The 110,430-nt window shown below is 53.3% G+C and overlaps 6 protein-coding genes, 2 non-coding genes and 1 pseudogene across 11 annotated transcripts; 4 read left to right on the plus strand and 5 right to left on the minus strand.

The window, feature by feature from the left end:
• Positions 1-6,814: 6,814 nt before the first annotated feature.
• Positions 6,815-22,581, minus strand: SUMO2 (small ubiquitin like modifier 2). The gene is made up of 5 exons (XM_036009074.1): positions 22,469-22,581; positions 20,956-21,490; positions 19,202-19,333; positions 12,931-13,002; positions 6,815-7,466 (listed from the first exon to the last, which is right to left on the minus strand). Exons 1-5 carry the CDS (start codon positions 22,579-22,581, stop codon positions 7,404-7,406), a joined length of 915 nt encoding a protein of 304 aa, XP_035864967.1. The 3' UTR covers positions 6,815-7,403.
• On the plus strand, positions 21,171-23,535 carry LOC118502248 (annotated as a pseudogene).
• A 689-nt stretch (positions 23,536-24,224) lies between these two features.
• LOC114504354 lies at positions 24,225-24,326 on the minus strand. The gene has a single exon (XR_003685135.1). It is a non-coding gene; the product is annotated as a U6 spliceosomal RNA (small nuclear RNA).
• A 14,288-nt stretch (positions 24,327-38,614) lies between these two features.
• On the plus strand, positions 38,615-58,706 carry NUP85 (nucleoporin 85). Its single transcript, XM_028519977.2, has 19 exons — positions 38,615-38,871; positions 42,970-43,063; positions 46,564-46,726; positions 46,946-47,016; positions 47,555-47,598; positions 48,768-48,837; positions 50,179-50,300; positions 52,489-52,623; positions 52,726-52,848; positions 53,003-53,134; positions 53,370-53,476; positions 54,705-54,788; positions 54,937-55,002; positions 55,151-55,302; positions 55,950-56,067; positions 56,177-56,277; positions 57,526-57,677; positions 58,061-58,162; positions 58,533-58,706. Exons 1-19 carry the CDS (start codon positions 38,839-38,841, stop codon positions 58,632-58,634), a joined length of 1,971 nt encoding a protein of 656 aa, XP_028375778.1. The 5' UTR covers positions 38,615-38,838; the 3' UTR covers positions 58,635-58,706.
• A 430-nt stretch (positions 58,707-59,136) lies between these two features.
• GGA3 (golgi associated, gamma adaptin ear containing, ARF binding protein 3) lies at positions 59,137-74,266 on the minus strand. Its single transcript, XM_028520647.2, has 17 exons — positions 73,826-74,266; positions 67,669-67,753; positions 67,471-67,546; positions 66,230-66,328; positions 65,416-65,539; positions 65,045-65,148; positions 64,827-64,907; positions 64,147-64,284; positions 63,628-63,709; positions 63,404-63,520; positions 62,923-63,168; positions 62,522-62,592; positions 61,981-62,297; positions 61,586-61,809; positions 61,122-61,291; positions 60,895-61,005; positions 59,137-60,705 (listed from the first exon to the last, which is right to left on the minus strand). Exons 1-17 carry the CDS (start codon positions 73,863-73,865, stop codon positions 60,595-60,597), a joined length of 2,196 nt encoding a protein of 731 aa, XP_028376448.1. The 5' UTR covers positions 73,866-74,266; the 3' UTR covers positions 59,137-60,594.
• Positions 68,733-68,854, plus strand: LOC114504414. The gene has a single exon (XR_003685186.1). It is a non-coding gene; the product is annotated as a small nucleolar RNA SNORA32 (small nucleolar RNA).
• On the plus strand, positions 73,922-77,400 carry MRPS7 (mitochondrial ribosomal protein S7). The gene is made up of 5 exons (XM_028520650.2): positions 73,922-74,265; positions 74,809-75,000; positions 75,109-75,172; positions 75,771-75,938; positions 76,759-77,400. Exons 1-5 carry the CDS (start codon positions 74,183-74,185, stop codon positions 76,978-76,980), a joined length of 729 nt encoding a protein of 242 aa, XP_028376451.1. The 5' UTR covers positions 73,922-74,182; the 3' UTR covers positions 76,981-77,400.
• On the minus strand, positions 77,277-81,305 carry MIF4GD (MIF4G domain containing). Its single transcript, XM_028520652.2, has 6 exons — positions 81,151-81,305; positions 80,054-80,186; positions 79,134-79,243; positions 78,772-78,927; positions 78,590-78,682; positions 77,277-78,029 (listed from the first exon to the last, which is right to left on the minus strand). The coding sequence occupies exons 2-6, from the start codon at positions 80,139-80,141 to the stop codon at positions 77,802-77,804; spliced, it is 675 nt and encodes a 224-aa protein (XP_028376453.1). The 5' UTR covers positions 80,142-80,186; positions 81,151-81,305; the 3' UTR covers positions 77,277-77,801.
• Positions 81,306-81,813: 508 nt separating this feature from the next.
• On the minus strand, positions 81,814-92,336 carry SLC25A19 (solute carrier family 25 member 19). 4 transcript variants are annotated; one of them, XM_036034116.1, is made up of 9 exons: positions 92,261-92,336; positions 91,711-91,740; positions 91,471-91,492; positions 90,710-90,879; positions 90,390-90,524; positions 88,874-89,044; positions 85,342-85,525; positions 84,581-84,711; positions 81,814-83,558 (listed from the first exon to the last, which is right to left on the minus strand). In XM_036034116.1, the coding sequence occupies exons 4-9, from the start codon at positions 90,839-90,841 to the stop codon at positions 83,376-83,378; spliced, it is 936 nt and encodes a 311-aa protein (XP_035890009.1). In that variant the 5' UTR covers positions 90,842-90,879; positions 91,471-91,492; positions 91,711-91,740; positions 92,261-92,336; the 3' UTR covers positions 81,814-83,375. The 4 variants fall into 4 exon arrangements, with proteins under 4 accessions (XP_035890009.1, XP_035890007.1, XP_035890008.1 ...); XM_036034114.1 differs by having other exon boundaries at positions 90,369-90,524; positions 92,261-92,333; XM_036034115.1 differs by lacking the exon at positions 92,261-92,336 and adding an exon at positions 91,981-92,168 and having other exon boundaries at positions 90,369-90,524.
• Between the last annotated feature and the right edge of the window lie 18,094 nt (positions 92,337-110,430).

Below are 110,430 nucleotides of genomic sequence, written 5' to 3' on the forward strand. Positions count from 1 at the left end.
GCTGTCACGGGCGGTGCGTGCGCTAGACCAAAATGACAGTCGTTCCGATTTGAGGGCCTGTTCTAAGGCTGGTTAATGCCTGGCGGCTGGAAATGGCCACATCCCTTGCCACCAAGACCATCCCAGAGCTGTGCAGCTGTTTATAACCCTTAAGTCATGATTCTTCCACCTGTCTGGGTAAGTCTATCCCTACAACAAATGCAGACACACTGGGAGGCCTCAGGAATGGCTATTTGCAAAATCCTAACGGGAAAGCCTTCGGCAAAAAAGAATGGAGATCTTTTCGTGTCGTGCGTGTTTCCTCAAGGCAGATCTTTTTCAGTATTTCCACGAAAATTGAACTCCGTTCCTCTTTATATGGCCTCCCGCATCCAGGCAGTTGGAAGTTTGCATTGTTGGTTAACTACCCTTCTGGGCTTTCAGGAAATGCCAGAGGTGAGTTCTTCTCTTCCAGAAGGCACGGATCATGTCTTTATGTGCTTACCACAAAAGCACAAGATTCAATTTTATTCTTAAAATCTTTCTATTCTTAAAGGTTGGGCCTAAATTTCCAAAGCCGTAAGGATGAACAAACAAACAAACAAAAACACGTCAGAACCATCTAGCTAGTGAGCATACAAGCCCTCCTCAAAAATCATGAAATTCTAGACTAGGAGGTAGAGCAGTGTGGTGGTTGCTGGCTCACGTTCTCCTGGGAGAAATCTGGGTTTTAATCTGAGCACATTTTCTCATTTGTGAAGTAAGGATAAAACAGTATCTGTATCGAGTTGTGAGGACTGGATTAGGTAATACACACAAACTGCTTGGTGTAAGTAGTCATCAAAATGATAGTCATTTTGGTTCTCAAGACTTACTTGGAAAATAATTACATACTTACAATCTGAAATGTTGTTAAATGAGGGGTTTGTACCTGCCTCCTTAGGGTCGTCCCCTTTGGCCGAAATTTTTTAATTTGTCCTTGACCTGCCTGACTTCCTCCATCCCCTGTAGTCTAGTAGAAGACAGGGCGCTGTGGCGATACAGCGCAGGACTGGACATCAGAAGGCCTAGGTTCAGGGTCAGCTTTCTCTCAATGTAACACTTCTAAGTACAATTATGCCTTCGAGCCCAGTTTTATCTGTAAAATGGGGTTACAAATTAGACAAGAATGTTGTACTTAGTAAATGAAAGCTTTCTACTAGAGGTGCCCCACCCTGGCTGCATATCAGAACAACCTAGGAGCTTCTAAGGGATACAAATGAAGCCAGGCCCCACCCAACATCTCCTAAATTAGAATTTCTGGGTGTTGGGTTTCATCAGGGGTATCTTTAAAAGGTCAAACAGGTAATTCTCACATGTAGCTTGGACTGAGAACCTCTGCTTCAAAGGGAAGAAATCAGACCCAGGAGAATGCTTTTCACTCGTTCTACTCTGATTTATGGAGAATAAATGTATGTAAAAGAGACATCAGATTAAGGCCATTGTAGGTGGGCGTGTTTGGCACTATTCATTGTATTTTAAAGCAAAATGCCAGGAATGTCTGAAATAACTAGCCCTCCTATTTATGTGCTCGTGTGCTATAATGGTTTTGACTAAAATCACAACACTTCACTTGCTGCTTCTAAGTAAGCTAGAGATTTGGGGTGAAACAGATATAATCTGCCGCTCTGCTATAATAACCTTTGCTCCAGGTGACTAGCTCTGTTGAAAATGGGACATGAAGCCCTGGCTGGCATAGCTCAGTGGATTGAGCGTGGGCTGCGAACTAAACTGTTGCAGGTTCGATTCCCAGTCAGGGCACATGCCTAGGGTGCAGGCCATGGCCCCCAGCAACCGCACATTGATGTCTCTCTCTCTCTCTATATCTCCCTCCCTTCCCTCTCTAAAAATAAATAAATAAAATATTAAAAAAAAAAAGAAAAAAAAGAAAATGGGACGTGAATGAAACTGCATTTTGTCCAAAAGATCAACGCAGATCAGGGCCACACGAGGCGACAGGAGAGGGCAATGTGAACACCCGCCTTCAGAATCGGCAGCCTGTCACTGTGATCTTAAACACACACACCTGTGTCAACACAGATTTTTTTCCAAAGTCTCGGGTTAACCTAAAACCTAAAATAGAAGACACGAAATCGCACGACCAAGAACGGTCTAACAGGAATTTCCTGACCGATAGCAATGTGTTCAGACCTTTATGAAGCGGAATCAAAATGTGTAAAATAGGTCAACTAGCCACAGAGCAGCTGCGACGGAAGCCGAGCGGGTCTCCCACCGTGACCCTCGCTGCCTCTGGTCCTTTGCCGGCCTTTCCTTCCAGCCTGCCTTCTTGTCCAACCCCGGGGTTCCAGTCCGTGCAGTTTTAAAACCCACCGCCTGCTTTTTAAATCTAGTCCAGGGGAGAAGAATGAGCAGGTGCCCACCTACTTCCTAACTTTTCCTGTCTGTTTAAGAGCAATTAAGCAATTAAGTGCTCTTTAATTTACCATCGTCCCACACTGCTTCTTCCCTGTCATATTGGTCACCCCCCGGGGCAATTCCATTCAGAAAGGCTAGTGAACAGCTTACCCAACAGGTTTGCGTAAACCCAGCGTTCTCAGAATTTGCTCAGAACACAAAAGCTACTGTTTTGAAGCAGTTGGCAAGACATCTACTCTTTAAAATATGTCAGAAAGCGTTTCAAGTCCTAATACTTTTCCTTTAATATCAACAGGCATCCCATTGGTTTTTAATTGTGTTGCTAGGTGTGTGGAGGGCTTGACTCAAGAATGCAGTGTACAAGCTACTCAAGCTAGAACCTGGAAGTTGTTCCTCGTCACTTGTGCCTGCCAAGGCAGTCACGGCTAACTAAACACAAAGCATGCACTCAGCACCTCTGAGCTCTCAAGTCTCTGTTTTTGCCTTAAATGTTACCAGCTTTCCTACTACCAGGCAGCGTCCTCCATCCCCAGAAAGTTCAACCTGCCCGTTTATACCAGCGTGTTAGAGGAAATGAGCACTTTAACTGGCCTCACGATTGGGATTTACTCTCCCTAGATTCTGCACCTGGGTTTGAACCCGTGTCTCAGATCGGTGCCTTTCACGAGATCCCACACACACACCAAGTCAAACCACATGAAACTATATGACTATCTACAAGAATAGCAATTGCTTATGTTCAACCAGTTTAACACATATTCTTAACACTTTATCCTACTTTAGTATTTAAAAAAATGCTGGTCATGTGCTTTTGAACTTGACTTAATGACAATGAATGGTGTTCCTAACAAGATTTACTTCTGTCCGAAAACGTTTAAAGCCCTAATACTTTTCCTTTAATATGGACGTGCCTCATAAGTATACCCGTACGTGTGACTTAACTGCATCTATTTACACAGAAGTTCTGCATCCATCACTCTTACAGGCAAATTTAGTGTGCATCTGTCCATTCTTTTCTTAGCCATTTCCTCATCAAAAGGTGGGGGGGGCGGGCGGGCAAGATCAATGCTCACTGAGACACCCAAGTTCCCTTAAAACTCATTTGCCATTAAACAAATGCACGGGCAGGTCTCAAAAATGGAAAATAGCTTAGTCATGTTCTTGCCTTCTCTTTATTCAAAGTTAAGGTAAACAAAATGGTACATGTACTCTGTAAGGTCTGACACATCCCTCTCAGGTCCTTTTCAATCACTGAGTTGTAGAGAGGGAGAGCATGATTCCTCTCTCTCCATTATTTCCTCTTCTCGGACTGAGCTAAGATTGTGTGGTTTACATTTGTTCTTTCCCCAATCCCATGTTTATTTAATAAACAAGCAAAAGCTCCTCTAACCTAACAATTCTGTCCCACTCTCCTAGAAATGAATTGCAATTCGCCTCCTAAGCAAAAATAACTAATTTTACTTTTTTGTTGTTTATTTTTAGCGAGGGGGGGAGGGAGGAATAGGGAGGGAAAGATCAATTGTGGTTGCCTCTCCCAAGGTCCTACTGGGGATATATATCTGGCCCGCTACCCAGGCATGTGCCCTAACTAGGAATCGAACTGGTGACCCTTTTGTTCACAGGCCAGCAATCAATCCACTGAGCCACACCAGCCAGGGCCAATTCTTGGACTTTTAAAACTGTTTCACAGGCCCTGACCGAGTGGCTCGGTTAGTTAAGAGCACTGACCTGATAAACCAGGGTTGTAGGTTCAATCCCCAGTCACTGCATATACAAGAATCCACAAATGGATGCAAAATAAGAGGAACAAATTGATGTTTCTCTCCTTCTCTAAAATCAATCACACACACACACACACACATTACCATAAAGTGCTTAACTCTTAAGAGTTGAGAGGATTCCTCCCAGAATTGCTTCTCAATTCCACATTGCTTTGAAAATGCACTTATTTCTGGGGGCAGGGCAGAAACACTGGTATTTCTTAAAAGCTCATCCAGGCATTTTAATGTGAAACCACCATCCAGGATGACTGTTAGTCGTGTTTAAAAGCAGCAGCATCCTAACTCAAAAATAACCCTCATTAGCACAGCTGGCCCTCTCCGATGCACTGCCCACCCCCGCCCCTTCCCCACACACAGACCCTGGAGAAACTCTCCTCCAGGCCCTCCTCAAATCCTGGGATTCCATGGACTCGCTGCTGTCCAGGTCCCCAACCTAATTACACACTTTCACCCCCGTCTCCCATTTCTCCAAATACATTACTCCTTCCCACCTTCCATTCAATCTCATTAGCATGACGGCAGCCAGAGGAGTTCCGCTCCATTGTTGGAACAATTACCCACAACGGCAGCCTGACTCCCTGACTCCTGTGATGTGTGCGTTCCCTCAAGCCAAACAATTAAAGTGCAAAAGTTACTTTTAGTATTTTCAACAAATGTAACGATTTCATGTTATTTTCAGTGATTTTTAAAAAAGTGCTCCATACATTTTTTTCCCGTAGAATATTGTCTTGGTAGCAAGTTATGTGAAATGGGCAAGAGAAGTTCATACAGGTACAAAATCCTCCATTATCATCCCACAGTGGCCTTCCCATACATCGCCCTTTGGCTCTTTGTAACACTACTGGAAGTCTTCCTACCATGAAGGAATTTATTTTAAAGTTTACCCTCCTGAGCCCTGGCTAGGGTAGCTCAGTGGATTGAAGGCTGGTCTGTGAACCGAAGGGTCACCAGTTCGATTCCCAGTCCGGGTACTTGACACGCCTGGGTTGAGGGCGGGCTCCCCAGTAGGGGGTGTGCAGGAGGCAACCACACACTGATGTTTCTCTCCCTCCCTGCCCCCCTCTCTAAAAATACATCAAACCTTTCAAGTTTATCTTCCCCCAACAAGGCACAAACTCACAGTATTAGCACACTCCTCTGACCAGAGAACCCAGTTCAAGAGCCTTTCCATAGGCAAGTTCTCTGGCTGGACCTTCACCGCGAACTTCAGTTGTTAGGATACCACAGAAGTCCACTATTTCCTAATTCCTAGAGCAGCAAGTCCAGAGAAATGCACTCACCGGATCCCTTCTGAGAACTCACGGGGGCAGGCTTCCCGCAGTCTTACGTTATAGATTGTAAGACTAGGTTGGTAGCAAAGTGAAAGCTCACTTGACTCAAGATGAACTCATATATAACAGAGCCAAAATGCCTACAGAATGCCCGTTTCTGGGGAAGACCGTCCTATACAGGCTCAGCTAACGTGAAAAGACTACGCTGCCACAGAGGCAGCGTGAATCAAGGGGACAATGGGGCTGACAGGGCACGAGCACACGTGGACACGTGATCCAAACAGGCGGCATCAGTGGGGAGGGGGTGGGGTGGGCATTCGGTCCCTTGAGAACCCGTCCTGGAGAACTCAGCTGGGATAAGCACCAGGAAACCAATCTCCAGTCCCAAGTTCATGACCACTTGACATGACTAGCTATGGGACAAAAACACTCTGGATTTCAGTTTCTTCACCTCTAAAACAGGTTAGAATTAGATAATCTTTTTGTATCTTTCCTGCTGTCATGTTGTCTATTGGTTCTATAGCTGTGACCTTTCCCCATACATGTGAATTCAAAGACAGCAGTTAACAGCCCTGGCTGGCGTTGCCCAGTGGATTGAGCGCGGGCTGTGAACCAGTGTCGCGAGTTCGATTCCCAGTCAGGCCACATAACTGGGTTGCAGGCCACAGCCCCCAGCAACCACACATTGATGTTTCTCTCTCTCTCTCCTCTCTAATACCTATCTAAAGCTGTAAGAAATAGCCCGGACTGGTGTGGCTCGGTGGATTGAGCGCGGGCTGGGAACCAAAGTGTCCCAGGTTCGATTCCCAGCCAGGGTACATGCCTGGGTTGCAGGCCATGGCCCCCCAGCAACCACACATTGGTGTTTCTCTCTCTCTCTCATTCCCTTCCTTCTCTAAAAGTAAATAAATAAATAAAATCTTTTAAAAATAAATAAAGCTGCAAGAAATAGACTATTTCTGGTTAGGGAGCATTTACTTATCAAAACAAAAGCTGTAAGGATTAAGTAATTTATCAGCATAACTAGCTAAACCAGAACGTTTCCCAAGCTGCATGTCCCCATGCACTGACTCAGGTAGTGGTTAAAGAAAAGAATGTTGGGAGTAAACCCACGCATTATGACACCCCCCCTTTTTTGGGTAGGTGAGCTGCCTATTTGGAAATGCCTAAGCTTTTTGAATAAAGAGGAGGCTAAAACATCCTTTGCCGGTCATCTCTACAGCTTTGTTACTCTTTGTTTTGCTAGTCAGAAAAAGTAGCTTTATTTCTTCCTTGAAATGTTACTTCTAGCAGACCTATTATTGTCACGTCTTTTCCTGAACTTCAATTTTTCTATTTAATATTCCTCAGAATAAACAAAACAGCTCATTTTAAACAAGAAGTTTATTTAAACAACAAGACGCTTGACTTGAAGGGAAAACTACCTAGGATTCATTTTTTTAGAGTAATTTATCCCTACTTAAAGACAGATTGCCCTACATGTAACAGCTACGTACAAAAAAGTTATAAAATTGTCCTTGGTTTTACAATGATAAATGAAAAACATTAAAATTCTCCAATCAAACAAGGTATGCAAGAATTTTTATGTTGTTCTTTTTTTGTTAAAGAGCGAGAGCAAAATAACTTACTGGAATATAAAGAGAAGAGCTGGATGAGCATGCCACTAACGGAGAAAGGGGGTATCTTCACAGAACCAGTATTTTTCCCCATCCCATCTCCATGTGATGTCAATCAAAACATACCGTTGGCCATTTAGTTAAAAAAAAAATGCAAATGGTTGTGCACATACATCAGTTACTTTATGTACAATAAAGGAATGGGGACAGGGAAATGAAAGAATAGAGAAACTATACTGTAGTAGTCAGGATGTGGTGGAACCAAATTGCAGTTTTCTAATTGAGAATGTCTTCTTGGTCTGGAGGAACAGAGTTCTGAAGGGAAGGAGCAGGTTCCCTTTTCAGTAGACACCTCCCGTCTGCTGCTGGAACACATCAATTGTATCTTCATCCTCCATTTCCAACTAACATAAAGGGAAAAAAATCGAAAGCCATTGATTATTCAGTTCTTAAAGTTATAATTATAGTCCTGGCTAGTGTGGCTCAGTCAATTGAGCCTGTGAACCAGGGGGTCACCAGTTCGATTCCCAGTTAAGGCACATGCCTGAGTGGAGGGCCAGGGTCCCAGTGGGGTGCATTTGAGAGGCAACCACACGTTGATGTTTCTCTCCCGCTATCCCTCCCTTCCCCTCTCTAAAACTAAAATAAAATCTTAAAAAAAAAAGTTATAATTATCAGCCTGGCCACGTAGCTTAGCTGGTTGGAACATTTTCCTGATACACCAAGGCTGCGGGTTTGATCCCCAACCAAGGTATATACAAGAAGCAACCAATCAGCCCTGGCTGGTGAGGCTAAGTGGACTGAGCTCCAGCCTGCAAACCAAAGAGTTACCAATTCGATTCCCAAGTAAGGCACATGCCTGGATTGTGGGTCAGGTCCCCAGTGGGGGTGTGTGTGGGAGACAGCCACACATTGATGTTTCTCTCCCTCTCTAAAAATAAATAAAATCCAAAAAAAAAAAAAAGCAACCAATGAATCAATCAGTGGAACAATTTGTGTCTCTCTCAAATCAATAAATATAATTGTTAAAAAATGTATCATTATCAGACCTAAATATCCTGAAAAGCTGCACAAATTTTACCCAATTCGAATGTTCATTAGTTTCAACATCTCAGAGGCTAATTAAGAATCAGACTTAGGTTTAAGTAACCTTTTCTTGGTCTTCTTTGTGAAGATTATAGAAAACTTGAAAACTGAGTATGTCTGCCCTGACCAGAGCAGCTTAGTTGGTTGGGCGTCACCCTACCAAGTACAAGGTCCCAGTAAGGCACATGCAAGAGGCAGCAGATCCAAGTTTCTCAAATTGATTTTTCTCTACCTCTCTTTCTCCTTTCCCTTCCCTCTAAAAATAAATAAAATCTTGAAAAAACCTCAATATGTCTATGAGTTCAGTCACCTCCTGCAATTACTAAAAATTAAAGAGTTACGCATGTAAAGGATCTCACTGCTATGTTGTTTACGTGGGGCAAAAAACAGGAAATAACCTAAGTATCAATAGAAACCCAAAGAAATATGATACGATTATACACGAAATACCACATAGCTGTTATTGAAGAATAAGCAGAGGGACGGACTCTGGGTCAAGGTGGCGGCATAGGTAAACATGCGTCACGTCCTCGCACGACCACATCCGAGTTACAACGAAAACAGAACCACCAGAAACTGAGCTGCATGCAAGTCTGACAACTGCAGAATGAAAGAAGCCACACCCATCCAGACTGGGGGGAGGGGCAGAGACATGGAATGGGCTGGTCCCACATCCACGTGTGGTGGATAAAACATCAGGAAGGACATCGCAGGAGCACAGAGTCCCAGCCGCACACTGGGCCCCCAGCCCAGGGTTAACTCCTGGCTGCAAAAACCAGCAGGATTGAGTTGGTGGAAAAGACTTCTAGAGCCCCAAACAGTTCCCCTCGAAGAACGTATACACGGACTTACTCAGACTCCCTCCCCGCCTCCGAGCTCCAGCACCAGGTTAACGGCTTAAAAGAAAGGCGCCAGTGGCACACAGGGAGGAACCGAAGTGTCTGGCATCAAAGCGGGAGCTGGAGGACCGTTTTCTCCCAGACAGAAAGGTGGGCAGAGAGAGACTATTGTCCCCTTTCTGAGCCTTGCCCCAGAGCCACAGAACCAGCCTGCAGGTGCCACATCTCAGACTCCATCCACCCTGCTAACATTGTTTGCCCTACCCTGGAGATACTGATTCCCACCCAATACATAACCTGTTCAACAGTGACATTCCCATGTGAATGGCTGGTCTTGGCTCATGCTTCACAACTTCCTAAATCCCCTCAAACAAGCAACAGCCAGTCTCAGTGAGACCCTAGCACCCCCCATATCTCTTACTAAGTGACCCCAGGCCCGGCATTTGCAGTTGCCAGCCTAGATTCACAGCTTGGCTTTGCCTGGGGATCTCCAAGGCCAGCCCAGGTAGCAGCCATCTCTGACTGTTTTATAGCTCAGGAAGGCTGGCCCTAGACAGAATACCAATGGGGGCTGACCTTGACCTGCACCACCAGGGAAACCCCAGGGCAGCATACCCAGCGGACCAGCTATAGACTATGTCGGAGCACCACCACCCTGCCCCTGCACAGATGATCCTCCAAGGAGGGCAGAGGTGGGTGGTCAGTGGTCACAGCCAGTCCCTGCAGCTGACTGGTCTGGGCAGACCCCTCCCACTGATCTGCTAACAGCAGCCAAGGTTCAGAGGTACAAGAGGAGGGTGCAGTCAGCCTACATGAAGGACGCACCTCAAGTACCCAGCATGGGTGATAGGGGAGGCTGTGCCACTGGACCCTGCACCTACAGCCAAGATTGCTCTATCCAACAAAGCTGTCACTTAGAATCAAAGGGCAGATAAAGAGCTTCCCAGGCAAGAAAAAATTAAAGAAGTTGATCACCACCAAACCATTATTATATGAAATGTTAAAGGGACTTTTTAAAGAAAAAGAGCAAACCTATGAACAATAAAATAGAAAAATACATATCTATCAACAACTGAATCTAAAAGACAAACTACGCAAACAAGAACGGAGACAGAATCATGGATATGGAGAGCATTTTGATGGTTGCCAGATGGAGGGGGTGTGGGGGAATGGGTGAAGAGGTGAGGGGGTTATGAGGTATAAATAGGTAGTTGCAGAACAACCATGGCCTATAAAGTACAGTACAGGAAATGGAGTAGCCAAAGGAATTCCCATTACCCATGGACATGAACAATGGTGTGGGGTACTGGGTGGAAAGGAGCAAAGGCGGGGTGGCAGTCAGGACAAGTCTAATAGTATAATCAATGTAATTAAAAATGGAAAATAAATAAGCAGATTTACACAAGTAAAAATATCCCTAGGATACTAGAGTTAGGCTAAAGACAACAACATTTGTGTTTTTAAATGTATCTGTCTGTGAATGAATATATCCTTGCCTGAGCACAAAACAGTGCTTACCTCTATGCAGTAAGGGAAGGGAATGGATAAGAAAACACTGGTTTTTTAAAAACACCTAATTTAGCCCTGGATGGAGCTATGGCCTGTGAACCACAGGATCGCCAGTTCGATTCCTAGTCAGGACACACGCCTGGGTTGCACGCCAGTCGGGGGGCGTGCGAGAGACAACTACACATTGATATTTCTCTCTCTCTCTCTCCTGTCCCCTGTCTAAAAATAATTTTTTAAAAAAATTTTAATTAAAAAACCTAATTTGAATTTTAAAATGCTATTCACAAATGAAGTTTGCAAGATTCACTACTCATACATTATACATAAAACCACCATGTTGACAATAGAAAGGTTTTGGTACATATGGCAACACTATAAAGTATATAAGCTCTGTTAACGGTTTATTTTGCTGACAATTACCCTTGAAAATGTCTTTCTAGCCCTGGCTGTAGTGACTCAGTGGATTGAGCTCTGGCCGGCAGACCAAAAGGTTTCCAGTTTGAATCCCTGTCAGGGCACAACATGCCCGGGTTGCTGGCCAGGACCGCAGTTGGGGGTGTGCGAGAGGCAACCAAGCGATGTTTTTCTCTCTCTCCCTCCTTTCCCCTCTCTCTAAAATAAATGAAATCTTTATTAAAAAAAAAATCACAGCATTTCTTTTAAGAGCTGGTTAATTTTGTAGGTAAAGTAACTTGGACACCTAAAGACAAGAAATAACTTTTTAAGGAAGTTGAAATATACTCAAAGTAGAGCTAAGGAACTAAAATATTAATAACTGAGTCTTAATTCCCTCTTTTGTAAAATGGAATAGCATTCAGCTATGAGGATTAAGTAACTAGAAGAAAGTAATAGAGTCATGGGCACATAATAATTACACTATTAAAATCGGCTGATAAGACTTACTAATTTATTACAAATCTTCAACTTAATATTGGGAGAACAATTCTAACAAATCAATTTCATTCTAAAATTGTAAACACTAAAATGAGTTCAATTCCATATTCTTTGGAAGATTTTATAATGAAGTTCTGAACAAATCCTCCTCAGTTTAATATTTGCAGAATTATTTTGTGGTGGTGGATGAGGGCTTCATAAGACAGAAAATACATTTCTAGCCCTGGCCAGGGTAGACTGGTTGGTCAGAGCTTCATCCCAATACGCCAAGGTTGGGGGTTTGACCCCCCGGTCAGGATACATACAAGAAATCAACCAATGGATGCATAAATAAGTGAAACAACAAAAATCTATCTTTCTCTCTCTCTCTCAAATCAATAAAAGAGAATTAAATAAACAGGAGCCCTGGCCAGTGTGGTTCAGTGGACGAGTGCTAGCCTGCCAACCACAAGGTCACCAGTTCGATTCCCTGTCAGGGCACATGCCTGGGTTGTGGGCCAGGTTCCCAGTTGGGGGAGTGTTAAGAGGCAACCGATCCATGTCTCTCTCTCATACAGATGTTTCTCTCCCTCCCTCTGCTTCCCCTCATTCTAAAAAATAAAAATCTTTGTTTAAAAAAAAGAAGAGAAAGAAAATACATACTAATTGTCACAGTTTAGCAAAATGGATTCTTTTTATTATTTAAAACAATCAAAAGAGATCTTCAGCCTAGTTACTGAAATAAATTACTGGAACGTTAAATTTTGCAGTGAAACTTGAAGTGCCTTCAAAGGATAGAACGGCCTTTTCTCTTTCGTCAAGAGAGTTCAGCCCCTCCTTGTGGCCAGGGACTGTAACTGCTCCTCAGACACTCACAAATGGGAATTTCTTCAAAATATTCTCCCATCAAGTATAACTCAGGCATTTCAAACTTCTGAAGATTATCAGCAAAACCACAATCTTGATGTGCTACTTACTCACACCATATTTATCACTGTCTAGTTTTTACTGGGTGATAAAAAAAATTTTAAAAATACTTGGGCTCTAATTCAAATTTCCAATTTAAGTTTCTTCTTAAAAATCATTTTTCTGCCTTGGTGTGGTTCAGTGGATTGAGCACCAGCCTGTGAACCAAATGGTTACAGTTCAATTCCCAGTGTAGGGCACACGCCTGCGTTGCAGGCCGGGTCCCCGTTAGAGGGCACATGATGTTTCCTTCCCCCTTTCTTTCTCCCTCCCTTTTCCCTCTAAAAATAAAATGTTTAATAAATTAAAAAATCAAAAGAAACAGACATTGGAAAAAATGGTTTAAAGTAATTAAATGACCTATTAGCTTTACTAAGTGATAACCAGATATTTTCAAACTATTGGTATTTCCTCAATCTATTCCTATTTCTTTCTGTTCCCCTTTGGCCATATTTTACATAGGCCTGAAATGAGGTAAAAAATTACACTCGAACATCTGCAAGTTCACAAATAAACAAAGCTGTTGAGAAAATTACAGAAAGAAAAGGAAAGAAAAGAAAAACGTTGTTTTCGGTTAGCACAAAGAGATTTTTACCTGTGCAGGTGTGTCTGTTTCATTGATTGGCTGCCCGTCAAATCGGAATCTGATCTGCCTCATTGACAAACCCTGGATGAGAGAGTTAACAGCAGTAAGAACGCAAAGAAACAGTGGAAAATAAAACTACAGGCATATTTAGCCATGAATATATTGAGACCTAAATAATCAACAATGTTACCAATATTTCTATGTGGGTAAAAAGATTTGGGGTGCCTTTCACTGTATCTTTAAACTATATTTGATTTTTTTGGAAAAATGTTTTTTAAATAAAGGTCTTCTTTTAAAAAGCTGTACTGTTTTTGAGACCATAGCTACTCCAAACTTGAACAGATCATACCTTGAGTCAAGCAGTGTATTTAAGATACTAAAAGGAAATTTAAAAAGATGCATACAGCAATATTCCTCAATGTATGTTAAAGAACTCCCCAAAAGAAAAAATACCCTTAATAACGAAAACTATAGTCACCTACAAAGGTGCAATGATTAAAATAAAACTTTGCCTAAAAGCCACTTTGCCTCCACTTTTATCCTAACAGTTCCCACCACCATGCGCAAGTGACCTCTGGCCCGACTCAACACAAGGCTGAGCACACCAAGAGTTATCCCCGGGAAGTCGGGACATTTCCGCTAGAACACAAGGCAGTTGACTGTCCTAAAAGCATCCATAAGACCACAATCCACTCAAAATATTCCTGGAATAGCTCGAAAGCAGCTGCTTTTCAATTTCCTTTTTAGTACCAATGCGATGATCATCTTCAAAAAAGAAAATAAGCTTAAAGGCTAGGAACCCAGACTGTCCTGATCACCTTGTACTCCTTGTTCATAGTAAGAGTAAATACTAAACACTGATGGAGTAAAATGGAAAAAAAGTATCAGCCATCTAACACTGCTTCATTCTTTATTTAAAAATTAATCTATCCCTGGCTGGTGCGGCTCCGTGGATTGAGCGACTGATGGCTAATCAGAGGGTCACTGGTTCTTTTCCCAGTCAGGGCGCAGGCCTGGGTTGCAGACCAGGTTCCCAGTTGATGGCACACGAGAGGCAACCACACACTCATGTTTCTCTCCCTCTTTCCCTGTCTAAAGATTGAATGAACATTTTTTAAATAACCTAACCTAATGCTAAATTGGGAGAGATTATAAACAGGGAATTTTAACCCTGACCAGTGTGGCTCAGCTGGTTGGGTGTCATCCTGCAAAGAAAAGGTCGCTGGTTCGACCCCTGCTGTGCGCACACACTGAGGTTGTAGGTTCAGCCCCCAGTCAGAGTGTATGTGGGAAGCAGCCAACTGATGTTTCTCTCCCTTTCCCCGCTCTTGAAAAATTAAATAAAATCTTTTAAAAGGAGGGAGAATTTTTAAATGCATTAAGAAAATAAATGAGCCTAAACGTGCCCCTTCTGCAAAAGAGGATTCCAATGTTTTACTTATCAAGCATCACCTTCCTCACAGGGGTAGGGAAACGGGGAACGGAACACAGCAGGGAAGCTGAGGGTAACTGCAGCCAAATGAAGATAAAAATAAAGTGTCTTTGGAGGTATACTGTAAATATATTACCTTGAAAGACCGCTTTCTAGAAAGCATCTTACAAAAAGTCACTCCTAGATCATGCTCAACTTATGAATTGTAATTACTGTTACACACACTCTGTACTTCAATGAATATTTAAGAGAAAACTGAACTGAGTTCCTAGGACTACAAACATTTAAAGTGCCGAACAAATACTTGAATGACGCCTGTATTCCCTTAACAAGGATTTACTGAATGTCTTTAAAACCACCTTTGTCATGAAGGTCACACTGCTTTCCTGCAAACTCTAGCCTTTGACACCACTTTCAGACTAAGGCGTCTTGAGGAACACAAGTAATCCCCCATCAGGCAGGTGACATCCACACCATAATTCCTCGTGACTTTCAGTTTTAATTAGCAATTACACAAAGCAACCAAGAACTCAATGCCAAGTATTAGTTCTCAGGCATTGTATTTATGAACCCTCCACTGAAGACTCCTTGCTCCGAGAGAATACTAAGCACCTTCTATATGCTGGGTTCCTCCTTCACTACATCCAGTGGTAAGCCCATAATGTCAATGGTGTGGCCTTTCAAAGTGGAGGAGGGGGAGGCAGCGTCAGAATGTAAGCCCATTGTATTTATGTATCAGCACACCTGTTTTTATGCTTTTCCTCATCAATAAAGATTTTTCTAGTGATCAAGTTCAAAATTCAGAAATTTTGTCTAAAATTACATAAACCATGTAAATTCAAAGTTACATTAAACCAGTACTTGGGTTTCTCCTTTCAGTAAATCTCATCCCTAAGCTTTAGAGTTTTGTTGGAAGAGTTGGGTGAGCTTGTCTCTCTGGGTCCATTTTCTCATTTCACAAAAATGAATTAGACTGAAGCAATAAACCTGTGTTCTCTGAAACCACCCGACACTCCATGAGATGTTGGAGTAAACCCACACTGGAATGGAAATGCTCTGAATCAGTCAGCGGAAGGCTACGCAGCTGATGTCAAGTAGGCAAACCCTAATTCTACGCATGAAGGAAAAACTGACTTAGGACCCGATCTCTGGAAATACCAGTTTGAACATTCCCCATCATTTCCTAAGCACTTACTGAACACGTTCGATATGCCAGGTCTGGTCTAGGTTCTAGAGAACCAGGGGAACCAGGCCCTGTGCCCGTGGAGCTTCCGGGTGTTGTGCAGACACAAATACAGACAGTGAGCAATTAAACAAGTAAATAAAACAGAGGAGAATGAGAGGATTGAGTGATGGGAACAGGAGCTCTTTGAATTAATCAGAGACCTCTCCAAAATAAAAACTTAGCAAGAGTGGAATAAAATGGCTGAAGGCTTAGCTATAATATCCAACAGAAATACATGAACCATGTATTATAAATTTTCTACCTGCCACATTAAGTTAAAAATATGTAAAATTTTAGTAAAATATTCTAATTCAGCACCGAGTGGTGTGACTGAGAGCCAGCCTGTGAACCCAAAGATCGCTGGTTCGAGTCCCAGTCAGGGCTTGTGCCTGGGCAGCAGGCCAGGTCTCCAGTTGGGGATACGCAAGTGGCAACTGATGGATGTTTCCCTCTCTCTAAAAATAAAAAATTAAAAAAAAAATCCTATATAATCAATATTTTCAAGATCTGTCATGTGTTACACTTTATAGCACATCTCAATTTGAACTAGTCACATTGCAAGTAGCATTCGCCCGTGGTTTGTGGCTACTATACTGGACAGCGCGGGTTTAGGTAGAGAGCAGAATGTGCCAATGGCTTAGGCGTCAGGAAGCACCACCAAGGATGACCCCGAGGTTGTGACCGCACCAGATGTTGAGCGGTGCTATCTACTGAGTGGAGGACACCAGACAAAAAGATTTCTAGGATTAAAATCAGTGCTCTGTTGCATGTTTAATCTGAGATCAAAAAGTTCTAGCCATACAAATTGGAGAAATATAGAGTTTTGATAGCCTATACCTACACTTAACAAGAGGGGAATCAGCCCAATTGGGATATACTTCAACTTCCTCGGAATGTGAGGAACCATCTCAAACTGAAATACAGACCTGGTCTCACTCAAAACTCCATGGTTTTTCCTAAGAGGAAAATAGAAATTACCGTATCTTCAAATCATGTTTGCATTCCCAGATAAGCACTGGAATTATTTTTTATGAATTACCAGTGCTGCTTTTTCCTGTAGTGCAAATTAAGAGTGGCCCCAAACAAGTTAAGTCAAATATAAGCTTAATAATTGAAAAAATTCAAGGAAAATTGTATTTGCACTGGGTAATACACCAAATTTATTTTAACATAGCAGAAAAACCTCAATAAATTCTTGACTGTCCCAGCAACATGATCTTACAGGACAATCGCCCATAGGGGCAGTCTGGAATAGAGGACGTGCTATGCTTTTTTGTTTTCCTGGTACAGTATAATGAATGCCTCAGCACCAGGTAGGCATCTGGTAATTATCAGTTAAATAAAAAAATCCTTTAGGGCCTCTATAAGAAATATAAGATGTCGCCCTGGCTGGTGTAGCTCAGTGGATTGAGCTCAGGCTGCGAACCAAAGCATCGCAGGTTCGATTCCCAGTCAGGGCACATGCTTGGGTTGCAGGCCATAGCCCCCAGCAACCGCATATGGATGTTTCTCTCTTTCTCCCTCCCTTCCCTCTCTAAAAATAAATAAATAAAATCTTTAAAAATATATATATAAGATGTCTTAAACCCTGGCTGGCGTAGCTCAGTGGATTGAGCGCGGGCTGCAAACCAAGGTGTCCCAGGTTCGATTCCCAGTCAGGGTACATGCCTGGGTTGCAGGCCACGGCCCCTAGCAACCGCACATTGATATCTCTCTCTCTCCCTTCCCTCTCTAAAAATAAATGAATAAGATCTTTAAAAAAAAAATATGACCATCTGCCCTGGCTGGTGTAGCTCAGTGAACTGAGCAGGGGCATGTGAACCAAGGGGTCACGGGTTTGATTCCCAATCAGGGCATATGCCTGGGTTGCAGGACAGGTCCCCAGCAAGGGGGCACGTGAGAGGCAACCACACATTGATGTTTCTCTTCCTTTCTTCCCCTCTTTAAAAATAAATAAAACCTTTAAAAAAAGGAAAAGAAAAAAAACCATTTAAAGGCTAAAATTTAGTGAATTACAGAAAACTGAAGCAAGATACTCCAAGAGTTTTGCTGAAAACCACCAACAGAGATAAGTTTCCATTTGGTATAAGGTTTGGTTACTTAAAAGTTCTACAAAATGCTTAGCTCTTAAGTATCTCCTGTAACCTGAAGGGGAATTAGTGTTCAAATATTAAAGATGCCATGCAAAACAATCTAGCTCAATTAACAAGTATACATTTACTAATTGTTATGGATATTTGACCAAAATTCAAGTAAGAGTGTACTGAAGATCTTGTCTTTCTTTGTCAGGGTTTATAAGAAAGTTTATGTATGAAGCCCTGGCTGGTGTGGCTCAGTGGATTGAGTGCCAGGTTGTGAACTGAATGGTCACTGGTTTGATTCCCAGTCAGGGCACATGCCTGGATTGCAGGCCAAGCCTCCACTAGGGGGCGCACAAGAAATCACACGTTTCCCTCCTTTCTCCCTCTCTCCCCTCTAAAAATAAAATAAAATCTTTAAAAAAAGTTGACGTATAAAGATGGAAGAATTATAAGCACAGTATTCTCTTATGTTATAAGATATAAATAAAGCTACAAATTCAAAAAGGAATTTATACCTTCAGTTTCTTTCAAATCCTTTTGTATGTCATGGAGGAAGATCAAGTTTCAACTCAAACTCAACTTCCCAGCTTCTGCAGGTTTAAGCCTTATTCTACTTTGAGGTTATTTTGGGGAAAGTTTGCAATGTAGACAAGTTGTTTTAGTCTAAACGAGTGAGTTTCTCGACTTGTACACATTATATATTCAGGGTTGAGCAAGAAAAATACGTCTGCCAGGTTTTTACTGTATTAACTGATCTAGGTACCAGAATTTTTGTTATACTTGCAAAATTCATTTTTAAAGTTACATTGTTACAGACTCATCACAAAGGGAAGCTTCTTTTGTCTTAAAGTTTGCAATTACCTCCCAGCACCTGTTCACTTCTACTTCCTCTTCTTGATGCCTAGTTACTATTGTCTGAGTAAAATGCAAATGTCTCTAATATAAAAATGTTTATGCTTGGGGCTCAGGTTAAATTTCATGACCCTTATTATTAGTGTAAAAAGGAAACATTAAAACTATGCAGGGTTCAGGCAAATGGCAATGTTCTTAAGTGGACATTTAATTGTTTCCAAACTGCTTAAAATACTCAAAATGGTTTGACCTAAGTCAAATTTTAATTAAAAAAAAAAAAAAAAAAAAAAGGATGGGGGGAGGGGTGTAAGGGTACTAAATAGTAATGGGAAAATATAAAGATTATGTATTTTTTTAAAAGAGCCTGAGCAAAAGAGAGCCTGACAAGAACATTTACCTTACTCATTTGTATTTCTTGTACTCCCTTGGAAACCAACCACATCTTGAGGATAATACGATGCACTTGTGGAACAGGACTAGAATCATACATTAACCAAACCATCCTAGGGTTTTTTTTCCCCCCCACAAAGAATCAGCATACCAAATGCATGATCGAGGACATAAGTGCATGTTCACCCCGCCAAAGTCAGTCTATTGTATCATGCTAGTCTAGCTTCTATTTCATGAAAATAAGGTTTGTTTTTTATTTAAATCAGTTTTATTCAGTGAAAGTGCACGTCAGTTCCTCACCTGTCGTTCACAATAGGCTTTCATTAGTTTACTAAGTGGTGTATGCCTCTTAATCTTAAACTGCACCACAGAACCATCCTGCCCCGCCACCTTCAAATTAATATGATCGTTGTTCTCAGTCTTGACTCCTTCCTGTTGAAAGAAAAATAAAAGTATAATTTGGAAAATGTGAAAAACAAACACCTTTTAAAGCAGCCGCAGCCCAAGTTGCTTCAGAAATCAACAGGTTTCTCATTCTGTATGATAAAAGAGCATATAGATGTTTTCAGCCGCTGAAATCAATCTGAAAAAATGAGACATCCTCGAGCAACGGTATTAAGGAGCTGTCACAAACAGAAAGAAACCTCACGCAGTAAGTTCAGAGGCAGCAATCGATTTTAAACGATGAGTCCCACTCAGTTCACTGCAACGCTCTCTTGAATTGTCCAAAATGGCCTATTTTGTCCCTTTCAAAATATTTTCCTTAAAAAGATGAAAAACGAGCGTTCTTTCTCTTTTCAATGTACTTGAAGTACAGAATGCAGTGCGGGGGGGGGGGGGGGCGGAATCTAGACCTTGCAATTCAAAACTCATTACAATGCTCTAAAGTCAATGAATTCGGGTTTATAACTTAAATCTCAAGCTACATTAAAAACAAAACACCCTAGAATATCCCGATACTCTCGGAAGCAGCGGTAAAAAGTCGGAACCCCCGTTAACGTTCGCCTCTGCTAGCAGCTTCATTCTGTTTATTTTTAGTTGGGAGCTCCTATTCTCCCCTCCCCTTTGTTGACATGAGTCAAATGCAGTTTATTCCAACTCCTCCTTGCAGATTTCGACCCAATTTGAAAGTTCCCCGAAACCAAGGGCGGAGGAATTCTGTCGCCCGCAAGTCACTCCAGAAAGGAAGGAGCGGGTGTCACAGAGGAAACCAAAGACAAGTCCCGCGTGCCAGGTGGAAGCGTGTGCCCCGGTCCGCACGGCAACAGCCTCCCGCGGCGTCGAGACCGCGTTGAAAAGTTAAGCCTTGTCTCGTCTCTAACACGTCCTAAGTCTCCGCTCGCGCATCTGCCTGCAACTTCTCCAAACCACATGGTCTCCGCAGGTTGGGGGGTTCTTGAATCCCCCAGGAAAAGCCCCTGCCCATCCCCCCTTGGGACTCGGAGGTCTTTAAAGTAGGAAATACTCCCCGGGAATCCCCGGCCCCTGACGACCGCCCGCCCGCCCGGCATCCGGCTTCCAACCCGTCGGCAGCCCATTGATTCGCCCCGAAGCGGCGCCGGGCCGCCGCCGCCGCCGCCCGGGGCAGGGGTCCCACCGTGCCCGCGGCTCTCTTCCCCGTGGGGGGAAGTTCTGGAGGGAGGGGACTCCCCGCCACCGAGGCGGCGGCAAAAGCCGCCGAAGCTCCGCGCGGGATCCGCGCAGGGTGGGGACGCTGCGCGCCTTAACGCCCCTCCTCACGCGCGCCCGCCGGGCCGGGCCCCAGAAGCCCCGCTCGCAGCCGGTTGGCCTGCGAGCGCCCGCGATCCGCCCGCCCTACTCGCGCCCGGCGCGCACTCCGAGGCGGCCGGGGGCGGGGGAGGGCCGCGGGGCCTCCTCCGGCGCGGGAGGAAGAGGGAGGGAGGAAAATGGCGCGGAACGCTCGGGCCTGGACCGCGGCCGGCCCGTGGGGGGCCCGGGCGGGCGCGGGGAGCCCGCGGCGGCTTGGGCCAGCCCCCCGGCCCGCGCCTTGACCACGCCGCGCGGCGAGGCGAGGAGGCCGGCGGCGAGCTCACCTTGGGCTTTTCGTCGGCCATGGCGAGCGCCGGAGTCTCCTCAGCTGCCGCTTCACAAAAGAGGTACCAGGTCCGCACCGAAGGAGCACACAAGCAGCACCAGGAGCGGCAGAAGAAGGAGGCGGCAGCGGTGGAGGAGGGAGAGGGCGCGCGCACGTTGTGCGCTCCCTCCCCCCACCCTGCGTGCGCGAGCACGAGCCGCCAGGCCTTCCCATTGGCTGCCGCCTCGCGGGAGCGCGCAACGCTTACATAACCACCCCCGCCCCCCCTCGCCCCGCGCTGCCGGGCCCGGGCCCGGCGCCCGCCAGGCCGGCGGGAAGAGGCGCGGACACGCGCACCCTGCCCGCCGCGGGGGCGCGCCTGCTCTGGGCGGGGCTGTATTGTCCTTCTGTGGTGGAGCTTAATCAAAATGGCTTCCAGCTGGTCCTCGTTGAGGACGAGGAGGCTTGAGGCCTGGACCTGAGACACACGCCGGGGAAGGCCCGCTGACTGCACGAGGACGGGGGAACCTAAAGCATAGCCCCAGCATGAGGTTCTAGGGGGAAGAAATCCCTCTTGTTCATTGGGCCGAATGCATTTTCCCCACGGTTAGAGGAACGTGACACTTCCTCCCAGCCAGCCTCTCGTCTTGGGAGTTTTAAACCTTGAGCCTCAACCCGCTTCCCACCACTGCCTTGCTCAGTGCGGCGACTGCTAACGCACTCCCGGTAATCCTGCACTTTGGCCGGCCGAGGAACAATGTTCGTTCTCCACGCTGCTGACGCGTGGCCTGGCCCCAGCCTCCAAGGGGAAAGGGAATCCCTCCGAGGGGACTACCCGCTATCGAGCTTCCCGTCCAGTCGGCCGGGTCCCTGCCGTTTTCAGGACGGATCCCGGCCTCTGGGCAGTGGGGTCCCCCAACTCCTCCCAGTAGGTTTTATTATTTTCTCTGTCCCTGTATGTTCCTCCACTCCGCCAGCGTAGAAAAGGACTCAATGCTATTTCCATCCTGAGTTGCCACCGTATCTCTCTCCATTCTTGGGCAAGCATCTTGAAAAAATGTCCATGCCAGCTGTCTCCACTCCCTCACCTCCCACTCACGCCTCAGCCCGCTGCAATCTGGCGCTGTCCCTGCGTGGCCTCAAAAGCTGCTCCCTGCAAGGTCACCGCCGACGGGGCGAGTCCGGCGTGCTGGCCGCGCGTGGCTGCGGTGACCTCCCTCCCTGTGACTTCGGACTGTGTGACCCTGGTCTGTCTTGGACTCCTTGGCACTTTCCCCCCCTTCATCCCTTCCCTTCAGTGTTCCTTGGGTTTTTCCTAGACCCATTCTTTTATCATTCAATGCTCTCTCCTGGGATGATTTCACCCACTTCCATGACCATCTTTTCGTTCATGGTTTTCAACGCTGTATTTCTAGTCCTTTTCCTTCTCCGTGCTTGCTTCCAACCTATACATCCAACTGACTTCTGAACGTCTCCTCTTGGGTTTCCCAAAGCCACCTCAAGCTCAGCAGACCTCAACGAAAATTCCTCACTTGGCTTTCTCCAGCCGGCCCGCTCCACCGTAGGGAGGGCACGCCATGACCACATTGCTCCAAGCCCGGCAGCGGGCGTCCTTGACCTTGACTCCTCCCTTCTTTCCGCACATTCCCGCGCAATCCACTTCCAAATCTGGTCTACTCTGCGCTCTAAAATCCCTGCCAGATATTTCTCCAGCCAAGAGGCTCTGTCCAGTCTCCGGGTTAGGCAGCAGAAAGCCTTAGACCTTAAGAAGGAAGGTTCATCAGGGGGCAGGGGACGCCTGAGTTCCAGTCAGCTCTCTCTCCCCAAGGCTGCTGCACTTGCCTCCTAACTGATCTTTTTGTTTTAGGGTAAGTCCCACTTGACCCTGGGTATTTTTCCAAATTCATTTATTGGCTTTACGGGGCGGGGGGACTACATCGATCTGTTGCTCCACCCATCCGCGAATCCGTTGGTTGTCTCTTGCATGAGCCCAGACCAAGGACTTGAACCCCACACCTGGGGGGTACTAGGACACTGCTCCAAACAACTGGGCTACCCGGCGGCTACCCGGCCAGGGCTGTCCTGACGTGAATAAGAATCAACTAGGACGCTGATTTAAATGCATAGTCTTCATGTGCTCACCCCTCCTTGTCCTCTTTCCGCCATCTTTCCGTGCCACCGTAGAGGCGCTCGTGAAGGTCCTGGCTGATGCTCTCAAGAATACCAACGGTGCCGAAAAGAGAAGCAGACACTGGGTTTTTATTAGGCCAAACTCCCAAATCACCGTCTGGTTTCCAACTGTGATGATGAAGCATGGTTACGTTGGCGAGTTTGAAATTCTCGATGGCCACAGAGCTGGGAAAATTGTTGTGAACCTCACAGACAGGTTGAACAAGGGTGGAGGAACCAGCCCCAGGTTCGATGTGGAACTCAAAAATCTAGAAAAATGGCAGAATAACCTGCTTCCATCCTGGCAGCGAGGGTCATGGGCCACGAAGAAGCAAGACAAAAGCACACAGGACGGGAAATCCTGAAGTTCTTTTTCTAGGGATGTGATATATTAGTGCAAATAAAATGCCTCAATGGACAATAAGTAATAAATAAATAAATAATTTTTAAAGATTTTATTTATTCATTTTTAGAGAGGGAAGGGAGGGGGAGAGAGAGAGAGAGAGAGAAAAACATCAATGTGCGGTTGCTGGGGGCCATGGCCTGCAACCCAGGCATGTGCCCTGACTGGGAATTGAACCTGAAATGCTTTGGTTTTGCAGCCTGCGCTCAATCCACTGAGCTACTACGCCAGCCAGGGCTAAATAAATAAAAATTTAAAAAATAAATGCATATTCATGGGTACCAGTACCTCTCCTTTTTTAAAAAAAAATTGTTTTTATTGGTTGATTTTAGAGAGAGAGGAAAGGAGAGAGAAAGAAACATCAAATTGTTGTTCTGCTCATTAATGTACTTACTCATTGGTTGATTCTTATATGCACCCTGACCGGGGATCAAACCCGCAATCTTGGTGTATTGGGATGAAGCTTTAACCAACTGAGCGACCCAGCCAGGGGAGGTACCTCCTTTTTAAATGACATTTAAAACTTTTTTTATTTATTGATGATAGGGAGAGAGAAACATCTATTTGTTCAACTTAGTAGATCATTCATTGGTTGATTCTTGTATGTACCTTGACTGGGGATTGAACCTACAACCTTGGTGTATCAGGACGATGCTCTAGCCAACAGAGCTACCTGGACAGACCTAGGGTTCCCTCCTTTTTAACAAGCTTCCCTGGTGATTTTTTTTTTTTTTTTGGCATGTCATCCTTGCTCAGAGACCATGCTAATCTTCTCTGTAGTGTTCTAATTTTAGCATACGTGCTGTCGAAGAGAGCACATCCCTGGTGATTCTTAGCACACTGAAGTCTGAGACACGAACCGTTGTAAAATCACAACAAAATGAGTTTCTGCCATTCCTTGGTTCAATGGCAATCCTCTGCCTCATATAAGTCCAAAATTCTTGTAAGACCTACAAAGCCCTTGTCCTGCCTGGTGTGGCTCAGTGGATTGAGTGCCGGCCTGTGAACCAAAAGGTCGCTGGTTCGATTCCCAGTTGGAGTGCATGCCTGGGTTGCAGGCTGGGTCCCCTTTGGGGATGTGCTAGAGGCAACCACACATTGATGTCTCTCTCCCTCTCTCTCCCTGCCTTCTCTTCTCTCTGAAAACAAATTTTTAAAACATGTGTTTGTTTTTTTTTAAAAAAAGACCTGCAAAGCCCTCTAAGAGCTAATCCAGGTGAACCATCTAACTAGGTCTTTCTTATCATTTCCTCCTGGAAGCCTCTGCTTCTTCCGTCACATTCGGTTTCCTGGGTTCCTGACTGTGCCTGCTTTCCCGCAGCTCTGAGGTTTTGTCCATCACAAGTGTTCGGAGAGTCACTGAACACATCAAGAAACTGAAACTATCACATGCAAAAGCCCTCTCCCACTGGGGAGCAAACTCCCTGACTCAAATGTAACCTGGTGGGGCTGGGGGGCGGGTTGGGAAGGAAATGCGCGAGAACTGAAAGGGGAAGAGAGCCAACTGTCGTGCCTTGGGCACCGGGTGGGAGTTAATAATAGTTCGTTTTCTTCTGACACAAAATCTTTTAAGCAAGTGCGCTACTTATTTGCAACCGAGGCTGAAAGCAGTTAAGTGCCTTACCCAATATTGCACAGCTGGCAGGTAATGTTGAGCGAGCTCCTGCTGTGTGCCAGGGAGCGACCGTGCTGGGCGCTGTGCCAGGTCCCAGAGAGAAAGGGAGAGATGCTGTCCCTGCTGTCCTGAGCCCAGGTCTTCTGTCACTGTCACACACCTTCCCAGCCCTGCAGAGCCATCGATGAGGACTACGCCACATCCAAACCACCCTCGTTAATTAATACGTGGGAACTTCCAGTCATCAAAGGCTTAGTTAGCCTTGCGCTTCTGACTGATGAGAGTGTCCTACAGTGTGCCCCTCTCCCCATGGATGCCAAATTACAAAACTACCTGCAGGCAATTGGTGAAGAGTTCCTGTGAAAAGTAGCGAAGTATATTTAGGTGCGTGAGCAATACGTATTCCAACGGCAAACGGGAATTCTGTGAGCTGAGCCTAGGGGACCTACTAAAATCGTGTATATACTGAGAGTCTCTTTCCAGTCTCTGGGGGGGAGGGGGGATGTGAAAAGATAGAAATTTCCCAACATAAAGTCTCTCCCTCCATCATTTTCACAGGGGCAGGAAAAGGGTGCTTTGGAAAAAGAAAGTGCACAGACTATACCACCCGGAAACAAAGAGTAGTGGCAGACATTAATTCAGTGACCGCCACGTGGAGATTCTGCGCCAAGCCCGTCGTCCTCACAAAGCCTGTGTTGCTAATATCCCCGTTTTACAGACGAAGAAGGCGAGGCACAGAGAGGTTGGACAACGTGCTCACCCAGCTTCAAGTCGCAGAGGCAGTATCACACTGAGCTCAGGGCTGCGGACTCTGAGCACGGCGCCTGGTCACCGTAGCACTGCACCCGGGCCCCGTGGAAAGGCCGCAGAGAGAGCACATGCAGGAAAATGCCCTAGGATGATGCCAGGAGCACCGGTCGTGTTGCAGTGACATGAACCTTCGTTTGGTTGACTCGCTCAGCAGAAAGGAGTTCCACAAAAGCGGAGACACGTCTGTCTGTTTTCCAGTTTGGTTCCCAGCATTTTGTATCAGGTCCTGGATCCTAACGGGCCCGCGAACGGATAAATGAGCAGGGACTTGTGGGGTGAGCAGTTTTCACCATGAGGGCTTAACTAGGAACTTGGGCAAGAAAGGCCTAATTTTTCTAGAACGCTAATTAAATATCAGTAACTAGTGTGAGGCCCTGACTGGTGTGGCTCAGTGGTTGGGCATCACCCTACCAATCAAAAGGTTGCTGGTTTGATTCCCGTCCAGGGCACATGCTTGGCTGTGGTCCTGGTCCCCAGCTGGGGGCATGAGAGGCAACTGGTCGATATTTTTCTCTCACATCAATGTTTCCCTCCCTCTTTTTCCTTCCATTCCCCTCCCTCTGAAAATACATAAATAAAATCTTTAAAAACAAACAAACAAACTAGACTTCTGGCCTGGCTGGTGCGGCTCAGTGGATTAGTGCAAGACTTCAGAGCAAAGGGTCACCAGTTCTATTCCCAGTCAGGACACAGGGCAGGATTTCGAGCCAGACCCCAGCAGGGAGCGCAAGAGAGGCAACCACACATTGATTTTTCTCTTCCTCTCTTTCTCCCTTCCTTCCCCTTTTTAAAAATAAATAAAATCTTTTTAAAAATAACATAAAATAAAAAACTTCCGGTCAAGATGGCAGCATGAACAGACATGGCTTAGCTCTTCACACAACCACATCAAAAGTACAACTGAAACATAGAACAACCGTCACTCAGAACATTAGAAATCCAGTTCAGTGTAAGTCTGACAACTACGAAATTGAGTTGAATGGAAGCCTGACAACAGTGGAATTAAAGAAACCAGTTCCATCCAGACTGGTAGGAGGGGTGCAGATGCGGGACGGACTGGTCTCATGTTCATAGGTGGTAGATGAAAATTCAGGAGGGGTGTCTCTGGAGTGAGGTGTCCCAGCCCCACACCAGGCCCCCAACCCAGGATTCCAGTGCCAGGAAGGTAAGTCCCCCATAACTTCTGGCTGCAAAAACCAGTGGGGATTGCGTTGGTGGAAGGAACTTCTGGAGCCCCAAGCAGTTCCTTTTAAAGAATTCACAAGGACCCACCTACTCACAGTTACTCCCTGTGAGCTCCAGCACTGGGGTAGCGTCTTGAAATGATGTGTACCACGGGTACCCTAGGGGACCCAGGGAGAAACTGAAGTGTCTGGCATCAAGCCAAGCAGAGGCCACTGTCCCTTTTGCTAAACCCTCCACGCACTAAGACACGGTAAGCCATTACTCAGATATGGTAAACTGGTGCCATATCTGAGGCTCCAACAACCTGGCTAACACTGCTTGACCCATCTTGAAGATCCCCAGAGACTCTGCCCCACCCAACTGCTTTTGCATATGAATGCCTGGTCTTGCCTCTTGCTTCACAACTTCCTACATCCTGTCAAACACTGGACAGGTGGCCTCAGTGAGCCCCAGGCTCAGCACCGGCAGCAGCCGCCAGCCTAGATTCACTGCTTGGTTTCTCCTGGGAATCTCCAAGGCCAGCACAAGTAGCAGCCATCTCAGATTGCTTCGTAACTCAGGGTGTCCTGGACAAAACAGAGGAGGGGGCTGACCTTGGCCTGCACCACCAGGGAAACCCCAGGGCCAGCGCACCCAGTGGACAGCTACAGACCACGTCAGAGCACCACCACCCTGCCCCTGCACAGATGATCCTCCAAAGAGGGCAGAGGTTAGTGGTCAGGGGTCACACACAGTCCTTGCAGCTCACTGGCCTGGGTAAACCCCTCCCACTGATTTGCCAACAGCAACCAAGTCTCAACTACAAGAGGAGGGTGTACTCAGCCCACGCAAAGGGCTCACCATGAGTACCCAGAGCTCGGGTGACAGGGGAGGCTGTGCCACTGGACCCTACAGGACATCTAGTACATGAGGCCACACAACCAAGACATGGAGTGAAAGCAGGCCTACCGAATACATAGAAACAAAGGCAGGGAGGCTGCCAAAATGATGAGACAAAGAAACATGGCCCAGCTCTGGCTGGTGTATCTCCATGGACTGAGCGCCAGCCTGAAAATCAAAGGGTCACTGGTTTGATACCCAATCAGGACACATGCCTGGGTTGCAGGCCAGCTCCCCAGTAGGGGGCATGCAAGAGGCAAACACACGTAGATGTTTCTCTCCCTCTCTTTCTCCTTCCCTTCCCCTCTCTCTAAAAATAAATACAATATTTTTTAAAATTTGAAACATGTTTCAAAGAAAAGAACAGATCAGAACTCCAGAAAAAGAGCTAAACAAAATGGAGATAAGCAATCTATCGTATGCAGAGTTGAAAACATTTATTATAAGGATACTCAAGGAACTTAGTGAGGGCCTTACATGAATCAGAAATGAAGGATACACTAATTCACAGGTGGCAAACACAAGGCCCATGGGCCGAATCCGGCCCTCCACCTTGTCTTATCTGGCCCGGCACCTTGTTTCTACCTGGCAGCAGTGCCGAGTTCTTACTTACCTATTAAGGAGTAGTTACATTTATACAGTCCTAAAATTATATTCAGCCCTTTGAAGTCAACCACGAGGCTGATGTGGTCCCCCGGTGAAAACAAGTTTGACACTCCCAAGCTAATTGTGATAAAGAACAATTTGCCAGGCAACAACAGTAGAGGGGATGAAGCCAAGAATCAAATCAATGATTTGGAACATAAGGAAGCAAAAAGCAGCCACACATAACGAGGAGAAAAGAGAATCCAAAAAAAAAAAAAAAATGAGGACAGTATAAGCAGCCTCTGGGACAACTTCAAGAAGTCCAACATTTGCATCATAGGGGTGCCAGAAGGAGAAAAGAAAGAGAAAGAAATTGGAAATCTATTGGAAAAAATAGTGAAAGAAAACTTCCCTGATTTGGTGAAGACTTGCATGCCCAGGAAACACAGAGAGTCCCACAAAAGGTGGACGCAAAGAGACCCACTCCAAGACACATCATAATTAAGAGGCCAAAGGTTAAAGATAAAGAGAGCACCCTGGCCAGTGTGGCTCAGTGGATTGAGTGCTGGGCTGCGAACAAAGAGGTTGCCGGTTCAATTCCCAGTCAAGGCACTTGCAGGCCAGGTCCCCAGTATAGGGCATGTGGGAGGCAGCCACACAGCCACACATTGGTGTTTCTCTCCCTCTCTTTCTCCTTCCCATCCCCTCTCTCTAAAAATAAATAAATAAAATCTTTAACTAAAGAAAAAAAGACAAAGAGAGAATCTTAAAAGCAGCAAGAGAAAAGTAGTTACCAGATGGTTGCCAGATGGGAGAGAGTGGAGGAGAATGGGTGAGGAGGTGAGGAGATTAAGAAGTGGAAATAGGTAGTTACAGAGTGGCCATGGGCATGTAAAGCACAGGACAGGAAATGGAGCAGCCAAAGAACTTATTCGCATGACCCGCGGACATGGACGACGGTGTGGGAACCGCCTGAGGGGGCCTGAGGGGGCCTGAGGGGGCAGGGAGTGCTGGGGGGAGGGAGGTAAAGGGGGGAAAGTCAGCATAACTGTAACAGCATACTCAGTCAAATATTAAAATAATTAAGCTAATTAATTTAATTTTAAAAAACCTAGTGTTCAAAGTAGAGGATAAGAATAGGGTAAGCAATGTAGAATGTATTTCTCAGGGTCAGATACCAAAGAAAGAAACATCATTCCTAAAAAGTTCAGGAAAACAAAAGTCATAGATTTTGTTTTGACCTTTAAATCCTTGCCAAAACCCCTGAGAAACACGTAGCTGAATTTATAACACAGACGGCTAAACTACATGATTTATGCCATCAATTTCCTTCGTTTCTCACTAAGATTAGTAGGTGCTGGAGCTCCCTGTGAATACTGCAGGAACACGGAATGCTGGATTCCTGAATCCTGCAGGAAATCTGGAAGCAGAATGGTGATGTAGACACCTTCCAGCTTTCTCTCTTTGGGTCACGGCAAAGAAGGCGGGGCCCAAGATTTTGCCAGCAGTGAAAGCCAAGAACCCGGTACATCGCACTTTATATCGTCGGCTGAGCACGTACGTAGGGAAGTTAGTGTTCCATCGCACAGTACCAGGCATTCCCTGACATTAACACACATATTGCACAAACACATTTGGAGAGTGGTCCTGTAAGCTTTTTGTGGGGCAGATGTTACTGATTTTCATCCTCTTCGTCTCAGCAAATAGCAAAGCCCTCAGAGCGAGCGATCAGTAGGAGTTCAGTGACTTGCCGATGCGGTAGTAACACAGCGGTTGCCGTGAGGATACCAACTCCCCTCGGTTATGGCTCCCGAGTGCCTGTCAGTAACGCAGCCTCTGCACTGGTACGACAATTCCACCTTCCTTTAACCCCACTAGTGCTTGATCCTACTCCTCCCTTCATTGATAGACTCGGGTGGGGCCCCGTGATCCCAGGCTGTCTGTTTCATTAAATGAGTGCAAACCAAGCAAACAAAGTTTATATTTTGCCATTGTGCCAGATGCAGATACTGTCTGTACTCTTCGCGCTCTCGTTTGTGATGGATTACTCTCACCTTGAGGTGAGAAAACAAAGTCAGAAGGAGGGTTCTTACAGGGCGGTCCCCTAGGCAACAATACTACTTCCAGCTGAAAATTCGTCAGAAGTACAAATACCCAGCGCACCATTCCCAACTACTGAATCAGAAGGGGACAGAGCCCAGGAATCCATGGTTTAATAAACTTTCAGGGGTGACCACCCTTTCGGCATCTCTGCACCACATTGGAAGAAGAGTTGTCTTGGGCCACACAGTGAATCCATCCTGACACGTAATTACAAAAAAATCTCATAATGTTTTATGTAAACCGATGATTTTGCGTCAGCCGCATTCATAGCCATTCTGGGCTGCACCTGGCCCCAAGGCCGCAAGTTGGACACCCCTGGCTGAAGGTCACTCAAGTTTGAGGACCACAGGGCTAGAGCGGTTTTTACCGTCCAATAAGAAATCTGCGCCCTGGCTGGTGTCACTCAGTGGATTGAGTGCCAGCCTGCGAATCCAAGGGTCGCTGGTTTGATTCCCAGTCAGGGCACATGCCTGGGTTTTGAGCCAGGTCCCCAGTGCAGGGCACGCAAGAAGCAACCACACATGGATGTTTCTCTCCCTCTCCCTCCCTTCATCTCTCTGAAATAAGTAAGTAAATAAATAAATAAAATCTTTAAAAATAAGAAATTCGTTACATTATAATTGTATTTTTCAACTTGAAATCTGATGTGGCTAGATATACATTACCAGAACTATAAAGCAGGTTTTCACCATGTTCGTGTACACATGTATCTTATTCATGTTTGTGTACATATGTATGTGTCATATCTGTATTTAAACATCAGTGAAACATTTTCCCCCATTACATTATTTTTTTTGTTTTGTCCTGTTGTTTGAAACATTTAAAAAGAATTTTAAAATTGAATTAACTCATAGTCTCATAACACAACACTTATCTCTCAATTTTAATTTCTAATCTTTTTAAAAAAAAGATGTTACCTATTTATTGTTAGAGAGAGGGGAAGGGTGGGAGAGAGAGAGGGAGAAAGATATTGGTCTTGCCTCTTGCATGTCCCCAGCAGGGGACCCGGCCCACAAGCACGGGCAACCCCTCGGTCTGCTGTATGCCGCCCTACCCACCAAACCACACCAGTAAGAGTTATAGTCACACATGCACTTCTTCACATAATTGTGGAAATACATAATTTGTGGTGATTCTTTAACATTTTTTTTCAATTACAGTTTACATTCAACATTATTTTGTATTAGTTTCAGGTATAGAACTGGCTTACTCTTAAATTGAAAATTATGTAGTAAATATGCTAAAAGATAACTTTTTCTGATTATAAGAAGAACTTCTGCCCTGGCTGTTGTGGTTTAGTGGATTGAGCACCATTCTGCGAACTGAAGAGTCACAGGTTCGATTCCCGGTCAGAGCACGTGCCTGGGTTGCAGGCCTGTTCCCCATTGCGGGTGCATGAGAGATAACTAATCCATTTATCTCTCACAAATTGATGTTTCTTTCCCTCTTTCTCCCTCCCTTTCCTTCGCTCTAGAAGTAAATAAAAATCTTTGGGAGAATAATACTCCTTATTCCTGCCAGTCTTTTTTCTACATACATAGTGACAGATGTTTTTTATTTTTTACAAACTTAATGACTCCTTTAACAAAATTTTACTGAATGCTATAACATTTTTGCTACCATTATCTTTTTTTTTCCGCTTTTTAAAATATATATTTTATTGATTATGCTATTACAGTTGTCCCATTTCCCCCCTTCTCTCCCCTCCACCCTGTACCCCCCTCCCACCCACATTTCCCCCTTTAGTTCATGTCCATGTGTCATACTTACGAGTTCTTTAGCTTCTACATTTCCCGTACTATTCTTGCCCTCCCCCTATCTATTTTCAACGTACATTCTATGCTACTTATTCTCTATACCTTTTCCCCCTCTCTCCTCCTCCCACCCCCCTGCTGCTAACCCTCCATGTGCCCTCCATTTCTGTGGTTCTGTTCCTGTTCTAATTGTTTACTTAGTTTCTTTTGGTTTTGCTTTAGGTGTGGTTGTTAATATTTGTGAGTTTGCTGTCCTTTTACTATACACGTCTTTTCTTTATCTTCTTTTCTTAGATAAGTCCCTTTAGCATTTCATAAAATAAGGGCTTGGTGATGATGAACTCCTTTAACTTGACCTTATCTGAGAAGCACTTTATCTGCCCTTCCATTCTAAATGAGAGCTTTGCTGGATAGAGCAATCTGGGATGTAGGTCCTTGTCTTTCATGATTTGGAATACTTCTTTCCAGCCCCTTCTTGCCTGTAAGGTCTCTTTGGAGAAATCAGCTGACAATCTGATGGGAACTCCTTTGTAGGTGACTGTCCCCTTACCTCTTGCTGCTTCTAGGATTCTCTCCTTCGTTTTTACCTTGGCTAATGTAATTATGATGTGCCTTGGTGTGTTTCTTCTTGGGTCCAACTTCTTTGGGGCTCTCTGAGCTTCTTGGATTTCTTGGAAGACTGTTCCCTTTGCCAGATTGGGGAAGTTCTCCTTTATTATTTGTTCAAATATGTGCTCAATCTGTTGCTTTTCCCCTTCTGATTCTGGTACCCCTATAATTCGGATATTGGAACGTTTAAAGGTGTCTTGGATGCTCTTAATCTTTTCCTCAATTTTTTGAATTCTTATTTCATCATGCTTTCCTACTTGGTTGATTCTGTCTTCCTTCTGGTCCACTGTATTGTTTTGAGACTCATAATCCTTCCTTTCACTATTGGTTCTCCTCTGCGTGTCTTCCTGCATCTGTTTTATGGTAATCTGCATTCTTTCATCTAAATTTCGTCCAAAATCAACCAGTTCCGTGAGCTTCCTGATCACCAGTGTTTTGAACTGCGCATCTGATAGATTGGCTAATTCTTGGTCGCTCAAAAGGATGAGTCCCGGGGGACTGATCTGCTCTGTTGAAAACATTTTTTTTTTCCCCCCTGCCTCTCCTTTTTTTTTCCCCGGTCTGGTCGCTCTTGTTACGGTGGAGGGCGGAGCCTTAGGTGTTCACCGGGGCTGGGCACCCCCGTCGCTAGATTGTGACGTTATATGTGGGGGCGGGAGCAAACAATGGCGGTAGTTCCGTTCCCCTGGACTCAGACCCTTGTCTGGGCTTCTGGGCCACGAGTTCTGCCCTGGTCCACAATCGCTGCCCCTCTGGGTCTGCCAGCCGCAGCTTGCGTACTCAGGGATCACCGCTGCCTTCTTGCGCGCCCGATGGCTTTTGCGCCGATTTCGCGCCAAACCTTCCCCCGACCTCCGCGCGCCTCCGACCCGAGCCAGCCCCGCGCCCGCCCGGCTGGTCTTCTCCTACCAGTCCGGATGAACGCGTCTACTTCAACTTCTTGGCTGCCTGACGTCCATTCAGATAAATCCTCTGCCGGATCTGGGTGTTATTCTGATAGTAAATTATTGTTGTAAATTATTGGTTTTCTAATCTTGGTTGTAGGAGGAAGTACGGTGCATCCACCTATTCCTCCATCTTGCCGGAAGTCCGCTACCATTATCTTTTAATGATGTCATAAGTCTCTCTAGTGGTGGGATACTTATTTTCCTTTTTTGGTGATTACTCAGTGATGCAGACACCAGCCCGTAGTGTCCGCAGCATCATGGATGAGACATGAGATGCTTTCACACAGACTACCGAGCCCTACGGAGGAAAAGGGACGGCCCGCCTACCCTCTCAAGGGGAGGGTGCCTTGGAGAGGCGGCCTGGCCACTGTCTCCAGGGGAGAGCATCCCGATCCTTCCTTCACAGGGTTTTTATTGGCTTTTAAATTGCACAGGGATACAGGTAAAGTTCATTAATCATTGTCAGGCAGTAAGGATCAAACAATAGATAACATACAAAGAACTCTGAGAGCTTATTCTGAGTAAGGGTCTGTTATCTAAAAGGCTACAAAACTTAAGGGCACAAACTCATTTCCCGCTCGGACCCTTATCATTTAATTAAGAGCATTCTTAGCGAAGCAGGTTTCACAGGAGTTTATGCATTCTTTCTTAGACCTGATCACCTGGAGAAACCTGCCCTTTCCAGCACAGGGCTGCACCGCCCCCTGTTATTGTTTCAGGATTAAGTCAGGCAGGGGAAGTAAGGCAGCCAAGAGATTAGGAGACTTCTTGCAGACAGAATAAGGACTCAGGCTTTGTCAAAGCCGAGGGGTAAGGGTCCATCACCCCCTTTTGCTGTAGCCCCCAAGTCCTTCCCTGGGGCCTTCACGTGATTATGCCTGTCTTAGGTCGTTCCCCCTCTGGGGAATCTTACCCATCATTGGCTAACTGATCAAACATTGGAAAAATGTTATGGGAAAAGGAGCAGAAGCAGAGCTCCTGCCAGGGAGATAAGCTTTGTCTCCTTAGTGGCTTATGGTCCGAAGGTCGCTCACTCAGCCTTAGCCATGGGGGGTTACAGCTTCTGAAACCAGGCAGGGCTGTTCCCCAAAACTCAAAGTTTCCCTTTTGATTATTTTCTGGAAGTACAATTATGGGTACAAAAGGTGAATATTCTCAAACTTCTTCAAAGACTTTTTCATTTCTCATTAATCTTCACAGTTCTTCTAAATGGGTGAATAACGTCTCCTTGATATTACATTTACTTGTCCATGCCTCGATTCTTCTGTGGCTAAACATCGATGCCACCAGCTCTAGGTGGCTTTGCCCCCTAGGGGACATGGGGAATATCCAGAGATGTTTTTGGTTATCACATTTTTTGGGGGTATTAGTAGCATCTACTGGATAAAGGCCAGGGATTCTGCTCAACATCTTGCAATGCACAGGGCAGGTCCCACGATGTTATCAGGTCCCAAATTTCAATAGCATGGGGGGTGAGAAATTTTTGTTATTGTGACATATATACATATCATATATATATATATATATGTAAGATATATATCACTTACCAAAATTCACATACCTTTTGTGATCTGAAATTATTTGAAATAAAATTTCAAGAGAGGATTTATTGGGTCAAACTGCATAAATATCAATGTGGCTCTTGCTCATTGATATCTACCTTGTTTTCCAAAATTATTACATTTCTTGAAAGAGTATGCATTTATTTCTCTGTAGGCTAGGGAGGTTTACTAGGATACATTAAATGCATCCCCTCAGCCCCTTACAGAAGCCAGATTTCCAGCACAGTTCTCTGGCTTGGTCTGACAATGACTGTAAATTTGAGTTTGGAGTGATGAAGTGATTTCTGGCTGGACTGTTGAGCAATAAGTATGTTTGCTTTAAGTGATTTTTTTGATTCCAGAAATATTTTACTTTTTTAAAAAATATTTTATTTATTTATTTTTCTAGAGGGGAAGGGAAGGAGAGAGAGAAACATCAATGTATAGTTGCCTCCCATGTGGCCCCCACTGGGGAGCTGGCCTGCAACCCAGGCATGGGAATTGAACCAGTGACCTTTTGGTTCACAGCCCATGCTCAATCCACTGAGCTACACCAGCCAGGGCATATTTTACTTATTTTACTTTTTTAATCTTCCTAGTGTTGTGATATATCTCAAGTGGAAGTGTCTCCTGCATAATCAAAGACTCCCAGAGTAGACAGGAATCCTAGAGTTAAACAACCAAACTAGGGGAGTGGAGGGGGATGAGTCAGGGAGAGGAGGAGTGTGGAGAAGAGGGAAGAGAAACAGATTTGTAGGCTGATTATGCATTTTGTTTTTCCAAATTATTCCTTTAGGATTATCTGTTTTAAAAAAGAAGATAAATAGACTATTTCATGGAAACTCCCTTCTTGGAAGTCTATTACGATGAACTGGAAGGAAGAAAAAGGTCTCTATAGAGAATAATAATAGCTGTGTTAGCTGTTTCCTTTTTTTTTTTTAAATCTACTCATGAATGCATGCAAATGATTATGTCAAGTTGCTGTTATAGAGTGGTCTTAGAGCAATGAAAATTGCCAAAACTTTTCCCAATATCATCTACCTCTAGGTCAGACTGTTTCAGTATACCTATTGTCTTCAGATAACATTCTGAGTCTTAAAATATCAAGAAACTCTAGTACTAAAATTTTCTAAGCTCCTTTTTTATTCAAATTATTTTTTCTCAGATCTCTTGAGAAGGATGACTTTGCTTTTTGGGTTTTTCTTTTTTATTGATAGATTGATTTGAGAGCGAGAGAGACAGCAGGGGGAGAGACAGGATTTGTTGTTCCGTCCATCTTGCATCCACTGGTTGACCTGTGCCCTGTGACCTGGTTTCATGTGCCCTGACTGGGGATTGAACCAGCAACCTTAATGTATTGGGTCAAAGCTCTTAGCAGCTGAGCTATCTGGCCAGAACTCCTTTAGGTCTTTTATCCTGTTATATTTTTTTCTTTGCTTCTCTCATCCCGTTCCCCAGAATAATTTTCTCTGAAGGAACTCAAGCCTGATTTCTATTAACTTTTTTGTTTTGGTTTGGCTTTAACTTCTGCTACTCAAAGAATTTTAAATAGCTAGAGCAGATGGAATAACCAGTTTTTAAAAACTGACTTGTTGCTACTGAATGTTTACTTCACTTTTGTAAAATATTAGGCCTCTTTTTACCCTCTAAAAAAGGGAACATGTATACATAATTTCTTATCTTTCATAGCCCCGCCATTGGTGTCAGAAATACTAGACCAGTGGAAGTGTGAAACATTTGGAAAGTACAGCAAAACACAGAAAGCAAAAGTGTGGAGTTTCGTGCAAAATCAAATTAAATTTCATTCTGTGGATGGTTGTCTTAAGAGATAGGCCTTTGGACGAGACTGTGACAGCCACAGGATTCTCCCTCAACAATGTGTACCTCAAAAGAACAAATTATTGGGGTGACAAGATTTTCCTTACCACTTCAAATCATCTTATTTCTACTAATCAAAATAGTTCTTTCAGAGTAATCCTAGGAAAAGAACTGCTTCCCCAGCTTAAATAGTGAAAATTTGTGTTGTTTTCAGATCAATTGGTCTTAAATAAAGAAGCTGCCCCATTTCCAGGCACCATCTTGCACTGTTTCTTAGGGCTTACTTTTTTTTTTTTCCAATGGTAATTGTATTAGACTTCCCAGAATGACTGAAGAATGTAGTGTTTTTACCTTTACATCAGTCAGCAATGTCAATTTAATTATATGCTTTTGAAGTTTAGTAAGATCCTCCTTTAAAAAATATTTATTTTTAGAGAGGGGGAGGAAGAGAAGTTGAGAAATACCAATGTGTGGTTGCCTCTCGCACGCCCCCTACTGGGGACCTGGCCCGAAACCCAGGCATGTGCCCTGGCTGGGAACTGAACCGGGGACCTCAGGTTCACAGGCCGGCCCTCAATCCACTGAGCCACACCAGCCAGGGTTCTTAAAGCTTACTCTTAAATTTTCAATTACCTTCTGTACATTAAAAAAAAAAGTGGCTTATTCGGGAATTTACAACCCGTACTATTCTCTTCCTTGTACATGTATTTGTAAATGGGGCCCTGACAAAGTAAGTAACTCCTTTATGATACCAGGGCACTTGAGTTTTCCGTTAACAAGACCAGGATTCCCTTTTCCCCCCACTGCTTTTCTTTGGTGAGGTAACAAACCAGTTACCGGTAATGGATTTAATTGACCAAGTCCAGCAGTCTGGATTTCACACTCGAGTCAGCGCCATCGGTTTTCCCGCGTGCATCCGGAGGTTCTGGGGTAAGCTTTGGCAGCGACTGCCTTCGTACACGCACCGATGAGCCAACGGGGACCAAGGGATGCCGTGTCCTGGACACCGCTTACAGAAGTGGCTGCGACGACGTTAACATGAAGACCCACAAGGGGCGAAACATCCCACAGCGACAAGAGACAGCTGCTCGCTCAATGCCCAGCGATGTCGCCCTAGCCCCAGACCGGCCGGCCAGCGCACGCGCAGCCGCGCCGCCTCCGCTCCCGCCGTCTCCGGGGGCCTTCTCCCTGTCCGGCGCGGGGCTGTCCGTAGTGGCGCCTGACCTGGCAGAAGGGTTACTCCGAGGACACACTGCTGTCCTCCCTGACGTGTTGTCGAGGTCCGGAAGGAAGGAAACGTGTAGAATGCCACAGAGGGGCGGTCGTGGCCGAGAGCAGAGACCCTTGCAGCACTGGGGGTTGGGGTCTGCAGGCAGTGCACGAGGCGCTCGCGAGGGGTCCTCGGTCGCTGCAGGCTCAGAGCGGGAGGTCTGAGCCTCGAGCTTTGGGGCCCTGCGAACTCCAGGCGGCTTAGGCGCGGCGCTATGGAGGAGCTTGATGGCGAGCCGGTAGTCACTGTAAGGGCGCCCCCAAAGCGTCTTGCTTGCCCTCGCAGCCCTAGGATTGGGTCTGCTCCGTTACTGCAGGCTTGTCTACCTCCTTGCTGCGCGCGAGGCGCCCGTCCTTTCTTCGGCTCAGTTGCCACTGCCGGGAGGTTGCATTAACTAGGTGGTCGTGTTAGGGTGGCAGTGGTCGCGGGGTTTGTATACTGCTGCTTTGTATACTCAGAATACCTAGCCGCACAGGCCTCACTCCGCCCCTCTCCCTGCCTTCTCTTCCCACCTCTTTGCTTCCCTCGCTTTTCCCGTGGGGCTGATGCTCTTAATGAGCGCGCCCGGACCGAGAAGAATTGGGGCTTCTTGCAGCCGAACTGAGCTTCTCAGCCCGGTGCTGTGGGCTTGGCTTGTGCTTGTGGTGCTGTACTTGCCCAAGGTTTACTAAACGTTATTTTGTCTGTCGGGACACTTTCTGTTCTTATTGCTGTGTTTGCTTTCCATTTGAACTGAACTCTCCGGAGAGTATGTCAAGTGTTAACTGATCTGTGATGTTTTAGATACGAGGTTACTTTGCGTTCCCCTGGTCTGGAAAGCTCTTCTCTGATCTCTTGCTCATTTTTTCAAGTGCGAGCTCCTACAGCCTCCGCCGTAGAGACCCTTCCCTGACCTCCTTGACTAGGTCAAGTAGGCTTGTCCTGCACCTCTTAGCTCTTGGTAACCTGTAAACCCCACTAAACTGCGGGTTGCCCGACCTTGCGTTCTTGCTTTTTAGAAAGTTGAGATGCCCCCTATTTTCAGCTAAAGCCATTAGATTGCAAAGCAGTATCTCACAAAACAAAACATCAAAAATAGAGATAATTTATTTTTTAAAAAGATTTTATTTATTTATTTTTAGAGAGGGAAGGGAGGGAGAGAGAGAGAGAGAGAGAAACATCAATGTGTTGTTGCTGGGGGCCGTGGCCTACAACCCAGGCATGTGCCCTGAGTGGGAATCGAACCTCTGATGCTTTGGTTCACAGCCCGCACTCAATCGAAAATAGGGATAATTTCAAACCTAATTGGACAAAACGAGGCTTGAGATCTTAGCAGTTAACTTGGGTTGTTTTGTTATGTAAAGTTTACTGCTGTTGAGTGTTAAATTTTAATACACATATAAAGTACTTTAAATATGAAATATCCATCAAAGACTATGTCAGTGTTTGCGGGAAAGAAAAAACAATATCAGAATCACCACACTTTTTCAAACTTTCCCTCCATGTTGTCCGAGTCTATGGCTGGAGAAACCTTCCCAGCGCCCTGTGCTGCCCTGGGCAGCTGCTGCCTCGGAGTTGAGCCAAGATGATGGGGCATGCATTTACAAACGGAACGAAGGTCCCCTACGAGTTATTTTGATCCCAGTAATGATGAGTTGACTTGTGATAACGCAGCTCTATATTGATATGGGGAGACCAGGTAGGAACTGGCTGGCCTCGTAGGCACAGCTTTACACGGAGTCATCCCCTTGGCAGAACTCCATAGTTTAGAGTCTGAAGCGGAACTCTGCGAGTTCAAACTCAGGCACGTCTGTATTTGAGTGTTCAACTGCATCTCACGCTTACTGTGAATGATGAAAACCCCCGAACACCTCCATGGTGGTTGTGCCTGCTCTTCAGTATCAGGGAACATGAGGGCCAGTTAGTAACCAGCAGGTTCGAGGATATTTAAGTGTAGATTCAGTGTAGAAAGAATAATTTTGAGTAGTTTTTCTGACCAGTGGTCTTTTGGTTCAAGGGCTCTTAAGAAACGTAAGTTACAGTTTTGTTTTGTTTTTTTACTTCCAGATGCATACCTAGAAGGGGAATTGCCGGTTTATATGACGGATAGATGCATTTTTAGCCGAAAGAAAGTCACTTCTCCAGCAGGCTTATACCTATTTTTTTGCACCAGCAGAGTGTGAGAGTTCTGGTTTTTCCACATCCTCATCAAATCTTTGAATTTTAGCTTTTTCCATTCTCGTGGGTGTATAGTGGTAACTCACTATTTTGATTTGTGTTTCTCCAACAATGGAAGATATTGAGCAGCTTTTTATGTGATTATATGTTGTTTGTATTTGGTGAAGTGTGCGTTAAAATCTTTTGCATATTTTGTTACTGGGTTGTTACTTTGATTAAATCATAAGAGTTCTTTATATATTCTGGATATCAAATATGTTTTGTAGGCATTTTTTTTTCCCAGCCTGTGGCTTGCTTTTTCATTTTCTTAATGCCATCTTTTGAAGAACAATTTTTTTTTGATTCGGAAGGTTTCTTTTTCTAAAGATTTTATTTATTTATTTTTAGAGAGGGGAGGGAGAAAGAGAGAGAGAGAAACATCAATGTGCAGTTGCTGGGGGCTGTGGCCTGCAACCCAGGCATGTGCCCTGACTGGGAATCGAACCTGGGATGCTTTGGTTCACAGCCTGAGCTCAATCCACTGATCTACACCAGCCAGGGCCTAAAGAACAAAAATTTTTAATTTTGGTGAAGTCCAGTTTATAAATTTGTTTCTCTTCTATAGTTTATTCTTTTTGTGTCCTTTATATCTTTGTTTACTTTAAGGTATAAAAATTTTCTACTGTACTTTTCAAGTTTTATAGATTTTGTGCTACATTTGTGTCTAAGACTAATTTTTAGTGAATTTTTATCTATGGTATAAGGTTTATTTTTTACATAGGGGTAACCATTTATCCAGTGTCATTGTGTATAATGCTTCCCCCTTGCCTGGCTTACTCATCCATTAAGACTCTGCTAAAACGGCCCTGGCTGGTATAGCTCAGTGGATTGAGCACTGGCCAGAGAACTGAAAGGTCACTGGTTCGATTCCCCATCAGGGCACATGCCTGGGTTCTAGGTCTCTGGAGAAGCAACAATGCTTCTCTCCCTGTCTTTCTCCCTCCCTGCCCCTCTCTCCGAAAATAAACAAATAAAATGTATTTTTTTAAAGTCTGCTAAACAGATCCCCTTCTATGTACCTGTGGCTTCGCCTATCTCCAGTTTTGTGACTGCCTGTTTGTTTGTTGGTCTTCCCTGGCAGACCACTCGCTTCTGGAGGGCAGGACACAGTGCTGTGTTCCTAGAGCCCAGCGCTGAAAAAAGGCTTACTAAGCATTGCTGCACTGTTGACTGACTGCATCAGTCCTTCCTAAGAACCGAGTGCACTTGCCTGTAGACAAGACTACTGCCAGCCAAAATCATTGTCTGCCAAAAAATGTTTACCAAGTGCCAACTTTATGAAGTGCCAGGATCACTTCTAGGCAGTGAGTGAGCATCCTGGAGGCCCTTGCCCCTGTGGGCTTTCACCTGTTTCATGGGGCACGTGATAACCACGGAGGAGAGGCATGCCCGGCACTGAGGAACGCCGCGCGGTGGGCCAAACCAGAGCTGGCGGTGCTCGGGTTCGACTGGCAGACGGGGTGTGTGGTTGGATTCAGGCTTATTTCAGAGTCGACCAGGTCGTATGTAGGTAGACAGGACGTAGGTGCTGAGGGAAGGAGAAGGGTCGAGGGTTACTCCTGCCAGTGGGGAAGGCTTTGCCCCGGTGGGGGAGCCGTATGAGTTTTGGGGGTGAGCATTAAGAGTTCTTTTAAAAAAAAGTTTTTGGGTTTTTTTTTTTGGCTCTTGATGTTATTGTTATAACTCTAGAGGCTAGATAATCTATAAAGGTGTGGCTCAGGTAGGTGGAGGTGTGAGGCCGAAAGGGACTGGTCTGAGAAAAACTGAGTGTCGTTTTTGAAGAGATGACATAGGAACTGTGGGATTGGAGGTCTGTTCTTTTAGTGAGTCACAGTGCAATGCCTTTTTTATTGACTTCCCTTTTCCTAAACCACAGATCACTAAATCCCCATGTAATAACTGATCAGGGCGTAGCTTTCCTTTCTACCGGCACTGGAGGAGTGGCAGGCTGGGTTGAGGTGCCCAGCAAACTCACTCGCTTGTTCAGGGTCCAGGAGCCGGGGCGGATCTGAACCAGCTTCAGCCGTGTGTGTAGACCAGCCCTTAGCACGCGTGACCGCCGATTTCTGGGGTTGAACAACACTTGCGGATCACCTGAAAGCAGAGCCTTCAGTAAGCATAACAGTTTCTGTGCCTTATTTTTCACTAGTCGATTCCAGGAGTGAATTCCAAGAAGAAGCAGATGTGTTTCGACTGGGGCCCAGGGGAGATGCTGGTGTGCGAAACCTCCTTCAGCAAACAAGGTAGTTGGCGTTGCCGTGTCTTCCAGACTAGGGGTCTCGGCACCTTCCATTGTGCCCCCCGGCCTCCCCCGTTTATTCTCTCAGGGTTGGCTACCTGAGGCGTGACACAGTTGAACTTATTTTGAACCATTTTCATTGTTGAAACTTGAGCTGTTTAAGATTTTCGTTCATCTGTGAGACCTGACAGGTGTTGAGTCCAGGATTTAAAAAGTTAACAGCAGCCTTCCTGGTGTGAAAGGAGGATTTCCAGCCCTGGCCAGGTGGCTCGGTTGGTTGGGGCATCGTCCGCAGACTGAAAGGTGGTAGGGTCGATTCCGCTCTGGGCACATGCCCAGGTTACAGGTTTGATCCCCAGTAGGGGCACACGGAAGAAGGTAGCCCATCAATGTTTCTCTCTTTCCCTCCCTTCTTCTGTCTAAAACCAATGAAAAAGTATCCTCAGGTGAGGATTAAAAAATAAAGAAAGAAGAATTTTCTTTTTTTTAGAGAATTTCTTCTTTTAATCCAAGATGCTTTAGACCTGGGGATTTGTGAGGGTTATTGCAGGAGGGTGAGAATTGTTCCATCTGGTTAATTTTAATTTTATTTTTTAATTAGAGCTTACAGTCAAGATTATTTAGTATTAATTTCAGGTAGGAAAGCTTTGCTTTTTTTTTAAGATTTTATTTATTTTTAGAGAGGGAAGGGAAGGAGAGAGAGAGAGAGAGAAACATCCATGTGTGTTTGCTGGGGGCTGTGGCCTGCAGCCCAGGGATGTGCCCTGGCTGGGAATCAAACCTGCGACACTTTGGTTCGCAGCCCACGCATGTTCAATCCATTGAGCTATGCCAGCCGGGGTGGAAAACTTTTCTTTATACTGAAAAACTTCAGCCCTGGCCAGGTAGGTCCGTTGGTTGGAGTGTTATTCCAGTACGCTAAGTTTGCGAATCCAATTGCTCATCAAAACACGTACAAGAATCAACCAAAGAACGCACACATAAGTGGAACAACAAGTCGATGTTTCTCTCTCTCCCTCTCTCCCCCCTCCCTCTTCTCTCTCTCTAAAAATCTATTTAGCTCTGGCTGGTGTGGCTCAGTGGATTGAGCAACTGCCTGTGAACCAGCAGGTCACTGGTTCGATTCCCAGTCAGGGCACGTGCCTGGGTTGTGGGCCGGGCCCCCAGTAGGGGACACAGGAGAATCCACCACACATTCATGTTTCTCTCCGTCTCTTTCCCCCTGTCTTTAAAAGTAAATAAAATCTTAAAAAATAAATAAATAAGCCCTGACTGGCATAGCTCAGTGGATTGAGTGCGGGCTGCGAACCAAAGCATCGCAGGTTCGATTCCCAGTCAGGGCACATGCCTGGGTTGTAGGCCACGGCCCCCAGCAACCGCACATTGATGTTTCTCTCTCTCTTCCTCCCTTCCCTCTCTAAAAATAAATAAATAAAATCTTAAATAAATAAATAAAAATCTATTTAAAAAAAACCAACTTTGGGCCTATCCATCTTTTTGTCCCGAGTGACTCAGTTCCCTCTGCGGCAGCCCCCCCTTTGTGAAAATTCTCAGATCTCATGGCACTTCCCTTTCTGTTCCCATCGTGAACTCAGCTGAATCCTGGAGGCTGGTGCCGCACAGCACGCAGGGCAGGAGGGTGAAGCGACTCATGCCTGGCGTTGCTCTGAAAGCCCCGTAGGTCTCGGACGTGACCTTCCTTCGGACACAGCCTCCCGCTAGTAGCGAGATACAGCGGAAACCCCGATGTGTGGTGTCGTGTTCTCCGTTTCAAGAGTAAAGTGTCGGGAACCGTTGAAGAGATTTTCTTGCAAATCTTTGACCTGTTCTTTAAAGAACAGGTTTTCCTCTTCTATAAAGAGCAGGCTGAGCTAATGAAAGTCTAATAATTTTGGCAAATTATAATATAGTGTGCAGTTCATGTAATTGTCTTAAAAATTTTACTTATCTGTTAGAGGGGAAGGGGGAGACAGGGAGGGAAACGTCAGTCGGCTGCCTCGCATACGTGCACCCGACCGGCAGCCCGGGCGTGCGGCCTGACTGGGAATTGAACCGGGGACCTTTCGCCTTGCAGAGCTGCACCCGGCCAGCTGAGTCACACCTGTCAGGGCCAACACTTTTTTTTATTTTTTAATCTGTTGAAATCACATGAGGACAAGCCATTGAACATTATCATCACAACTTGTTTGAGAAGCTGTTATCCAAGAAATTTCACCCTGACTGGTATGGCTCAGTGGGTTGGGCCTTGTTCCGCAAACCGAAACATCACTGGTTCGATTCCTGGTCAGGGCATGTGCCTGGGCTGCAGGGCAGGTCCCTGGTTATGGGCGTGTGAGAGGCAACTGATTGATATTTCTCTTGCATATCAGTGTTTCTCTCCCCTCTTTTTTTCTCCCTTCCCCTTTCCCTTCCCCTCTTTAAAAAAAGTACTACAAGTTTGTAGTATATAATTTATTATACTTTTCATCACTATTGCAAAATATTTTAGTTAATTCTTTTTTTTTTAGATTTTATTTATTTATTTTTAGAGCGGGAAGGGAGGGAGAAAGAGAGAGAGAGAGAAACATCAATGTGCGGTTGCTGGGGGCCGTGGCCTGCAACCCAGGCATGTGCCCTGATTGGGAATTGAACCTGCGATGCTTTGGTTCGCAGCCTGAGCTCAATCCACTGAGCTATGCCAGCCAGGGCAGTTAATTCTTTTTTAAATTGATTTTTAGAGAGAGAGGAGGGAGAGAAGGAGAAACATTGATTTGTTGTTCCACTTATTTATGCATTCATTAGTTGATTCTTGTGTGCGCCCTGACCAGGATCCAACCCACAACCTTGGTGTATCCGGATGATGCTCTGACCAACTGAACTACCAGCTCAGAACCAGTTCATTCTTTTTTGTTTTTTTTTTTAAGATTTTATTTCCTTATATTTAGACAGAGGGGGAGGGAGGGAGAAAGAAAGGGAGAGAAACATTGATTGGTTGCCTTTCTCACACCCACAACTGGGGACCTGGCCCTCAACCCAGGCATGTGCCCTGATTGGGAATCGAACCTGCGATCTTCAAGCTGGTGCTGAATTCACTGAGCCACACCAACCAGGGCCAGACCAGTTAATTCTTGATTTTTTATTTTAGGGGTAATGGCAGTGAAAAGTAATACTAAAAAATATTTATTTGATGTTGAGTTTATATAAAACTTTGGCTGTAGGTTTATCTTAACAAGTTTTACATAGGCTCATATGAAATTAAAATACTTTTTTTTGGTAGAGTTCAATTGATGGAAGTGAAAGGTAGTTTCAGAATGTGCTAGGAAGTTGAGGTGTTAAGTCAGAATAAACATTTTTAAAAATGCATGTGTATATATTGATAAATTATCATTTATATCATTTTAAATAAATGGAATCAGTAGCAAAAAGCTAAAGCTTTTGTAATTAGATACCCAAAATCTTATAGTGGGTTGTTTTATACAGGTGACTGTGATAGATGTTAATTTTTTCTTTTCTCCTTTGTTTCAGGAAAATCAGAGACGGTGCCCGGCTGCCCCTTCATCTTCATCATCCGGAAGGACATAGATGTTTACTCTCAGATCTTGAGAAAACTCTTCAATGAATCCCATGGGATCTTTGTGGGCCTCCAGAGAATGGAGGAGGACTTAACTGGGAAATCCAGGAAAGCTCAGTAAGTAGGCTGCTAGTAGGTGCTGAAGTCACAACTCAGTTGTGAAAAGCCAAAACGGAATGTGTCCCTGCCCTTTCATTCAGTGGCGGAATCTGCCGGAGCAGCGAGGGACACCAGGTTCCTGTCTGTCAGCAAGCTCCTGCCACCTGTTCACTCTGACTCTCCGGCACCAGCACGGTGTTTCAGGCTCACCTGTCGTGTGGTTTCATTTCTTTGTAGATTGGTCCGAGTGAGTAAGAACTACCGATCGGTCATCAGAGCGTGCATGGAGGAGATGCACCAGGTTGCAAGTAAGGAGTGTGTGCGCGAGCACGTGTGTGTGTGTCACAGTAATCGAAGTATTTATCTGGGTACAAATACTGCAAGGTAAAACCTGATGGGCGTTCCAGTTGGAAACGCACTCCTGTCTTAATGTTTCGCCAGCCATCCCGAGTGTGCTCTCCGAGATAGATCGTACAGAGGTGACGGGTGGTGTCAGGGCGAAGGGCCACATGAAGGATCTTTGCGATCTGCGTTCTCAGGTCTTTGACCTTGGCGGTTGAAAGTCCCCATCACCCTGACGGCCATGTGACCCCTGGGGGCCGGGTAGTCTGGTGTGACTTGGTGGTCTCTCTGTGTGCTGTGTAGCAGCTAAATGTGGCTGCCTTTCACGCCAGGGTCCTGGGTTGAGGATCATTGATCTCAAGCCATTTATAAAAAAAATCTATGGGGAAAACCGAGTGGCCCTTTGAAGAAACAAAGGTGCAAGCCACAGAATCTGTTACGGGAAGTTGTAACAACATGACTGAAAGTTCCATTGCGCACTTGAAATGTTTTGTGTTTTGTTAGTTGCTGCGAAAGATCCAGCCAGTGGCCACCAGTTCAGCAGCCAGGTGAGGAGGGGTCTGCCTGCCTTGGTGGGGCCGGGGCCATCATGACTTTCTGTGACCAGGGCACCCCCCTGGGGTGATGTTGCAATTGCTGCTTTTTGCAGAACTCTCTGTTCTTCCCAGGCACACAGGCAACTCCTGGGGGTAGTAAGGATCGTCTCAAACTTCCCGGTGCCCCTTCAAGGCCTAGCTGATTGAAACAAAACATGTACTTGATAAATACATTTATCAAGTATACGATAAGTATACGATTTTCAGAAATACGAGTCCTAACCGCAGCGCGTCACCCGGGGTGGAGAGCCGAGCAGCCGGAACCGCTGCGCAGCCCCGTGCGCTGCGCTCAGCTCACGAAACCCGTATTTTACCGAGACGCGAGTTCTTGCACTTTAGTTGGAGCTGGGCGAGGACTTGAAGAGTTCTGCCTTTGGTAGCCTTAAAAAGTTCTATTTTTCGATTGCAGTCAGCATCCAGTGTCATTTGATGTTAGTTTCGGGGGTGCGGCATGCGGGTCAGGGACCTACTCAGTGCACTGCATGGTCCCCCGGTGAGCCCAGCACCCACCCCGCACCGTACGTGGTTATTGCGGTGTAGTGGCCTGGGTTCCCTGTGCTGCACTTCGGGCGGGGTAGAACCTCGACACCGTTCAAACTCAGTTGTTTACGGGGACTGGTGCGCGCTCTCTGAAGTCAGCGAAGCTGGATCCTCCCTCACGAGAAAGCTGTTCTGTGTGTGCGCGCGAGATGGCGGGGAAGGGGGGCACTTCGGCTCCTAACGGGAGGGTTATTTGGGGGTTTTGTGCTGGGGCTGCCTTTTCAGACTGTTTCCTGAACTCCATTCCCTTGAATACCAGCCTCACAATTTTTGGTTATCCAGTATTCCTTATTATATCCTCTCTCCTTTATTACTTAAATAAACCATAGTACTCATCAAGACCACGGGGGCGATGAGCTGGTTATTTTTTCTAACGCACATCAAACTACAGCCTCCGCCATTCACGTGCAGATGGTTGGTTCGAGTCCCACCCCCTAACATTCTCTCTCTGGCTGCGGGAGGCGCTGCCCTAGACGCTCAGTGCGTGTTGACCATCACGGGATTCAAGCGCGCCGCGTCCCGTTGTCCTACGGGTAAGCCTAGGGTGTGTTCATCCGAACGTCCGCGCCTTCCCTCCGCAGATCTCCATCCTGTCGGCCATGGAGCTCATCTGGAACCTCTGTGAGATTCTCTTCATCGAGGTGGCCCCAGGTGAGCGCCGGCCCCCTGGCCCCGCGGCGGAGGCGCGTCCCCTGCCCCCCGCCTGCCTGTCCCGTGTGCTGCGGTGCGCGTTGCCCAGAGCGCGCCCGTCACCGGCGCAGCCGTCAGAGAGCGCGGCGGGACGCCCCCCGGAGGCCCGCCACTGTGTCAGGGGCTGCGTGCGAAAGACGCAGGCAGCGCGCCTCCCAGAGGCCGAGAGTGTTAGGCAGATGAGGCTTGAAAAATAGAACGAAAACATACGAGACTAGTGTGTGGTCATCGATGTTCGTGTCCTGGACTGGTCACGCGTCAGCAAGGTTTCGGAGAGGCTGGGGACACAGGTTCCTGCTCACAGCCTGCGGGGGGAGCCGACCCGCCAACACCGTGATGTCAGACTGTTAGCCTCCAGCAGTGTGAGGCGGTAGATTTCGGGGGGGGGGGGCGGAGGAAGAAAGAGCCCCATGTGGGTCGCCCGGCTGGGTACAGCGGGGCCCCACCCCCATATGCCGGGGTGCTGAGCCCCCCCCCCCCCCCCCCCCCCCCCCCCGGCAGGGCACACTCGGGAAGCGGCCCGTGAGTGCGGGAGTCGGTGGGACAGCAGGTCTGTGCTGCTCTCGTCCTGCCTCCCTCTGCCTCCCCGTTTCTCTCCCCGAAATGAATAAAAAGGGGAAAAAGAAAGTTTTAGGCGCGTAAGGAGGGGTCAGGCCGCGGGAGGCGAAGTCACCCCGAGAATCCTGTTAACGATCGGGGCAGCGACGGCACTGCGTTGGCCGTCTCCGGAGGACTCCTCTGTTGGTCTCGAACGCAGCCGCGGGGTGCAGTGTGCTGGCCGGGGGCGGGGGGGTCTCTGTGGGGCGCCTTGGGCTTCCCCGCGGGCCTCAGCAGCCCGTGTCCGCGCGGGCCGCGAGTGGGCGGCGACCTCTGTGCGGTCGCGGCGGTGCGTTCATTCCCCTTCCGCAGCGCCGGGATGAGGTCGCGTGTCCGTGCGCCTGTCCCTGCCGGCAGACTCTGGGGGGCCCCGCCACCTGTTGTTGCCTGCCCCGCACCTAACCGCGCCGGCTCCGAAGCGGCCCTCGCTTCTGTGGCTGCTGAGTGTCCGGCAGGCGTGAGGGGCCTGGAGGCGGAGGCAGAGACGGGGGGGGGGGGGGGGGGGCGAGGTCGGGGCTCTGGCTCAGCCTTCCCCAGGACTCGGGCCCGCTTGCCGCCCGGGCCTGTGTTCGGGACCGCATGTGTGCTCGCTTGGGAGGGAGGGGCCGCCTCCCGTGGAGCTGGCCTGTCCCGTGGGGAAGGGGAGCACGCCGCCCGTGGAGCCGAGGATTTGTGCGTGATCCTGGCCTTCCCCTCTCCCCGCAGCCGGCCCGCTCCTCCTGCACCTCCTGGACTGGGTGCGATTGCACGTGTGCGAGGTGGACAGCCTGTTGGCGGACGTCCTGGGCAGCGAGAGCCCGAGCAGACACGAGAGCTTCTGGAAGCTGGTAAGGACCCCGTGCTGGCCGGGCCTCCCTGCCCGCGCCTCCGCTCTGCCCTCCCCGCGCCCGCCGGCGGGCCTGCGGGCACTCGGCCGCGCTCTGCGTCTGTCGGGGAGACGCCTGGTTTAGAGCTGAGTTACCACGTGAGAAAAGGGGTGCTCGGCAGGCTTCCCGGCGAGAAGGGAACTCGGTTTCTTTGTGGGTCCAAGGGACAGCAGACCTGGCAGCGCTCGGTGTACATGACCCTGAGGGGTGGTTTTGAGAAATGTTCTAACATGACTGTGACGGCGCACGACTCGGCAAACGCATTAAACCCACTGAATTGGGCACGTGAACAGGTGGATGTTTATAGTGTGTGAATTACAACGAAGCTAAGCTGTTAAGGAAAGCGACTGACGGTCCCAGAGTTGTCTGGAGTGTCGGTTTGGAGGTCATCGCGTGTGCCAGGGGTGCGTGTGCGCATGCCTCGATGTGAGGGCGGCGACACTGTTCCCACTCACCTCCACTGACCCCGGGGAGGCGGGGGAGCGGGGCGGGGGAGCTTGGTGACCGGATAGTGGGAGGCTGGTGAGACTCACAGAGCCTGGAGTTCGGGTCCAGAGGTGTCGCCTCTGAGGCTCTGTGGTGTGGGGCCCTTGGGTCCCGGAGGCCCGTGCAGCACAGGGGCGAGCCTCTGCCCGGGGGTACCAGCCCGCAGTGTGAGCCCCGCTTCGTCCACTCACTGAGATTTCACTGAGGGCTCCCCTCTGCAAGGCACCGGGAGAGCACTCATGACCAGAGTGGGTCATGCCCTTCCTCGGGGAGCGAGCTTCCGTCCTGCGTAGGAGGCAGGAAATAAGGACAGAAATGGGGAAGCGTGCGGCACGTCTCCTGTGGGCTGCTGTGCAGAGAAACAAAGTGGGGGGGGGATTGGGAGTGTGCGAGTAGGGTCTGGGGAGGCCCCGCCCGGGTGCAGAGCCCCGACAGAGGCCAGGGATGGGGCATGCAGAGGGAGAAGGCGGACCGAACAGTGAGGCCTGTGTCCTGGATGAGCAGCAGCAGCCAGGAGACCCTGAGCCGGAGGGAGGGCTGGGGAGTGAAGGGCGGGGAGGTGCAGGCCCAGGGTGAGGAGGGCCTCGGCGCGTCCCCAGGACTCCGGCCTTTGGGGAGGCGGTGCGGCAGTGTGCACCATGGCCGGTGGAGCCAGACTGCCTGGTGCACGCACGTTCCGGCTCCGCCTCTTCCCCTGCTGCCGGGGCGTGGGTTACTTCAGGGCCTTCAGTTTCCCCGTCCGTCCGTGCGGGGGGGCAGCGACGCCTCCCCATAGGGCTGTCCTGATTGAATTGGTTCACGGGCACGATTGTGTGTGAATTAGTTGACAGATACAGTAAAGAGCTCCTGTTTTAGTCCTTTTTGAAAACGTTGATTTTAGAGAGAGGAAGGGGGAGACAGAGAGACACAGCCATCTGCCGTTCCACTTACCCATGCATTCACTGGCTGATTCTTGTGTGTGCCCCCTGACCGGGGATCGAACCTGCAACCTTGGTGCATCAGGCGACGCTCTAACCAGCTGAGTTACCCGGCAGAACACTTGGCGCTGAGCAGATTGCAGAAAAGACACTGCTGAGTGTGAGAGCTGGCAGCGTGCGCGTCAGCTCACTAGCCTTTGCTGCTCCGCACACGCCCACAAGTGATGGCAACGGCACCTCAAAGAATGATTTTGGGGGTGCAGATACATTTTAGCAAGTAGGCAAATTTACAGATACGGACACTGAATAAAGAGGATTGAGCACCAGCCTGCAAACCAGAAGGTCGTTGGTTCGATTCCCTGTTAGGGCACATGCCTGGGTGGCAGGCCAGGTTTCGTGCAAAAGGCAACCAATTGATGTTTCTCTCCCTCCCTTCCCCTCTCTCTAAAAATAAATAAGCAAAAAAAAAGAGGATTGTCTACATTTATATCAAGTGTGTATTTGAAACTTTTATGAACCAATAATTTACTTGATGCACTTTGCTATTATCTGTTTCATTTATTTTTTAAAAGTCGGTCACACAGCCCGTCACGGTTACAGTGTCAGTTTGAGACTGGATGAGCGAGGTCGTCTCTGGAGGGCAGGAGCCACTGTGCTTCCCCGGGGCTGGGGAGCCACAGTGCAGGTCGAGGGGTTGGCCTCCATGCCCCCAGCAAACGCTCACGTCCCCGGGTGCCCCCCCACAGGTGACCATCTTGGTGCTGCAGGGCCGGCTGGACGAGGCCCGACAGATGCTCTCCAAGGAAGCCGACGCCAGCCCCACCTCCGCGGGCATGTGCCGGACCCTGGGGGACCTGATGAGGACGATGCCCATTCTCAGTGTATGCGGGAGCGGCCCCTCCGCTGCCTCGTGGGAAGTGGGGTCGTTTCGGAAGCACGCGGGGTCCGTGTGCCGCCGGCCTCTCACCGCGTCTCCCCCGCAGCCTGGGAACACGCAGACGCTGACGGAGCTGGAGCTCAAGTGGCAGCACTGGCACGAGGAGTGCGAGCGGCACCTCCAGGACGGCACGTTCGCCCCCAGCCCGCACCTGGAGTCCCTCTGCAAGGTGAGGGGGCGGGGGCGGGCCGGGCCCGTTCAGTGGCCGGGGCCGTCTGTTCCCTGCGGGGGCGGAGGGAGCTTTCAGACCGGGCGTGGTCCTGGCCGTCAGGGGAGCGAGAGCGAGCCCCGGCGCTCAGGGTGCACGTCTCGGTGGTCCTCAGATCATGCTGGGGGACGAGGCCGCCCTGCTGGAGCAGAAGGAGCTCCTGAGCAACTGGTACCATTTCCTGGTGACCCGGCTCCTGTACTCCCACCCCACGGTGAAGCCCATCGACCTGCACTTCTATGCCCAGGTGAGCCGGGGGCGGGGGTGGGGAGGGGGGTCCTGGGCTCTGCTCCTCGGGGGGCCGTTTTCCGTGGGTGGCCTCGCTGAGTGGAACCTCCACGGAGAAGCGGAAGGGGCGTTCCTTTGGCCCTTTGGGAACAGGGACCCCGTCGCTCTTCCCCAGGGCGCCCTCTGGGGCAGCCCTGCCGGCTCCTCGGGTCTCTGCTTCCGCCCAGAGACTGAGCGGCCCCCGCCTCCCCCAGTCCAGCCTTGACCTGTTCCTGGGAGGCGAGAGCAGCCCAGAGCCCCTGGACAACATCCTGATGGCGGCCTTCGAGTTCGACATCCACCAGGTGATCAAGGAGTGCAGGTAGGACCTGCGGGCCCCGGGCCCGTCCTCGGGGGTGGGGTCGGCCGCCCCGAGCACAGGCACCGTGGGGCCCCTGTCGCCACCACCATCCTCTTCCAGACGCCCTGGCCCTCTCGCTGGCGTCTGAACCTTCTTCCCGCAGACCTCTTTAAGTCTTCATGTCCTAAGACATGTCACTCTCTTGCTTGTTGTCCCTGGGGCTTCCCATCACTGGTCCCTGAGCGAGCTGGCCCCCGCTTCATTCACGGTTCGAGTCACATGGGCTCTGTTCTGCGTTGGGGAAGGCAGGCCTCCGCTCCGGCCGGGCCTCCCCTGGCCGCTTCCTCTGTCTCGGGAACCGCCCTGCCCTCCAGCTCCTGTGGCAGGTTCCCTGCGCTTCGGTCCTCTGCTCGGAGAGCCGCTGGGTTGGGGCCGATTTCCTGCGTGGGACTTCTTCCTCCAGGAGGGGGGACGTGCGTGGGTCTGTGTATGTGAGGAGGTGACTTGTTTTTAGTTTTACTTTTAGAGAGAGGGGAAAGGAGGGAGAAAGAGAGGGAGACAAACATCAGTGTGTGGTTGCCTCTTGCACACCCCTAGTGGGGGTCCAGCCTGGCCTGCAACCCAGGCATGTGCCCTGACTGGGAATGGAACCGGCGACCCTTCGGTTCACAGGCCGGCACTCAGTCCCCTGAGCCACACCAGCCAGGGCAAAAGACAAAGTCTTTACACAGAGCAGTAACAGACACCTAAATACCGGCCGGCCTTTAAGGTGGAACCGCAGGTGTGCAGTTAACGCTCACAGAGCGCACGGATCAGCAGCCGCCCAGGCAGGGACGGCAGCGTGTCCGAGTGCAGGCGAAGACGCTCCTGATTCCGCGGTGCGCGGGCATCGGAAACCACAGTCGTCCGTGGGTTGTTCTGTGCCCGTGCTCTCTGCGCGTGATCGGACCCCCGCGTTCCATCTCGCTGTGGGACGCGCCCCGTAGCTGCGCATCACGGGCTGCGGCCGTGGGGGCCGACGTGCTGGGCGTCCGGCGTCTGGCGTCCGGCGTCCGGCCGCACGTAGGGAGGAGGAGCCTCTCACTCTCTGCCCCACAGGTCCTGGCTCAGCGCCACCCCGCCCGTTCTCTTTGTCCCCTCCTTCTTTTCCAGCAGCGGACAGGTGGGGTTCGCACACACACACCCCACTCCCGTGGGCCGTGGTGTCTCACCCTCACTTTCCTCCCTGCCCCGCTGTCTGAACCTGCAGCATCGCCCTGAGCAACTGGTGGTTCGTGGCCCATCTGACCGACCTGCTGGACCACTGCAAACTCCTGCAGTCGCACAACCTCTAGTGAGTGTGCGCGCCCACGCCCACGCTTTTCTCCCCGCCCCCCGGGCCCGGGCAGGGGAGTGGGATTCCTGGAGGGGGTGTTGGGCCGCAGAAGGGGCCCGAGCGGGACAGACCAGGAGTCTCGGTCTCAGGATACGGTCTGTTCCAGCTTCGGCTCCAACATGAGAGAGTTCCTCCTGCTGGAGTACGCCTCGGGGCTGTTCGCTCATCACAGGTAGGGCCGCCCGGGGGGCGCTCTTCAGGTTGCGGGTGCCGTGGGGCCAGGACCGTGCCGGCCCCAGTCTGGGTCCCTGGATGCTCCAGGGCAGCTCCCGGACTCACCAGGCCCCGGTGGTGTCTGTCCCCCTCGGGCCCGTGTGCAGCCTGTGGCAGCTGGGGGTGGACTACTTCGACCACTGCCCGGAGCTGGGCCGAGTGTCCTTGGAGATGCACATCGAGCGCATCCCCCTGAGCACGGAGCAGAAAGCCCTCAAGGTGCTGCGGATCTGCGAGCAGCGGCAGATGACCGAGCAGGGTGAGCGGGCCCTCCTCCCCGCGCAGCCCCCTGGGTTCCTGCCCGGCAAGCCGGGCTGGAGAGAGGCCGGGCGGCGGGTGCCGGGGACCCAGGAACATCACTGGGGAGGGGCCGAGAGCGGGGGGCCCTCGGGAACCTAGAAGCAGTGGAGCATGCTGCCTTTTTTAAGAGTTGCCCCACCCGCTTCTCCCGTATTTACTCCAAGAGGTCGGGGCTGGGGTCAGCTTTGAGTTTACCTGTCCCGCCTGGGTGGGCTGCCAGCTGAGGCTGGCTCCGGGGGCGCGGGACCGGAAGGGGGTGGGCAGAGCAGGGAGGAGGTGGTGCAGGAAGCCCGCCCTTCCCTCCTCACTGTCGAGGGAAACACCTGAGCCACTCCTCCCGGAGGCACCTGCTGCAGGTGATGGAGGAGCCGGCGTGTGGGGAGCAGCAGGCAGCTCACTGCCACCCCCGAAACCGAGTCAGCTCACGAGGCCAGTCCTGTCGGGGGTCAGAACTGTTACCAGTCAGGAGGAGGCCGTGTACACCCCGAGCTCCCGGGGGGGCGGCCGAGGGGAGGTGGGAAGCCCGCCGCCAGCCCAGCAGGGCCTAGGACTGGGGTGGTTTGCGTGCAGGCTGACAGGTCCGCCTCTTCTCTTTCCCCTGCGAAGTCCGCAGCATTTGCAAGATCCTAGCCATGAAAGCCGTCCGCAACAACCGCCTGGGCTCCGCCCTGTCGTGGAGCATCCGAGCCAAAGACGCTGCCTTCGCCACGCTGGTGTCGGACAGGTGGGCTCCGCCGGCCGGCCGGGGCAGCTGCCCGGGGGCTGGCGGTGGAGCGGGGAGACTGGGGAGGCGGGCCTGGGACCGCTCTCTGACCTGCGGGCCTGCGGTTCAGGTTCCTCAGGGATTACTGCGAGCGAGGTTGCTTTTCCGACTTGGATCTCATCGACAACCTGGGGCCGGCCATGATGCTCAGCGACCGGCTGACCTTCCTGGGTGAGTCTGCACTCCCTGCTGAGCTTCTGGCTCCAAAGGACGGCTGTGGAGCTCGGAGGGGCTGTTCCAGGTTCCCCGGTGCTTCCTTCCTGCTGGGCCCAAACTCCAGACCACCCAGGACCCTGTGCACCGGGCTCTACAAAGTGTCTTTTTCAGTAATATTTTACTTTCCAGTAATTTCAAACTTAGAGGAAAGTTGCAAAAGTTGTGTAAGGAACAAGGAGCTGTCATACAAACTGTACCCAGATTCATGAGTCTTTTAGTTTTGCCTTATTTTTTTTTTCACTCTTGGTCAGTTGGGGTGTTTGGGAACGATTTGAAAGTAAGTTGGGGACACTGTTCCCCTTTCTCTGTGAATTCCCGAGCATGTGTCTCCCAAGAATATTCTCACATCAGCACACTGTGAAGGTCCCGAGGTTCAGTGTCGGTACAAGAGTCCCATCTACCCACAGTTCACATTCTGATGACAGTTGTCTCAGCGATGTCCTGTCTTGCGTGCGGGTTCACGGATTTTGTGGCCATGTCTTTCTAAGTGCCTCTGTCTTTCTCGGTGCTCCTTGACCTTGGCATTTTGAAGAGTCAGCTCAGCTCCGTTGTAGAATGTCCTCAGTGTGGGCTGATCTGGTTTTTCCTCGAGGTCAGAGTCAGGTTCTGTGTCTGGGGCAGGAACACCCCCGAGGCGCTGCCCTCGGTGCCGGGGTGCCCTTTTGGTGGGGTGCACTCTGCTCACCTGGTGAAAATGGCGTCCCCCCCCACCCCAAGGTCTCCTCTGCAGCACGGGCTTTCCCTTGGACTTAGTAGTTCATGGAGAGACCCTTTGGAAATTACTCAGCGTCTTACTCCTGATCAGACTTCCGCCCGCTACTTCTAGTAGCTCCTGCTACTCCCGTACCTTCTAGTAGCTATGGGATCTCTGACTCCCACTCCCCGTGTTTTCGTGGGCATCCCGCCCTGTGGGAGGCCTCCCTTGCGTCCCCATCTGTGCTTTTGTTTACGTCGGTAACGGACTCATGGGCTAGTCGGTCCGTCATAACCCGGGACTCTTTTGTTAACGCTTGCGTCCTCCCAGGTTCGGCTGGTTGGGGTCCCTTCAGAGCCAGGACTGTGTTCTGAACCCATTTGTGGTCTCCTCGGTCCCTGGGTGGGACACGGCTCTGGGAGAATCTCTCCGCTCTGTGGAGCGGCTGGTCGGGAGCCTGTCCTCCCTTGTTCGGGGCTAGGGGTGACCTAGTGCTCCGTTCTCAATAGGAAAGTATCGTGAATTCCACCGATTGTATGGGGACAAGCGTTTTGTCGATGCGGCTTCTCTTCTCCTGTCACTGATGACTTCTCAGATTGCTCCACGGTCTTTCTGGATGACACTCCTAACAGATGCCCTGCCCCTTTTGGAACAGAAACAGGTATGGGTGGAACCCACAATGCTTTCTCCTCTGCGTTTTGTAGTCCTCGACAGCGCTCTGTTCTGTAGCTGGTACAGGTGCGTCCGCATCCGTCACCTCCTAGGTGGGGCCCCCCATAGCGCCACTCCGGAAATCTAATTCCCACTCAAGGAAAACTGTTTGATTTGGAATGAGGCAGTTGCTTACTGACCGTACCCAGTCCAGGGCCGGGAGAGAGGGAGGTGCCTGCCCTCTCGGGACTGTTACGCACAAAGCACACTCCGCCCCCCCCCGCCCCCACCCCCAGGGACATGCGGGGAAGGCCGTCTGAACCTGGGCCCGGGCTGGGGCCAGTGTGGGCCTTGGCGGGGGCAGCTTAGCAAAACCGCCCCCCGCTCCCGTAGGTGATCTTCTCGGCGGATCAGACGTACGAGCTGCTGAGGTGCCTGGAGGACCTGACCTCGGGGAGACCCGCGCACGGGGAGCCCGACCCCCTGCAGCTCCAGGTGACGGCGGGTTCCGGGCTGGCCTCCGTGGAGGTGAGGGAAGGCGGCTCCACCTCGGGCTCCCGACCTCCTCCCACAGACGTGGGCCCCTCACCACCTACTGCCTCTCGCGCTGCTTCCGAACCTGTAACTGGGACACACACTAAGGAAAACTGGGTGGTTCTAGTGTCCTGAGCTCGGTGTTTCCCCGTGTTGACCAGTTGCAGTGTCCCTCGCGTTGAGCTCGTACACTGCGGACTTTGCCGGAAGCTATCGCCGAATAGCTTCCTTAGCTAGACCTGCACCTGCCTGCCTTCGGGGGCAGAGCGCCCCTGGGGGCTTTGTAGAGGGATCCCTTCCGGCCCCTCACGCCGCCTCTGTCTGCTCTCAGGATGACGACATAGAGACCACCAAGGTGGAGATGCTGAGACTGTCTCTCGCGCGGAACCTGGCCCGGGCCATCGTCAAAGAAGGCTCGCTGGAGGGCTCCTGAGGCGGGCGGCGCGGCGCCTCTGTGCGGCGGTGTATGTGTGTTTTTAAAAGAATAAATGTTTTCTTTTGCAAACGTGAGGCAACTCCCTACAGGTTTCAGCCGGGAAGTTTTCACCCACCTCCCCTGTGAGGCGGAGGTGGGAAAGATTAGGAAGGTGCTGCTTATGTTCTCTGACGGGAAACTCACTTCCTTGTCTCCTCCGAGGGAGAGGCCCGCCCGCCCGTCATCAGCAGACAGGAGCCTGCAGGGGTTTGCCTGTGCTTCTGGAACCTGGGCTCACCTCCCAGTCGCCCGGAACCCTGGTCCGTTAGCTCTCAGGTTACCCCCTTTAAAGAGAAAGATCCAGGGACCCACGCTGCTCAGTAAAGCCCGGGGTGGCTGGGGTCTGGACTAGGAGGATTCCAAGCGGGGTGGAAAAGATTTTATTTAACATGCAGCAAAGTGAGGGCAGCAGCGTCGATGCATCCAGCATAGCTGTCACAAAATAGCGACCCCGACAGTGACACTCATAAATAACTTTAATGTCGGAAGCTTATATAAAGGAGCGTTTCCATGTCGTGACCCCACCGACTCTCCCAGGGCTGCAGCAGCCGGTCTCCGGAAAGCTCTTGGATTTATTCCTTAAGTAGTGAAATCAATTCACGTTCGACCTGTCCGAGGAAGCAGTGAGACCTGCTCGCTCAAGATGGGGGGAAGGGGGAGGTGACCTCCAGACAAAGGCAGGAAGCCTGGCAAGGGACAGGGAGGGGCCAGGGAACGAGGCTCCTGCCACTTTCTATGGAGACTGCTCTGAGCCTGTCCAGCTGGGCCCTGGGGAGCTGTGCGCGCTTCCCCAGCCCGTGGCTACTGCTGCCCTGCGGCCCGGGGAGCCCCGAGTCTGGCACGAGCTAGCTGGGGTGAGCACTGCTGAAGCAACAGGGCCTGGTGACTCCACTCAAGCGCGGCCCCCGACCTCACCGCCTCCAGACCCAGCATCTCGCCCACAGCACCCTCGAGCAGCTGAGCGGTCGGCTCCCGCAGCAGCCAAGTCCAGCGCCTCCGCCCGGCCCCAGGCCCCCTGTTCCATCTGTTCACGGTGCCGCGGGCCGTCGGGGTGGGGGTGGGGGGGAGGCCCAGGCAAGAGGACGCAGGAGGCAGGTGTCATCCGCCCTTCAGAGACTCGAAGGGCGAGACGGCAGTCCATTTCGTGCCAAGCGAGAGGTAGTGAGAAGGCTGGCCTGCTGCCCTGCTGGGGCACACCTCTCCCAGGGAGCTCCGAGTCCCGCTCCCCGAGGAGGGGGCACCGGTTCTCTTCGCGCCTTCGTCCAGGGTGCCCCAAGGCCTGGCTCTGTCTCTAACAGGCTGAGCTCCACATCCCACCGAGACATCCACGGGCCGCCGCCTGCCGCCGCCAGGGACAAGCACACACTTATCATCCGGTGGCCCTTCCAGGCTGACGCTGCCCACGGCAGGCAGCACGCCAACTCCCTTCTCTGTGCCCAGGCCCACTGGGGACCCTGGGCTCCGCACCCCCTCCTGGAGGTAGGAGTAGCAGCCTGCCAGCAGGGGAAGCACAAGCAGCATGGCGGGGGCGGGGGTGGGAGGACGTGGTCCTTGACGGGGGGCCCACAAGGCTCTTTAGAGACCTGCCCGTGGCACTGGGGGGCGTGAGCGTGAGGGGAAACCTACTCCGACCTTGGGTCTGCGTCCCCAGGGGATGGTGCAGGGTCTGGGGCCGCAGCCCACCCCACAGTGCATGGCCACTTCAAGTCACACAGGCAGGCAAAACCGGGTCCTTTAAGGGGCCAGAGGAGGAGAGACCACCACAGCAGCAGCTCGGGCCCTGGCAACGACGCCCAGGGCCCTGCCCCACACCGAAGCTCTAAGCACTGCGGTCAGGATGTGAGCGACTGGACTCAGCCCTCCAGTCTCAGGGCCACCTGCTCGGGCTTCAACGTGGAGACGACAGTGTCCTCTGGGGTCATAGGTTCCCCCACTGCTCCACGGGAGGGAACTGGTCCACCTCACCCACCTCCGTGCTCAGCTGCTCCCCCAGGGCGAAAGTCAGCCTGTACCGCAGCCTTGCCTTCTCCTGCGACACAGGCGGCACACGAGACCCCGTTACCCGCTGGGCCTGTGCGGCAGACCCTGCTCCCACCTCCCCACCCTCGCTCAGCCACCGAACCAGGGTGGGGAAGGGACAGGGCTGGTGCTGCAGCCCCACGACACTTGCGGGTGGGAGAGGCAGTCCCCGATTCCCACTCTGGGGCCCCCAGCTCACCTTCAGTGGGTTGGCGAGCAGCATGACCTGGGTGATGGCTGCAGGCGGCTGGACGGGGCTAAACGGAGACAGTTCTGTCCCAGACGGTGGCTGCAACTTCACTTTCATTGACTACGGAGGGAACCCAGCGTGGTCAGGGGACACACTGCCACCTGCTGGCCACGGGCACCCTCGACACTGCGCTGCAGACACGGAACGCCCGCGGCCGGAGGCCCCGGGGGGAGTACCTTGGGCACGGCGGCCTGCAGCACGATGCTCTTGATGGGCAGGGGTGCCGTGTTCAGCATGGACACCACCACCACCAGCACGTCGGGCCGTCCCGGCGGGCACTCCTTGGCAAAGTGGAAGAGGATGCGGAAGCCGTTTTTATCGTAGGCCGTCACGGGAAGGGCATTGCCTGGAAGAAGGCGGCACGTGGGTGTAGAAGGCGAGAGAAGGCGACAATCCCCAGCAGCCCTGGGGGCGCCCGCAGCAGCCAAGCGGGGGGAGCGGCGCCCCCCGCAGGAGTCTGGGGAGGAACCCCTGCCAGCCCAGCACTGGACACCCGGTGGCGGCAGCAGGCACCGGCCGAGGAGGAAGCGGGTCCCCTCTGACCCGGGGCACGTCCCGACCCGGCCCGCTCACTCCCCACACCGCTGCACGTCGTGGGCTCCACCCTCTCCCACCCCACACACACGCCTCCAGCACCTACTAGGCTTGATGGATTCCAGGGGCACGTGGACGCTGGCCAGGGAGAGCTCAGGCCCCTTCACGGGGCTCCCCGGAGACGGGCAGGCGGGTGGCTGGAAGAGGGGGCTGCCGGGCCCCGTGCAGAACGGCAGGAAAGGCCTGGCCGAGGCGCCGGGAGGGACCAGAGGGGAGGTGGTGGCTGCGGGAAAGAAGCTGGAGGCGACGGGTTTCACCAGGCCTGAGGTCCTGGGAGGCAGGAAGGGCAGCAAGTCAGAGACCAGGCACGGCTGCCGGCCGCCCCCTCCCCAGACGCCCCCTCCCCAGCTTCCAGCCTCAGGTCAGACAGAACGCCCCAACCCCTTTGGTTTCTCCAAGCCCAGGTCCAACCTCCTCCACCCGCCTTCCCCCGCTTATTACACTTTGGCTTCTTCCAGCAGCTGATCGAGGGCGTCCAGCTTGTTCAGGGTGCCGTCGCCCACCGCTGAGCCGTGGTGCCCAGGGGCTGTGGGCTCAGGCTTTGGGGCCGAAGCTGGGGGCGGTCCGGTGGGAAACAAGAAGCCTGCTTTTTGGGCAGCAACACTGGCCGGGACTGCAGGAGCCGGGAAGGGGGGCGGCAGCAGAGCCTGGGCGCTGCCAGCGGGGGTGGCTGAGGGCTGGAGGACAGGCCCGTTGGGGGGGCTACAGGCGGCAGTCCCCGATTGGGGGCCGAAGAAGTCCAGGTCCGACTGTTCGTTCTATCGGGAAGGAGCGGAGAGGGCCCGTGAGCAGGGGTGCAGGGGGTCCCAGCTCCCCACCCTGGCCCCTTGGCAACCTGCTGGCGGAGCGGCCCCCAAGGACGGGTCCCAGGGACCGAGGACAGCAGGGCTGCTGCTCCCTGCAGCTGAGGGCTACTCGAGAACGGGGCAGCACCGGTGAGGACGGCTGTCACGCGTCCCGATGATGTCACCCGTGCACCCACCTGGAACAGGGGCCACTGGCCGTTTCCCACGGACTCCTTGGGAGGTGCTGTGGGGGCTGGGTCCGCGAGGCCTGAGAACGGAGATGGCTGTGGTGAGAGGAGGCGCCGGGCCTGGGCAGCCCCCCCGCAACCCCCCCCCGCCGGCCTGAGGAAGGGGTGCAGGAGCCAGAGGGACGAGGCGGGGGGATGGTTCCGGCAGGATGCAGGCAGGGCAAGACCCTAGATCTACCATTTCCACCCCAGAGTCCACTGCAGACTGCCCTGGTAGCCTGCGGGACACTGGACGTGACCCTCTCCCAGCCACAGCCTCCTTCCCCGTCTTGCAGAGCACACGGGGTGCCCCCTTCTTCTCTCCCCGCTCTGCCAGAGGAAGCCCTTCCCAGCCTCCTTCCGGGACGCACCCAAGCAGAGCAGCTCCTCATCCAGCAAGCACAGGGCGTTGCTTGTGCTGCTGGGCCCTGGGGGGGCTTCTGCCTGGCTGGAGGAGCGGCTGCCCCCAGGCCCCGAGGGCTGGGGGGGCGGAGGGAGAATAGGGATGCCCGAGGAAGGTGCTGGGGGGGCCGGCGCCAGCGCTGGGGGTGGGCTGCTGGGTGCGTCCAGCTCCACCAGGTCGATGAGCGCGCCTTGGCTGCTGGAGTGGTGGTTTCCTGAACGAGAGGGGGAGGGGCGGGAACCATTAGGGACCACGCTAGAGGCTGCACGGCAGGGCGCCCCCTCCACGGGCACGGGGGCTGGGCAGACTGAACACTGAAAGCAGGCGGTGAAAGCTCTGGCCAAGCCCTGGCCTCTGGGGGGGCCTCAGGCCCCGTGGGCTGACCCTGCACCCGTGCTGGGGACGGGGGCTGCCCGGAGGGTTCCGCGAGAGGGGCTCAAACACTGCACCTTCAGAGTCGGGCAGGGTGGAGGCGGACAGCTCCCCATTGATGACCTGCCCCTCAACGATTGTTTTGTACGAGTTGATGACCCGGGAGAGGTTGTCACTGGCCTGCAGGATGTCCCCTGGAGCAGAGGAGAGACGTCTCATTCCTGGCCGTGACAACTGCCCCACCACAGACACATCCGATTCCCGGGTCGTCCCTGTCAACCAGCCCTCCCTCTTCGCTCACCCAGACTGCTGTCGTTGTCCTCCGTCTCGCTGGCCAGCTTGAACAGCGTCCGCCTCCTGCTCTCGCACCGATCGAACAGCTCCTGCAAGAGGCCCAGACTGAGCCGGGGCTCCTCAAGGTCACCTGACTCGGCGTTCCTGCCCAGGAGTCACACACAGGCTCTCCTGCCACCACGGGCAGCTACTGGCGGAGCTGCGCTCAGAGCACAGGTTGTCCGCCACCAGCGGGACAAGGGGAAGTACACCCCCTTCCTGCTCCCCCACCGCACATGCTCAGAATGCAGGGTCTCTGTGTGACCCAGGTCCGGGGGTCCACGCGGGGGCCTCTCTGCAGGGGGCCAGGCCGAGGGCAGCTCGGGCGGCAGAGCCACGCTGACCGTGCACACGCACAGCCCTTGCGCCCAGGACGGACTCGTCTCGGCTCCCCTCAGGCGGGGGCACCAGCCCCTCTGCCCGGCCGCCCTGCCGACCCCGAAGTCAGGGACCACCGGACGCGCGCAGCGTCTCCAAGGGGCGCTACCTTCATGAGCTCTTTGTCTGCCTCTGAGGACTCCTCTTTGCTGTAGTGAAGCAGCATCTCGCTGAGCAGCTTCACGTTGTTGTTGACCTCCTCCAGGGTGTGCAGGCGCTCCGTCACCTTCTGGGTCCGGGCCTCGTCCTGCGAGAGAAGGGGCTCGGCCACACTGTCCCCGGCACCCCCCCCCCAGGGCGGGGGTCGCGCCAGAGACCACGGGAGCCGAGGCCAGTCCCCGGGACGCTCCTCTCAGTGCACAGGCCTGGGGGCCCACCGGCCTCGGACCCTGTTTCGTTTTTCCTTTTTGTTTAATATTCTTTTTTAATCCTCACCGAGGGATATGTTTACTGATTTTAGAGAAGAAGAAAGAGACATCAACGTGAGGAAAGAAAGCTGGACCGGTTGCCTCCCATACGCACTTCGACCAGGGATTGAACCCTCAGCCTTCTGGTGTACAGGGCCATGTGCCCACCAACTGAGCCCCGCGGCCCAGGACTGTTTTTCTTTTAAAATAACGGTCCTCCCCCAGGCCCCGGACCGGCCCCACCCACTCTTGCCCCTCCACTCCAGTAGCCGGCCTCCCCAGGGGCACCAAGGGCAGGGGCGCACAGCAGGCCCAACGCCGAGGGAGGGGATTCTCCCTGTGGGGCCCCTCCGCCCACGCCCCGACGCCCGGGGCCACTTACTTCCTTCACCATGGACTTGATGAGCTTGTTGGCCTCCTGGAGGTCATCTGGGTTCTTGCTCTTCAACAACTTGGCTAAAAGCTGGCGGAGTGGAGTGGCAGTCAAGGATGACGGAGGCAGGCAGCGCCTGCCCGGGGAGACCCCAGAGGAACGAGGTCCCTGCAGTATGAGCAGGACCACGTCTCGCCCGAGCACTGCACATCCCAGTCGCACTGTACCTTGGATTTCTCCTCGTCGTCGAAAACGGGGTTTTTGGGACGAGGTGGTGGAGAGGGGATCAGTGTCCTGTCCACCGGGATCGGAGGGTCGGACTGCACGATGCCTGCAAGGTGACACGGGGCAGGGCGTCTGCTCAGGCCAAGGGGGACGCGCCGCCCCCCTCGAGCAGCCAGGGTGCACCCCGCTGTGGTCAGGACCTGCAGGGGCAGGGCAGGCACCCGCACCTCTCCCGTCGAACCCCAGCCGAGCCCGCCCCACTGTCTCTGGGAGGGAAGGAGAGATGTGGCCTGGGGCCAACAGACACCCCCCCTCCTTCCTGCCTTGGCCACTCCCGGGGGCTGGGTGGGGGTGGGGTGGGGTGGGCACACACCCTGTCTCTTCAGCATGTGGTAGGCGTCCCTGATCTTCGACTCCTCGGGCAGGGCCAACGTCCAGCTGTACAGCAGCTCGATCACCTTGGTCTTCACTTTCTCAGACACTCTGTCCCCCAGGTACTAACAGGCAAAAGGAGACAGGAAACGAGTGACTGCAGTCTGGGGCAGGGCTGTGGGCAGGCTCCTCCACAGCAGTGATGAGGCTGCTAAGGAGCCGGAGCCCGAGCCCTCAGGCCAGTGGGAACCGGCAGGGACCAGGCGTGCAGGACGGCACAGGGGCGGGCAGGACGCTCCCTGTGGCGGGGCTGCACCCGTCGGAGACAGAGTCTTGGTCAGGCAGCATGGGGGAGCTGGCCCTGCGTTCCCACGCACCGTCTGCCAGAAAGGCAGCCACGCTTGACTGCAAAGCACTTCATGTCTTCAGCGTAAAACTGCTCCCTCTGCCGTGTAATTGGGCGCCCGGAGCTTAGGCAACACCGGTGTGCAGCAGAGCCCGGGCAGCCGAGGAAGGAGGCCAGCTCCTCGCACCCACGTGCGGTCGGCCACACGAAAGCGGCCGCCGTGCGGACCCTCCCCAGACACGCACACAGCGGTGCCTCGTCACTGCTCGCGTGCAGGCGAGAAGCCCGTCAGTGCGGCCCGCCTGTCCCCGCGGCCCGTGCAATCGCCCTGCTACCCTCAGGGCCGCCTGTCCTGGACACGGCCCAGAGAGCGTGGTGTCCACGGGGATGCCCGCCGGGCAGTGACAGCCAGCGGGGCGCGAGGGGAGAAACACAAGGTTCCTACTAACGAGCACACTGCCCGACTCACCTTTGGAGACACCACTTTGATTAACTCGTTCAGGAACCGGAACTTCCCCACCTCGTTGTGGAACCTCCGGCCGCAGTTCTTCATGCACGCCTCCAGCACCTGCGGCGCACGGGGGGGGGGGTGCTCGGTGGGGCTGGGGTCCCGGCGGCACCGCCCCCCCCCAGGTGCCAGATAAACGTTCTCCCAAGGGAGGACTCATCGGGAAGAGCTGAGAACACGACCCCAGGGGGCAGCTCGTGTCCCCCAAATTGCAAAGCTCTTCTGGGGAAGCTCAGCGGGAACTAGGGAACCCCCCCCAACACCAAGAAGGTGGAACGCCAGTCCCGGAAGGCGCCTCCCTGCCAGGTGCCGCGCTGCGTCCCCGAGCTGAGGAGAGCGAGGCCCAGGCTCCTGCCCGCAGCTGCCCGACACTCCGGGCAGGCGGGACTTCGAGGCTGAACTGCTCTCCCAGCTTCAGTGGGCACAACGCGCCCCCTCCCCCGCCCCCACCTGTCTTCCCTCTGGGGCCGCAGGGCGTCCTGAGGCTGCCCTGTGCCCGCGGCCCGGGCCAAGGACGCGCCGCGCCAGAGCCCCCTCCTGGGCTCGTGTCCGTGGAGCAGGGCTTCTGGACTGTGCCTCTACGGACGGCTGGGGCCGCCCACTCCCCGCAGAAGCCGGCCCCGTGCGCCACAGGGTGTGTGGCAGCATCCCTGGCCTCTCACCCACGAGGTGCCAGGAGCACCCCGACAGGAGACAACCAACAGTGTCTCCCCATATCACCGAATGTCCCCCAAGGGGTAAAACAAACCCCCCCACCATAGAGAACCACTGTTTGAAGGCCTCCAGGGCACGGGGGTCGGAACAGAGGCGTGCCCGCGGGCTGAGCCGCCTTCCCATGACCACGCCCTGCCCCGCGCCTCTCGACAGGGGGAACCCCTGTACACGCTCTCTACACGCAGCCCCACGTCCCGAACCCTCGCAGCCTCGATGAGCACCGAGAGCCGCCACCGGTGCGACGTCTTCGCTGGCAACTGGCACTGCTTTTAGCCACAGAGTGAGTTTCACTCACCTCCAATCTTCTTCAGTCAGCCAGCTCGTACCGGGCAGGACGGCAGTGTCTGAGCCCCGCCCCCAGGCCCGGGCCGGCCTCTGGCCCCTCCCTCAGCCTCCGCCCCTCCCACTGGACCGCCGGCACGAGAGCGCACACACACACACACACACACACACACACACACGGAAACAGGCTACCCAGGCGAACCTACCGTCAGCGCCTGGACCGCCTCCCATTCCTGCGGAGACTGGATCTTATGGGCCAGCAGGCGGACGGCTATCTGCGGGCTGGGGGACAAGCAGACGCACCCTGAAGGCACCGTCCCGGGGCCCAGGGCCGGGCCTCCTTGGCCTCGTTCCTTCCTTTCCCAGCAAGGCCCTCACCCGCCCCGCAAGGCCCCCAGACTCACCCCTCGAGCTCCCTGTTGATCTGGTCGCAGAAGCCGATGATGTACTCCCAGTCCTCCTGGCGGTTGCAGGGGTTGGTGGCTTTATCTTGGGACAGAACAGAGAAGGGGACAACTGTAACGAAGAGCAGGGAGGGCAAACAGAGGTTCTCCTCTTAACCTTTATGCACTGACGTGAAGACGTCCGTTTCCGAATTTCTCCTCCACCGGAGGCCTCAATGGTTCGGCCAGGCAGCAAGTCACGAGCAAACACCTCGCTCTGTCCGCAAAGTGCAAGCCCCAAGTGAGGAGAAGGCGGTCCTCAGCCGCACGGGGCTCAGGGCAGGTCACGATCGACAGGACAAATACAGACACAAATGGCTGAAACACTCGAGCAGATGCCCATGTGAAATGTTTACTGTGACACATAAACATGGATACTTCCAGCTATGGAAAGCCAAGCTGGGTGTTAAGCAAGTCGGGGTGATCAAGAAGTGCTTCCTAGCCCTGGGTGGTGTGGCTCAGTGGATTGAGTGCTGGCCTGAGAACCAAAGAGTCACCGGTTCAATTCCCAGTCAGGGCACACATCTGGGTTGTGGGCCACGTCCCCAGTAGGGGGTGTGCAAGAGGCAACCACACACTGATGTTTCTCTGCCTCTCTTTCTCTCCCCCTCCCCCCTCTCTAAAAATAAATAAAAATCTTTTTAAAAAGAAGAAAATATATTTCCTACATACCCTTCAAAAACTTTCCAAGATCTAAAAATTCTTTTAAATTGCACGTCATCCTCACCATCTGCGGTTAAGCTGGTGATGACGTTTACTGACCCCCGCGAAGCACCGGTCAGCACGCTCTCCGCCCCTGGGGTCACGGAGGCGCGGCCCAAGCCTGAGCACGCGGTGCCCTCGAGGTGAAATGCTCTTGGGTCAGGGATGGAGACAGACGCCGGGAGCCCTCAGAGGGTCACAAATCCAGTGCTAAGGCAGAGCCTCCAATACTTGGTGAGGGTCCCCTTTCCCCTGTCACCCCCAGAAGCGGTGCTCCCAGACAGCAGCCCCGGCCGAGGCTGGGTAACCGTGTTCCCGTCTCGTGGTCATTACCAAGGCTTTTAGGACGCAGTTTTCTCGTTTGTCACGGACATGACCACAACACATTTTCCCACTGGGTTTTCTCTCTGCCACGGTACTAGCATTCCGCCTACTGGGGACATTTTATTTTTAAAAAACAAAAGCAACTATTCCCGTCTCTGATTCAGACCTTGGCACTCGCCTACCCCAGAGAGCAGCCCCCAGAAAGCAGCCGTCTGCCGCAGCTAGGGCCCAGGCCGGGAAGACGGACGGAGGGCTGAGGGCCCAGGCTGCTTCCCGCACCCGCACGGCGCCCGGAGCGGGGTGACGGCAGCCTGACCAGGAGGCCCCTCCCAACAAGGGGTGTCGTTAGAAGTTCCTGAGGTCTGACTTCTCTGGACCATTTTCCTAACTTCCGTTCTCCCTGATGTTAAAAATCACTGGGTCCACAGTCAGGTCCTAACAGGGACTCCGTGCCCCACACGCAGGGCCCTGAGCCACCAGGGGTCAGACGCCGTGCGGAGTCAGAGCAGAGACAGGGCTGCGGCTCCGGCTGCGTGCGCCTGCCTGGCGGTGCCTCTGCTCCGGCTGCAGGACGACTCACACGGTTCACGCTCATGCGTGGAGGGAAAGAGACATGCCTGTCCTCAACCGCAAACAGGATTAGCAGGCCCTCCGGAATGTCAGGCCTGGAGGAAGGAGAGATTAGTTCTATCGATTGTGACCACTAATTGCCACGTGCCCTCCTAGCTGTCACCTTCCAGGGAAGCCCGAGTCTCTTCCACCAGTTATCCGAAACCTTCCCAGGTGTTAGCGTGGCTTCGTCGCTCATCCTATCATTTGAGATGTTTGAAGTTCTCACGTGACATCAGGAGACTGTAGGGAGACTGCCCCGTCACCGCCATTCCGGGAACAGCCACACACCTCGTGGGGTAAGGAAAAGCAGTCCCCTCGCTTGCACTGTCAGCAACTGGAGGAGCGTCTTCCAAACACAGTCTGATGCGGACTCCCCATCCTCCCTGCGCATGTGTGCACATGCACGCACACGCACACACACGCAACAGGCACTCACCAAACACATGTTCTTCCCACACCTGCTAGACTCCAACGGTGTTTCTGCTTCCAAGAATACGCCTGCTTACTTCTCACTGTGTTCAACTGCTCCAGAATCTGACTTTATTTTTGTTTTACCCTGGCAGAACTTCCTACTGCAACCCGGCAGGGACCTGCACGTGGGCACAAGAAGCCCCAGTCTCAGCGGCGGTCAGCCCCACTCCGAGCACCTCCCCCAGCCATCCAGCTGGCTCCGGAAGCGGACCTCAGTCGCCCACAGGAACCGGGAGAGACCTCTGGGGATCCTCCTGGGCGGCCGGATCTCTCCATCCGCCCGCTGCCTCGCTCAGCAGATGCAGCCACCCACTCAACGTTCTCCACCGCCCGACACGGAGGAGACCTCGGGGCCTAAGTCAGGGACCCTGCCTTCTGGAACCATGCCTCTGGGCTCTATTCCAATTCAAGGTTTCTGTTTTCAGGTCCCTACCTAAAGCCCTCCTCTCTTCTGTGCCTGCACCTCTACATTCCCTGCTCCCCCTTGCAGCTGCACCGCTAGCCCTGACTGCCACAGGACCGCGAAAGGTCACGTGGGGACGGACACAGCAGCACTGGCTGCCCCATCCCGATACCGCCCAGACGTCCCAGAGACGGCCCGTTCCATGTAGCAAACGACTCAGAAATAAGCAGAAGCAAGAACAAGAGATGGAAAGAGTCAAGGATCGGCCTTCATTGCTAAAGCCTTGCATCGAGAGAGAGAGAGTCAATCACCGAGTGTCTGTTAGGCACCCTCCGAAAATTAAGTGTGCGGCATGCCGGCCCTGGAGGGACTTCAGAAAACGCACACGGCTCAGACCCTGCGCTGGGCCCGGCGGGGGCTGCTGCAGGAATTCCGGCCAGCCGCGGAGTGACGAGACCTAGAATGAGACGCTGCTGAAGCGCACGCACTGGGTGGTTCACTTGGTACAGTTCACACCATTAAGTCATAAGACTTACGACCGAGTTACATCCAGGTAAACCCTTCATAAGTTGAAAATATCTAAAGTGAGGATGCATTCAGTACGCCTCACCTACCGAACATCACTGCTTAACCTGGGACACATCATCCAAGGGGGTCCTCTCTCCTGATGCAACATGGGACACAACCAGGGCAACAACCTCGACAGGATGGAATGGTCAGTGCCTCTCTGGTACAGAAACACGTCTAAAAACAAACCATCGCTTCCCCGTCCTGACTTCCCCATTTCTATAAAGAAGCTCCCTTGGCCCCGACCCACAGGCACCCGGGTTCAAAGCCGCGCTGCAGACCCCTCCTCCCGCGCCTCCTCCACTTCTCGGTCCGTCCGTCCGCAGTCCCTTCCACCTTCACGCCCCTTCAAGTCTCTCCCCTCACTTTTGTCTCTGCCCCCACCGCCTCCCTCACCACCGCTTCCAGAGCTTCTGCTCCGGCCCATCCTGCATGGAACCCCCTCAAGCAGCGCCTCCCCTCACACACCGACACAAGGTCCCGTAGGACTGGGGTCTGAGAACTGCAGAACGCCGGCTGCTTGGCCTGGAGCTCCAGCCCTTGCAGAGTGCGGTTCTAACCTCCCGCTTCCTCTCCCACCGCCCTCCTCCAGGGACTCCGGGCTTGGACCAGCCGAGCACCCCCGCCGTGAGTCCCCAACACGGCCGGCTGCCTCCACATCGTGGTCTGTCCCCTTGGCCCACTGCTCCTGCTCCTCGAGGTTTAGCTCGAATGCCACCTGCCCATTGCGAGAAAGCATCTTCCACTCCACCTATCCCGAATTTTCTAAAGAAACTGCCTGCATTTTTAGCATTTCTGGCTCTTGACACTGTGCCCTTATCTCTTTACTTAAGGATGCTTTATCCACTCCAGCATTACCTTCATGAAACCGAAGGCAAAGACCGCTTGCACTTGTTTTCACAGCGCCTCCCGCTGCCGGCGGCACTCATTCCACACGGCCCGGCGGCGGCACCGAGAGGACTTTAGAGAAGGCCGCCGTTACCAAGAGATGGTTCGTGGGGGTGGAGACCTGGGATGGGTCTCCAAGCTCTCAGTGAGCAGAGGAGAACAGGGCCTGCGGGGAAGAGCCAAGTGTGGGTCAAGAGCACCCTACTGGCCAAGCGAAGATGGACTGGCCAAGCGGAGATGACCGCCAGGAAGCCGCAGAGCGGAGGCGGGAGGTGTGCAGCGGCGGGACGGTCTGATTCCACAGAGGCACTCTCCGGGGAGCAGAATGCAGAGGGGACAGGCCCGAGGCACTGGGCCCAGCAGGGGCTGCTGCGGTAAGTCTGGCAAACCACAGAGCACCAAGGACCTAGAATGAGATGCTGCTGAAGCGCATGCACTGGTTGGTTCACGCCATTAAGTCACAAGACTTACGACGGGGTTACACCCAGATAACCCTTCATAAACCCAGAACACTCTAAGTGGGGAATGCATTCACTACACCTAACCCACCGAACATCACTGCTTAGCCTAGAACACAACATCCAAAAACCACTGGCAACACAGTTCAGCGTGGAGTATCAGCTGTTTGCGTGGCTGATCGCGTGGCTGATCACGTGGCTGGCTGGGAGCTGCGCTCACCGGCGCTGCCCAGCGCCGCTGGGTGGTAGGGAGAACGCCCTACCACACAGCCAGAGAAAAGACCGAAACCCAAACTTTGAAGAACGGTTCCTACTGAATGCTTATCGCTTTCACACCACCGTAACGTCAAAAAGTCGTGTTGCACAACGGTAAGACGGGGACACCCAGCCTCTACAGATATCGCCCTATCCCCTCTCACCACCTCCACTCTCCCACAGAAACAGCTCCGTCCCTCTCCTAGTTCGAAACATAACTCGGAACCTACTAAACTCAGCTTAGGCCACCTAAACTACTCCAATGCCCCCAACCGATATCTGTGAATCAAACCAACTCCAGCTGGTTACAGCTGGTTGGGTGGCTCTGGTTTCATTAGACTGCCACAATTTCCCCTTTTTGTGAAACTGTAACGATAGTATCTGCTTCACTAGGATACTTTAATAAATGAAATAAATGAATGTCTTCAGAAGAACACTTTGAGCTCCCTGGGGAACAGTTCCATATACACAGAACGCTTCGTGACCTGCCTGTAATGGAAGATTTTTTGCAAATGTGCCTAGGTTCAACCACCTGAAGGGAGTTCTTATCAAGAAAGGTCAGGCAACTGGAGGAAGCAGCCATCACCTGCAAGAACCTGGAGGCGCTAGTGAATGAGAGATCTCTTGCAAAAGGTAGTAACTACGCATCCCTACTTGCACTATCACCATGTTCAATTTCTACCTCGAAGCCTCTGGGTTCGGAAGCCTGTAGCCCATAAGAAAGTAACTTATCCGCCCTTCAGCAAAGTACTACCAGCTAACGAGGTTAACCCATATTTCCTTAGTAGCAACGTAAGTTAGCAATTGTAACAACAGGCCGCTATAACTACGGCATGGGCTGGGTTCCTCAGCTTTGCTCAGGGTAGGTTACCAACAAATGACTCAAGATGTCCACGGGTGTATGCACGCGCGGGGACATAGAGCTGTTCTGTGTGCGTGGATTATTCTCACTTCAAACATTCTGCCTGCGCGGAGCGGTCACTTCTCCTCCGACATAGAGCCACAACTCCGAAGCTCTGTGCGTGTGCTCTGCAGCACCCACCGCTGCCGAGGTTCAGCCCAAATCGAGAGCTTTTCCCTTCGTCAGGGACTGAGCCACCCGCAGACCCGCCACAATTTCCCCTAAGCGGCAGAGCCTGTCAGGCGGAAGCACTTGGCTGCCACTTTCCCGCAGCCCGCGAGGGCGGACGGGACCCGAGCTCACGCCGACGCGCGTGGGAGCGGGTAGTGGCGCCGCAGCACCCGGAGCAGGTGCCGGGCGGGGACCGGGCGCCTCGCTGGGGAAGGGGCGTGAACGCGGAACGCTCGCGGCGCGCCGGGCCCAGGCTCAGACTGCCAGGCGGCGGCGCCGCGGAGTCCGGGGAAGGGGTGTAGGGGTGCGCGGAGGAGAGACTCGGTGGTGCCGCGAGGGCATGCAAGAGCGGACGCGGGTACTCACTCAGCCAGGACTCCAGGCTCTCTCCTTCCGTCTCCGCCATATTGCAGCCGCCCGGGCCGGGCTCGCGGCCTCAAACCTCGCGATAACCTGCAGGATCTGAGCCGGGGCGGGGCCAGCATGGGGACTTGAGAGGAACCGGCGCCGCCACCGACGGTCGCGCCAGACTGCCACGGATAATGGAAGGGCGAGTGTTTCCTTTTGACTCTTCCCTTTGGACCTGGGGATGAGAGACTCTTAATGCCCGGATTAATGGGGTGATGCGCAGATTGAAGACCCCGTGGAGCCTTTTCTCTCTCTTCCGTCACTCGCTCAGGCACGCCGAGGGCAGCTCGCGGGAGGTCCTCACGGCAAACCAAGATGGCGGCCCCCGTGATGAAGACAGTGAGAGGGTGGTCGGACCTAGCGCTGGGTGTACGCAGTGCTGTTCTGCGACTTCCAGGGTGAGAGGTCGGCGGTCAGCTTGGAGGTCGCTTTAATCTTCAGGGAGAGACCTGCAGGAAGGAAAGTCGCCATACGCAGGCCGCGCGGGGACCTGGAGAGAGCCTGGGAGCTCTCTCCCAGGGATATCTGGGCCCGAGGCTCTTAAGTAGCTGCGTGACTTTGAGGCAGTCTGAGGCTTGGTGACAGCTCCTTGCCTGAGGGGATTCTCATTCGGAGCTGAAGTGCAGCCTTGCTAAATCTCAGAGTTGGGGTTTTCTGTGTTGGGAATTGCGGGGAGACGTGCATGGGCGGGCAGACGCCCACCCTGAGGTTCAGGAGCCTGTCCTTATCGTTGGCACCGGGGATGAGACTTTGCCGGCCTGTTTGGGGTAGGTCCTCCTATCTTTTGGGGCAAGAGCCAGGATTATCGCGGTTCGCGATTGGCTAGCGGTCTGCGCACCGCTCACTAGTCGGTGGTTTGGCAGACACTCCTATTATTAAGTCAAGCCTCTTCGCTTGTGGAGTCAGCTTTTGCCCGCCTTTTCCTCTTCCCCCTCTCCCAGTCTCAGCCAGGTGAGGTGGAGCCGCTATAGCCCTGAGTACAGGGACCCCCAGATCGACAAGGAATATTATCGCAAGCCCTTGGCAGAGCAGACTGAGGAACAGAAGTTTGAGCTGGAGCTCAGGAAGACACAGCTTATCAAAGCTGCCCCAGCGACGAAAACAGGCTCTGTGTTTGAAGACCCACTGATCAGGTTCGGTGGAAACACTTCTGTCCCACTGGGACGGCCCAGGGCGGGTCTGCAATAGGGATTCTGTGATGCAGCCTAGGGAAGCTCAACATGTTGCTTTTCTCCTTGAAGTAAATTCACCAACATGATGATGAAAGGAGGAAACAAAGTTCTGGCCAGATCCCTCATGACCAAGGTAAACGGTGCCTCTCGCCTTTCACCTTCCTCTTCCCTGTAGTTTTGTACTCAGCTCCTTCAGTGTAGAATGAAAGAGGATAGATTCAGATACCTGTCATTAAAATGAACTCCCGTGTGTGTGCGTGCGTGTGTGTGTGTGTGTGTTGGGTGGGCTTGCCTGAAGTCCTGCAGGTGTCAACAGCTACCGTCCCCCCTGCCCCCGCCCCCCCAATCTCAGCTGGCTCTTTCTGTCCTAGTGTAGGAAAGAGCGGGGGCACTTAAGAACTTTGTCTTAGAACTGCTGGGGAGCCCTGGCCAAGTGGCTTCGATGGTTGGAGCCTCATCCCATGCACGGAAAGGTTCTGGGTTGGGTCCCGTTGTCCATCAGAGCACATACTTGTGTTGCGGGTTGGATCCCCAGTGTTCCCCTCTCTCCCTCCCTCTCTGAAACAAGTAAACATATCCTTGGGAGAGGATCTTTAAAAAGTGCTGGGAGGGGGGGGGGCTGCAGCGCTATAGAAGAGCCTGATAATGGGAGTGAAGGGCAAGGTCCTGGCTCCGCTGGGTGAACCCTGCAGGAAGCCTGGGGCGTCCTTGTCCACTGGATCCCTTTGCAGACTCTGGAAGCTGTGAAGAGGAAGCAGTTTGAGAAGTACCATGCTGCTTCCCCAGAGGAGCGGGCAGCCATTGAACGCAACCCCTACACCATCTTCCACCAAGCCCTGAAAAACTGTGAGCCTGTGATTGGGCTGGTACCCATCCTCAAGGGCGGTCACTTCTACCAGGTGAGTGGTCAGCCCAGGGAAGGCGGGGCTGCCCACGGTTGTAACGAGGCGGGGGGAGGGGTTCTTGTGGATGGGAGGGCCCAGAGGAGGCCAAGATCCATAGCTTTCTAGGGACCAGAGACGGTCAGGATCTGGCCGTCTGAGTCCCACAGTGTTAAACACGGCAGGCAGAGCACGGAAGAGAACAAAGCAGTGTCCAAGTGACCCCCTCCCCCCAGCGTTGCGCGTTCTGTCACGTTCTCATGGTGCTCAGACCTCGTCTTCACGCACCAGTGTCTAGCGCGGCATTTGCCTTGTACTTGATGTTTCATCGCCGTTTGTTGAACTGAACTAGGCGCCTCCATTATAGTATTTCATTAGCTTCATGGTCACAAGTGGGTATTCTCGCTTCTCCATTTTCAGTGTCAACTTCACAGAAGTAGAGACTTTTGCATTCAAGCCTGTGTCCCTGGGGTCTGGCATGGTAGTGGGGGCTTGGAAGGTGATTCTTGGACAAGAGGCCCTTCTCTTTAGGCCCCCCTCATGTGAGTGGCTAAGTCGCCGCAGCCGATGGGGCTTTTCCCCATTGGTGCTTTTACCAACTTGGCTGAGCTTTCACTTGCAGGCGAAAGAGGTCAGTGCTTAATGAGCCTTTGCTCGGCGAAGGCCTCTGACGTCGGCTACCCTGACGTCACCCGAGGGCGAGGGAAGCTCAAAGAGGAAAAGGCAGGCCCCTCTCCCCAGGAGTCTTGCCAGGGCCGCCCCAGAGGGAACCTGTGGAGGAGGCGGCTGCAGCCCTGGCAGTGCTGGGACCAGCCTGCCTGTGTCCTGTCTCGGCCAGGTCCCTGTGCCGCTGTCGGACCGGCGGCGGCGCTTCATGGCCATGAAGTGGATGATCACCGAGTGCAGGGAGAAGAAGCCCCGGCGGATGCTGATGCCAGAGAAGCTGTCGCAGGAGCTGCTGGAGGCTTTTCACAACCAGGGCCCCGTGATCAGGAGGAAGCACGACATGCACAAGATGGCGGAGGCCAACCGCGCCCTGGCCCACTACCGCTGGTGGTAGGGGCGGGGAGGAGCTGGGGCTCTCTGCTGCCAGAGCCGTGTCAGCCGCTGCTGCCTGCAAAGCGCCTGTGCGGGGGGGATGCAGTTCCATTTGGGGGGCGGGTGGGCCTCCCAGGAAGGAGGGAGCGGTATATGCATTGCCTTAGTCCTTCCCTTGTGGGCCAGGACTTGCTCTCCCTGCCCTGTCTCCTGCAGGGAGCCAATACGTGGACTTGGAGTTCCCCCAGGAAACTTGGGGCCCCTCCCGCCTTGTCTTCCCTCCACTTAGGGTGGACGTTTGGGTGACGAAAGGAAGCGTTTTCATATCAGAAAGGTTTATTAGAAAATCCTCGCCCTGCACTGGGGCATGTGATGCAGTGCCGCCACTCATTAAAACCGACTGCGGGAAACGCACCTGGTCCCAAAGTCGTGCTGGTACAAAACGTATCGGAAGCAGTGTCTGGTGTGACTTGTGCTGTGCACGTCTGCCCCTTAACACTCCATGGCGTCCCACCAATGGCTGTGGGCACCCCCTTTACAGCTGGGAGACTGAGGCTCCAATAAGCTGTTTAACCACTTGGGCCGGGCAGAGACAGGACTGCGGGGTTGGGGAGGGCAGCGGGTCTGTGTGGAGTCCTCCCCACGCCCTGGAGGAGGGAAGGTGCTCCGAGCAGGACCACCGGGTAAGCAGGAAACCTCAGTGCTGTTCAAAGTCTGGAGGGAGCAGGTGCTGGGGAGAGGCAAAGGCCACACTGCCTGGCGGGGGGGGGGGGGGGGGGGGGGGGGGGGGGTGGAAGAAAGGCCGGTGCTGCTGGCGGGGGAGCCGGGCAGCGCTCGGCAGGCCTAGTCGGAGACCTCGCTGTAGTAATATTTGTGGGCGGCTGGGGTCGTCTTCCAGCCGGCCGCCCGGAACTCGATGATCTCCAGCAGCAGCAGCTGGGCCAGGGAGCTGAGGCCAGTTGGGAGCAGGAAGCCGTCCCGGATCAGGACAAAGAGCTCATCCATTCTGGGCCTGTTCATCTTCTCCAGCTGCTCCCCAACGCGGTGCAGCTGCAGCACCAGGCAGTCCACCTGCAGGGGAGCGCGGGAGGCGAGCTCCCGGCCAGCGCCGGCGCGTCACACAGAGCGGCCATTTACTTAGCCCTGGCTGCCTGCCGGGCACCGGGCTCGGCCCCGGACACGCACTTGCCCACTTGGTCCTCACGCTGCCCAGCGGGTATTGTTCACATCTCACGCGAACGGAAGCAGGTTCGGGGACTTGCCTAAGGTCTTTCATCTAGGCCAGGCTGGACTCAGGCCCTGTCCCCAAACTGCTGCTTAACCCACTTTCTACCTCCCCCCCACACCGCCTGGTCCTGGCTCAGTTTCCAGCCGGCCGTGTCCACAGCTGGCCGCGGCTCCCCCCATTCCTCCCGTGGGTTGGTGTTCCTGCTGGAAGGAAGCCTCTGAGCCCGTAGCTTCAGGCTGCGGTCTGTTCTGGGTACATTCCAGACCCGGCAGTTTGCTCTGTAACTGGGACAGGCCCTCACTGTCCCCACCAGGCTCCTGCCCCAGAAAGGGATGCACTGGGCTGGTATTCTGAGCCGAACTACAGGCCCACCTCCACGGCCTTCCGTGCCAGGGCCACCCACCTCCTCCTCCTTGCTCAGACTGTCGGGCTGGGCCAGCCGGAAGAGGCAGTCATACACGGGGTTCACCAGGGCCATCATGGGCATGTTGTTGACCTGAGGGGAAGAGCAGGGGTCAGAGCACCGACTCAGTGGCCTCGGGAGACAGGCCGTCTCTGGTGCACCAGGTGGCTGCCCAGGCTCACCCTCAAGTAGTCGAAGATGTTGCAGATAAAGGTGACATAGCAGACCCAGCCCTGCAGGGAGCGGGCGCGCAGCTGCTCCCGAGCCTGGTACTCCTGCTGCAGCCGGTTGAGGAGTCCACGCCGGAAGACACTCTGGCCTGCCTGCTTGCTCTCTGCCTGTGGGCCGAGACACAGAGGGTGGGGAGTGGGGGCGGGGAGAGAGGGGAGCGGTGCTGTCACGACCCCCACCCAAGCTTCCGTGGCTGAAGACCCTCCTGTCCTACTCCTGTCTCTGCCTCTGAGGGAAGTCCTTTGCACCTCGGCCCACTCCTGAAGCACCGTCCTCAGAGCGTCTCCCCTCTTCTCCGCCAGCCCTACCCAACCTGAATAATGGCATAGCACATGCGTCCCGCTTCCTTGCTGAACACACAGTCCTGCAGAGAATGGTCCACAATCACATTGGCCACTTTGTCCAAGTCCACGGCACCTGGATCTGGGGTAGAGATAGGCAGGCAGTCTCCACCTGCTCCTAGGGTTCGGGGATGTTCACAAAAGCGCACTCCTATCGTGGTGCCCTCACATTTCATTGAAAAAGACCAGAAAACATGCAGAGAAGTAGCCACACAGGAGCAGCTCCGGCTCTGCTGGCCCAGTCAGAGGGAACGGGGCGGGGGGCGGGGTATGTGGCTTTAGGGACTAATCGAGAGAACGCCCGGTGTTTTAGGACACATCTCTGGCGCCAGCTCGAGGAAGGAGCACGCAAGAACTGTCTCTGACAGCAGTTTTACAGGAGAGCATGTTCTCAGAACACGCGGAACCCACAGGCTTAGCCTGGCATGTGGTGGGCGCTGCCACTCGTTAGCTGAGTCACACTTCTGTTCTGAGCGCGGCGGGAAGGCCCTGGTCTGGGCCAGTGACTGTGTCTTCTGCCACGAGAGTCAAGCAGCCACTTGGCACGTTCGAGAGAGCCAGCTGCAGAAACCGGCTCCACTTTAAGGACTTAAAGGGCAGGGACTGTGCTCCCCGTGCCCCACACCACCCCCCTTCATGGGTACTCGTACTTTCCAAAAAACGGCGCTACAGTCTGGGGGGGCGGGGGGTGACTATGATTCACACCCCCAAAGCTGCCTGCATGCAGCCTGTCCTTCGGTTTGAGGGCTGTGTTGCTGACTCCTAATCACGGGAACCAAAGAGAGAGAGGGGGCTAGACATTCCCAGGCTAAGGCTCAGTCCTCCAGTCCTGTCCCGGTGGCCCCTTGCCTGCAGCTCCAGACCCAGGCTCAGGAGGGCTCCCCCTGCTCACCTTTGAGTGCTGTCTTCAGCAGCTGCTGGGTCTCGGCATCGAAAGACTGGATTTTATACTCCTCTCTACCGGGCTCCCCCATGACCATCCAGCCCTGGGCAGCCCTTGACTGGGGCGGGATTAGTGACAGCACCTGGGGAGGAGAGACGAATGGGGAGGCCTCAGATGCGGAGCACGGAGCTGGGATTCCCAGGATGCAGGAATGAGTGGGGCTGCCCAGGGCTCAGGACAGGTACTCCTGGGCGGCCCTTGGCACTTGGTGGCTGGCTGGGTGCCCACCAAGCTTGGCTCCTGGTGGAGACTGGGCACCAGCCGGGCACCTGCTGCTTAGTTTCGGAGCCCCTGTTGCGTCTGGGATTACATAACAGCCAAGAGATGAAGGGAGGAAGGGTTTATCCTTCAGCCCCAACAGGAGGCAGAGCAATTCTCAGCTCAGCTGCCCGGGAGGTGCGCAGGCCGGGGGTGTGGGTAGGTGCACATTAGACACTCGCCCTGCCTAGGCAAAGCGGCCTGGGCGCTGCTGGCCCGGCAGGATTCTGGGCCAGTGAGCGGGCTGGGGGTCCAAGCCGCACGCAGCTGTCCCAGCAGAGTTCCAAGGCTCCAAGTCCCTCGGCCAACCCTCTCCCTCAGCTTTAGACGGAGTCCTTCGCAGTCCACGGAACCCACTGCTCTAGCCCCTCGGGTTGGGGCAGGGCTGCGTGGGTGGGTGGAAGAGTCTTCGTTGCCGCCCTATCGGTTGGAAGCCCAAACGCCCCTGTCCTAGCCAGCTTCGCCCCGGGACGAACTGGTTAAACTGGCCTCCCAAGTGGCAGAAACCCGGCTCTGCCCACTCAGGGCTCCCAATTCCTGAGCTCCTTTCGAAATCCTTCCCCTTTAAAGGGGGGAGCGGGCAGACGTGTCCTCGGAGGTAGAGTCCCCTCTCTGGGCTCGGTGCCTCCCCCCTAGTTAAAGGAGATGACCTTAGGGGTCTCTAGACCGGGGAAGCTTCTTCCCTAAGCCCGAAACGCCCTTCCCATTAGTGCGGGGCCGGCAGCAGAACCCGCCGTCTCGCCCGGGGCCCTGCGGGAGGGAGAAGCGGTGCGAGCGCCAGGACCCACCTGCCGGCCCGGTGCCGCGCCCGCGTGCCTGGAGGCTGTTCGGCGGGCATGATGCGCGCGACCCGCGTCCGCGGCGCCGCTGCCGAGACCCACCGCACCTCGCCGAGGCTTAGGTCATTTCCTAGCGCGGCGCCCGGGCTGGGCCTGCGGAGGGGCGGAGCCTGGGCGGATCCGAGACGGGCCCGCCTCGCCAGCGCCACCTGCTGGAGCCCCGGTGACGCTGCCCTGGTCTCCTGGAACGCCCGGAGGGCCCTGGCGTGGGACCCAGGCGTGGGACTCGGTGACACGGCTACTACTGCTTGTCTTCTCCTCACTCGGTTGGCCCCAGGCCTGCTCAGGGCTTGCCAGCGCTGGGCCAGATCTGCTCTCCACCCGCATGAAACCCTGGGTCTTAAACGGTGGCACCCCGCCCCACGCCTGAGGCGCAGGTTAAAGCCGGGTCAGAAGAGGTCACTCCGCAGGGCTGAACGGCGTGGGAGGAGCCGCAGGGGCTGTGGCCCGAACCCGGGCTGCGAGAGGGCATACAAAGGGGGCTGCGAAGGAACTGCCGCTTAAGGGAAGTGTTGTCGGTGGCCTCCTGTTGGGAGAGAGGCAAAGTAGTCACCAGAACCCGGATGAGGCAGAAACTGTCGGCTGCAGCAAAAGAAACCAGGGAGCAGGAGAGATGAAGAAAATAGAGTTTACTTCAATGGAATCTCATACAAAATACATTGAGGCAGCTGCCTCGCCGCAGTGTCAAACCCAGGCCTTCAGTGCCAAAAGCCCTGTGGGTGCCCGGCCCTCCAGCCACAGTCTGGACCTGCATCATCGGCAGGCGAGCTTCGGGGTTCGGGGTCCCCCACCGATCACAAAGCCCCGGACAAGAGATAAAGCTGTAATACTGAGACAAGGGCCCGGTTCCCTGGGAAGCAAGGGCCACACCCCACACCAGGCCGGCTCCCAGCTGGGGGTTCGTAAGCCAGAACAGAGTCCGGGGTCAGGGCCCAGCGCGGGGCTGGTTGCAGACGGAAGTCCAGCGTGGGACCTGGTGCTCCTCCATCCCGGCTGTCCCTGCAGAGCCCACCCCCCAGAGCAGGTCCCCTGGGGCTGGGAGACCAGATGAGGAGGGTGCTGGCCGTGTTCTGCGGGTTTTCTCCTCCCACCAGAGCCCTAGCTGAAGTTCCCCCTCGGTGCCTGGCTGGGTCCCTGGCTACGCGCTGTGGGTTCCTGTGCTCTGGCACCACTCCTGGGCACCACCTGTCTGTCCAACCCCTTCCTCCCGCCACCCCGTTCACTGGGCTGCATCCGAGCTGTGGCTCTTCTGGGGTTACGGAGGAGACACAGAGCACCATCCCGAGCCAGAGGACGCTGAGAGCGCAGCAGGCCCCAACTGGCCCAACTGTGAGCTCCCACCCCCCAAGGAGGGCTGCCCCAGCCCAAAAGAGGCACCACTCTGGGTGGACTGGGGAGAAGGGCTGCCGCCTTCCTGCACCTCCTCTCGTTAGCACAGCCCCCCACCTCCTGCTGCACCTGCGCTCCACAGAGCCCCCTGCCCAGGGAGAAAGGAGCCTCACTGGTACATTGAGACGCGAAGCTCTGAATGTGGGGCTAGGAAGTGACCAGTTCAGCTTGGACCCCTCCCCGGAACTAGAAGCAAAGCTGCCTGAGGGGCACAGCTACAGAGAAAATGGGATTTAGGGACGGCCGGGCACAGCTGGTGTCCAGGAGAGATGTGACTGGGGAGGGAAGGTGGAAGGGAGAGGTAAGGAATGTGCTTTTAGCTTGAATGTCTATTAAACAAGTTGTGGGGAACCGGAGCCCAGGTGCAGGGACCAGGCCCTGCCACGGGCAAGTCCCAGCCCCGACCCTAAGCGGTGGCCCCACCCAGGAGGGCTCTCCGGGCAGAAGGGCTAGGAAGTGCAGGAAGGCAGGCGGCTGCTTCCCTGAGAGTGTGGGCTAGATGGTGGGGAGGCTTCAAGCTCCTTGACTGGAGGGACTGGGGTCCCACGGACCAAGTCCTCCACAGCCCCCGTGCCCACGCAGGGAGAAAGTCCTTGCCCTCCGGCGGCATCCAAGCGTGTCGGATCAAGGCCACAGCCTGCTCCCAGTGGCTCTTTGTGCTCGGGGCAGCTGGCCGGATGGGTGGACCAGGCAGCGCCTCTCGGTGCAACTTGAGGTCGCAGGTCAAGTCTTCTTGCAGGAGGTCGCCTCCTGAGGGACCTCAGGCCGCCTCCCAGCCCTCGAGGCTAGCCGTGCGCCTGCCTCATGCGGTGGAAGAGGTCGCAGAAGAACTCATACCAGAAGAACACGCAGCCGGTGGAGAGGGCGGCCTTCAGCAGGCTGGGCGACAGGCCCTTGAAGAAGCCCGGCACGCCCTCCTCCCGCAGCACCTGCCTGGCGCAGTCCAGGAGGCCCCGGTAGCTTCGAACCTGGGGAGAGGGGGGTGACTCAGGATGAGGGGGGAGGTGGCCAAACTCGGACGTGACTCTGTTCGTTTGTTAACACAACGCCTGGCACGTCAGAGCTCCCAGAAGTACTTGCTGGATAAAGGAATGTGTGACAAGGCAGAGAAAAGTTGACCTCGTGCTTTCTCCTCCAAGTGGGCAAGTCTGGACTTAATGGTTGCAGTGCCTGGAAGTCAGCGCTGGACAGGGCCCCCTCCTGCCCCGGAGGCGGCCACCGACTGTGGCTCTGACAGACCCGGTGGGAGCTCCTCCTCCCAGAGGCACCTGGCCCCGCCCCCCCCACCCGACCTGGTCCCCCTTGGGAAGTGGGTCTCAATCTGGCCCTCATTAGCTTCTTTCTAAAATTATTTATTTACTTACTTATTTTTAATTTCCAAAGAGAGAAGGGAGGGGGACAGACAGGGAGAGAAACATCGTTGCACCTTGCACACCCACAAGTGGGGACTCGGCCTGCGATCCAGGCCGGTGCCCAGACCAGGAACTGAACCAGCGACCTTTAGGTTTGTCAGACGACACTCAACCCACTAAGCTACACCACCCAGGGCTCATTTTTATTTATTGATTTGAGAGTGACAGACAGACAAACAGACAGACAGGCATTGATGTGTTGTTCTACTTATCGATGCATTCATTGGTTGCTTTTTACATGCACCCTGACTGGGGATCGAACCTGCAACTTTGGCGTATCGGGACAACGCTCTAACCAACTGAGCTACCCAGCCAGGGTTCATTAGCTCTTAGGCTGACCAGCGCCACCTCTGTAGCCTGGCCTTCTCTAGGTGACCACACACCTCGCTCCCCTCCAAAGGCACCAGTGACTCCTTAGGAAGACGACAGCAGTGACACCGTGCAGAGCCAGGTCTCAGCTCGGAGGCCTGGTGTGCACGCGGAACCCGACTTCCCTCTCTGCCCCGCCCTTCTCCCCAACGGGCCCTCCCCCCTCCAGTGAGGGGCCAGGGTCGCCGCTGTCAGCGGGGGCCGCTCACCTGGCCGAAGGCGGCTCGAGCCTGCTCAAACCCGCCCACCTGCAGCCGCTTCTTGAAGAGGTCCAGGGGGTACGTAAGGGTCTTGCTGATGACTCCGGCTCCGCTGCCACAAAGCAGGTTTTTGAGGTTTTCTGCCCCAGAAAAGTGGGATCGAGGGGAAAATGAGAAAAATGCAGTTTGGGTTGGACAACGTTACGGTTATCAGCTCTATCCTGCACCATAAAACAAAGGCCCGCCACGCCCTGCATGCCGGAGGGGCCCGCCGGCATCCTTGCTCTCGGGGGAGTTTAATCCAGGAAAGGGAGAACCAGACACAGCCACTGCTGGCAAGGACGACCAGGGCCGGCAGGCCGGCCAGGCCGGGGCAGGATGGGCGGGACCCTGCTGTACTAGTCATCTCCCGGCCGGAGGCCACAGGACCCGGGCGCTGTGGCATCGCTCCGTTCACGCTGATGAGGGAGTGGGGTGCCCTTCCTCCTCCTCCACATCCTTCCAAGACAAAAACCAAGCAAAACATGCAACCGCCAAAAGCAGGCCATCTGCAGGGTGGACCTCTGACCAAACGGAAACCACGGCCAGCAGTTGGAAATGGGTGCCGGTGGTGCCGCTGACGGGCGTGGCGAGGGCTGGGAGGAACGGACACCTGTGAGCAGGTGCGTTTCAGAGCCGGGTTCAGACACCCGTGCTGTCTGAGCTCCTGACAGGAAAACCTGACTTCCTGCGTGATTCAGAAAGAGACGTCACAGCCCTGGCTGTCTCACCGCTTTTCGCTCCTTCGGCGGGCGTGGCCCACTCGTACAGGCGCTTCAGGGAGTTGTAGAAGGCGAACTGGAACCCGGCGTAGGGGAAGACGGCGATCAAGGTGGGGTTCAAGCCTTTGTAGAAGCCCAAGGGGCCTTCGGCCTTGTACATGGTGGCCACGGCGTCCCGCAGGGTTTTATACACCTGCAGGGCACAGCACAACTCCGGTGAGCACGGGGAGAACGCGGCCCAGCTCCGGTCGGTCCCCAAGCCACTCCGGGGAGCCTGCCTTCTCCTGCCCGGGGGACAAACCACACGCTGGACAAAAATCCCCAGGGTGGCCCCCCTTCCGGCTGCCGTATTTTGCCAAGTAGAATGCACTCCCGTGTGTAATGCACACCCACGGTTTTGGGCGCATTACACATGGGGTTATTATACCTGTGGTATGTAGTCATTATACCTGTGTGTAATGCACATCCTTATTCTCCCCTCAAAAAGTGTGTACTATACACAGCAAAACACGGTATTGACACAACCGATCCATCTGCATGAGTGTGCAAAGCATGTGTGCTGCGAGATGCAGAAGCCGAGATGCGGGGGGACCGGGCACACCAACTATGGCACAGCCATGGAAAGAGCTCGGGAGCCCGGTGTGCCTGCCACGGCGGCGGCGGCAGTCCGTGTGCCTGACGGGGGCTGCTCTCCCCAAGTTCACAGCCAAACACAGAAGGGCGGGCAGCGTTTGTGGAGGAAACAAATGCCTGCGGAGATCCCCCCCAGCCCCCCTCCACCCCATACATGGTAATAATGGTGACTCTCCCTCCCGCCCCAGCCCCGCCGCGCCCCCCTTTCCTCCGGGACGGTGACGACCCCTGTTCCGTGTCCCGTGTACCCTGGGTGGACGTCACACGCTTGGCCGTTTCGCACTGTGCACTCGGACACACGTCATGCTTCAACAGACCCGACCGACACAGGCGCACTGGAGAGGAGCTCCCGGGAACAACCGTGCGCCAGCAAACACGTCACGAGCTCAGTGGGGGGCCCAGGCGGTAGAGGTGAGAAAGCCCCCCAGAAGGAGAACAGAAAGACAGAGAGAGCCAGACACGGGCAGAGAAAAGCTCAGGCAATCGGAGGGCCAACCCTGGACGTCCAACTGACGCGAATGCCAGGAAGAAGGAAGACGGTGCATAAATCCCTCACAACCGCATTCCAGGCAGGAAGAACACGAGCGCCCAGGCCAAAAGGTCCAGGCAGTGCCCACCATGACGAACAGGGGACCCACGCCGGCACACATTTCTAGCATGCCAGGGACCACGAAACATCCCAAAAGCTTGCAGGGCGGGGAAGGAGAGAGGGGAAGACGGCTTATCTGTGAAGGACCAGTAATCAGAATGGTTCTCTGCAGCAGCACTGAGACCCACCTACAAATGCTGTGTCCGAATCAGCAGTCAAGTGTAAGTGCAAAATAAAGGCACGTTCCATCAAGACTTCCCCCGGGAAAATGAAAGAGAAGACACGGTATCCGAGGAGAGGACTCCTCAGAGAACAGCTGGCCACGGTCACAGAGCAGACAGTCCAGACTGAAGCGGGGGGGGGGGGGGGGGGGTGACAGTGTGGGGACTCCGGCGGGGGGGGGGGCCCACAGTAATGCAGCACTGACGGCTGTGGCTGACCCTACCGACAGAGGGTTTGAGGGAGAATCTGCATTAAGTGTGTACAAAGCTAAACAAATAAAACACACAGCCTTTCCCAACTTCGGGAAAAACAAAGGTGTAAGAGAAAACGTAATCATAACATATTTTAAGGCTCAGCAGTAACCACATCTACGTAATTGTAATGGCACCAACATCGAGGACTGATTTAGCCGACATCTCCTGACCAGCCGTGCTGTCATCACAGCGGGGAGGGAACTCCAGCACACGGGGGCGACGGTAAAGGAGCTAGGCCCTCATCTTCCACAGCAGCAGCCGTAGTTAATGTCGACGAATAAGAAGGAAGGAGGGAGGGAGGGAGGGAGGGGAAGGAGGAAGAGGAGGGAGACAAGGAGTGGTTGGTGCAAGCCTGCTACCAAGGACGAGAAGGTAACTAACGGAAGAAACCGCCACAAGCATTACAAGAGGCTGCCTCCGGGGTGGGTGTCAGGGGCGAGGCTGGTGTTATGATTCCTGAGAAACCACCCATCTACACACCTCATACACTGCTGATTTTCTTGTCCTTTGAAGGTGAGGGTTTACAATACGGGTGCTACTCTTCTAAGGAAGTTCTCAGAACAGGTGTCTTCTCCTCACTTCCGCGCACAGGCAATTTTCTTGTCATTCCAGAATCTAGAATCCAACATCTCACTCTTCTAAGCCAGACAGGTCATGTGTGATTCTCTCTCTTTCTCTCTTTTTTTAAAAAATTGATTTTAGCCAGAGAGAGGCGTCGATTCGTCCCACTTATCTGTGCATTCATTGGCTGCTTCGTGTCTGTGCCCTGACCGGGGACTGAGCCCGCGACTGTGCAGTATCAGGATAAGTCTCCACCCAACTGAGCCACGCGGCCAGGGCCACCGTTCTCCCGTGTTAACCGTGTCTTCACTTTCTCCTTCCCACAGACTTTTACTAGACGTCGGAAAGTGACAGAGGGGACCGCAGCATTCCCAGACAGAGAAGTTGGAGGCCACCGGCCTCCTCTCGTCACCCCAGCCACCTGGTTGCTGAGGCCTGCCCTTCCTGCCCTTCCCCTCCCCTGCTCTGCTCGCCTCCCGGGGGCCCTGCTCTCGTTTCTCCTCTGCTTTCCACCGAAGCGCCCTGCAGAGCGATCTAGCTCTCAGGCCCCTGGCGGTTCCTTCCAGACTGTTCCCAGGGCACTCTGCCCTCCTCAACCAAAAAAGCCGTCAGGATATCTCCTAAACAAACAGGCTCCCCTGGCCCAGGATGGCCGCCCCGGGCAACGCGAACCACCAGCAGAACTGAAACCGCAGTTGTTCTTAACTGGTCCCAGACTGAATTCTTGAGCAAAGCATCATTCCCCAGCAACGATGTCCTACAGCAGAAGGGGGACGGCAGAAGCGTCCTTCTTCCTGGGCTGGGAGCACATGCACGCACACACGCATGCGCGCGCACGCACGTCACTAGGGCGCGTCCACGAAACACAGGTGCGGGTGGGGAGGCCTACTTCCGGGCTGAACCCCTTGCTTTCACTCGTTAAGTTCTTGGAGTCTGACGCAATTATCCCATTTCCTCCAACCCAGTCTTTGTGGAAACCAAAAACATTCTCACGATAATACCGCAACGTGACCTCAAGCCCCATGCTCCGGATTTCCGGCCGCCTTCCCCGTCCAGCCCACTGCGCGGTGTTTGGTCTGATCGCACCTGGAGGTTCCAGCTCCCCCGTCAGGCTGCGGGCGCCGGAGTCGGCGCTCAGCACGGCCACGGGCTTCACCAGCGAGCTGACCCGTGGACCGAAAACCCCGGGCTCCACCAGCTTTGCTCCCTCTCAGGAAAAGAGCCCCAACTCCTGGGTCCCCTTCCGTTACTCGGGCGCCCCTTTTCCGGTCGGGCCGCTCACCTTGGGCTCACCCTGAGCTGCAAAGCGGGTGCGGAGGACGTCCACGGGATGCACGGCGAGGGTGGCCACGCAGGCAGACAGGCCGCCACACACGAAGTGCACGGAGGAGTCTCGGGCATCGTGCACGCCAGTTCTGTGCACAAGCTCCGTCAGCATTTCAAATGACAAAAACTGCAAGAGTCGTGACAAGGTCATGGACGAGCACCCCCAAATATACCCGCTATGTCCCATGACCCAGGTGGGGCCCAATCCGGGGGAAAAAAAATAATTGTCCTGAGCAATGACAGACTACAATAAACATAATTTTGTGCAGCTCAGATGCCATTTTATACTCCACTGGAGTTAAGCCAAATACTCAAAGGGTTGAGAAAGGAGAAAAATTTTGTATCAGAAAAATCTATTCATTAGCTTAAGTTCCCTGAGACCTGGGAGAAGGTGGCCATTATCTGACCCTTGAAGACAGGGGCCCGTCCAGTGCGGCCGCAGGGACACTGTTTGAGAAGCGTCCTGCCCTGGAGCAGTTCTGTTCTGTCGGGAGAATCCCGCATACTCCACATTCCACGGTGCTCCCGCCCTGATGCTCAGATCCCCCTGCAGCCAACTCAAGCCGGCTCGGGGTCCTGAGTGCACAGGCTGCTGCACACGCGCACTCGTGACGCTGCAGTGCCTGCGTGCCCGCGCACGGACGGGACAGCAGGGGCGCATCAGCGAGGTGTGCGCCAGACCCCAGCCGTGGCTGCAGTGTGCGAGGAATAGCAGGCAGGGGCCGCTGCGGCGCCAGCTGCCCCGGTGGGAATCCTGGCTCTGGCGCTTTCTAGCGGATGACGTGGGCCGGGTTAATTACACAAGCGCTCTCTGCCTCGGTGTTCTCGTCTGTAGGACTGGGGGGGACCTGTCTCAGAGGACTGCTGTGAGGTGACAGACGTACAGTGCTTCAAACAGGGCCTGACCCCCGCTTAGCCCCGCACAGCGCTGTTCACCATGCGTTACATACACTGTGAAATCAATTAGCACTTAGCCGAAGAACAAACAAACACGAGTCCAGAACTTGGATTCTAGTCCTAGACCCACTACTTACAGGCTGTGTGGCCTTGGGCAGCTCACTTAACCTCTCTGATCCACATAACACTTGCTCTACCTCCCTCACAGGGCTGCGGGGAGTTCAAAGGAAACACAGATGTGAAAATGCTATTTGGAAAATGAAAAGCATTGTGTCACCCTTGGCCAAGCCCCACTGCACTGTGGTGTCGAGACAGTCTCCCAGGGGCCACACCTAATATTCAGTCGGTGCTCAGGCCGCGGGGTGGGGGGCATGGGGAAGGGAAGCCTGTGACACAGCTCGGTCTGACTCATCCGTCTGTCAGGTGGGCTCCCGGCTAAGACTTGTGAGAAGCATGAGAACGGCCTTCTGCTGCCCGCCCCCCGGGGCAGTGTCCCTGGGCTGCCCCACTGAGCAACCCGTCCCCAGGGGCCTGACGGTTCCCCTGCCACCTACTTGGACAGCTCCGTAGCCTACAGAGAGAAACTGGGCCGGAACGTGCCCCTTCCAGAATGCCGTCGGGCCCTCCTCCTGCAGGATCTGTCTCGCGGCCTGCAGGATCCCATGGTACTTTGCGCTGGGGTCACCGCGAGACAGGCGCTCAATCTGAAGCTGGGAATCAGAATGAAAAGGTCAGGACAACGGGCAGGGCTGGGTGAGACGGAGACGCTTCAGGGAAGGTAACAAAGGCAACAAAGCACTTCTCCTTCACCAAGTGTCCAGCTCTCCTTAGGAACTGCTTTGTCAAGAAAGAGCAAACCTGTCCTCTAGTCCATGGCCAAAGGGGGAGAGGGTACCTGGAAACGGATCTTGATGACATCCAAGGGGCTGATCAGCACTCGAGTGACAAATCCAGACACGGACCCAGCCACCGCCACCTCGAAACTGGAGATATTCCTGCTGTCTGCTTTGGGGTCATAGCCGACCATCCCTGCCTCTGGCCCATACAATGTCCATCAGCCTCAAGCTAAAGGCAAAGGACAGGAGTGAACACTAAAGCAAGTTCTCAGGGTCGCTGCTCGCTCGTCACCTCCTCAGAACAGCTCCCTGACCGTCTGTAACAGGGCCTGCTCCGGTGCCTTCTTTGCTTGCCTCAAAGGAGGACAGTAGCTTTTCCCATCAACTCTCTGTGATATGAACTCCAGCTGCATTTCCCCGGGCACCTGTGTTTCCTCGGGCACCTGTGAAGAGCAGTTTAAGCAGGTGTAGGCCATCGAGAGGCAAAGCCTCTCCCTCCCCAGGTCCCCAGGGACCGCTCAAGTCACAACGAGCAGGCTCAGTCCCTCGCTGTGGCAGAGGGAGGGAGGGATTTTCACAGATAAGCAGACTGCATAGCTGGACATACCCTTACATTCTGCCTCTCCCATGTGCCTTGGGAGGTATCTTTAACCTGGGCTCAGTTTTCTCTTCTGGAAAGTGGGAATGATGGCCACCCTGCCTAGCCTACATTGCTGCCAGGTTCATGCAAGAAACCACATGTGATAAGCTTAGTAAAAATGGTTAAAGTCTTAAGTACGTGAAAAGCCTGTTTAAAAATATCGTCCAGTGGTGGCCTTACTTTTCCTGATGTTCAAAATTTCCTTCTTGTGCCCTGGCTGGTGTGGCTCAGTGGACTGAGTGCTGGCCTGCGAACCAAAGGGTCGCCAGTTCAACTCCCAGTCAGGGCACATGCCTGGGTTGTGGGCTACGTCCCCAGTGGGGGGCACTGCAGAGTCAACCACACATTGATATGCTTCTCCTTCTCTCCTCCCTCCCTTCTCCTTTCTCTAAAAATAAATAAAATCTTAAAAAAAATTTCCTTCTTGTACCAGCAATCCTTGACATTTATCTAAAGAGACAACATAAATATGAAATATGATTACATGCACGGCATATATAACACCGCTCCCAGAAAATGGGAGGGGCCGGCTGGGGTGAGAGGCAGGGCGTGGGATGTGCGTGAGAGGCTGCCGCAGCCACGCCATTCTCTTCGGGCGAAAGCCCTAGGTGCTGCGGTGAGCAGGTGCCACGCCCCGAGCCTGTGTGCTCCTCTGCCCGTGTGTTCAGGTGAGGGTCTCTACAGGTGTACCCGCGTGTGAACACACGTGTCCAGGCGTGCTTTAGGGAGTGTTTTTGCTTCCAGAGTCCGCGGAGACGCCCGGGAGGTGGGCACCCGCGTGTAGAGGTGCCCCAGTGTGTGCGGGGTTTTCCCTCCTGCATTCATGAAGAGGCTTCTCAGCTCAGGCATGACACGCGCGCGTACAGTCCCCGCCCCCACGAGAGTACCTGTGCACGTGTGCTCCCTCCGGCGAGCAAGGGTGCAGGTCCCGCAGCGGACCTCAAGGAAGGCGGAAGCAGAGGTCAGTCACCCGGCCTAGGGCACCGCCCGGCTCCCCTAGCATCGCTCTCCCCAGCCCTCCACTCGCAGTCAACAGCCAAACCAACGGCGCTCGGCAGTAACTGACGGGCTCCTGGACCAATCATCGCGCAGCTTCCGACAGACGTTAGACCAATGGTTGCAGCGCTTATCGAACAACACCTCCCACAAGTGTCACTGGGTAGCGTAGTCCTTTGCTACCAAAGCGCAAAGCCTCCTAGGAGATGTAGTCCTGTTGAGTGCGCATGTGCTTGCGCGCCCCGTTACCCGTGTGTGGGAAGGAAGTTGACCTCAAAGTCAGGCCTCCGAAGTTGCTACAATCACCCTGCGGGAGGTCGAAGGTCAGGGATCGTTAAGTTTGATCCGCTTTCATCAAAACCCTTGTGGTCCCTGAACCTGGATAATATAAATTTAGAAAAGATGGCGAGAAGCTTAGCAAAAACCTGGAGGACATGGGGGAAAGAATCGATGGGTTTTTAAGACCAGGAAGAGGACGGCAAAAATAGAAGTTTTGTTTCCTCCTAGGGCTTATTACGAGTATTTTCTCATGAAAACATACAGACACATTACAGAAGATGTAGAAATTAAGGGGGAAATGAGTCATCCTACTGCTGTCAAGCAAGTAACGTCAGCGTTTCACAAGATAGTATGTCTTTCTTCCTGATTTTTAAATTGCACTTTTCACGTTCGTGCATTTTGACGCATATTTTTAAAACATTTTATTGCAATTTAAAAACATTTCATACATCTACAAAATTAGAGAAAATAGCCTAATGTAACCACACACAGTCATTCCTCAATAGTTAAACGACTCATGGTCACTCGTGTTTCCTCTGTACTTGCACCTTCCCCTCCAACGTTGTTTTGAAGTAAATACGAGACAGCCTATGATTTCACCAGCAAATATTCAGAATGTGTCTTTAAAAGACAAGCATTCCCGCCCTGGCTGGAGTAGCTCAGTAGATTGAGCTCGGGCTGGGAACCAAAGTGTCCCAGGTTCGATTCCCAGCCAGGGTACATTCCTGGGTTGCAGGCCAGAACCCCCAGCAACCACACATTGATGTTTCTCTCTCTCTCTCTCTCTCTCTCTCTCTCTCCCCCCCCCCCTTCCCTCTCTAAAAATAAATAAATAAAATCTTTAAAAAAAAAAGACAAGCATTCCCCTTTTAAAACATACCCCTCAAAACTATCGAGTACCCCCAAATCAACAGTAATTTCCTAATACCAAGTACCGGATTAGTATTTGCATTTTCTTGATTTGCCTATAGATGTCATTTAAAAAAAAACCAAAAACAAAAAAACAGTTTATCTGAATTGGGATCCAGACCACACACTGCGACTGGTTAATATATTTCTTGTCTTTTTAAATCTATCATTTCCTTCTTCCTCTTTTTCACTCGCCCTTTCTTTCATTTCCTTTTCAGTTTGTCTTTCTTTTCCTTCCTCTCTTTATTTTGTTTCTTAAGAAAACTAGTTTTCCTCAGCCCAGATCTTGTTGGTGGCATCCCCACGGCACTGTTCTAATGTCTTCCTCTGCCCTTGGTGTTCTCTGCACGTTGGCAGTTACATTTACAAGGTCTAACTAGATCAGGTTTGATTTCTTCCCACAAGACTCCTCATGTGGTATCGTGTCCTTCCGTGAAGAGGATCCTAACACCTGCCTGCTCCTCATTCTGTGATGTTTTCAGCCGCTGATGAGCATCGCACTGATAAAACATTGTAAACGATGATTTCATTTCACCTTTATCAGCTGGAACACTGAAGAGGAACATCCCTTCATTCGTCAATAGATAACCTGAAGAACACTTCGTGTAAGAAAGGCATGATAGATGTGTAATTCTTTACTTTTAGCAGTTTTCAAAATAATTGGTTCCTTAGTATGTCCAAAGGTTATTAATCAATGAGGTTTATTAATATTACTATCATTATGAACACTCATGGATTTAAACATATTTGTTCTCTCTCAATCCACTGTAGTCATTATCCTCACAATGCTCCCATTTCCCCATCTTTGGCCAGTAGGTCGGGTTAAAACTGGCACCTGGCCCTGGCTGGCGTAGCTCAGTGGATTGAGCACAGGCTGCAAACCAAAGCATCGCAGGTTCGATTCCCAGTCAGGGCACATACCTGGGTTGCAGGCAATGGTCCCCAGCAACTGCACATTGATGTTTCTCTCTCTCTCTTTCTCCCTCCCTTCCCTCTCTAAAAATAAATAAATAAATCTTTTTTAAAAAAACCTGGTACCTGGATCCTTTTGACAGAATGACTAGTTTCTTTGCTTTCTGATCTGACAAGCTGTTTCAGGCTCATTCCAATTGTTTTCAAAGATTTAATTAATTTATTTATTTTTAGAGAGGGGAAGGGTGGGAGAAAGAGAGGGAGAAAAGTATCATTGGGTGGTTGCCTCTTGAGCATCCCCCCACCAGGGATCTGGCCCACAACCCAGACATGTGTCCTGATGGGAATCGAACCACTGACCCTTTGGTTCACAGTGTGGCGCTCAATCCGCTCAGCCACACCAGCCAGGGCTCATTACAATTTTTAAAACAGTTTTATTGGCATATAATTGACATACAGCTGACAACATGTATTTAATGCAAACAGTTTATGTTTTGAAGTGTGGTGTACGTCATCACAAGATAGCATACATCCGTGCCCCCAGAAGATCCCACATTCCCCTCCCCTACCCCTCCTTCTCGCCCTCTCTTCTCCTGCCCCTGTCCCCAAGCTGCCTCTAATCCGCTCCCAGTCTTTATCAGTTAGTTTGCATTTTATAGATTTTACATAAATGGACTCATATACAATGTCCTTTAGGTCTGGCTTCCTTTCCTCAGCGTAGCTATCTTGAGATTCGTCCGTGTTTTGTGTATCATTAGTTGATGCCTTTTTATCGCTGAGTAATCCTTCATTCTATGGCCCTTCAACAATTGGTTTATCCGTTTGTTTGCTTGTTGATGGACATTTGCATTCCAGTTTTGGGCTGTTATACTCAAAGCTGCTATAAACATCCACGTACAAGCTTTTAAAAATGTCTTTAATTTGGCCCTGGCTGGTGTGGCTCAGTGGACTGAGTGCAGGCTGCGAACCAAAGTGTCGCAGGTTCGATTCCCAGTCAGGGCACATGCCTGGGTTGCACGCCACGGCCCTCAGCAACCACACATTGATGTTTCTCACTCTCTCTCTCCCCCCTCCCTCCCCTCTCTAAAAATAAATAAATAAAATCTTTTAAAAATGTCTTTAATTTATTGATTTTGAGAGAGAGAGAGAAGAGGGAGAAACATTGATTTATTGTTCCACTTATTTACCCACTCACCGGTTGGGTCTTGCATGTGCCCTGACCAAGGATCAAACCTGCAGCCTTGGCGTATGGGGACAACGCTGTAACCAAAGGAACCACCCGGCCGGGGCCACGTGTCGGCTTTTGTGCGGACATCCGCACTGATTTAATTTCTCCTGTGCAGGCCTAGGAGTGCGACGCCTGAGCCATACGGTCAGCGTCTATTTAACCTTTTAAGATACTGCCCAACTATTCTCCAAAGTGTTGGTACAATGTTACTTTCCCACCAGCAGTATGACACATCCCTGGTAAAGCCATTCATGATCAATTTAGCCATTTTAATTGGTATGTAGTGATAACTCAGTATGGTTCTAATTTGCATTTCCCTAAAGAGTAATGATGAGTATCTTTTCACATGCTTACTTACTATTCGTATATCTTTTCAGTATGGTATTTTTTCTCCTCACCTGAGGACGTGCTTATTGATTTTAGGGAGAGGGGAAGGGAGGGAGAGAAAGAGGGAGAGAAACATTGATGTGAGAAACATCAATCAGTTGCCCCTCGCATGCGCCCCAACAGGGGACCAAACCCACAAGCCAGGTATGTGCCCTGACCTGAAATCAAAGCCATGACCTTTCGCTTTATGGAATGATGCTCCAGTCAACCGAGCCACACCGGCCTTCCAAAGGCCACTCAGCAGAAGAGCCAGCAGGACTTTTGGCCGCAGGCTAATGTAGAGTGAGCTAGACCCGGAGGGCCCCAGAGCCTCAGGACGACGGGAAAGACTCATGGCCAGGGGCCGGGGCCCAGAGGGACCGGGCGGTGCGCCCAGGGTTCCCCAAGGTCAGACGGCAAATGGGTGGCTGAGCAGAGAGATTAGTGGCAGGTGCCAGTCTTCCTGGTCTTACACCTGGTTCTAGGTTTTGCATGTTTGAAATCTGGCCATTTAATGTGAAGTTGAATATTCTAAGCAAATCGTATCACGGGGAGAGAGAAACAGGAAACCAGCAGTTCCCGTCAGGTTGGGGAAGTGAGTCCTTCTGTGACCTCATCCACACTTACCCTAAACGGGCCTATTAAAAGCTCCTTTGGATTTCCCCCACCTCCTGCCTCCTCCTCGGAGGGGGCAAGTACCACCTTCTGGGTCTGACAAATAGAGTTGCATTCACCTGCTGCCCCGGGCCATGACCCTCTCTCTGCCTGAGTGGGCGGTCCACCCAGCCATGCCACCCCGGAGAGGCCCGCGAGCCAGGCGGCAGCTTGCCGTGGCCCCTCGGCGAGGCCCCGTTCCTTCGGGCTGCGGTTCCTCCATCTTTAGACGTGGTGGGGTTGGACTACCCGGCGTCCACACCTTGCTGCCTGCGGACGCATTTCTAGTCAGCATTGCAAGGGTTCTCAGCTTCGGCTCAAACAAGAACCACCTGGGGGTGTTCAGCTCACACCCTGGCTGGTGCGGCTCAGTGGATTGAGGGCCAGTCTGTGAACCAAAGGGTCGCCGGTTCGATTCCTGGTCAGGGCACATGCCTGGGTTGCAGGCCAGGTCTCTAGAACAGGGCACAGAAGAGGCAACCACACACTGATGTTTCTCTCCCTCTCTTTCTCCCCCCCTTCCCCTCTCTCTGAAAATAAATAAATAAAATCCTTTAAAAAAATGCAGCTGCCCCTCCGTAGGCACACTCATCCTGACCAAGCAGGTGTGACCTATGGCCTGGGAACAAGAGTTTTGGTTGGTGGCCCCCATTTGGAGGAACACTGAGTTGGGGATCCACCTCTCGGCTGACCCCGCGAGGCTGCTCCTGTTTCTCCCTCCTAATGACCCGGGCTGGGAGGAAGGACCTTTGTCTCCCATCATCCCCCGCGCCCACTGGTATCTATTGAGAGGCTGCATGGCCAGACGCCGGCTTGGGCGCTGGGGATGGAGCCGTGAACAGAGCGGCATCTCTTCCCTGGCGGGGCTGACCTTCTTCCCCATCTTTCCCGGCTCGGTAGCTCGTTTCTCTCTAGTCGCTGTGCTGAGTAACCGTGCGCTGTCCGGGTGTGTCCCCCAGTTCGTTCGCGTGGTCACCGCCTGAAGGACGTCTCGGTCGCGTCCACGGTTCGGCGCTTACAAACAGAGCTGCTGTAAATCACGCACGTGGAGGCTCTCGTGTGGACACAGTTTCCATCCTTCGTATTTACTTGTTTTCTTAGACTTCCGGGCTTGGAGTTGGAGAGAGGCGTGCAAACCAGCAACCGCGGGAGGGTGCTGAGGAAGTTCTGCACCCAGCAGGGGCCTAAGACAGAGGTGCTTCTGACCCGGTTCCTTTTTCCGTCCTTCCAGATTGACTCAGCAGTGACTCAAACCCCAGCAAAGTAACCAAGAAGAAAAAGAGGGGGGGGGCGGATTTACTGTCCGGTAACTTTCAAGAGCTGATGTGTTATGCACTTAAATCTTCTCCTGCCGCCCTTCTCAGCGGAGCTGACTGTGAAGCGCTGTGGAGTGTGCCCCAAATCGCAGGTTTCCGTGTGGGCTGGGCGGTCTCCAGGCTTCCAGCGCTCGGGTGTTCGGTGTTCGGTTCTCTCCGACCAGGTCCTCCGCCTCGCCCGCCCACCACCCGTTTGCGAGCTCCCCGGAGGGGGTGTTTCCTGCCGTGTCTGAGGGAAGCCGGGCTCCCGTGGCCCCCACACATGTGTGGAGGGGGAGAGTGGGTACAGCTCTGTCTTGGAGGAGTGGCTGGCGTGCCCCCCGTCAACCGCAGACCAGATCACGTCTTTCCCCCACGAGTTCTGGTTCCCCCAGAATTGAGGATGCCTGTATCTGGGAACTTCAAATGCGGATGTTAAGCCGAACAATAAAAAGATGAACAACCCAATCAAGGAATTAGGGGAGAGACCCGAACCAGCGTTTCACAAAGGAAGGTACAGATGGGCGATAAGCGAGTGGACACGGTCAGCCAGAAGGAAACGCAAACTAAAACCAGGATGAGAAGCCACCACACATCCACCAGGAGGGCTGGTTAGACGGACATCGCCGGGGTGGCAGAGCTATGGGGGGAGGGGCGGGACCCTCGCCCAGCACCTGTGGAGTGCGAAAGGGCACGAGCAGCTTCTTAGGAAGTTCGACATCTCCCTACCTGTGCCCCAGCAACTCGCAAGTGTTTGTCCGGGAGAAACGAAAGCAGGTTTGCAGGAAGAGTTGGGTGAGAGCGCTCGCTGCAGCCCTGGCCGGCTCGGCACAGCTGGTGGGAGTGTCGGCCCAGGACCCCAGTATTGCAGCTTCGATTCCCAGTCAAGGCACGTGCCTGGGTTGCAGGTCGGATCCCTGATCCAGGAGCATACAGGAGGCAACCGATGGATGTTTCTCTCTCTCTTTTCCACCCTCTCTCAAAGCAATGAAAAAAATGTCCTCGGATGAGGATTAGCATTTTTTTTGAAAGAATGTTCATTGCGGCCCAGACTGGAAAGAGCTCAGCTGTTCCGCAATGCAGCGCTGTGCGGCGTGGGCAGGACACCCACGCAGCGGACTAGGGCTCAGGGGTGACGAGAAGTCGGGAACTGCCGGGGCACGCCGCAGCACGCATGTCTCACTCACATCGTCCACAAGTTCTGCTGCGCTGGACCCCGCTTGCTGCGGCCGGTCCCTCCGAGAGCAGAATCGGGCCATCGGGTGCTTGGAGGGGAAGCAGGTCAAGGGGTAACAGGAAACGCGACGGAACCCCAACAACACTGGTCTTACGAGAGAACAGCCGTGTGCCCCTGCACCCCGGGCCTTCCGGCTCAGCATCACCGTCCCCCTCGAGTCCCGCCGGGCCTTGGTCCCGTGGCCCTGTTTGCTCCTTCCCAAATGCAACATGCGGGAGCCCGTGTGCTCTGTGTGTGTGTAATTATAATGAAACAACATACAGAATTTGCCGTTTCGACCATTTTTAAGTGTACGATTCAGTGGCAGTAATTCCGTTTACAATGTTGGCCAGCCACCACGGCTATCTGTTTTGAAAACTGTTTCATTACGTTGAACAGAAATTCCCTGCCCTTTAAGCAGTAACACCCCCGTTCCCTCTCCCTCCAGGCCCTGGTGACCTCCAATCGACTTGGTCTCCATGGGCCTGCCTGTTGCAGACACTTCACGAGGGTGGAATGATACAGTATCTGTCCTTTTGTGTCTGGGTTATTTCACCGAGCATCACGTCCTGAAGGTTCGCCCGCACCGGGGCACGCAGCAGAACTTCGTTCTCTTCACGGCTGAGTGACATTCCACGGCGTGTCTGGAGAGACCGCATCTCGTCTGTGCCTCTGTCTCTCGGTGGAACATGAGTGGTCTCCACCGTCCGGCTGCTGGGAGTCGTGCTGCGGCGGACAGTGGTGGACAGGTGGCCGTTTGAATTCTTATTTTCAGTGCTTCTGGGTAAATGCCTCGGAGTGGAATTGTTGGGTTTTATGGCAATTCTATGTGTAGCTTTTTGAGGGACCAAACTGCTCTCCACAGCAACTTTACATTCGCATGAGCAATGGAGGAGGGCTCCAATGTTTCTGCATCCTCATCAATTCCTTCCTTCTTTCTTTTTCTTTTTCTCTTTCTTTCTTTCTTTCTTTCTTTCTTTCTTTCTTTCTTTCTTTCTTTCTTTTCTTTCTTTCTTTCTCTTTCCTTCCCTTCTTCTTCCTTCCTTCCCTCTTCCTTCCCTCTGCCCCTCCTCCCTTCCCTTCTTTCCACCTCCCCTCCATGCTCTTTTGCACATACGATGTCCCCTTCTTTCCCCAGTGTCTCTCTGAAGCCATTCCTGACCCCATCCAAGTCTGGTCCTTCTCCCCTGCCCATCCCGGGAGAGAATATCGCTCAGTGTCCCGCTCGTCACACGCCGTGAGCCCCCTGATGACTGGTGTTCAGTGTATTTCTGAGTCATCTCTCCGTCCCCAGCACCAGGCACAGGCCCATGGATCCCCGGATCCCGTGGAGTGCCCCAATGGAAGCGGCAGCACCCCGCTCGGGCTGAGAGCCAGACGGCTTCCCTCTCCCGCATCTGCCTCCGCCTCCCTGGAGGTGTCTACACAAGGGAAACGGGAGTGGAGGAGAGCGACATGCACAGGAGAGTTGAATGGAGAGACAGTGGCGTCATCTTTGGATGCCTTTGTTTGCCCACCTTTCGGGGCACACACCTGTTTCTGAGGCCCCTCAAACTCCGGAGAAAAAGGGACGTCAGGAAATGCGGGGACTGGCCACCCGGTGAAGGGACGTCAGCGGCGGGGTTCCAGGATTAGATTTAGCCGCCAGGAAAGGGACAGACCCCCCCCAGGAACAGCGGCTTCAGTTCCCCAAAGTCCAGAGCCAGCCGTGCAGGGCTGGGTTGGCCGCTGCCTCCAAAACTTCCCAGGGGCACGGACTGTCCCCTTCACCACGCCACCGTCCTAGGGTGTGTGGGGTCCTCACGGTCTGAGCCAAACCAGCAGCGGGAATTCCAGCATCGGGGCGGAGGAGGGACTGAAGGACAAAGGGGTTCTGGGCAGGTCCCTGGAGCTGCCCCACGAGGCTTGCTTGGATCCTCTTGGCCAGAGCTGAGTCACGTGGCCACACCTGAATGCTGGGGGGGCTGAGACAAACGGTGTTTCTTCTGGGTAGCCGTGCACGAGCCAGAAGTTGGGCATTCTGATAGTTCTACAGAGGAAGAGGAGAGGAAGAGGAGAGGAAGAGGAGAGGAAGAGGAGAGGAAGGGGGGAGGAAGAGGAGAGGCGGAGAGGGGAACATGGCAGCCGGCTAGCGGGTCTGCCACGGCCGATGAAAGACCAACTTCCGGTGCTGAGCGCCGGAAGTGCCCCGCTTCCTGCGTCGGGCTCGGCGTCTTACTCACTGCTCACTTCTCCAAACCCTCGAAGGCAGGCACACCGTGCATGCCAGCCCGGTGAGGAGGGAACGAGCTCAGAACATCGGTTCCACTACCAGCGGGGTCCAGAGCTGGGCCTGCGAACTCCGTCACGGACTGCATGTTGTGCCCCGCCCCCAATCCCTACGTTGGAGCCCTAGCCCCCAACGGGATGGTATTAGGAGGGGGCCTTGGGGGAGACCATTAGCTTTACGCAAAGTCTTGAGGGTGGGGTCCCTATGATGGGCCAGTGCCTTTACAATCAGAGCGCTCTCTGTCCGCCTCGGGCGGCGCCAGGAGGGGGCGGCCACCTCAGGCCAGCCCCAGAGCCTGCACTAAGAACAGGATCTGCCATCACCCTGACCTTGGACTCGCTCGTCCAGGGTATTCTGTCGTAGTGGCCTGAGCTGACTGAGACAGACTGCAGAGCTTTCCCTGCCGCCCCTGGCGGCCTTGGGAGCCCGAGCAGAGGGCAGAAGGGGGAAGTTCGGCGGTCTTTTTCTTATGCTCGGACCAGCTCTCCAGGCCAGGAAAGGAAGCAAAGGTCTGGAGGAAAAACAATCAGTGACGTTTTTTAATATGCAGTTGCCCCCTCGTTTTCAGCTCTGGGGTGAGGGGTGCAGATCGAGAGCAGGAGACAGCGGCCTTGCGGGTCTGATCCGCACGCGCACGCGCGCTTGGGCAGGGGTGTGGGCGTGGCCCGGTCAGTGCCTCTGGGCGTCCGTCCCAGTCCACCCTGTGGGGGAGGAGGACGGGCTCAGCGGGGCCCTGCCTGCACTAGAATCTTTGGGGAGCTTTGCAAAGAATATGTCCCCCCTCATGGGTACTTTCCCTCTTCAACGAGGGTCCAGACCCAGATATTATGGTAATAATGTTTCCATCTTTTTTACTGCGGTAAGAACGCTCAGCAGGAGACCTACCCTCTGAAACGTTCACGTGCAGAGCGTGTCTCCTCGACTTGGGGACAGTGTCATGCGGTGGATCTCTAGGGCTTTTTCATCGTGCTTAACTGAAACCTGTGCTGGCTGACTAATAACCCCTCCTCCCCCTGCCCCAGCCTGTGGCCACCACCACCATTCCCGTCTTTGATTCTATGAACTTGACCTCTGTAGGTAACTCATATTAAGTGGAATCGTGTGGTGTTTGTTCTTCTGCGACTGGCTTATTTCACGGAGCGTGATGTTCTCAAGGTTCATCCGTGTTGTCACATGTTCCATTTCTCTCTTAAGGCTGAAGAGTAGCCCTGTGTGTGGGAGTGTGTGAGTGTGAGTGTGTGTGTGCATGTGTGTGTGTGGTCTGCGGCGTCCACTCATCTGCTGATGGACGTTCGGGTTGTTCCCACGTCTTGGCTGAATGGTGCCGTAATGAACACGGGAATGGTGATGTCTCTCTGACATCCTGATTCCAGTTATTCTGGATCAGCGCCCAGCAGTGGGGCTGCTGGGGCAAATGGAAGTTCTGTGTTAAATGTTTTGAGCAGGTCCCTGCGCTGTTCTCCATGGAGGCCGCACCCGTCACCTCCCCCCCACCCCGCCCCCGGCAGAGCGCAAGGCTCCAGCTTCTCCACATCCTCTCCAACACTTGTTGCTTTTGCCTTTTTTTGTATTTTGTTAATAGCTATCCTGACAGATCTGACATTTTGTTCTGAGAAAAGTAACCTCTCCCCACAGGTTACTATTCTCAGGCTATAAAAGTGTTTGAGCCCTGGATGGCGTAGCTCAGTGGATTGAGCGCAGGCTGCGAACCACAGCATTGCAGGTTCGATTTCCAGTCAGGGCACATGCCTGGGTTGCAGGCCATGGCCCCCAGCAATCGCACATTGATGTTTCTCTCTCTCTCTCCCTTTCTCCCTCTCTAAATATAAATAAATAAAATCTTTAAAAAATGTAGTTCTCTGCTCCAAACCCCTCCTTACTAATTCTGTTTTCTGCTAGTCTTTCCCATGATTGCCACCTTCCTTCTGTCCCTGCATCCTTCACGTGTCTTGCCAGGGCCATCCCTTTCATTTCCAACTGTCTTAAAAAAAAAGTGTTTGAAAGAGCAACTTTATGGTCAGAAAGTGTTTGTAAAAGGACTTGTACCCCTTGCACGGGACAAAATGTTTTGAAATTTGCCCAGAGAAGACTTTTTGAACAGATGTAAAGACACTTCACGATACGAGTCCTCAGCGTGTCAGCTAAGACAGCACCTCCACCCTCAGAGTCCTCCATGGGCTCATTCAAGTGACCTTGTCCGCCCGGCTCCAGGGCAGGGGGCCAGAGACGCAGTGACGGGTCTTCCCCGAGCTTACCTGGCCGGGGGGTCTACGTGAGACTGAGTTCTGTCCCTGTGAGACCCACCACCAAACTGCTTCAAACAGCCCGATAGTTCAGCAGGGAAGTGAGACCAAAATTTGTAGAGACAAATCAGTACCTTCTCATGTACAAACGATACATCAGTTAGGGGATATGGTGGAAGAGAAGGTCTCATTCAAGCCATCAACAGGACAGATAGGATATCTGAGAGTAAATGTTGTAAGAAACATGCAAAACCTCCCCGAGGAAGCTCGAAACCATTCCCGAAGGCCCCGGCCCCAGAGAGCCCGGCAGGTTCTTTCTCAGGCAGGACGAAGGCTCCACGTGGCCAAGGCAGCTTGTCAATTTAACACGGTCCGGAGAAAACCAGCCGGAGGCTTTTTATGTGAAAGGAGACAAGCCGATTCTATGTTTACACTGGAAACAAACAAGTAAGAGGAGCCAAACTCGAGAAGGGAGAGCATAGGGGGCGGACTGGCCTGCTCTGCAGCCTCAGGAATCAGCCCAGTGTTCCGAGCACGGGCCCACAGCACAGACAGAGTGACAGAGCAGAAAGCCCAGAAACAGGACTCCATCACCTGGAAACTCTGTATGCAAAATGCACCCTCTCAACTCGGAGCTGAGAGTAGACCTTTTAGTAACTCTCTGGGCAACCGGGTAGCCACCTGGAGAAAGAGAGAGAGATGCTGCCCCACACTGATCACCAGGGTGGCCTTCAAATGGGGCAGAGATTTAAACATAAAAAAAACAGAGAGGTGGAGTCCTTTGCCCTCAATGGGAACAAGAGGGGTGGTGGCCCCGGGCTGCACCACAGCAGTCTCTGTGCAGTCTCACCCGCCCTACTCAGATGGTGCTTTGCTTTTCAATCCAAGTTTCTTTTTTTTTTCCAAGATTTTATTTATTTATTTTTAGAGAGGGAAGGGAGGGAGGGAGAGAGAGAGAGAGAGAGAGAGAGAGAGAGAGAGAGAGAGGGAGAGAAACATCAATGTGTGGTTGCTGGGGGCCGTGGCCTGCAACCCAGGCATGTGCCCTGACTGGGAATCGAACCTGTGACATTTTGGTCAATCCAAGTTTCTTAAACAAGCTACCTTGTTTAAGCTTCTCTACCTGGTTACTCCCAAAGCACAGGAGGCGGCCTGTCCGAGGTGACCCCAGAGTCTGAGGTCCCGACCACCGTACCATTGCTCCTGTCTGCCAATAAGACTGACCACCAGCCACCACGTAGCTATGGAAGCAGGGCACGGGTTTGGTGGAGGCGGAGGTTGCGGCCCAGGACAGGTCGAGGAGCAGCAGCCTTGCCTCAGAGGAGCAGCTCCTCAGTTGGGCGGACAGACCAGTGATACACAAACGGAGAAGGCAGGGGCAGGTGTTTGGGGTTCTGAGTCTGGGAGCTGGTCAGGAAAGGGTTCTCAGAGGATGCGTAGAATTGGTTCTCATGTTAGGCTGGGAATAAGCAGACGAGCAGAGAGGAAGAGAGACCTTGGCTTTCAGATCAGAACGGCTAAAGCCAGGGACACCAGGAGGGGCTCGGGGGAAAGGGGTCAGAGACTGGACCAAGCTCAGGCACGGTACAAGGCCCTGAATGCCAAGATCATGATGGGCACCGGTCCCACTGCACTCAAGGGCACACAGTTGTGTCGGCTCCTCGGCCAAGCTAGTGTGGCATCGGCTTGTTTTTCCAACACATGAATGAAGAGAGCTGAGCCCAAGGTCGCACAGCCTGGACCGAAGCCGAGGGTCTCGTGAGTCCAACCCCGAGCTCTTCCTCCTGTGTGGCACCTCTCCAGGGGGGTCAGGAGTCTGCCCCCTGCCCTCTCAACACCTGGGCAGCTCCGCCAGGTTTCTCAGCAGCAGTCAGAAGGTGTGACAGGGCAGTCTGAGACAATGTGGTTGGGCTGGGGAAAGGGACAGGGTAGAGGGAGAGGGGCCTCACAAGGATGGTTAGAGGGACACAGGCCGCCCTGGCAGCGGGCGACCTCCCCCCCGAGTCTCTTACGCAGCTCTCTTGTCTTCCCTGGTCCCCTCCTCAGGGCCCTGCATTCCGCAACCGCCCCCCCCCCAACCCCAGCAAGCTGAGTGGAGAGCGTGAGGTCTCAGCCAGGGCTGTGGCTTCAGGGCCCCCTCCATGCCCACAACCCCGGACCCTGGGTCCCCTGTTCGGATTCATCTCCTGCGCTACAGGTGATGCACCCTGCTGCTCGCAGACAGTTGTCCACGGGCACCTCCAGCGCACCACGGCCAACCTTCGTCCCTCCCGACCTGCTCCCTTTTCTCCAGAGTTCCCTATCTGGATCCACAGAAAGCCTGGGCCCCTCGCTGCTCAAGGAAGGGTCCAAAGGCTCATCGCTATCCCGTCCTCCGAAATGTGGCTCCAGCCAACCAGCGGCTCGTTCTCTCCTGCTGCCCCTCTCTCGCCCCGCCCCCTTTCCCCACTGGTCCAGCGGAACAGGGCCCAGGGCCTGTGCGCTCCTCTGCTCGAGTCCTCCAGGGTGTGTCCTCCTCTGAAACCGGGCACACGCGTGTTCACAGCACAGGCGTTCACAACAGCCAGAGTGGGGGCAGCTGAAGTGCCCATTACGGCAGAAACGCGGAAGCGAACGCGCTGCATCCGCACCGTGGGGCGGAAGTCGGCCACACCGGAAGTGAAGTCCCGGCACACGCCACCACGTGGCTGGACCCCGGAAACATGATGCCGATGGAAAGGAGCCTGACACAAAGGGCCGTGTACCACGTGATCTATTCATGTGAGGTGTCGAGAAGAGCCCGACCCACAGAGACAGGAAGACAGAAAACCGGGGGCGGAGGGAGGTGGGGCAAAACAGGAAGTGACGGTCCTGGACACGCAGTTACTTCCGGGGTGATGGAAGTGTCCCAATGTAGACTGCGTGAGTGTGACTTACACCATCGAACGGCCACCTCAAACGGGTGACTTGATGACAGGCAAATTGTATCTCAATTAAGCTGCCCTTAAAAAAAAACAACCCACCCCAACTCCAACTCCCCCAGGGCGTCCCACCTCCGGCGCCTCCCTGTGGCGTGTGCCAGCTCCTCCCCAGACCCTGGTACCCCTCCCTCTCGACGCCGGGCTTCCTGGAACTTGCAGGGACTCCATCCCTGGGACACATTCCTTCCTCTCCACGGAGCGACCGTCCTGTTCTGCTTTCGGCTCCGTTTAGCGCATAACTGTCCGGCCTTCGCCGACCTCGACACAGGTGCGCGCTGCTGCCGAGTGTCCCCCAAACTCCTACACCCCCTTAGGCGCGCCACTCCCCGCACTGAGTCATTGCTTGGCTGCCCTCCCCTGTAGATGGCAAGGCTGGCGTGCTGGTGCCACCTGCCTCGTCCGCAGCAGCGTCTGGGACACCCTGTTCCTACATCAGACGACGAAGCAGCACCCAGGGCGCTCCAGGGGTTCTTCTAGCCGTGAGGGATGCAGCAGTGACCGAGTTCCTGCCCCGAGGAGGGGCTCGCAGGCCGGTGGGGAAGGCGGGCGGAGTGTGGTGCGCAGTGAGAAAGTGGGAGGTAGGGGCGATGAGGCCGCATAGAAAAGCCCAGAGCGGGAGGGAACAGAAAGTGCCGGAGGCCAGGCGGTGACTAACGGCATTTGGGGAGGGCTTCTCTGAGGGAGGACTCCATCCGAGCAGAAGCCTGAACGGAGCAGGGGAGGGTCTCAACAAGCACCTGCCCAGGGGTTGAACAGGGTGGAGTGGGAGGTGGGGGGGAGAGTAAGGGAGAAGGAGCAGAAGTGGCCCTCCTGAGCCACGAGGCCTGCGTGGTGGGGCTTGGCACCAAGAGCTCGCCACGCCAGCAGCAGGACAGCTGGTCTCGAGTCTGCGGCCAAGTATTTGAGATTACGACGAGCCGCTCCACTTCCTCCCCCAAACTGAGCATTTTCAGCGGGGCCTCTCAAGTTTCTCTCGCCTCCTGTTCCCCAGGGTGGCCCTTCGGTAGTCAGGGTAGGGGGGGTGCCGTGATATGAACCCCAGGGTCAGCGGGGCGCTGAAGGAGACATAACTCACTTGCAGTGGAGCAGGTGGGCTGGTGGGTCCTCCCCTGGCCTCCTGCATCCGGCCAGCAGGAGAAAGCGGAGGACCTCGCGGGCCAGCCAAGCCTGGAAGTGGTGTGTGTATCCCTCGAATTCCAGTGCCCAGCCCCCCAGCCTGCAGGAGGCCCGCACACAGCTCCTTACTCCCCTAGGCTAGCACGACCTCGAACCCTCCCCCGCCCAGGCCCTACTGCCTTGTCCTGTGCACCCCTGAAGCCTCAGCGTTCCTCGTGCCACCCATGCACCGGACCTGCGGCACCTCTGCCCAGCAGGGAGAGTGGCTGGGCATTGCTGGGCCTGGGCTCCAGGCCCCGCAGACCCCCGGGGACGCTCCCTCATTGCAGCGGCCGCCCGGGCTCCCTTTCAGCTGCTCTCGGGACAGCGCGCTCACTCCCACCACCCCCTCTGCCAGCGCTGCACCGCCTGCCGTGTGGGCTGGGTCTGCGTGTTCTGTTCAAAACAGTCTCCCCCGAGACCTGGCTGCAGTCCCATCTGCTCCACACAAACCCGGCCCGCCGCTGACGGTGTGTCACCCACACTTCCTGTCTGGAGCGCTCCCATCCACCAGCTTGCACACCAATGTGCTGATCGCTCGCAGAGAATGCACTGGGACCACGTGCAGAAGCCTGAGGTGGAGTGCTCTCCAGTCCCAGGACGACGACCTAGAGTGACGCCTGCAGCACAGGGGTGGGAAGGGGCAGCTGAAGGTCGGGGGGAGGGTATAAACAGGCCCCCTGAGCGCCTAGCTGAGCGGGGAGAGGGGCTTCCAGTTCCAGAGTCAGAACACCATGGAGATCACTCCCAGCTTAGATCAACACCCCCGTAGGGGGCTACACAGAACCGGGGGGTGCATGCCAGTGGACTCCCCAGCACCGGGCAGAACTAGGAGACACGAGAGGGAGGCTTGAGACCCCAGGGCACTCACACGAGCTGCTGCGCCAGCGATCCCGGAGGACATCTGCGGGGTAGGCTGCCTAAACCCTACTCTGGACTGAGCGGGAGGGGACAGGCGTACCCCGCTTTGCCGCACTTGGCTCTGCCGAGCTTCACGGCCCTCCGAGAGCAAGAAGACTCTGACTTGCGTTTACTGTGAGGGCGGGGACCAAGCCCACCACGCCTCCGAGGTCGGCCCGTGTGAAACAGTGAGACCGTCCTCGGAGACCCAGACCAGGGTCGCTTACTGGATGGGCCAGAATCCAGTTTCGAAAGACTGTCCCAGGAGTATCTTTTCCGACTGGATACCGTGTACCTTTTAAACTTAACTCCGTCAGTTTTCAAAGTTTTTAAAAGTAGTGTTCCGAGTGCTCTGAGCAGCGAATGGCTTCATCAGCACCACTACCATCTACTGGACTATGTATGGGTCAGTGATGTCGGTACCTAGAATGGTCCTTATTTCCCAACAGCGACGAGGAACCTGAGACGCAGTAGGAGTTTAGGACTGGGATGCCGGCCAACCTCGGCCGTGAGCACGTCACTCATTTGCCCCGGGGCTCTGGCTTTAAGAAGCCCCAACTGAACCAGATTCTGAGTGTATCCAACCTCCCTTTGTCCTTCCTGTAAAAGAGGGCTCAGATCTGGGGGACCTGCATTGCATGTAAATACGGCACCTTAAGAGCTCGAAGTATTTCCAAGGTGCCACTTCCCAATACAAGCCACTTTCATTTCTCCTCGCTATCCAGGCACCTGGGAAAGTAAAACGTTCTGCCTTGAAGACCACTGACTGTAAGCAGGCCAACAGGGCACGTCCAGGGCAGGTGGACGCCCCCCCCCCCCCCCGGCCATGCCTGCCACCTCCCTTCCCAACAGGCCACCCGAGCAGCCCTGGCACTGCAGAGATCGCCCTGGGGCACCTGGCAGGAGCTGTCAACCGCCGCCCCTCTGCAACCACACTGGGGGACCAGCCTCTGCTCCACACTCCCAGGCCGCTAGGTATGAGGAACGCCAGGAGGGCGCCCCCAGCCCCGGCTGCAGCAGGGCCGCTCTGCGGACGGAGCTGCTGCCCGGCAGCCTTCCCCCCCACACACTCCCACCCAGACACCTCTCCAGGAACTGCACACCCGCGGCTCATGGAGAGGCAGGGACTGTCACCGGGAAACCCGTCACTGACCGACTGCACCAAAGCAGAACTTTCCCCACTGAGTCCGAGGCCACTCGTCTGAGCAAAGCGCCTCGATGAGGCTGGCAGTCGCTGCCTCCGTGTTCACTCCGAAGGCCCCGTTTTGGGAGTTTCTGCTCGGCCTCGCCCCAGTCAGCCCAGGTGGACCGTGGGACCGGGGTCCCCAGCAGGCCGGCACGGCGCTGAGCTCCTTCTCACGCACGGTCACTGCAGAGGAGGAACTGAAAACCCCCCCTGCCGGAGCTGGGCAGCCGCCGCTGAGGTCAGACGCTGGGCTCTATTTAGGAACTAGACCAAGAGTATCAGTGGAAATTCCTTGGGTTTCGTTTCTTTTCTGGTCACTCTGAACAAACTGTACTTGGTGTTCTGCAGCCAGGGCCGCGTGTGGGTAAAGGGGCCTGGGCTCCCCTGAATGCAGACAGGTCCAGACCGCGTCAGCCGAGATCACTCTGCCGCTCGGTCCTGAAGAGGGACGAGGCGGGGAAGGGACAAGGACTGAGAGCGCTGCACGCTGTCTCGCAAAGTGGCCGAGACACCACAGTTTCCACCAGAGACACTGTGGGCACCTGTTGTGCCCTTGACCACAACCCTGGAGT

The sequence above is a fragment of the Phyllostomus discolor genome, chromosome 8, assembly GCF_004126475.2.
Source record: "Phyllostomus discolor isolate MPI-MPIP mPhyDis1 chromosome 8, mPhyDis1.pri.v3, whole genome shotgun sequence".
Lineage (NCBI taxonomy): Eukaryota > Metazoa > Chordata > Mammalia > Chiroptera > Phyllostomidae > Phyllostomus > Phyllostomus discolor.

What these genes read in the sequence shown, in the direction of transcription:
- SUMO2 (XM_036009074.1), bottom strand. Translation starts at nt 22,581, where the DNA reads ATGTGCGGAAAGAAGGGAGGAGTCAAGGTCAAGGACGCCCGCTGCCGG. An exon ending in GGCCGGCTGGAGAAAGCCAA is followed by an intron (nt 21,491 to 22,468) that starts GTGAGGAATTTT and finishes TCTTCCCCCTAG; the next exon opens with AACCTCATGCTGGGGCTATG. An exon ending in TGGCCGACGAAAAGCCCAAG is followed by an intron (nt 19,334 to 20,955) that starts GTGAGCTCGCCG and finishes TTCTTTCAACAG; the next exon opens with GAAGGAGTCAAGACTGAGAA.
- NUP85 (XM_028519977.2), top strand. Translation starts at nt 38,839, where the DNA reads ATGGAGGAGCTTGATGGCGAGCCGGTAGTCACT. An exon ending in ATGGCGAGCCGGTAGTCACT is followed by an intron (nt 38,872 to 42,969) that starts GTAAGGGCGCCC and finishes ATTTTTCACTAG; the next exon opens with TCGATTCCAGGAGTGAATTC. An exon ending in ACGAGAGCTTCTGGAAGCTG is followed by an intron (nt 50,301 to 52,488) that starts GTAAGGACCCCG and finishes GCCCCCCCACAG; the next exon opens with GTGACCATCTTGGTGCTGCA.
- MRPS7 (XM_028520650.2), top strand. Translation starts at nt 74,183, where the DNA reads ATGGCGGCCCCCGTGATGAAGACAGTGAGAGGGTGGTCGGACCTAGCG. An exon ending in GCTGTTCTGCGACTTCCAGG is followed by an intron (nt 74,266 to 74,808) that starts GTGAGAGGTCGG and finishes CCCCTCTCCCAG; the next exon opens with TCTCAGCCAGGTGAGGTGGA. An exon ending in CCAGATCCCTCATGACCAAG is followed by an intron (nt 75,173 to 75,770) that starts GTAAACGGTGCC and finishes ATCCCTTTGCAG; the next exon opens with ACTCTGGAAGCTGTGAAGAG.
- SLC25A19 (XM_036034114.1), bottom strand. Translation starts at nt 90,841, where the DNA reads ATGGTCGGCTATGACCCCAAAGCAGACAGCAGGAATATCTCCAGTTTC. An exon ending in CAGCTCAGGGTGAGCCCAAG is followed by an intron (nt 85,526 to 88,873) that starts GTGAGCGGCCCG and finishes TGTGCCCTGCAG; the next exon opens with GTGTATAAAACCCTGCGGGA. An exon ending in CTCGAGCCGCCTTCGGCCAG is followed by an intron (nt 83,559 to 84,580) that starts GTGAGCGGCCCC and finishes CCCTCTCCCCAG; the next exon opens with GTTCGAAGCTACCGGGGCCT.
- MIF4GD (XM_028520652.2), bottom strand. Translation starts at nt 80,141, where the DNA reads ATGGTCATGGGGGAGCCCGGTAGAGAGGAGTATAAAATCCAGTCTTTC. An exon ending in ACATCTTCGACTACTTGAGG is followed by an intron (nt 78,683 to 78,771) that starts GTGAGCCTGGGC and finishes TCTTCCCCTCAG; the next exon opens with GTCAACAACATGCCCATGAT. An exon ending in GTCTGAGCAAGGAGGAGGAG is followed by an intron (nt 78,030 to 78,589) that starts GTGGGTGGCCCT and finishes GCTCCCCTGCAG; the next exon opens with GTGGACTGCCTGGTGCTGCA.
- GGA3 (XM_028520647.2), bottom strand. Translation starts at nt 73,865, where the DNA reads ATGGCGGAGACGGAAGGAGAGAGCCTGGAGTCCTGGCTGA. An exon ending in CAGACAAAGAGCTCATGAAG is followed by an intron (nt 63,710 to 64,146) that starts GTAGCGCCCCTT and finishes GGCCTCTTGCAG; the next exon opens with GAGCTGTTCGATCGGTGCGA. An exon ending in TGCAGGCCGCCGTGCCCAAG is followed by an intron (nt 61,006 to 61,121) that starts GTACTCCCCCCG and finishes TTCCCTCCGTAG; the next exon opens with TCAATGAAAGTGAAGTTGCA.